Here is a 135,455-nt window from a genome sequence, read left to right on the forward strand (position 1 = left end):
AGGTGGAGTGGGTGAACGAAACCACTGGCTCGTGACCTCTATTGAGTTAATCGTGACAATATTGTCATGGACCCACCCACCTCTTCTGATGGTTCTTTAATAGTGTATTATAGAACAGATGTGCACTAATATTTAACGGCGGGGCTCAGAGGCGATATGCATATTCGAAAAGATAAACAGTGTTGAAAACGGTGTTTGATCTTGCAGGCTCGTGACTTCAATTGGCGTGTGAAGTTGTCATAATAATTCTGAAGCTGTCATGAATAATTCTGAAGCTGTCATGAATAATTCTGAAGCTGTCATGAATAATTCTGAAGCTGTCATGAATACTCATGAGGTGCTACCTGCCTCTTCTGATGACTCTTTAACCGCTGATATAATGTATTATAGGACGGAAGCACCGTATCAGCTGGTGTTGTGGAGAAACGGGGTCGCGGACGCCCCCGATTGTACACAACAGCTGATGAGCGCCGGGCAGCTAATACACTGAAACAATGCAATCGTCATGGAAGACTCAAAGCGTAGGAGACAATCGTGAATGTCAGAAATAGATTGTAGGCTAACATGACGTTGAATAAGAGAGATCGGGCTTGTATTGGAACCCCTGAATGCCGCAACCAAGGTATCCCCTACTCATTCAACGGGAACTCACAAACCTGAGCGGTAAGATGCCTCGCTAATAGGCAAGGCTGAATACTAAGGAATACTAAGGCAGGCCAAACCAGCACTACATCCGGTACCGTGAATGGCGCATTCAGGCACGCTAGAAATGGATGACGAATTCTCAGCTATGGAACGTTGGCCTGCCATCGGAGAGAACCCGAAGTGCCCCCACTGCGGCATCAATGTCGACGAGTATGCATGGCTTGCATCGAGATGCATGGAGCTGGAGGACGATGTTCAGAGACTTCGAACAGAGATCTCAACGGGCGCCTTAGTTTAGTTTACTTAACCAGAAGTTACTGCCCAGGTTCCGGGTGTTTGTTGGGGGGAGCTGAAAATACATTATGTTGACACGTTTTAGCCATTATACATCATGCGTGCAAACGGACAGAGCATGGGCCTGGACGTACAACGATAAAAAGAAAGGAAAAACTAACAAGAGGAGATAGGGGAGGGCGGTAGCGCCGATACAGAAGATGTGAAAGCCCAGGTTAGAAAGAGAAGAACCCACTTGTAGATGACAAAAAGGAAGGGCGGTCACAGCACAAACTCATTCGGGGCCCAACTTGCCGAAACCCACCGAAGATAGCGTCTTCACCATTGGCAAGAATGAATGACTTACTGTATCACACGGTGAAAGGCGAGGTAGGAGAGAAGCAAGCCAACAAAAGAACAACACGCTCTGAGGAAACACGGGAAAAACTAAAAGGTACAAGATGTAAGTTAGCATAATGAACATAAAGAGAGAAGTTAAGCCAAAACGTACAGGAGATGCGGGGAGATCGCTGCGACGGGGTTTACAAAGTAGGAAGTTCACCCATTACACGCTTGGTGATGCGAAATGGTCCAGCTAGAGGTTACAGGCTTATATGACGGATGTCACTGCACCTCGTGCAGACGTCGAACGCCCCAGCTCACTGTTCATGAAACCAGATGGCACACCGTTCGAAATTTTGAGCATTTTGCAGTGAGGATGGTTATGAAGTGTGGTTTCGGGCCGATCTGGATTTTGAGCATGTGGACCGCTCAAAAGCTCCGGAAGGGACGATGTCCTACAGGTGTACACATGTCCGTTTCATGCAGTGTTGCAGGAACGAGAGCGGCAAGAAGTCCCCCAATACAGGCAACCTTCTGAATAACTTCACTTAAACGAGCATAGTACCATGTAGCACCACCAAATTTATACTCGCCTACCACTTCCTGCAGTTCAAGTCACCAAAAGACGATTCAGATGGATTGTCTTCCACTTCGCCTGCCTCGACATGCTTGTGGAGTACTGGAATGTATGTCCGCTTAATTGGGAACGCGAGCTGTTTTCGTACCGATTACAACTGACAGTTCTTCAAAATGACGGAACATAAGCCAAGGAGGTTAAGAGTGCCTCCTGGCGTCCCATGTCATCGTTTCCAGGTTGCTGCTACCTGGCATCGGCCTAGAATGCTTGACTCTTGACTGGTGCATCAAGTATCTTATTAGGAGAGGCTCAACACCGGCATACATAAACTCCGCTAGTCAGTTAAATCTATTTTTTCCTGTTCATTATCTAACACTAAAGGAACGTCCGTATGATCAATTCCAAGCTGGGCATAATCAATGGGAAAGTTTGCGGCCACTTTAGCGGCTCGGCACCACAGTTCACAAATAAGGTCAGGATTTAGGGTTCTCCAGGTAGGCTGCCAGCTCGGTGTTAACAGAGGAATAGAAAGGATTTGGTGTTTCACCCTATCCTGAAAATCATCGATGTTCGTGTCTTTCGGTGCAGCATCGAGCCCGATGTGTACAGCTTGAATGTCAGCCATGGTCCAAACCCCACAATCATACCTGTTCCATTGGCGCTGTTCCATCTAGGACTTGTAATGTATATGATGTTCATACAGCAAGATGGCACACCTACAGTGATTACTCTGGTGGACCAATTGGACCAGTTGTATCCATGCTCATCATCAGGGTGAATGAACAACCAGATGGCATTAACTAGGCCTCGAAGTATCTGAAGAAAGCAGTAACATTAAGACTGGAATGTGGGCTAGAATTAGGAAACGCACTGTAAACACCCACTGTGGACCGTGGCGATTGATATGGGCGCTTTGTTGTAGAGGTATGCTGTCAAGATAGCGCAGCTCTCGTTGTTCGAAGTTGACAACACCGAGCAGCCAGTGACCACGCCTCCTTGAGTAACACGGAATCGTCCAACTGGTTGCATCGAAAAGATCGGTTCGGACTTTCTTTGTCGCTCGCTAAAATATTGGTCAGTACAGATTCCATCGGTGTATTCCCACATACATCCAACAGGCGAACTGCCATACAATGTCTCATTCCTTCACACTGGGTAGGAAACATAATCACACGGGGATGAGTGGTCTTGAGTATGTCCCGCAGCTTTTCGTCTGTAAGGTCTTTCAGCATCTCAACATAGGCATCGATTATTGCTCCGTGTATCAGCCGCCGGCGATTGACTGTTGGTAGTGCATCAGAGAAGATCGCAATATGTTTGTAATATCTTGCTTTGTCTCTGGTCTTGCTGTCGTTCACTATCTAATGAGACATCAGTGGCGTCAGTCACAGGGGAACTTGGAAACATTCTTACTTTTTCAGTCTCTTGAGGTAAATGCAACTCCGTTATTTCCTTCCAGATTTTTGTTGGCTTTTGTTGTTGGGTAGACTGGGTGGGTGAGTGGATGGCATCGAAGATTGTTCTAATTGGAGGAAGGCTTTGGGGACGAGGGTTCTCATTCCAGAACCTCTCCTCAATATCCTCGTCACAGCTGGGACTATCCACATCTCCGAACCCACTAGGAGGGACCAAGTCGGTAAGAGGCTCAGCATGTGTTTCGACATTGTCTGTGGGGTCCATTGTCTCATCTGGCCATGTCTCAGGTTCGCTATCTGGAAGGTTTACCAGCATCTCAGGGCCGAGAGTATCGCCTGGGCCACTGCCACTGTTGGTAGACAGGTAGGGCTCAACATGCTCATCGTCATCAGCTACACCCAGCTCTGGGCTCATCCTGATAAGTCCATCGAGTGCGCTTAGCTCGTTTCTAACTTGAGAATCATCTTCGGGGTCTATGCCGTTGGTTCCTGAGGCCAGAGTGGCAGAACCGGGGGGGGGAAGGCGGAAAGAAGAATACTCCACGGTACTCGGTGCAGCTTGGGAGTCTGGACGTTTTAGGTTTGCTAGCAGATAGTGCGGTGATGCACGCCATAGATTGACATGAGGAAACGGTCCGTTCACGATCGTATCACAGCATTTGAGTAATGACTTTAGGCGGAGTTGCCATCGATATTTAAACAGGGCTGGGATCGAGGACAAATCAGCGCATTGGTAATGTGGAATTTGTAGGACATACGATGAATATCGTCCGTGATCTGAATCAACAAGTCTACCGATTGGACAATCCAGGTGCACGTGTTAAGTTCCTCTCGAGCGAGCCTAAGCTTTTCCTCCTCAATACGAGCAAGCGATAGCACCGCTACTATGCCATGGCGAACCTGTTGGTCGACGATAAAAGCTGGTGGTTTCTCATCCAAGTTCCAGTTGGAATCCCACAGGCTCTCCCACATCTTTGTCCACTGTTCATCACTGGGATCCATGTTAAGCAGCTCCTTGACATTCATTTTGGCGTGTTTCAAAGAGTCCGGGAGCCAGGATGGCCTAACAGAACGCTCGAGGCGGTCGACAAGCTTGTTATATTGCGCAACATGGGCGGAAATAATACAGGCACGGTCGTTTGCGCTATTGAACACTGAGACCATTTTCGAATATCCTCAAAGTACCGGATGAATTTTCGAGCACATCAGAATTCGCCTCAAATGGGGTATGCTTACCGACTTTTGTAACCAGCCGTCCTCCACACCGTTGTGAGCTCCGAATAGGGTTAATCTCGTCCTGGTACTTGGCTAAGCGGATAAGGATGGCATGTTTGCGGAATCGGGCCAGAATGTACTTCTCCATGTAGTCCCTTTCTGTGCTAGACGGATTTTGCGGAAGTTTCAAATCGGACAGGCCAATTTGAGCTGTCAGATCGCGTAGGCATTCTTGAGATTTATCATGCAACGATCGTACACGCTGAGCGGCTTGGAAATGCTCCATGAGGTCGATAGGACTATGGGACAGTGTTCGTGCCAAGCTGATTCGGTCCAGCTCCTTCTTTACGGTGTCCAATGCGTCCGAATGTGCCTGGGCTGATCGTTCGGCTTCCAAAAGTTTGGCGAACTTTTTCATTCCGGCTTGATCATTGTCTAGGGCATAACAGCATAAGTCAACGCCGAACATGAGATCGGGAATGGGCATACAGGCTCGAACAGAGAGCTGCAAAGACTTTTGCTCTTCCCACTGGGATTGAAGGAAAGGAGTTGTGAATCCCCTCTTACTCTTCAAATCTTGCAGGAGGTCGGTTAGAAGCGCCTCCTCACAAACAATGGCGGCCAATTTGGACCTAGCCAATGAAGCAAGGCGGTCTCGGCCACAGCACGCAATCATCTTGATTTTGTTGTCGATAGTTGTGATTCGTTTTGCCGGCTATAGTTTTGGGACAACATTGCATAAGAGAGGGTTGTCGACCGAACAGTGTTGGGACTCACACTCATTATGCGTTCAGGCACAATTGTATCAACAATCAAGGACCATAATCGCTCATTTCCTTCCCTGTTTGACTTTCTGAACCCATTTTGTTTCCAGGGGTGAAATGCGATTTGACAACAGAATTGATGTGCGTAGGCATGGAAGACTGAAACGGCGATGCTCAATCTAGGAGTGATTTCGGGGATAAGATTGTACTTTGTTCAAATATCAGAGGTTGTAGTTGCAGACCATGCGAGGCCATACCTTGGCGATCGATCGATCAAGAACACACCCAACATCATACATTAATCCAATAGTGGCGTTTGAGGGTAGTTGGCGGCTAAGTGCAAGGAGCATGGCAATCGAAAAGTGCTGCTGTTCACCTGGAGTGCGTACATCGCAGAGGAAAAGGGGGATGTCATGACGGCATACGGTTGTGTCAGGGCAATAGCCCCGAACCCCGAGTCACATGTAAACTAGATAGATATAGTCACGTGGACAAGCGGGAACCTCCGGGTAACCGCTTACACACCACCGTAAAATACATCATCTTGTATCACTTACGGCTTTGTGTGCTGAGCAACCCCAAAGACCTCACAGGTTGTCATCAGGCCCTTCAAACGGAAGGTATCCGTTTTTGAGGCTGACTGCTTTCCACGTTTCGTGGCTCTGTGTGATTCTTCGCATTCATCAATAGCACCATCTGGTACAAGGGATGAGGGACGAGATACTTCCGAACAGCCTCTAGATGCAGCTCATGCATCAGAGATATGGCAGGCAGCTTCCTCGATTTCGGCATCGGTGAGGAATGTGCAAGTTTCATTCCAGGGAAGAATCATCTCTCCTCCAACGAACATGTATTGCTTATGTTGCATATTACCATCCATGGCGACGATGACATCAGGATATCTAGGGAATTGCTTAGTATACCTGTTCCCGAAGCATATGTATGAGAGGACTAACTCGTTGGCTGAGTTGCCCCACATCGAGCCTCCAAAACATTGCGGGCATCTCACACGGAGGTATGGACTTGCGCTGCTGTCAGACGGGTTGCGAATCAGCTATGTTCGCTCATGGACCATCGATGGAAGGTCCGGTGACGTCCCTATGGAGGTTGGGATGCTGTTAGAATGGGGCGGACTCGGACGACTCCGGAATGGAATCGGAGACTTAGCATGGAAGGACCTCGGCCTCAGCGACTCAGGCGGAGCGCTGTGCCATTGCTGGTTGTCCTGGGGGTCCCTAATTTCGGATCTAGCAGAGGGAAAGTCTCTTGGGGGGAATTCCAGTCGATTTCGGACTGAGGTTACAAGTTACTAGGTACATTGTATATAAGGAGGGGTCCGGAATCAAAAGGAACAAGGGTAGGACAAAAGGAGACAAAGGGAGATGGAAAGAGGAACAACACCGAGGGTCAAGTGTTTGACTCAATGGTGTTTCCCAAAGGAGGAATGAAGGGCCAAGGCCCAAGGAGGAAGGAAGGAGGTTGGGAGTTGTCAGAGACCAGATTTAAGACGAAGGAATGTCTCCATAACGGAGGGCTTTGGCCTCAGCGACTTCTGCCAGGAGCGCTGTGCCTAGTGACACGTCCGTGCCCTAACTTACTGACTGGCACTTAGAACCTAGTGGGGGTAACTCTAGTTGATTTATCTGCTGGGGCGTAACCTATGTACAAGTAGTGTATATATATGGTTACAGCGGAGACGGTTCCGCAATTGGCGGAGCCGGACGGAGCGGAGCTAACGGGGTTAAGACATTAGCCGACTGAATATTACCGACGAGTCGGTTCGCGGGGTTAGCGGAAAGGCAGGCGTTAACCCAGAAACGGAAAGGAGGGATAAGCCCGAAGGTGGACTCTGCAGGGCAGGCGAGTGTATTGCCCAGCGGAGGCGGGAGTGCGCTAGCGGACGTCGGAGCTGTCCGGAAGTCTTCGGGGCTCCGTACTTAGGGAGGCGTAGGTAATAAATTGAAATGAGGGGGTGGTGACCATCGAGGGGTACCGGGAGGTTTGCGGAATACAGGGGCTCCGAGGTTGGTGAGGGGGGAGCGGAGTTAGAACGGAGGGGTCGGAGAGCCCGGAAGTCGATGGCCGGGAATGGATATGACAGGAGTGGGGAATGGCTAGCTGACTGAATAGAAAGGAAGCGGCAGCCCAAATAGGAATGAGGGAGAATAGCGGAATTGAAATGGACAATGCAATAGTTGCAAGGTCCGGAGTAAGTCCGGAAAGTCCGAACTCGGAGGTTAAACTCCGGAATATTGGCAAACATAATTAAATGGAATGAGCTAACCAATACAATGGGTATAAGCGGAGGTGGGGTCAAAGTCCGAGGTCGGAGCTAAGACCGGAGGTTCCGGAGACGGAGACGCAAACGGGATTCCGGAGCAGAGGTCCGGAGTCGGGAGCATAGGTTTTGCGTACTCGTCTGGAAGGTGTCGAGGTTGGGGTCGGACCCGGAATGTTCCGGAGTCGGACCGAAGGTGGTGTCTGAGCCGGAGGTGGGATAACCTCTTGGGAGTCGGCAAGGAGAAGGTGACGGAAGGGAAGTAGGGCTCCGGAAGTCGGAGTTCGGAGTTCCGGGAGCCCGGAGCGGAGGTCAGGATTGTATGGATATGACAGATGCCGTGGTTAACGGTCATCACGCCATGGGATGCAGTGACCGATGGATCGCCGTTGTGGGCAGGAGCGACATGGGTAAACGCAGCGGACTCGACCGGCGCGGAACGACATAGCGGTGCATTGGGTGCCACAGGGGATGTGGGTAGGAGAAACTCTCTCTCCGTTTCAACCTCTACCGAGTCACATAGGGCTTGAAACCATGTTATCGCCTTGCTAAACGACTGCAGAAAGGGGTCCTATATGTGCGCCGGATCATGAAGGTGCCAATTCCCGACATGCAACAAATAGATCTTACGTTGTGGGTGAATTCGTAACCATTCTCTCGTAACATGGCAAACAAAGTGGCATGAAAGGAGGCAATCGGGGTGTACGAGTCCACATGCAAAGCTGAATACAGCGAAAGGACATCGAAATGAAAGGCAACTTGGGGCGTTACAGGTGACCCTGGAAAGTAGCCAGACTGGATGATGCTAAGCGGGAGAGTATTGGACGGACATTTGCAATATTCGAACGTCCGCCACGTGGCACCTGGCTCGGGGTCATTGGGACACTGCTAAGGGAGGTCAGAATGCAAACGTACCTGAGAATGCGATCGTCATGAGTGAATGAAACTGGAAAGATGTATTGCAGTGGGAGCACAGCGATGCTGCTGGTGTTTGCAGTTTTCCGTTTCTATCATACGACGTCTCGCTGGGGGCGGCAAGGGGCACGCATCCTGCCTTCTTTGCCTCTAGACCTAGATAGATTTCCACCGCTTTGTGTATTACATCACGGCGCCAATGGAGCCATGCAACTTGCTTTTGCGGATTTCGTAATGCTCTCTTGGCCCACTTTCGGGAAGCTGACCGCAACAGTGTAGGGGACAGAGCAGTGTCTGGGCCCGAAGGAGTGGGCTCTGCGATATTTTCCAGCCAACCCTGAGGGGATGCTTCCCATATTGGTGATTCCTTTTTTAGAGCTGGCATTGAAGGGGGAGTCGAAACATTGCTGGCATCCGCCGACATTGCATTTCCTACGTGATCGTGGCGATTTGGCACCTGCCACCAATGCATAGGCTCAATGCCAGGCCCCCAGCGTTGCATCATCACGGTGCTGCTGGCATTTGCTATCTCAACGCGTCATGACGGCTGGGAAATAGGGACTTCAGCGGCTGGGACGTGCTTATGTCCTTTCTTTTTGGACGTTGAGGGTTCGGATTCAGGTGCAGATTGGGGGCCAAGGAAATCGGCATATTTTTTAGGTCTTTTTAAATTATATGGCTGATATTTTTTCACAGGCGAAGTAGTAAGGGGTGGAATTACAGGCTTATGCCTCGGCATGGGAGTAGCTGCTAAAGAAACTAATGGGTTCGGGTCAAAGGAGCAGAACGGGATAGGTCTCCCCCAACAAGTGTGGGTATATCGGCCGAGTTACACCGGTAGCCGACCTGTAAGAGAGACATGCACTCAGCTGCATATTCATGTGTGTAGCTGCAGTACATACCAATAGGAACAGACACCAAACGGGGCGATTTGCGGCGAAGAAGGGCGATTACTGGTGCTCGCTCGGCGCTGAGGAATATATGTATAGCACGGGCACTGGTCTTATAAAGGTCTTTGGGTATTGGATATTCAGTGGCAGGCAGTGGCGAGGGCACACGTCGGGTTGAAGTCCCAGCCCAACTGTGCCATTTCTGATGTCGCTTTAGCGCTGATTGAGGGGTGCATGGTTGCTGGACAGCGGATATGAATACGGTCCCACTGATACGGATTGGACAAGAGGATAGTGCGCGATACGAGAGTGTAGAGGATCGTGGCGAACACCCAACAATTCTGAGATCTTTTGCACCCGTTCGATGACAAAAGACGACGCACACAGCGTTTGTCGCCATTTTAGGGATGTATGAGCGCAGGTGGCGAGATCTGAGGGTCAGTGCGCAAGCAAGCAGGGAGGGGAATTGCGTGTCAGTGCGTAATGCAATACACCGTTTGGGTAAGATGATTTGATGGGGGCCTAGGAAGGTGTATGTATGACACGAAATCGGAGTGGGAGATCGGCTTTTGCAGCGGGTGGCCCAGACGAACCAAACAACTGCGAGTACCAGGGGTGCGTGATTGCTGGACAGCGGATAGCGAATATGAATACGGTCCCACTGATACGGATTGGACAAGAGGATAGCGCGTGGTGTAGAGGATCGTGGTGGATACTCAACAATTCTGAGATCTTTTGCACCCGTTTGACGCCCATTCGATGACAGAAGATGACGCACAGAGCGTTTGTCGCCGTTTTAGGGATGTATGAGCGCAGACAGCGAGATCTGAGGGTCAGTGCGCAAGCAAGCAGGGAGGGGAATCGTGTGTCGGTGCGTAATGCAATACACCGTTTGGGTAAGATGTTCTGATGGGGGCCTAGGAAGGTGTGTGTATGATACGACTGGACAGCGGACAGCGAATATGAATATGGTCCCACTGATACGGATTGGACAAGGGGATAGCACGTAATACGAGGGTGTAGAGGATCGTGGCGAACACCCAACGGTTCTGCTCGCTGAGATCTTTTGCACCCGTTCGATAACAAAAGACGACACACAGAGCGTTTTAGGGTGTATAAGCGCAAACAGCGAGATCTGAGGGTCGGTGTGCAAGCAAGCAGGGAGGGGAATTGCGTGTCGGTGCGACCGTTTGGGTGAAAGATTTTGATGGGGGCCTAGGAAGGTGTATAGCTGTCGATGTATGGCACGAAATCGGAGTGGGGGATCGGTTTTTGTGGCGGGTGGCCCAGACGAACCAAACAACCACGAGTACCAGCAGTGCTAGGTGCAACCTCCGGCCCTCTGCAGGTGTCTCCACGGACAAGCCCCAAATCCTCGCGCAGAATATACAGAACGGCCTGGAGAAACCGTTACTCTACGTAGACAGTGTACTCAGAGGGCTGGGTTGATTGGGGGGATCCCTGTCGTTAACCATGGTGCACTAGCAACGCGCTAAGCGCCTCCAGTGGATTTCAGTTAAATACAAAGAGTGGTCCTTTTTAATGATATCTATAACGAGATTGGAGGCGAAGGTAGTGCGTTCTGTTAGGTGCAGGGCTGGGAATGATGCCAATGACGGATTTCGAGCTTACCGAATATGCCACTTATGGCAATAAATAAGAAGTAGAACACCCAAGGAATAGAGGATGGGTCTGTAGTGCAACGTACGGTTATCCTGATGTTGAGGACGTCGATCGACGCGCCTTACCTACAACGACGTTCACGGTTTGTGAATGAAACGGCTGGGCCGGCTTTGGCCGAGAGCCCGTTTCGGGGACATGCATACCCCACGATTGAATTGGTTCTCACGGGGATGAAGGTGGTCAAACGGGTCAATATTTAGTGTCAGTTACATACAGAAAATAAACAATTTCTTCTCTGAAAACAATGTCCGAAAAGTTGCAGATCCGTTGCATCACGTGACTGTAGTTGCAACGCGTTGCAACACATTTCAATGAGATACAACACTGAAGTGTTGCATTGCATCACTGCAACCTGTTGTTGTAATATGGCATCCTAAATATGGCAAACTGCTTCAGCCATTCACTCACAGTCCAGAAGTAATATAACTAATGATTATGGGTCAATTTGTCCATGGTATATATAATATATATAAAGAAATGAATTAAAAGCTTCTAAGTGCAGGGAAAGGGGGGAGATGATTCATGAAAGTTTATAGGTAGTAGAACAGGTGGTGGCACATGTGGTGTAATGAGTAGTTCCGGAGTCAGGTTTTGGTTGATTATTGATTGAATAAAACTCATTATTGGCATTGTTGAAATTCTTGGACTTATTTTTTTTAACTCCCACATTAAAACGCAATGGGAAGTTACCACCACTTGGCAACCACATCACCATGTCAAACTCAAGCCACATCTTGGATTGGTCAGATGGTCATCTGGGGGAGGACTCCAGGGCACACATTAGCCGGCTACTGTCATATCCTGGAATCCTGACCCCACACTCTCCCACCTCACTACACCTTCCTAACAACCTCACCATCCCCTGCACCATTTCTCCTTATGTTTTTACCCCACTTCCACCCCTACTGTCTCAGCTCCAGCCTGGACTTTGGCACACTCACCCTAAGCCACCTCCATCCCGGAAGTGCAGTCCCAAGCCGGAACCTCCGGCACCCCCAGAATGCTCCGACCTCCCAACGGACCTCTGACATCTTGTTATATACTTCTAAACCCTTCTTCTATCCATTTCATTTATTGGAGTCACCCAACATTTCTCGGATAGGTAACTTGTCAGAGTACAGCCTGGTTAAGTCCGGACTGCTTACACACAACTGATGACACACTTGCCCCAGACCGACATTACCTGCACAGCCTGATCATCATCCCTGGACTGGCACAGACATTTGTTATATTTCCTTCTGTAGAGCAGCCCCGCTTTGCCGGGCATACTGACTTTATCATTCCCTGGGTAGCGAGTGAGGAAGATAACTTTCTTCTCTCACTTCCCCTCGCTGCTCAGCTGGAATCCCTATTGCAATCTGCTTTACTGGGTTCCCCCATTGAGACTGACCCTGTCCCCCTCGGCCTCAGCTCCAGCGAAGGCTCAGGATCCCTCAACTTAGAGTCCGAGCAGCTCGGTACCCTGACATAACTCCGGCTTCGGAGCTACCTGCATCCTCCATTGACTCTGCCCTCATCATCTTAATTAGTCATCTTCTGTCATATCCATCCACGGCCATCATCCTTCACTACCTCCGGTCCCTCTGGACTACCTCCGCTCCTTCTTCACTAACCTCAGAGCTCCCATATTCCGCAATCACCTCTGCTTCCCTCGATGGTCACCACCCCCTCTTTTCAATATATTACTTATGCCTCCCTAAGTACGGAGCCCCGAAGGCTTCCGGACAGCTCTGACGTCCGCTAGCGCACTCCCACCTCCACTGGGCAATTCACTTGCTTGCCCTGCAAGCCCACCTTTGGGCCTATCCCTCCTTTCTGTTTCTGGGTTATCGCCTACCATTCCGCTAACCCCGTAACCTGACCTGTTGGTAATATTCAATCAGCTAATGTTTAACTCCATTAGCTCCACTCCACTTGGCCCCACCATTTACAGGCCTGCCCTCGCTGTAACTATATATACTCAACTTGTACATAGGTTACACCTCAGTAATAAAATCGACTAGAGTTGATCCCCCTTTAGTTCTTGTTGCCAATAAGTAAATTAGGGCATGGACATGTAACTTGGCACAGCGCTCCTGGCTTGAGTTGCTGAAGCCGAAGCCCTCCATCACGGAGACAATCCTTTGTCTCGATCTGGTCTCTGACAGTATTTTATTACTCCCTGACTAGTACACGTCTTGTATGGCACCCAAAGCCCCTTGCACTCGTTCGCAACTATGCACATTAGTTCCCAACTCTGCCTCACCATCCCCTGAACCCTCGCAGCCTGGTCCTAGTTGTCTGGCGAGAAACCCAGTTGAGTTTTGCAGCTTCTCTAATCTAGAAACCCCTCTCCCGTCGACTCCAATCATGTGTCCCGTTAGAAATCAATCACCAGTTGCAGATTCCGACTTCGGAGACACCATGGAACAGCCCATAGACCCAGTTCACTTCTTTGGACTCGGTTCCGAGGTCCCTGATTTCGTTGACCCTCCTCCTGCTGATCCTCCCATCCCCACTGTCCCAACCACCAACGATGCCGAATCCATCCCCAACGTGGCTATTACACAACTAGCCCAAGCCATCACCAGTTTGGCTCATCACACTGGACATCCACCACGTCCACCATCCTCCGCTCTCCAGACCAAGGTCCGTGAGCTTGAACAGTTCAACGGTAAAGATCCCTGAGAACTCCGAGTATTTCTGGTCCAATGTGAACTGAATTTCCAGGACCGTCCCCTCGCTTTTGCTAGTGACCATGCCAAGGTCATCTTCGTGCAGTCCTACCTCAAGGGAATGGCCCTCAATTGGTTCGAGCCGGATCTATTATTCGATCAAAATTCTACGCTTCGTCCGTGATGGATGAATAACTATCAAGAGTTCGTCAACAAACTTCAAACCAACTTTGGTCCTCACAATCCTGTGGGCGACGCCGAAGTTCAACTAATGACCCTGGATATGAAGGATGGGCACCACATCAATAAGTACGTCATCGAGTTCAATCGACATGCTTCTCAACTTCATGGGTACAGAGAAGCCGTGCTCCGTCGTTTTTTCTATAATGGATTGCCGGAACGTATCAAGGACGATATTGCCAGAGTAGGTAAACCTTCTACTCTTTCGGAACTTCGCACCTTGTCACAAACTTTTGATGCACGCTATTGGGAGCATAAATCCGAAGTGACACGTCATGCGAAACCCTCCTCCAACGTTTTTGACAAGCCCACTGCCGCTTCTCGCTCTGACCCTGTTCCTTCCTCCTCCTCATTCAACTCCGCTTCCGGTAGCAAGCCTCTGAAGGACAACAAAAAGTCTGAGGCCAGCTCCGCTAAGCTGGATCTTTCATCAAAACTCGGAGACAATGGCAAGCTCATGCCACAAGAGCGTAAGCGTCGTCTCAACGAGAAACTTTGCATGTTCTGTGGTCAGTCTGGCCACATGGTCAAGGACTGCCCCATGTCTTCTTCTCACGCATCTAAGGCCTGTTTGGCCCAGACCAAGGAGCAAGGATCTGCTTCTGCAGAGGCAAAAAATTAGTCCGCACCCCTGTGGACTCTGCATGGACCGGGGGTTGCGATTCTTCCCTCCATGCACTCAAAGAAGTGCGTTTAAACACGTCTTCCATCTCCGACTTATCCTCCCTCCATATTCCCATTTCTTTTTCTCTTTCAAATGGTCTATTTTCTCCTCTCAATGTTGACCCTTTGGTTGATGTTCTACCCATTGTAGATAGTGTTGCTGATGTACCACTCTCTCCTCCTCCCCCTCTGACTACTTCCATAGATCATTCCACCTCTCTCCGTTTCTCTTCTTTCTCTTCTCCTGTCTCTTCTTCTTCTCTGTCCGATGTTAGGATAAACAATAAACTCTTCCGCACCTATGAGAACATACCCACACTCATAGACTCTGGATCTTCAGACTGCTTCATCGACGACACATTCGTAAAGAAGTTGGCCCTGAAGACATATCAGATTAAGCCCCTACAACTATGCCTTTTCGATGGTAGCACTAGCTCAATCATAACCCATGCCATTGATATTCCCCTCCGCTTCGCTTCTGGAAACATCACCCCCACGACTTTATTTGTCACATCGCTGGATGGATCATGTTCCCTAGTCCTAGGACACAACTGGCTTACCCACTACAATCTGTTGATTGACTGGGTCTCAAGCAGTATTACGTTCTGAACTTCCAAACCTACCAAGACAGTCACTCCGAGCTCTCCCCCATCGTCTCCAGCACCACTGCTGTCATCCGACATTCAACCATCTGATGTTCCACCAGCACCTCAGCCACAGGCTCCCATTCCTCTGTTACCATCTATCAAGTTCATCGGCCATTCCGCATTTGTGAAGGCTTGTCGACTTGAAGGATCGGTATCCTTCAGCCTAACCATCCCTTCTGAGGACAGCCGCTTGAGGGCTGCCTCATCCCACACCGACTCCGTTGACCTCTCAGCCGTTCCGAAGGAGTACCACAAATTCGCAGATGTGTTCAGTAAGAGCAAAGCCTCGACACTGGCACTGCACTGTGAGCATGACCTGAAGATCGACCTTGAGGAAGGCACTTCACCACCCTTGGGTACTATGTACTCTCTCTCTACTTCGGAACTCAAGGCTCTCCGGGCGTTCTTAGATGAACACATAGCCTCCGGGTTTATTCGTCCCGCTACTTCCACTCATGCAGCACCAGTCCTCTTCATCCGCAAGAAGGACGGATCCCTCCATCTTTGCATTGACTTCCGAGGGCTGAACAAGATCACCAAAAAGGATTGCTACCCACTTCCCCACATCTCAGACCTCCTTGACACACCTAGCCATGCCACAGTCTACACCAGACTCGACCTCCGGCATGCCTACCACCTGGTTTGCATTGCAACAGGCGATGAATGGAAGACTTCCTTCCACACACGCTATGGCTCCTACAAGTGGCTTGTCTGTCATATCCATCCCCAGCCATCGACTTCTGATCCCTCCGACCCCTCCGATTATTCCCAATCCTTCTCCACTAACCTCGGAGCTCCCATATTCCGCAACTCCCTCGGTACCCCTCGATGGTCACCACCCCCTCCTTTCAATTTATTACCTACGCCTCCCTAAGTATGGAGCCCCGAAGGCTTCCAGACAGCTCCGACATCCGCTAGCGCACTCCTGCCTCCGCTGGGCAATACACTCGCTTGCCCTGCAAAGCCCACCTTCGGGCCTATCCCTCCTTTCCGTTTCTGGGTTATCGCCTGCCTTTCTGTTAACCCCGTAACCCGACTCATTGGTAATATTCAGTCGGCTAATGTTTAACCCCATTAGCTCCGCCCCACCCGGCTCTGCCATTTGCAGACCCGTCTTCGCTGTAACCATATATATATCCAGCTTGTACATAGGTTACACTTCAGTAATAAAATCGACTAGAGTTTACCCTCTTCAGTTCTGGTGGCCAGTCAGTAAGTTAGGGCACAGACGTGTTTACTAGGCACAGCGCTCCTGGCATAAGTCGCTGAGGCCGAAGCCCTCCATCACAGAGACACTCTTTCATCTCGACCCGGTCTCTGACATTGTCATGCCATTCGGTCTCACGAATGCACCTGTGGCCTTCCAGCGATTCGTCAACACAATCTTTGCCGACCTCTTGGATGTTTCTGTGGTAGTCTACCTAGACGACATCCTTACCTACTTGGAAGACATGGCTTCACATCAGGAGCATGTCTGAGAAGTTCTTAGGAGACTCCGCAAACATGGCCTATACGCCAATCCGAAGAAATGCAAATTTCATACAGACACTACGGAATATCTCGGATACTGCCTTTCTCCCTCCGGACTCACCATGTCCATTGAGAAGGTTAAAGCCATCCAAGATTGGCCTGAGCCCCATAAAGTCAAGGATGTCCAGTCCTTCCTTGGCTTTGCTAACTTCTATCAGCGTTTCATCCACCAATACTCCAACATTGTGGTCCCCTTGACATGCCTTACATGTAAAGGAGCCCCCTGGTTATTCTCTGATGACTGTCACTCTGCTTTCAACACCTTGAAAGAAGCCTTCACTTCTGCTCCGATCCTGACACATTGGGTACCCGATGCCCCCCTCATTGTAGAAACCGATGCCTCCAATTATGCGATCTCTGGAATCCTGTCCATCCATTGTGATGATGGAGAGATTCACCCTGTCGCTTTCTGCTCTAGAACACTCTTGGTGCCGGAGCTCAATTACAACACCCATGATAAGGAACTGCTTGCCATTCACAATGCGTTCCGATCATGGCATCACTACCTTGAAGGTTCAGGAACTCCAATCGACGTCGTCACCGACCACAAGAACCTTGAGTATTTTTCCACCACCAAACTCTTGACCTGGCGGCAAGCCCGCTGGTCAGAGTTCCTCTCCCAGTTCCACATGACTGTCCGATTCCGTCCCAGAAGACTCGGAGTAAAACCAGATGCATTGACTAGATGCTGGGACGTCTATCCCAAAGAAGGGGATATGGACTATGCTCGCATCAATCTGCAGACCTTCTGACCAGTCTTCACTTCGGAGCAGCTCACTGCATCCTTACGAGCCACGTTCCTAGCTGCCACAGTAATCCAAGCAGCTGTACTCGTCAACACAGAGGCTCTCCATTGAGACATTCTAGCCTCCCTCTCCTCTGACACCACAATCTCTTCCCATCTTGTTTCCCCCAACCTCCCCAATTCCCGCTGGTCTGTCGATGCCGAAGGCCTGTTAAGGCTGGACAACCGCATCTATGTTCCGGATTCCAACAATCTTTGTCTCTGCATTTTGCAGGACAAACACGACCACCAGCTCTCTGGACACTTCGGTCAAAACTGGACTCTGGACCTAGTCCATTGTGAGTACACCTGGCTGGGCATCCGTAACTTCGTCAAAAGCTATGTCTCCTCCTGTACTTCTTGTGCCTGTGCCAAAATCCCCCACCACAAGCCTTACGGCTTACTCAAACAACTCCCCATCCCTGAACATCCTTGGAACTCCATCTCCATGCATTTCATTGAACAGCTACCCTCCTCTTCCGGATTCACTTCCATCTTGGTCATCATGGACCACCTGTCCAAACAGTGCATTTTCATTCCTACCCACGATACCATCACCTCTCCAAGCTCTTCCTCCTCCATGTGTTCTCCAAGCATGGAGTTCCTTCCCATGTCACCTCCGACAGGGGTCCGGAGTTTGTTTCTCATTTTTTCCATTCACTTGGTAAGGCCCTCGACATCTGCCTCCACTTCACCTCTGGTTATCACCCGGAAGGAGATGGACAGACCAAATGGATGAACCAGACGCTCGAGCAGTACCTGTGCATCTATAGTAACTACCAGCAGGACAATTGGTCCGAACTCCTACCTCTTGCAGAGTTCACATACAACAACGCTCCGAATGCCACCACAGGCATCTCTCCATTCTTTGCCAACAAAGGCTACCATCCGAACATCACCATTCACCCAGAGCAAGACCTAACATCAGTACGCGCCCAAGAGTACTCTGTAGATCTCGACTCCCCCCATCACTTCCTTCACAAGGAAATGCACCTCGCTCAGATCCATTATCAGGGCCCAGCAGACTCCTGTCAGAGTCCTGCCCCAGCTTTTGAGGTAGGAACTTCGGTCTATGTAAAGGCCAAGTATTTCCGCTCCACCCGACCTTCCAAAAAGCTCTCCAAGAAAAACCTCGGCCCATTCGAGATCATTGCCCACATTGGAACCCACTCCCTCACTCTCCGCCTGCCAGAAAACATGTGAGCCATTCACCCAGTATTCCATGTCTTGCAGATCGAACCCTCTGTCCCGAACATCATTCCGAACCACCACCAGCCACCTCCACCTCCCATAGAAATCGAAGGCGAGATGGAGTTCGAGATCGAAGAGATACTCGACTCCAAGATCGACCGACGTAGACACAACAAGTTGCTCTACCTGGTCAAGTGGCTAGGCTATGAAGGGACCGATGAGGAGACACAATGGCTCCTTGCCGGCAAACTTGATCACACCTCCGACCTCATCGAAGTGTTCCACTCCCGGTACCCAGACAAACCTGGTCCCAAAGCTCCTTAGGAACCTCGACTCCTCTCCCATCTCTCCCTTTCTCTCCACTCCTCACTTCCATTTTCATTTCTTCTTTCTGTAAGTACAGCTCCCCTCACCTTACTAATTCTGGGCCTTCAAGGGTTCAGGCCTAAGAAGGGGATACTGTCATATCCATCCACGGCCATTGACTTCCACTACCTCCGATCTCTCTGGACTACCTCCGCTCCTTCTTCACTAACCTCGGAGCTCCCATATTCCACAATCACCTCTGCTTCCCTCAATGGTCACCACCCCCTCTTTTCAATATATTACCTATGCCTCCCTAAGTACGGAGCCCCGAAGGCTTCCGGACAGCTCCAATGTCCACTAGCACACTCCTGCCTCCGCTGGGCAATTTACTCGCTTGCCCTGCAAGCCCACCTTCAGGCCTATCTCTCCTTTCTGTTTCTGGGTTATCGCCTACCATTCCACTAACCCTGTAACCCAACTTGTCAGTAATATTCAATCGGCTAATGTTTAACTCCGTTAGCTCTGCTCCGCTCGGCCCTGCCATTTACAGGCCTGCCCTTGCTGTAACTATATATACTCAACTTGTAGATAGGTTACACCTCAGTAATAAAATCGACTAGAGTTGATCCCCCTTAGTTCTCGTTGCCAATAAGTAAATTAGGGCACGGACATGTAACTTGGCACAGCGCTCCTGGCTTGAGTTGCTGAGGCCGAAGCCCTCCATCATGGAGACAGTCCTTTGTCTCGATCTGGTCTCTGACAGTTCCCCTCTGGAATCGTCCACTCTCGCCTGGTTCTAACACTAGGGTGGCATAACATCAGCAAAAAATTGTTATGCTCCTGAGTGCTCCGGAGTATGGGGAGCACTGGGAGAATCAGGAGGAGATTGGCCGGTCCAGGAACAGCTCATTTCCTCCGGAGTTGGTCAGGTACTCCAGGGCACTCCCAGGAGGGCATGGAGCATTGCTTTGTGCACAAACATATCCAGTAAATACAATTTAATGCTTCAAAATGTATAGGGGTGAGAAGCTTCTGGGAGCTCCTGGAGCATTTGAAAATGAAAAGGAAAAAAAAGGGGAAGACTCCCCATGAATACCTCCTACCACAAGACTAACACAACAAGACACTACTTAACATTTAGATCAAACACTATACTATACATCAAGGACACTGAGACTCACCAATACACAGTCAAAATTTATGGCCTGATATATGATCAATCTGGCAACTTAATCACTTTCGGACTTGCAGAATATGGAGGGGGAAATGGGGGAGAATGAGGGGGGAAATGAGGGGGAGAATGAGGGGGAATATAGAGGGAAATGAGGAAAATTTGAAAAATAGGGACTTCTAAAAAGTTGAAAAAATAATTAGGGAAAAAATCAAAAAAATTCAGGAACTGTAGTGCCTTTGAAGTGCTTTCAGGATATATGATTATTTGCGAAATTGAGGAAGAAATGATGGAGAAAAATGGAAAATACTTTCGGAGACCCAAGAAATAATGAGAACTGAATTGATGGGAAAGTCTGAAAATTGAATAGGAAAGTGAGGGGAAGCCTTGTAGCATTGTTATTTTCTGCTGTTGTGATTTTTCCCAATTCTTCTTGGTCTCATTCCCAGCTGCTCCTCAATACTCCTAGAAGCTCCTGAAAGCTCCTGGGAGGGTCCAGGAGCAGCTGGGAGTGAGACCAAGATCAATCAGGAAAAATCACAACAGCAGAAAATAACAATGCTACAAGGCTTCCCCTCACTTTCCTATTCAATTTTCAGACTTTCCCATCAATTCAGTTCTCATTACTTCTCGGGTCTCTGAAAGTATTTTCCATTTTTCTCCATCATTTCTTCCTCAATTTCGCAAATAATTATATGTCCTGAAAGCACTTTAAAGGCACTATAGTTCCTGAATTTTTTTGATTTTTTTCCCTAAATTTTTTTTTTCAACTTTTTAGAGACCAAAATTTTCCTCCCACTGCTCCTGGCACATTGCCTACTCCTCACCACTCCCAGCCGCTCCTGAACCCCCTCCCAGGAGAACACTATTGGCTCCAGGAGTGCCCAATCTGCTGTTTTGTCTCCCACATGCTCCAGCCACTCCTGATGCTCCGGAGCATAACGGACTTTTGCTGATGAAGGGTGGTGACCATTGGGGGGTGTGGAGGTGAATACGGAATTTTGAGGTCCCGAGGTTGGTGCAGAAGGGATGGAGATGGTTGGAGGTGATGGAAGGTGATGGAAGGTGGTGGAAAGTGATGGATATGACAACTGGGGGTAATGGAACTGGGAGTGGTTGTGGAGATTCTTGGCTGCAAGGTCAAACTGACACATGTTCCCTGACACCAACTTGCCTTGTATGTATCTACCTAGTCTAACTTTCCATTCCTAGGCTCTATATCCAATGATTATTCCATCAGAACATGCAAGGACCATGACAGTTACACAAGCAAAGGACAAGGAAATGCTCAGACAAAGGACAAGGACATACTCAGACAAAGGCAAAACACAGACAAAAGACAAGAGAAAAAACAGACAAAGGGAAAGGGGTATAAACATGGTGTATTCACAGAAGCTACTCATCACCAGTTGCAGCACTCTGGCCTCCATGACTTCCATGGCCTCTACGACTTCCACGGCCACTATTGCCCCTAACTCTGCCTCTGCTCCCTTGCCTCTGGCCTCTCCTTCCACGACTGACCTCTCTGGAACTGTTATCTCCAGGGCTGTCATTTCTATGAACTCGACCTCTGCACCCATGCCTTGTCAAACCCCCTTCACCCAAGCTAACTGCAGAGCTAGCCACCACTTCAGTCTGAACATCTGGTTCTGGGCCCTCTGTGAGAGTGTTAGCACCGAAATGTATATAAGAGTTTTGGCTGAACTTACGAGGCTCTTCAGAGGGTATGTTGGGTGATGCTGGATCTGTTTCAGGTTCCTACAGCAAATTTTCAGCATCAACACAAGATGGAGACCCACCCCATGTCAAAACTCATACAGAGAAATTGGACAGTGGACTCACCTCACTATCATTGACATCCATTTCAGCAAGAAGGGCATCCAGGCCCCCAGCAAGGCCTCCACCTTCCACCAACAGATTTGACTCTTCTGTTCTTGCAGGAGAACCGAACAATAAATGCTGATACCACTGCATTGTTTCATGCATTGGACGGAGTGTAGCAGTTTCCTCTCGTTTGAGCACAGTGAGGATGAACTTGTAAAAGTTGAGAAGGATGTCAAGATAATTGGTGTGACTAGGTTTCCCATGGGCAGAAACCAACTCAGTATCACCAGATAGCATGAAATAGACCTGTTATTTCAGATTCAATTGGTTGGTATAAGACAGTCAAATAGGATTTTAGTGGTGCCCACCAGCATTGCAACAATGGCAACAGTGCCTGGAGTTATTTCAGTTACTGCATGTGTAACACCCAATGCCTTTGGCGATGCATGCAGCCTTGCAGATTCCCAATCCTCTAGCAAAGGAGATCCAGGAAGGGGGATAGCAGACACAGCATCATTGAGTGCAGCAGGTCCAAAAATAATAACAATAATTGCCTTGTTGAGCAATATGAGTGAGATGATTAGCATAACACACAAGTAAAGTGCTCACAGCTGCAACAACCTGTGAGCGAAATACATGCTGGCGACAAGAACGGTCATTATTTGGAAACAAAAACAAGGGCAGATGATCGATGGGAGTGGGAGAATCAGGAATTATTCCGAGATGTTGTTGGCATTCTTCAGCAGTTGGGCCATGTCCTGACTTCAGCAATGTTACACTTAAGTCCATGCCAAAGAGTTGAAGGCTTGATTTTCGCAAGCGGCTCATCATTTGCCATCTCCTTGCCCCAACATCAGAAACAAACTAGCCATACCAGAAATATCTGATTAATTAATTGTAAGGCAAGCCACCAGGACATAGGGAATACCTTGGCCAACCAGGGCATAACTCCAGAATGAGTGCGGAGCTCATCTGTCAATATAGAGTACTTCATTTCAAGAATCTTGTGGACACAGTATTGGCTGAAATTTGCCTCGGATGAAAACATTGCCTCAGCTGTCCATGAATGGAAGTTGCTATTGAGTTCCACTCTAAGGGAAGCTTTTGACAAAAAGGGAGAATAGAGAACTGCATAGAGAGCTGCATATTCCCGAATTCTTTTCTCGACACTTTTAATACTGGTTATATCACCAGAGCCAGGATCTGAACCATCTGCATCAGTGCCATCATTGATTTCATCATAGGTATCAGTGTGGGTGAGAGGATCAGTGTTGGTAGGAGGGTCAGCAGGTGGCACAACCTCAGAGCTAGTTGGTGCCTGGAATCGACGAGACCGGAATGCACTGGAGCTTGGTGTCAGGGGACGCGCGTGCTCGCGCAAGATGCTCCGATAACCTAGTTGTGATTAAAGCCGGGGGAAAGGGATGTCCCCATCTTAGGGTCAGCTATATACATGTAGAGTCCGGCAATAAGGAAACCAAACGGATTGCCGATAGAATCACGTGATCATAGAATGTTCCAGAACAATGCCGGAGATGATCCGGGTCACCGGGGCTTAGGTAAGCAGAGTAGACGGGAATTACCGGCATACTTCCCACGCGCATACGCGCAGCCGGCATAGGGTCCAGGGTCATTGCTGATCCCTGACACTTGGGTTTGGTGAGATGGACATTGTGGGCCATGAAAGGAACCTCCTTCAATGTTTATCGGACAGATCGCAGGCAGATTGCAGACAGCGAACCAGGGCCTTGTGGTAGTTGGAAGGATTGAAAACTGAATTTCAAATTGCTAACTACACGTTTTACTATTTGACAACAATGGGAAAGGAGAAGTCCAACACTCGTAGATCAGCTCAATGATGAGGGAGTTGGAGGTGTTAATGTGCAATACAAGCACTGGCTGCAAGTTTGGTGATGGGGGATGCCGTCCGCTTTGGGATTGGTTGGCATAGAATGCATGCAGTGTTGCAACATTATCCCAATCCCATTGCTGACTGCTAATCGGCTTGGTGGTGGTGGCAGGAATGGCTGGGGCAATGGGCATCCGCTGCGAGGTTGAGTATATAGTGCCGAGATTAGTCGGTGTGCATGCGATATTACAATCTGGCCTAACAGTGTTGCTGATGAGGTTTGGTGATGATGAAGTCGGGAGGTGTCAATCTGCCAGTACTGCATAGGAGTAGGGAGTGGTGTAAGATAGTAGTAAGTGCACGTAATAAATTATTGTTGAGGTACCCGCGATATGACACAACAGTATTGTGCCATACCCAGCAGAACCACCCTAAAGCAAACATGATATTGCGCACCTAGTCATACCAGTCCACTGCCTCTCATCATGTTCCGAGTCACTGATAATAAGTTGAAGTGGCCAGCTCAGCCATATTTTGTGTGTGTCATCGCTTCAGGTGTTGCAGAGAAGCCCATGACTGCTACTTGCTGAACTGATGAAGGGAGTGTTCCTATTCCGGACCATCCACAGTTCATCAATAGTTGTTGATATAAAGCCCAAGTAGAGTAGGTATATGTAGGAGCTCGCTGGCCGAGTGGTATTACGGTTGTGTATATTAATTGTAATTGTGTATTAATAATATGTCCTATATACATTCGATTCCCTATATAGTAATAGGCTCCACTGGAGGGTTGTGAGTTCGAAACTGGGGTGGTCTTGATTTTTGGTCCATTTTACAAACCCATTGCATCATATTGCAACACGGACCTAGCCATTGCAACACGGACTTAGCCATTGCAACACGGACTTAGCCGCTGCAACACGGACCTAGCCGTTGCAACACGGACCTAGCCATTGCAACATCAAGTGTTCGACACCACGGTTGCATCGCCACTTACCCGTTTTGGGCATTGCATTGCGTTGCAACGCATTTCCACGGATTTCGGTTTTTTCCGACAAAAGAAGCACGTGGCCATTCACGTGCTCTTTGTGGAACGCGCTGGGTGGGGCATTTAGGTTAGCTGTAAGACCTACACGATGATTCTCCAAATGCAAATCACCCGCCTCCAACACGTCTCTCTTGTGCATGAGGAAGGGTTTCTGTGTATGCCCGCAATATCAAGTGTCTATTTGGTAAAGCTGAAGATTCGTGCAATATTGCGCCCCAATTTCTCAAGATCCGTAAGCGGCGGCAACATACTTAACATCACAAATTTAAATTTAATGGAGGCACGAGATTAATTGCTAGGTTATGCCGTCATCGGTACGCATTATTCAATGCCTAATGCCTCTAGACTGATCATCCGCGATGTTCATTCTTGGTTGTCTGGTTTGCAAGTCTGGTTCTGATTTCTGCTGCATGATCGGTACGTTGGTTTATCTTTTTCTCTTTATGCGCGTCCGCGGTACGCTTCGGCCTCCGTGCCATCTTTCTTGTATGCGCGCCCGCTGAGCGCTTCGGCCTCCGTGCCTTCTCTTTTGCGTCCGCGGTACGCTTAGGCTTCTCAGCCACTACCTCTTGCGTCCGCTGCACGCTATTGTTTTATAGCCTTTTTTCTCTCTCTTGCGTCCGCGCACGCTGGAGTTTGTCTTCTTCTTCCTATGACTCCGTCGTATATTACTAACTAATTTTCTTATCAGTTCTGGTTAGGATGTTTGGTTGGCGTTGAATTTTCGGTCTTGCATTGGTTAAGGCAGTTTAGCCTTGGTTACCCTTTGCAAGTTGGATCCCGGATGTTTACGGTGGCTCTTCTTTTTTTGGCTGATCCCTTATTTTTGTAACTTGACTTCTTCTCTCTTGTTGGGATCTCCGTTGTCATTCTCAGTCGTCTTCATCGTTACCCTCCACCTGCCTCATCGCCTCCTTTTTTCTTATCTCTGTATTTACCGGCTCGCTTCAAATCAAGAGGCTTCGACTTCCTGTCGGGGCCGTCGCCACGCTACCCTTGACGCATTCGCTCACACACAAGTCAAGCATCGGGTTGACGGCACACTGGAAGGGCTGCTTGTGCCGCTGTGGCCTTGCTTGGGAATAAACATGATCTGATGCTGTCAGTCACACTGCACGTTCTACCAACATAATGTTTTATTTTGGAAACTAGCAGGTGGAGACTGGAGCGCTGACTTTTGGACGGGTGGCGGAACGAGACATCACAGAAGAGACGCAAAAAGATGATCAACAAAGAATAGATTTAGGCACGCTGCGAGGGCGTCATGGATATTGGGAATTCGCGTCCATCAAGATATAGCAGCAGGTACATATGCTCACCATTGACCAGTCTCAGTATACTTGCACGATACAACATGATGGACTGCACCCCACGTTGCCCCACTACCATCAGGGCATGGTTCAAACCAGCTTCAGCCGAAGATCACGCCAGAGTTTCATCATATCCTTTTCTAGAGGCAATATTGGCTCCTTAATGTACACCACCCTAGGTACGCGATCAGACATCTGTGTGGCTCAGTTGCTAGGTTGGTCAACCATTGATTTGTAGTGTTAACAAAGCAGTCGATTTCTAGTAGAAGTCCAGTGGTGAAACCGAATGACAACAGGCTTTCGAAGGGGAAGATGAAACTCGGGCCAGTTTGGACAGGGTGATAAGTGATTTAGGTGCGCGGTAATGTGTCAGACTTCATAAAAGTCAGGATAGGAGACAAAATCTTCCAACCCCTTCGTCCTCACGTGGTGGCGGTGGACGAATCTCTGAGCCAAGAAGAATTCGAAACCGTTAGCAGACCAAAATACGTAAATGGCGACAATTACGATAACAAGAATAGTGCCAAAAAGCTGCGGATGATGTTGTGCATAGATCGTGAGTAAGCCGTCACGGTGGACAGGAACAAAGTTGATGCATACCGCATATGTCGCGTATGCCGCTGGTTTTGGGGAGAAAGTTTGTATTGCGTCGCTAGCAGAACTATGGGGAACCGTGAGGAGTTGGACAGATACTACAAGGAGGACGATAGCAGCGGCCACGGTCGCCAGAGCCCCATACTGTAGAATGTCGATCACGAAATCCCAAAAGAGCGGTGTCGCAAAGGGGTGATTTGAACGTTGGCTGCACCAAGTCAGCGCGACTTGGACTGAAGTAATAATCACTAGGCCGATCATGAAAAGGGCAAATGAATAGCACATATACGAGATGTTTCCCCTTGAGGCGCTTATTTAATTGTGTGTGTTAACAGGGGGTTTAATGGAGGCCCAAAAATGCGTACCTCATGATAGATGAATAGCTCAAACCAGCACCGAGAACACAGATGACAGACATCGCGTTGAAGAACCCCGAACGTGCCTCGAGGGCTTCCTGAGAACATAACGGTTTGCACACGACCAGCAAGGAGGTGGATACAACCTTACTTTCCCCCAATCAGAAACGCCTAAACCATAGATAAGCGCCGTCACCGTCCATTATTGTTTGAAGGCACACTCACCTGCATAGCCTGTCAATTCCTTGTTGGTCTGAGTCCCGGCAGCTTCGCAAATTTCGTGGATCTCTGCAATTATCGCCGCAATCTTGGCGGAGGTCATTAACGGAACAACTGAGTAATGATGTCCAATTCATCTACCTGGTCCTTCACAAACTGGGAGTCACCCACGCTGCGTCGCCATGCCTCAGTCCGTACTCGTCTCAGTTCTCGTACTCGTCTGAGCCCGGAGCTGAAGGCCTAGGAAAGGAATGTGGGGATTCGCTCCTGGGAACTAGTGGATATGTTGCGAACCTCATCTTCTTCCTCATTGTTCGGTAACGCATCTTTCAAGTCTTGAAGAGCTCTATGCTCGTCCTGGGCCAAAGCTTGTTGCTAACACAGTCAATGTTAGACGCACAGGGGATTGTATGTAGCCCAACATATTGAACGTACGATTGATTTTAAATGTTCAAGTCGATTCTTTCTCTCTTGGACCAAGGCCTTCCCTAATTCTAGATGGTCTTGCTATGCATGAACAACCATATTATTTTCGGCATCCTGATGGTATTTTGAAGAGAACTGACCTTGGCATGTAGGTATGGAGGCTGGAGACTCCAGAGGAATAGCATTTCTTGCAAACCGCCATGTGAGGCTATTTTTGCATAAGGAACGAAAACAGCCCATAAACTAATCCTGAGGGCCCAATGGTAAGGAGGAAACTTTATTTGTGGTAGCGGATCTTTTCTCATTGAGTTCTAATGAGGTGGGATGAGGAAGGTTCGATCTTAATGAAATAGCGCTTACGAGGGTCACAATGGGTAGCCATACAAATAATACCACGAGATTCAAAGGCATGAAAATGGTCAGGAGTAGGAGCCAGTGCAATAATTGGGCAAGGTACACTGAATAATGTCGCAGTGGTTTTTCCCATTCGGCTTCGACATACCGCTGGGCCATGTCTAATAATTCGACCTTGCGGAAATCGACGCATTCATGTACTGGACCCTGCACTACTGGCAACCCCCCACCAAATGTTTGCGATCTACCGAGCACACGGCACCGATATGATAAATCTTTCTTTCGATCTCGTTGAAGGTATTCATAGAAGGTAAGAGGACTGATATCACTTTCAGGAGTCTGAGCATTTGAAGGATTAGGGTCGTCAGGTGTCTGCACCCGCACATGCTGATAAAATAATTTCGGTGGGTAGATCTTCGATACGAAAGATGAAACTTACTCTCGCAGGTCCGATCATGTCCCTGGTCCCTGTCAAGGTAAGGAAGAATTCAGGGTGGTGGAAAAGGATTGACACACAAGGGGGGTTTGGCCTTGTGAGGGGACGGCATCCATATGCAAGATCCCTCCCCTAAGTACCCATCAACACGAGGCCCGAGTAGTACGTCGCTGATCTTGATTATTCAATTTCCCTGGTGCGCGCGCAATTTATACACGTTTGAGCGCATTGATATCACCTTTTCCAGCACGTACCTGGGTCAATCATGTCCAATTGCCTGCCTCCACATGCACATGCATAAAGTGTAATACAGATAAACAGCTTAATTAGGGCAGTTCTCCCAAACGAGGCTATGAACTCGCTTCCGACCAGTTTGGTTGATTGTACTGGAACTCCGTTCAGTGCCTTTGTTCACCAGTTCAGAGCACATTGCCGACCGAACTGAGAGTTTGCACCTCCAAGCTGCAAAGGTGCCTGTCTGTGACCCGCTGAATACAAGCCTTGGTCTTCCCTACAGTCTACGTGCGGACTAGTGCTGTTGCCAATGACAATGGGATTGACAACGTTATACACAGAATCCTCCAAATTATTACAGTTCCAAGTACAAGATGCGTGGTTCGAAGTGCCTGTACGTATATGTTGGTAGTACTTCCGGACAACTCGGTGCACTTGCGAATGCTGGAGCCGATGACGGATTGACATTGCGTTCGTGCTCCAGAGGAGGGTATGTAGGTACCTGGAGTTCAGCTGGTTACATTCAGTGTTCCGGGCGCTTATCCCTCACGGGGTAACCGAGGAAATTCGAAATACAAACAAGCAAGACCTGCACACACAATGGGGATCTTTGTGACGGCGATGCTCGGAAAAGGTCGCAGTCAGAATATTTGCTGTGTTTTCTTCATTCATAGTGTGAAGTAAGCCGGTTTTCGTGCCAGGTGGATATACGAGGGGAGCCTTTACAACGGTGCTTCGGTCTAACGGGGCATAAGTAATAAGAGAGATGTGCTACAAGATGTTGCCTCTACCATAACCCTAGAGAGCCTCTAGAAAGCCGTGACTGTCAGTTGAGCTGGCAAATACCGCTTTTACGTAAGTGGCCGAACGCCAAAGTCCGAATTGTGAACACAGCCACACACGTAAGGACTGGGCGCCTCATGCCAATTACCAATTCGCTGACAATGGTGACGATGATCTGTCATACACCTGTCGCATTGAATAAGCGCGTCACATACTGGAAGAAAGCTGTAGAGAGAAACTCAAAAGGTTGTCATTGGAAACCACCGGGTGATTGTTGAATGGTATTTGTGTGCCATATACATAACCGAATAGCATTCGTCAAGTAGCAGGGCAATCTGAATCTCCCTGCTATTATTCCATGTAAGCCGTCGGCTCCGACTTTTCCTTGTGATTGGGTGCTGGGATGAGTCATTCGATCTGTGGGAATAAAAATCTAGGTGGGAGCACTTTGCGCTTCCTCCAGACTCTTCTCACCCCTCCCCTCCTCAACTAGCCTTTGTCTTTCCTTGCGTTCATAGCTATGGAGCATCAGCCACAAGAGACAACGCCTCTTCAACCTCATCTGAGGGCCGAAGATACAACTACCTGGAACGCAACGAAAGATATAAAACGGACTCCCCTGCCAAAGAAGCAGCTTGCGATACTGTTCCTCCTTCTATTCTCGGAGCCCATTGCTGCGTGCTGCATATTTCCATTCATTTCCCAGGAAAGCTACTTAGCATATTGCAAGCGTATCAGTCTAATCTTACGTTATCACAGCTTGTGGATGAACTAGGTATAACGCATGGTGATCCAAAGGCAACTGGATACTACGTCGGGTTCATAGTCAGTTGTCGCAGCTGTCACCTTTACCATTCACTAACCTCTTCAACTTTTTGTAGGAGTCGCTGTTCTTCATTGCCCAAGGTAACCACGATCTACTGTCGGATACAAACGAGACCACATGCTCATCTCATACCAGCTCTTACTGTGCTCCAATGGGGCAAAGCCTCTGACAAATTTGGCCGTCGTCCGATTCTCCTTATTGGCCTTCTAGGCCTCTCATTATCCATGATATCGTTCGGACTCTCTAAGACGTACACACAGGTTATCATAAGTCGTTCAATTGCAGGCTTCCTTAACGGAAACGCCGGTGTCGCGAAAACAATGATAGCTGAGATGTCTGACGACACGAACCGAGCTATTCTCTTCACGTTCCTCCCTGTAGCATGGATATCTGGATGCACCGTTGGTGAGTGTTTCCCCATCTACGATATGAGATACCATCTCCTGATGCAACTCCCGAATGGTTAGCCCCCTTTGTCGGAGGGTCGCTCCAACATCCTGCGGAGCGCTTCCCCGCTTATTTTGATCATCCTCTTTGGAGAAGATATCCGTATTTTCTTCCGTGTTTTGTCGCTGCATCTTTCCCTATCTTTGCTTTCTTCATAGGACTCATGTTTTTGAAAGAGGTTCGTCCAACCCGGAAAGAAGCCCTTGTCTACTCTCTATTCAATCCTCCCTGGCACTTAGACTAATGAATCTGTGCGCCGCGTACCAAGAGGAGCCTCGTATGGGTCGGTTTCATCGGAGGATCGCTTTGAGTCGACACCACGCAATTCATCTACTCCTACCCTTCGTGAAGCGATCACCAAACCTGTGGTCATTGCCATTGCAAATTACGCAGCCCTCGCTATAATTGATATATCATTATTCGCTATCTTCACGGTGTTCCTCGCCGTCCCTCTTCACGCTGGTGGTCTTAATCTCCCACCCCAGGTTATCGGGAATATTCTCGCTTCCCTCGGTGGAGTCAGTGGCGCTACACAGTTTCTAGCGTTCCCTAGAGTACATAAACGATTCGGCGGGAAAAAAACGTTTACCTTCTCGATCTCCTTCTCATTTCTGCTATTAGCTTGTTTTCCGATTATACACGTAATTACACTAGTCTATCCTGGATCATGGATTAAGTTCGCTATCATTGGTGTGATGATGGTTATATGGTCGGTATATGATATGGGATATGGTTCGTTTCCTCCTTCATTCCCATATCCTTCCTCACGCTCAACACTTCCTGGGTAGCATCCGTTTTCCTGTTCATAACTGCTTCTTCGCCATCACCGTCCCTTCTGGGAACGGTAAACGGTGCAGCCCAGACGATCATCAGCTTGGCACGCGCATTTGGGCCCGCTGCGGCCACAAGTCTGTTTGCTCTTTCAATAAAACATGATTGGCTGCGAGGATACGGTGTCTTCTTGTGCCTGACTTTGGCCCCTGTCGTGGCGATTTGTCTGTCAACTTTGCTGCCGAATGACGTGGAGGCTAAGATAAGTAGGGATGAAAGTGCTTAGAGTTGGACTCTCAGCTAGATAGGCGTTTCTTGTCAATAATGTATCACGATCGCATAGATACGGAACAATCTTGGTTATCAGTAGAGTGAAGCCGTGATGCTGATGCGCGGCCAATATATCAATGTGATGTTTAGCTTGACATTGGCAAGAGGTTCGTCTATGAGTCGTTGGTCGTGACGTCGACGCTTCTTGAGCGATCCCATCGCCCAAATATGAAGCTTATGGTGGTTGGAATAACTCCAAGAAGAAATATAAATCGGTACAGAGATTCCCATTGCCAAACTTTCGAATGCAATGTACTAATGATTCGGGGGGAGCCGTGCACATCTTGTTGAAATATCTTGTTTCTTGGCTTGTTGTACGCTGTGGACTACTCGACAATGTCCCACGGACTATAGATCTTGCGCACGGGCATTTCCATGAAGGATTGCCCGATGCTTCTACTTTTGGGACCCATGTTGATGACCGCAGTCGGGGATGGCTTAAAAGCCACCTCGCGCGATTTTTTTTCTCTCTCCTCAGTTCACGACTTTGGAACTGAGGTGAGACCCCCTTTTCATCACTTGGAATATTGTCTAACGTTGTATATATTTCCTAGCGCTAATTCGCGACTAGTTCATAATTCCAATACATCTATGGGGCCCCAGGGACTATTTCATTGTGCGCAAGAGGTATTCCGTCAAGAACAGCTCTCACAGACCTGACCATTAACTTTCCATGGGACTGATGGGTTCAATGAGAACGCAACTCACGATCCCCGTGTTGCGTTGCTGGCGAAGTGTAGCGTTGGCGGTCCAGCCCCAGTCGATTGACCGTAGTTGTTATCAGCAACACGGTGGATGTCTGAGCAGGATATCGCAGATTGTTGGGCATCGCGCTCCCGTTGCCAGCATTCTGACAGAGGCTGGCTCTGCCAGCAAGGTATCAGCACCGCCACCACGCGCCGTCCCGATCAGCTAAGCTGTCTCAGTCTCTTCAGCCCTCGCCGTCGACAGCTTCAAACCCTCATTTGACAGCGTCGACATGGTCGTGCTTGGAGATGCGCTTGTCATCGAGCCGCCATTGATAAATTCTTCCTGTCCCTGGGCTTCCAACTTGGAACAGTTAACGGAGCTCTACCGGTCGCCTTACACCGGTGCCATAACAACACGGACTGCGACCATGAACGGGTTCGATGAGGACCCGAACGTTCAAACCGTATGTAGCGATCACTCCTGATGCACCACATATCATTATTTCTCCACCAACAGGTGGCATTCCATAGGACCTCGTACTCTTCAATTAACTCATACGGATACTCTCCTTTCCCGCTCCAGCAGTATCTTTCCTGGTTGGAGGAAATCATCGAGTCTCATCCATCATCCAACAAACCATTTATCATCAGTATCACGTCCTCACTCCCCGACGAGCTAGCTACGATGCTTGATAAGATCCTGGCTTTCAGAAGAAGCGTCCAATATCTCAGGGGGAATGGGAAAATGATCGAGATTGGTGTCGAACTCAACACCAGCTGCCCTAACATTCCCAATAAGCCACCTCCGTCCTATGACATGGTAACTCTGCTGCCTCTCCTGGAGGTACTTTCTTCGTTCCATGAGCGCCAGCTTCAAGGGGATCCCCCATTACCGTTTTATATCCCCATAGGCATCAAGTTATCCCCTTATGTGCACAATGGTCAGTTCACGGAGTTGGTGAGCACGCTTCGTATTCTAAAATCAGCTTCGGGGCGGAATGCGCACCCTATATCGTTCCTTACGTGCACGAATACACTTGGTTCGAGCCTTCTATTCCAAGATCAGATCGAGGGTGCACCGACTCGAGTGGCAACCGAGTTTGCGCTGCCATCTCCCACGGGACACGGAGGACTAGCCGGAGAGGCCATCCATGCGCTGTCATTAGGGTATGTACACATTGGCATCCACAAAATCTCGTATGTATCATCTAGAGATGCACATTAGGAACGTCCAGGCTTTCAGCCGTGAACTTGAGAGGGCGTCATCTGATGATGTGCGCCTTTCTGGGATCAAGATTATTGGAGTCGGAGGCGTCACGAATCGTGAGGCAGTGTTAAGAATGAAAAGGGCCGGTGCGAGCGTAGTAGCGTGTGCTACGGCTCTGGGGAAGGAGGGCGTCATGGTCTTTGAAAAATTGAACGGCCCATAAATTTAGTTCCCCTGCGTATTCCATTATTCCTAGGTCATCAGAACAAATAGCCTCGGTGAGCGTGAGGATGGCCGTAGCGGGCAGAAGACCAGTGTTGTAAACTGACTTGATGGCATGAACGAGTTTAGGACAGATAGATGAAATAGCAAGTTCACTGAATCCACGCTCATGAATAACTGATGGGCGCCGCCTGACGCGGCAGAACCCGCCACTCTTCTCGCCCTATTTTTGAGTCCCCACAGTTACAGGGAGTGCTATGAACACTTGCTCAATCACGCTGGGATTGGAAGGAGGATCAATAGAATGACCAGTGGACAAAACATCGCGCAAATGGACAATCCGCGCGATCAGGGCCTCTTTGATGATGGTCAACTCAGCAAGGTTCCGGAATGGGTCCGAAATATTAATCGTTAGCTATGGCCATTTTAGGAATATGACGAGGTTCTAAAGAGCGATGACATTTGCAGCGAATAGGAAGCATGACATTGGAGGAAGGCGAATCCTCGTGACCTTCTGTAACAAGGGAGAGGATGACGTGCGGCCAGTGGACATTGACCTCGGAGTAAAAGTATATCATGAGACAAGAGACCAAAAGCGTGTCAGACGCTGATAAGGATCTTCAGATGGAGAAGTAGAGGTAGAGATTTCAAAAGTAAGACGGAGCAATGCAAACCGTGATGAACTCGGAACTTGAATGGTGATCTTTCGATCCGGATACAGTAATAGCTCAAAATTTGTTGGAAACAGCGGAGGGGATGTCGGATGTCACCTCCGTCCAGATCAGAACTATCATCAGAGCATGAAATGCGCAAAAGCATGGCAGATCAATTTCCGATATTGAATCGGACCTGCAGACGAGAGCCCAAAAAGAAGTACATCCAGAACATACTGGCCATAGACGGGGAAGTGAGAGAGAGACAGGCAGGAGAATGGGTATTGGATTGTAACAATCACCAACATAGTGATTGGAGGACCCTGGGTTATGCAGAATTGGCAATAATGGAGGACCTTGTCAGAAAACGAATTCAGTCCCGGGCGAAAATTTTGCAGGACCCGCTACAGAGTAGCGGGAACTAATCAGACGGTGTAAGCGCTTTTAGTGGAAACGGCCGGAACCCAAGCGGTCCCGGCCTGTGAATTGGCGCGCGCGGGCATTGTGCGACCCGTAATGTACAACAGAATACACGAATATCCAAATACACAGTTCAGCGAGATACAGGAAATTTGTGATGATACCAGACCAAAAGGCTAGGAATATCAGATATCAGGTTGGTGAAAGGGGAGGTGGTGGGTAGACGCGACAGAAGGCAAACCAACTAAAAGAAGCTGAAAGAAGTAGCACAGGCGCTACAGTGAGACCCGCACGGAGTTTGCGCAAGGTGAAGTAGACCTACTTGAAAGCACAGCGCAATGTGAACTTAAGAATGGAGCTTAGATGCAGACAACTTGTCTGTGGCGCACATGTAAGCTTCCAGCCCCTGTTGCAACCAACTGAGGACTTACCAGTCCCGATGGAGCAGACGCGAAGGCAGCGCTGAGGGAGCAGACGGAAGGAAACCTTCTGCCAGTGTCACATGCACGTCAAAACAAGCTTGCCCGCCAATTCTCGTGAGAAGTGGAGATGCAACTCTCTGCACGGCTCGCCCTCAGGTTCGACTTCACCCACCCAGATATAAGTAAGTCAGCTCAGTGGAATCGATTTTGCCGATTTTGCACGCCTACTTGGACTCCTGAGACGTCGAAAGGATATTTTCGAATTCCGTCACAACAATCCCGACGATTTTAATGGGAGCAATTAAGAACGTCAGATAGTGGTGCAGCCTCGCCCTTACTCAGTGCCCTTTGTATTCCGGCCCCCATTAATCCTCCCACGTGGCGCATTCTCCGCATGGTACTCGTTCGAGAACTCGAAAAATGTTCTTTAGGAGATACATTCGGGGTGAAGAGCTTCTTCCCCACCGAGTTAGCTCCCTTATCAGGCTAGTCAGCTAAGTTTAAGACCCTATTAAGGGGTGTTTTTTGGGCTTCAGATAGGGCTATTTCGCTGTGGACGTATGCCAAAAATGGGCCCGTGGGAACTTCTGGGACGTCCTGAAAACTGGAGGTTAAGTCCAATAGTTTTGTCAGGTTATGACTGTCTGGCCCTATGACTTCCCCACATCCCTGTTTGGCCTATATGCCTTTCTAGTACATGGGCGGAGCCACACAGGAACCCGCGGGGAAGTCCTGCGCAAGTGACTCCCCCGCATCCATCCCTGATGTCTTGTTTTGAGCAAGTCAGGGACTCTGTGCGCGTGGGAAACTTGACTAGGGAGGCTAAGAGCGGTGTCGGGAAAATGAGAAAGTGTAAGGGACGGGCGTCGGACAGCGGTTGGGCGAGTGGTGCCAAGGCTGGGACGTGTGGGCTATATAGGGTAAAGTCCGAGTTTTTATAACGCACGGACTTATCCCAGTAACGGCGCCATCTTGAGTCAAGTACAACTGTGAAACTACATGACCCCACTTTGCTTCAAACATCAGTTAGTGCGGCTAGTCGGGATCCCAAGTTACCAATTTTGTGTTGCCCTCTGCGAAGCGAAAGCTGAGAAATGCCCCACGGGCGCGTTGTTCGACGCCGGATACCTCATCGGGAAATTCGCTGAGCTTGATTGGTTCTACTCATTCCTTCACGCCTTGAGTAACGCCGCTTTCGTTCAAACTCGCGGAACCAAAGAAGCCCTTGTGCTGTTGAGGACCAGATAGATTCATCATCATCATCACCTGCAGAAGGCCTTGATTCTTTTCTCTCCTATGCTCGAAATGGCGGGCGCATCGTGTTTGGATCCCAGACTTACGGGATGTGTTCCAACTGCAATTGCGGAGAAATTCTTTTGCGAGATACTTGGTCTTTCATGGCGATTTAGGGGTTACGAGCGCAGCATTCACTTTCTTCAACGATGCACTCTGCATTTGGCTCCCCGGCCTGGTCGTCGCTTCTGGCTTCTTACTCGATGAAAGCTGTTCCTCTTCCTGGAGTTGAGGCCGAAGATGCAGTGTGCCATCCGAGTGAGAATTCTCATGTTAAAAGTCACGTCTTTGCTCCTGTCCCCATCGAGTGCCTGTTGCAATGACGTGTTCCGAAAAGGGATGGATTGGGTGGAGCGGGGGTGTTAACGCTGAGGAGGGTTCTGCCTATGTGTTATTGGCTATGCTCGGGGGCCAACCCTCATTTTGCCCTGGGTGTCGTGCGTGTGATAAATCCCCCACCTACGGCGGGTGCCGACGCCCTTCGAGGTCGTGCTGGGGGATTCGTGGATCCAACCTGTCAAATATCGCTACATTTTGGTGTACGGTTAATGATACATCGATACGGAGAGGAAAATACTTCATATTTATTGACAAACGGAAATGAGAAAAGAATTATCTCTTCATTTCCTACGATTGTCGCTTATTCCAGATTCGTAGGAAGGTCCTTCAGAGCGTCCAAGACAGCGTTCCGTGTATGCTCGGGACTATATAGTAACCTGGTGCAGTGCTGCGCCGTCATCGCCTTCGTGGTCTCAGGCCACTGCATAAAGCCGTCTCCGGACTCGCAGCAAATCGTTCGTCCGGAGGGGTGTTTCTCCAGCTCACGGAGGAGCCGGGACTTCATGACGAGCCAGGTGAGGTCATCTACGCGTTGTTGACACGTTCGGCAGGTGTGGGTTGGGCTAGATAAAAAGAAGAGTGAGACAAAACGGGGGAGAGTAGCCAATCAAGGTGCTGACTTGCTTCCACAAAAAACCACCGGGTCGTTTAAGCGCCTTTCGAACTGAGTCCTCCGCCGGTGGACGAGGGATAGTAATTTAGCATAATCCAAGAAATCGATGGCTCCAAAGCGAGTGACGGATGCTGGATCAGTAATGTCATGGTCGAGAGCGTGATTGACTGCTATCGTAATCTCCTCCTTCCAGCCGTAACGGCACGCGAGGGTATACAGGCGGAAGGGATTGGAGATGAGTTCAGGCCGGGTCATGCCAAGTTGTATGATGGACATAGGGCCGTGCATGTCTTTCGCAGTGTTAGTTAGGATTACATATATATGGCACATAGAAAACATCACCATATTTTTCGCAGAAATGTAAGATTGGTTCGAGAGAATCGAAGGACTTGAAGTGCTCCATTTGGATTGGCATGCCATTAACCATCCGAAGTGCAGCCTCCACCACCCAAGCGTCATCATCCAAGAACAGCTTTATTGGGTCTGAATGGCGTTGAGCTTCTTGGGGAAGAAGGAAAACGGATCGGAAAAAGTTCGAAGAACGACGAAGTGTGGAGGAGGGGACATTGAAGATTATGTTATCTTTCGATACAAGACTTAAATCGTAGTCTGAACCATTGAATAATTCGTGACGATGAGGCCGAGGGGACGGCTCAGATGGCTCAGGAGTGCTTTCAGGGAAATCAGCCATGGCTCGCCCTTTTGGTACGAACGAAAGGTTGATGCGGTTTCGACGGACTGCATAGATAGCCTCGGTTTACGTAAGCAGTTTTCAATATTTCCTTCGATGGCCGATGGTGGCGGGAAGGCCGGACGTCCAGCTCGGTCAACTCATCCTCAAGGAAAAGTCTGCGAAAACAATGGCAAATCTTTCCGATTCGTACCGGACACGAGGCGCTTATGTCAGCAGAGTCACCCAACGTAGTGATCTCACTTCAGCGAGTGGATAACCATCGTGAAAATCATGTTTGCTTCCAAGGCACTGACAGAATTTGATGTGTACCGTGTACCGTTCCTCATGATCATGCTCTTGGGTCCTAGCGCTCAACATTTTTGTTGCAGTACCTGGACGAAACGCGGTGGTAGAATGCTGGATATAGGTAGGCTACCATTGCGTGTGTTTGATGTGTGGTTTATGGAATTTATCAGTTGGTGATTATGCTGGCCAAGAATTGTTTTTGTTGGATGGTGTGTAATAGGAGCGTTGCTCTTGGTGGACTTAGGAGTTGATGATCTCGCGATTTTTAGGCGACGCACTTCTTCAACTTGTCTTGGATGATCCTCTCCTGGCTCTAGGCAAAGACTCTGGCCCGTCTTTCCAATTGCTGCATGCTGCATGGCGAGTAGAAAAGACCCTTCAGGAATTTATCTCTAGAGACTGTACATTCGAAGTTGTGTTTTTTGAGGGTGTGTTATCTTTTCGAACTCACATGCGTGCAACTTGTTCATTGTCTAGCGAGAAGTGAACACCCATGTCACGATTCTCTCGGGAAGTGCAGTGCGCGTCACCTCCTCCAGAGGGTTGGCTCGGGAGTTACTTCGTAGACATATCTTGTCTCTCTCTATTCCCACTCACACCTTCGAGTCCCTTCAAGATCCTGAGTGGACAATGTACTTTGACGTGAAGCGGGTAGGTCTGCTTTGTGTATGTTGTCCACCCTAATAGGATCATACTCACCTCGCACGCAGCCAATGTTCTTCATGACTCATGACGGCGGTCAACCATCAAGCGAGAACAAATATTCAGCAGAGCGCGTACTCTATCAGCGGTTCTTTCTTTTGAGTATGATAAATTCTGGATTCCCTGTCGCGTTGTTGCATCCTGCCGAGTTTAGGGATGGAAAGGTGGGGCATGTCATTGTGCAAACCAAGTGGCTCACCTTTATCCAGATCTTGACCTATGTGTACGAGGGAAGGAAATCTCGTCCTTTGATTCTGCCGCAGCATCTAGTTGATGCGTTCAGAACCGCTCAAGGGTGCCTATCGCAAGCTACGGAGTCAACGGACCCTCCCTATCCCCCGCCGGCATCCCCCACTTTTCAAGCTGTGTTGACGCATGCGTTGACTGAACTTGTTTCTAGAAGATCATCGCTAGGCAATGCCGGAAATGCAATGCTGTGGCTTTACCTCTGCCATGCAATTGTTCTCACGTCACTACCGCTTAATTTTCGAGCCCAAAATATGCCAAAACTCTCACATGAACTGACATCATACCTTAATGATGACTTTCTCCCCTTGATTTATTCGTCGATCCGTCAATCAGCCGCATCTCTCCCAAAAACCCAGGGACTTTGTGACATTGACCTAGATGGGCGGCTGTTTTGTATTCTAGTCTCTTCTCTTCTTGCGTCCCCTCTTCCGGTGGGCGACATCATTGGCGATGAGCTCTTGGCTATCACAACAGCACGAGCTCTGGAGATTGGTTTGCCACCGGTTGATTTTGCAAGTTTGAGGCGGCGTTTTCCAAATCAGTTACCCCACCCCCATCTTGCTGTCCTGGAGAACTCGCAATCAACTCTTTTGCCATACTCTAACAATACTTTCGATCGCCATTTGGAATCCATTCGTGTTGATGTTTCAGATTTCCCAGCCTCAGCGACAACACCCAACCGGCTCGATTTCGATACGGTCTTTAAGGATGAGATCCACTGGCACTCACACAACCCTCTTCTTCCCACCCATCTTGGTGGAAATAATGCTCAGCCCCTTTCTGAGTGGGAGAGGAGGCGGCGTGACCGAAAAGAACACCGAAACATGGCGGCTATGCAAAGAAGCGCCGCTTCGCTCACCGGGGCACTTGGGACGGTTCTCCAACAGCAGATAATCCCTGCTGTTGCGAAGCACCCAGTTACCAAGCACGATGGATCGTTTTCCCGGGTGCAGGCTAATCGGAAAACATCAGCGAAGGCATTAACATCAAAAGAGAGGCTGCTAGCAGAGAACGCAGCACGGAAGTACGTCTCAATTTTGGATCCAAGGACTCTGCTGACCGATTCACCAGGGAGGCCGAAGTTGCTTCACAGAATGAGAAATGGTGGGCAGAGAAGATCTCTGAAATTGGTACCCTCTCTCTTCAGCAGCAGCTCCCCCTCGTAAAGGCTTTTGCAATGAGTAAACGAACATCTGATAAATGGCTCAAATGCGAGATCTTGCTCAAGCAAATGGATATCGAACTTCGCATGTGGATAGCCGATGAGAAGCGTGAAGTTCCGGAGGTTGCAGATCGATATCGAATATTTCTCGCTACGACTTCCCGTTCCATATTAGAGTCGTCTCTCAAGAATGGTTACAACCCAAACGAGAAACAACGCAAGGCCATACTTTCCGTGCTCGAAGCATTGGGGTTCAGTTGCTTGGCTCAAGCTGGGAGCGGAACAAATACTGTGGAAGGCTCAGATTACACGACCTCCAAACCCAAAAAATCTACACCGTCGAAAAAAGCGAAGCCAATCATACAAGCTAAGCCAGATGCCAGACCGACGAAGTTAAGCTTCAACTTCATGTCGCTTAAAGGGGGGATCCCCTGTTTGATTTCATGAAAATAAAAGAGGATGTGTATGAATATCAGTTGCGTGTTATGGGGGAATGGATGACCAGGAGTCTTGACAGCCAGCCGGATCCTCGGTAATTCTTACACCTTCGCGCCGTGTCTGTCCTGACTCAGAGCCACAGAGTTGATTTCGAGCCCGACCAATGGCAGCGGGATGTATTGGATAAAATTGATGCCAACGAGAGCATGCTCATCGTTGCGCCAACGTCCTCCGGCAAGACATTCATATCGTTTGCTGCCATGGAAAAGGTATATCGCTCTTCCAGGCAATGATGATACAAACTCATTCGTATACGCAGGTTCTGCGAGAATCAGATGATGGAGTTGTCGTATATGTCGCGCCTACTAAGGCGCTAGTAAATCAGGTAGCCGCTGAAGTATATGCGCGGTGCGTGTGACACTTAGAAACATTTCGAGCCACTCTTATGAGAATGCGTTTTTAATGCAGATTCCGCAAAAGTGTCCCCGGTATGAGCGTCGGCATTGACGGCTCCAAACGTTGCTGATGAATCATCTAGGTGTTCACATGTGGGCAATACATACAAGAGATTACAGAATCAACAACCCGCACAACTGTCAAATATTGGTCACCGTTAGTCCACCGCGCAACAAGTTGCGTTCCACTGAACTGACTATGCGCAGGTACCACATATATTTTCGATCATGTTGTTATCCCCTGCTCTTGCTGCCGTGTGGACTCCGAGATTGCGGCGTGTGATAGTGGATGAGGTCCATTCTATCAGCGAAGTGGAAGGAGGGGCCGTCTGGGAGTAAGCAAATCATGGAATCTTGCCGCAGCTAAACTTAATGTGCTCTTGAGCAGACAGGTCTTGCTGATGAATCCTGCTCCGTTGATCGGGTTATCAGCTACGGTCGGAGATCCTTTACGGTTCTCATCCTGGCTTGAGTCCGTGGAACGGAATCGTGGGCGCCAATATTCTCTCATTTTGCATAAACATCGGTACGCTCTCGGATTTAATTCTTTGACGTTCTGACAGCGATGATAGATATAATGCTCTGAGAAAATTCATGTACTTGCCCCGAGTGATACGCCCTGTCAAGGGGCCTCTTTCCGAACATGGTCAGGATTCATCCGCCTTGGTGCATGTGCATCCAATTGCTGCACTCGCACTAGGTGATCCGAATCTCCCGGATGATCTTGCGTTGGAACCCCGCGACTGCCTGTCACTTTGGCAAGCAATGTGCTGGACGGGTGAGCCCCTGAATCCCAATTTAACGCCCTCCACCTTTTTTGCCTCGACACCCTCAAGTACGTATTTTGGGTCCCACACTGCACGATAGGCTCCTAATGCGATACTTTAACCAGTTGCGATTAGAGATGTCATCAAATATGAAGCCGAGCTAAAGGATGTCCTGATATTATGGAGCAACAGAGCCGATTATCGTGCCCCGACGTCACCATATCAGAAGGTCATAAAATATCTCCAGCAACCTTTAGCGCAAGCCGCTACTGAGACCCAGATGCAAGAATCCATGGGGGCCATGCTTCCTGAACTCGCTGAACCGGACACGAGGGATTCACCGCCTTGTATCATTACCCAATGCATGCTTTCTGTTTTGGCAGAATTAAATGCGAAAGATGCATTGCCTTGCATCGTATTCAATTTTGACCGCCACAGTACGTTTGTAGCCATTTGGAAGTGTACTGTCATTGATGAACATTCTATCGCGCAGAGTGTGAGAGGATCGCGTGCCATGTCGTCTTCCTTCTTGAAAAAGCCGAGCAGGAATGGCGAAAGACGAGCCCTGCATGGAAGAACAAAATTACAAAGTGGAAAGAGCAGCAACAAATAGCTGCGTTGAAGCTCAAAAACAGAGCGCATACGAGCCGAAAGGAGCAGGAGAATGATGCTCGGGACGAAGATTCTTCGATCCACGGCTACTTCGATCCCAACGAGCCTTCGGAACAGTTCAGTTTCGTTGGAAAGGTATTAGGTACTCAACAGTTGTATACCAAGCATCTTACGATCTTTCGGACCCCTAGGGAACATCACAGCACGACTTGAATAAGGAGCTGGACGAAGTTGCGTGGGCAAAGTCGAAGATCCCTGATTGTAAGAATTCTAAGATTTCAGGCTCCGTTTCTAATCCTGTGGTATCAGGGGCCGTGGTCGCGTTGAGGCGCGGTATTGGCGTGCATCATGCTGGAATGAACCGCGTGAGTAACTCCATTGGCCTAACGTTTCGTAATGTCATCCACCTATGTATAGGCGTACCGTTCCCTTGTGGAGACCCTTTTCCGCAAAGGCGCATTAAAAGTTATTGTGTCGACTGGTATGTGCATTGCTTGTTCCACTCTGCTGCTTCTGAGTGTAGGGAATAGGCACTTTGGCACTTGGGATTAACGCACCTGCTCGCACATGTGTTTTTGCCGGAGATTCCGTGTATCTCACTGTGAGCGATTGCACATTTTTTCTTGCCTTTCCCTTAATCCGTCGTGTTAGGCATTGAATTTCCGCCAATGTTCCGGTGAGCAATCTACCCATTATTCTCTCCTCACAATATCCCCTGACTAGATTCGACGGTCAGGACGGGCGGGTCGGAGGGGCTACGATAAGTGAATATATTGCGTACGTTAGGATGTCCACACTCAACGAAGCCTCAGTTTAGGACTCGTCGTCTTTGTGGGCCTCGAATTAGACAGAGTACAGCGTCTACTACTCTCTCGGCTTCCCAAATTGGTTGGTCTCATTTTAGTCAGGCACCAGAATCGATTTGAGAGCTTCATCACCCGGTAGGGCGGCGCATTTCCAATGACAACCACGCTAGTGCTGCGGTTGCACAACTTATTGCACGGATCCAGCAACTCAGAATATGCTGTCAATACCATCAATTCCCTGTTGACACTGCCGCAACTCACTGTTGGAAATGAAACGCGCCGAGAACAATTTCTTCACTTCATCAGGTTCAGCATAGATTACCTTCGTCGTCTTGGACTTCTCGATCCAAATGGACGGTGAGCATTCTCCCATTCGCTAAATTAGGGTGAACCAGCTCAAGATTTGGCTTGCCTCCAGCCCCATGAACCTTTACGGCGTGGTTTCACACCTATATCCACATGAGCCCGCCAATTTCGCGCTTGTTGCATTGATACGGTCGGGCATTCTGCACGAAATAACTCGGGATCTGGATAAGAGTGACGTTGCCCATGATCAAGCCCTTTCTGACCTCATGACAGTGTTAGCGACACTGCTCGCAACCTGTACCCGACGCTCCCAAACTAATGAAAGCCTTCTGGAAACAATTCGTAAATCATCGTCTCGCATCATAATGCCTCCTCTACCTCCAGGGGTATTACAAGTTCTCAAAGACCACCACGCTAGCATACTGGGGATTTTTAGTTCCTACGTAGAAGAGTACTGCAGACAGTACGCGACGAGCTTGAGGGCCGATAACATTCTTCCCCTCTCACAGCGTGTCATTGGCTGCAACCCAACTGCCAATCTCGCGAACACATTCATCCAACGACTTGAATCAAGCCGTATTTACGTGAAGGCTCGTTCTTCATTTGTCGCGCTTTCTGGACATGAGGATTCTTTTTCGTCTGTCGAGGAACTTGTCGAGAGTTTAAGAGCGGGAATTGTCCTACCTCTTCACGCTGTTCCTTCATTAACGAAGCTCACAAACCCCAACCATCAGCTCGATGCATACGCCTATGATTTCTGGCACCATGGATCACTCGAAGTACTCGCTCGGGACAACGGAATACGAGTGAGTGTCGTGTACTCATCAGGCGGATTGGCACCTGAAAACTTGCACGTTTAGCGGGGTGATATCTGGTATATGTTGGAGGATTTCCACCTGGCACTGTCAGCCCTCAAGACAGCACTCGAAACCTTGCTTGTGCGCGCAGAAGAGGAAGGTGAGGCGTTTCAAGGGAACGATAAGGACGATAAGGACGAGGACGAAGATGAGACGGACAGTTCGTCAAACGAGTTGATCTCACGTCCCGGAAACGTTGACATTTGTATGCATCCTTTTGGCAGCTGCTAGCCTCTATTTGACACAACTTTTCCCAGCGGATTGGAGACTCTACAAAGCCATCGCTATCCTTCACCAAGATTTCGGAGACAAGTTCCGCAAGATCTTCGCATGAGCGTCGAAGACGTATCCACTTTGAAACAGCCTCAATTCCTTTTTGAAAAACCTTTTTTACATCCATCTTGGCCGTGTACGGCAATCGGGCACTTGCAGAACAATGTGAACTAGCGCTGGCCTCTCGGAGTTCGCTCTGCTGAGCACACTGCAGAACGAATTTTCTCGGCCATTCATAATCAGGGGATTGGTACAAGTGCGGAGGATGGTAATAGAATCAATCTGTTAATGAAGTAGGATATATTAAAAGCCCAGATGACAAGAAGGCACCGGTCATGTCGAAGTCACCAAACGAGCATCGTGGTTGTGTTTCATTGAAACCTCGTCCATATTGCCCAGCCATGATGCTGAGCCAGGAGACGAGAGGGATCCTCCTAGTCACTCATCTTCGCGGCAAGCAGCAATACAGACCGGAACCTCCCGGAGAGTAGCAAAGAGAAATTTGGCGAGATAGGTCGCATCGTTTGCAGATAATCTTGTTTCAAAGCGCTTCCACGTGCAGATCAGGGTTGTTTTGAAAAAAAAGTGAGGTGCCGCCACCACCATAGCCGGCTGCGGCATATGGTTTAAACCAAACAAGAAATACCGCCATCCCTGTAGACCCGACCATCACCCAGACAAACAACGTAGGCAAAATGTGGTCATACAACGTGCAGCCCCCTCAAACGCACGCCTACATATATAATAAAATCAGATTCCAGATGGTGTATAAACACACTATGCACAAACCTAAAAACAATCGAAGACCAAGACTACGCCACGCCGACCCCATTTAGGATACTGTCCACACACTAAGAACCAGAACGACTGCCACCACCTTTGAATGGCTGAAAGCACTCGGGCATCAGAGGAAACGAAACCGATAAACTAGCCCCAGTCGCCGCAGACACACTACTAAACACGGGAGAACCTAGAAATATAAGAACCCATTATATAAGCCAAACTGTCCAAAAAGGCGCTAGACTCAGAGCCCTAACGCAAGCAACAGCCCTGAAACTTATAGTCCGCGAAAAAAAAGAATCTGACCAGAAGACACCGAAATGAACCTGACCGAAATTAGACAAGCCCTAAAAACGGCCATCCAACTGATGACAGAATATGGAGGACCACCCTGAAAAACAAGAGACATACCCACAAACAAAAGGAACTTAATATGAAAAATGGCCACAAAATCGGACTACTGGAAAAAGTTCCTGAACTACGAACAGAGAGGCCTCTGCCAAGAATGCGACAAAACGGAAGACATGTCCCCCATACTGTTCGAATGTACACACAACCATAACATACTGATATGGGAAGTCGTAAGAGACATAGAATGGCCACAAAACTTTACATAATATAGCTCATATCCCCAATGAATGTTAAATACTCCAATGGTGAAATAAGAAAAGATGCTTCACACTCACTGAGAATCCTGATCACCGAAGCAGCCTGGCAAATATGGAAACTCAGCTGCCACAGAGTTATAGGTGGAGAACAAAATGATAACAATATCATCGCCCCAACAGCCAATAAACTCATCCTCGACACCTGTAGAGGGACCCTCAGGAGCGAACGCGACCTCCCAAGAGACTGGTTTTCAACCAGCGGGATTTTAGTGGGTATTCCTGACCCTCCCCGTTAGCGCGAGCCCTACACTAGCTAGGGAAACCCCCGATAGTGCGTAAAGACATTTCTCCACGGTGGAGTCTCCGGAATCAACCAATGACAATGACCTTACATCACAACCCGCTCACAAACCCCCAGTACTCAGCGAAAGCTACGAGGGGTTCTACCGAAAAAAAAAAAGTGAGGTGCCATGGGAGTATTGCAACCCAAGGGGACGGATCGCGGATGAAGGGGCTCGGATGCAAGTCGTAGTGATATACTCATAGCAAGCGACCCGCATTAGGGGTGTGGTGTTAGTGGAATAATACTAAAGCACGGCCGCGCTAGAGTAAGGGAAAAGGTAGGCAGTCACAGAGGCTGGAGTCCAAAGGGGAAATATAGGAATCAATCCCGTATCTAGGTGTGAAACGAGGTCTATGTGACAAGGTGCACGGCTCGGGAATGCCAAATTGAGTAGGCTGCGCGGCTCACGCCGGTACATACGCCCACGGTGGTGCTGTGTTAATCAGCGATCTTGTCGGTGAGGCGATCTATAGACGGCCTGGACTCCCCGATTGCGCAGACTGGAACAGTCTGCGCTACAGGCAGCAGAAAGCCTTGTTGGAAGGTACTTCTATGTTGGCCCGGTTTGCACAGATAAAGTAACACGATTCAGATTAATGAAGTTATCACCTGACTTGGCTGCTTACGTCAGCCGTGGAGAACCGACTACTTATGTCCACATACTCGCCAAAAAGAACGGCATCGCCATCTCCTGCCACAGAACAGAAACGAATGCGACTCTCTGAATCCGCGAGCACATCTGCGGCGCGTGCTGGTGACTTCTCAACTCTCGCTTCATCCGCAAACACTCCAGACGTGGCTGGCGAGGAAGGAGATGCAGGAGACGTATCCATGCAAGAAGCTGAAGAACAAGAAGAGGGGCATGATGAAGATGAAGCTGATGACAATGAAGAGGCAGAAGGGGACTCTGCCCAGGCAGAGGCGAACCGAGCACGTCTTGAGCAACAGGCGCGCAATTATCTTGCTGCACAGACTCACGAAGTTATCATTCCATCATACGCTGCGTGGTTTGATATGTCGCGGATCAACAAGGTCGAGGAGCGGGCACTACCCGAATTTTTTAACTCGAGGAATCGGAGTAAGACACCTGCTATATATAAGGAGTATCGTGATTTCATTATTAACACCTACCGACTTCGGCCCCGGGAGTATCTCACCGTGACTGCGTGCCGGCGGAATCTTGCCGGAGACGCTTGTGCTATCCTTCGCGTACATGCTTTTCTTGAGCAGTGGGGTCTTATCAATTATCAGGTATGCTCAGACAGATCGCGAACCCAAGCATCTCACGATATCCATTCTCCAGGTGGATCCTGACACACGCCCGTCCGCACTCGTCCCTCCATTCACGGGCCATTTCCGAGTAATAATCGACACGCCTCGCGGTCTCCAACCGCTTCATCCAGGGACGACCCGGCCTCCTTCATCCCTCCCTGTTCAGGAAAGCAAAGCAGGAGCCGGCGCAAAACGTGCCACATCCGAACTTACCCTTCGCCAAAACGTCTATCAAACATCCACGAAATCCTCGCAGCCTATCACCGCTGAAGTTGCCACTGAGCTCGCCAACCAAACTGCGTCCAATAAAACCGGCTTCGCCACCTACTCTTGTGATACCTGTGGGGCTGATTGCACAGCAGAGCGATACCACTCGTTGAAAGCCAACAATTTTGAGCTATGCCCGAATTGTTACCTGGATGGGCGCTTCTCTTCAAAGATGTTTAGCGGAGACTTCGTGCGGCTCACCGCTTCCAGCGAGTTCAAACACGGGGATGGTATTCATGCTGACGACTGGACCGATGCAGAAATATTGCTGCTTCTGGAGGGAATTGAGATGTACGAGGACGATTTTCAAGCGGTCAGTGAACACGTCGGGACACGTACCAAGGAACAATGCGTCGCACAATTCCTTCAGCTTCCCATTGAGGATGATTATGCTAATCCTGGAAGCCAAGGTGATCTAGGTCCCCTTCAATATGCTCGCGTTCCCTTTGAAAAGCCAGACAACCCCATCATGAGTGTCGTCGCATTCTTGGCTGGCGCTGTAGGGCCCGGAGTAGCTGCTGCTGCCGCTCAGGCCGGGATGTCTGAACTCACGGAGAGTTTGAAGCGGAAAGCCGCTAAAAGGGCCGAGGAACGGGAGAAGGCGGGGAACGGCGTAACAAAAATGGAGGAAGTAGAAGACAGTTCTATGACAAACGACAGAAAATCTGCCTCCAACAGCGGTGCAAAGTCCACTACCATTCCGCGTTCAACGGTGGAAAAGGCAGCTGCCATAGCGCTCTCGACGGCAGCTGCCAAGTCCAAAGCCCTGGCATCGCACGAAGAAGACCGGATTCGGGCCCTCACCGCCAAGCTTGTTCAAGCTCAATCAACCAAACTTGAACTCAAACTAGAACAGTTTGAGGCAATGGAGGAGCTGGTGGAGGAGGAACGGCGTGGGCTTGAGGAGGCTCGGCTGATGCTATTCCGCGAAAAGGCTAATCTCACAAACCAGCTTGTGGAGCTTAAAAACATGGTGTTGCAACAGAGGCATGTGGGCGGGAATATTCCTGCCGGCTTCGAAGCCGGCTTCAATGCGCTTGCCTCGGCCGACGTTTCTCGCGCTGTGGAGGTGCCCGTCCAAGATGCAGGTTACACAGGGGGTGCAAACATTACTCAGTTGCATTAGAGAGTGTGGAGTATATAGTATTTGGCTGCCTTTATTCTTGTTGTAGTCGTATCGACTTCCTTTCACGGCATTGTACTATGTATTGTCCCGCCAAATGGACGTTTAGTGTTGGTCATAATTATTACAAGTTAATATGCAACCACCCCTGGCGGTTGGCGCCGCATGATGGGTCCTCTAGGAAGCAATATACGCGCTCAACAGCAATCGACCTCTTTGCTGAATTAATTGGAACTGGGGAGGTACAAATTACGCGTATACGTTACATACATGATACGAGGCAGAATAAAATTCAAAAATCTCATCGGATTTATGTCTTAGGCCTAGTATATATAGTGACCGCGATTAATAAGTACTCCGCATGCGCGCCACGGACTCATGCATGGGCGGGGCCAATATGCCGTGTAAATTGTCTGGATTGCCATTGTTTACTCAGCTATTGAGATCCAAGTCCTGACCCACGCTCATCCTGGCACTGCCTGTGCGTCCGTCGATCCGTAACATAGCCCCGACTGGGGCCAACCCGGACAAAGGAGGGTCGATGGGTAGACTCAGATCGGACTGATCTTTTATTATTTTTCGTGTACTTATTCCGAACTTGGCGCTCGCAGGAGCAGCCAGGTTAAACACCCAGAACTCATACACACCATGCCGAAATCCCGGAAACATACTTCGTCATCTGTCCCGACAGCTTGAACGTTCGCTCCGGACCTTTTGGTCTGCCTCTCAAGGGGGTTGACAATGTCACGGACGTCGACCTTCGGATTTACGAGCTTCACCCGTGGCTACGTGACAATCATCTCGATTCCGAGCTTGTCTTGTACAAGGTAAGTTGGTAAGCCATCTGTCTGACGATCCACTATGCTCGTCCAAAGAAGCTGTACAAATGGATAATGGGTAGAGCGACGGCTAGGAAGGATCCAAGAAGATGTTTTTGGACAAGCCTAGGATAACTCACCACACATACGCTTATAGCGATTATCTAGCTCCGAACTTCCTTCAACTGGAGAGTTCAACGGGCTGCTTTTCTACAAGTGTCTCAGGTCATGGATTGTCGACACCTTTCGAAAATCCGGGCGGCTGGTCGGACTAGCACGAGGATGATGATTAGCGACCACAGCACTTCTAGTCACCTTTCACTCTGACATACGGCGGATGCATAGGAGAGCTAGAATGCACTGGAAAATATCCTCACCCCGCTATGCGATGTCGCCAAGGAGTGAAGCAAAATTAACACCATGTTGAAGAAATGAAAACGCCGCACTTGTTCAGTCCGTCACTCGAAAGTCACCCCAGGTCCGTCTGGTAGTCAAAGTACAGCATAGTGAGTTGTATGGCTTCGTTGGTTTAGTATTGGTACATCATCTAATATTTGCCGTAGCCATTCCCAGACACCTGGTTGAGTGAAACGGAAGCCTGAGGACGCGGCTGAAAAATCATACAAGCTGGCAACGACAGATTCCAGCAAGCTCAACGATGTCTCAGTGTACGAATAGCCAGAATGAGCGGATATTGGATGACTGGGCCAGAACCAGGCCCATCCCACCTCTTCCGCTCCTGTATCGCAGGCAGGTCTATGACCTATAGAGTCACCTGCCTACCGTGCCAGTCGCTCGGGTGAGTTTTGCAGATGTTTATCCGAATTTTTCGGTACGGCGAAACTGCGTGGTGGAATATGTTGTTGTGAATGGATTACTCGCTGTCTCCACCGTTATCTTCCCGTGGCCCGTAAATGTAACATATCTCTCTATTTTTGCATCTCGAGGACCCATGTCATTGAAACAGACATGGGGACAGAATACCCCATCCCTTGGCATCTAAATATTTATCACGTTCGTCTCTGGTAGAAAAGTAGATATGCACTCTCGTTCTGAAGGGTTAGGTGGTATTAATCAAAGAAACATCCTTGTGAACAGGTGCTACTCACCACAGACTCCTCCGCTTGCGTCTTGCTGACTTTGGCATCGCTATAGTAATACCATTGTCCATCCGTTTGGTTCCTGGCGTACGCGCGATAGTGCCCAGAGGAAAGTTTGCTTCCCGAATGCTCAGAGACAGAGATAAGGTCAAATACTGGTTGATTCGTGAGAGCATCCACCAATCCAGTGCCTTTCAAGTCTTTTCCGTCGCTCGCTAACTGCTTGGCAATACGTCGCTCCCCGACTCTTTCCCCAAGGTCTAAACCTACGACTGGAAAGTCGACAAGCTCTTCGATCTTCTCGCTCACAGTGCCGTAGCTCGTAAACCGCTTCAGCTGAATAATAAGATATTGTGGTAGCTTCCAAATCTCGATCCTTTTCATTGCTTGTTGATCCTTCATGCACGTAGTGCAGAACCATAAATTTCCCGCTTCAAGTTGCTCCTCCTTTGAAAATTCGTCAAGACAGTCATCTAGGCGAAGCGGTTTTTTTTGCGCAGCTGAAAACTGTGCTGCTTGAGCTTCTGGATGAACATGCGTTTTGAACCTGCCCCATTTCGCATTCTGTGGCCCAAAGATCAAAGAGTAGGTTTCTGTTTCCCATTCACACAGCAAAGCATCGGATGCGAGGAGGTTGACTAGTCTCTCAGGATTGGGCTCCTCGTGGTGATATGATGTGGGGGGTCGATCAGAAAGGGCCAAAGTTCGGCCTCTCAGTGCCTCCAAGATATGGGGCTGTAACCCTTCTCCTGGTTCAGTGGATTCGCGAATTTTGAGATGAAAAGGTCCCGATCCGATACCATCAAGCGTTGACGTGGTCCAGCGACCAACGCGATTCAGAATAGCTAAATGGACTTGGTGCAAATCCAGAGCACCGTCTCTGTTGTTCAAGGCTATGAGCAACGGGATCCCGAATAGCTTGGCGGTATCGTTGTCATCCCTGTTCCGTCCAAGACGATGATGACCGGATGGGAGGATATGATACACTGGGATGATGAGAGAGGGTGAAGTATCTTGTTCATTAGAAGGCTTTGGAGGATATCTGACGGGAAGTTCGTAGGCCAGCGTAACGTCGTCGGCTTTAATGTCTCTCACGGGATCATCGTTGGAGTATATTTTGAAAAACCGATTCTTGAATAAGTCTGCGACCAACAGCTTATGTAGAATGTAGGTGGTGTATCGGGGTTAGTGGAAAAACATGCTCACTCGTTCAGGGTCCAAGTTGAGCCATCTGGAGAGCAGTTCTTTCAATTCCATCACAGAGGTGCCATAAGGAATTTCAACATCCACCTAAAGACGAACAGATTGAGAAGGAAGAAGAGAGTATTATTTCAAACGTACTGTAACATGAGGCTTCGTCATATCCCAAGGAACAACCAAGACCTCATGTTTCCACGTCCTCTGGTATGGTATTGGCAAACTGAGCGTAGTGAAGGGATCAAATGTGACGGATTCCTGTTATTTAACGTCGTTCATATGGCCACGACTTACACTCGAGAGCTCTAATCATACCTTCGAGCATCCAGGACAGGTAATCGTGCTCTTCAACAATCCTTGAAACAGGTCGACGACAATACTATCATCCCGCTTTTGGTACCCATCCTGTGTCACCTTGGCATGTTGTGCAAGGGCGCTCGCATCCCCGCCTTCCCAGTCGGGTCGCTCTACATACGGCTTCTTCGTCACGCGGTTGAGGTCTTCGTGCAACGAGTCAAGAATGTATGCTACGAGTTCCTGGGAATCATGCTCTACGTAAAGTGGGAACCACATTGCGTGCGAATCTATAGCATGTTTAAGATGTCGCGGTGCCACAAATGTATGGACGGATGGAGAAAAGAGCACCCGAAGAAAGTTGGCGTAGGCACAAACAACCTCTCCTCCAGTGCCGAGAAAGCTGTCAGAGTTGAGCTCGGAATTGAACTTTCCGCCTTGAAACCCATCAGCGTCGAAGGGAAAGGTGGTCAAGGATGACCGGAGGGCTCACTCAAGAAATATTCGGTAAGGGCGGGAATATGAGTTAAACATTGAAGAGCAGAATTTTGATAGCAAGTATGCCCCAGGTTTTTGAGTCCTTTTGTCCCGACCGTTACCAATGCAAATTCATTCGAAGCTGGCGTGACTCCTAATCTATCAGCCTCCTTCCCAGGAGGTGATGGGTCCAGCATCAGAGTATCCAGATGATAAATACTGGCTTCATGGAGGGTCCTGTCTCGATCTTCGGACGGAGTGGACGGACCAATGAGCAATCGTGATGGGAACTTTTGGAGATCGTCGCGGCTGAAGTTGCCCTCGGAAGTCCACTGCCTATCAACTTCAAGACCCCAAAGCTCCGCTCGGTCATTCCAATCCAACTCCGCGATAAGGTCACGCAGCTTGTGTTCCCTCGAAAGAGTTATATACTTCACTATGGATTCCCCTCTAGGCGACGAGAGGTAGAGGACTCGGAGCTCAGGAGGATATATCTCCACCATGACCCCTGCGTCAGAAGGGATAACTTTGCGAGGGAAAATATGCTTCGGCGGGCCATACCTTGAAATAGGGGTTATCGGCCGCACCACAAATGTTTGGTCGAGAGAGCTTACCACTCTATCAGGAGCTTCCATGCTTCTTCTGGCACCAACTCGGCATTTACGCCTTCCACTACAGGGTCTTTAAGGGTAAGTGAGCCTCCGTGACCCCAAATATCATCATTATTAACAGGGTTGAGAAGTCCAACAGGTTCCTTCGATATGAGACCCGAACAAGCGTTGTGCCACCTCCGATACCAGGATTTGGCGATGACAAACCATACGTCTCCTGGAGTGAGTTGTTTCTTTATCAGAGACTCGATTAAAGAAAGTTGCTCTTTTGGTGAGGGCGGGTTCGGATCAGAAGCCTGCAGAATGTGTGTTGAACGTCATCACAGCAAACGGTAGACCAGGTGAAATGGTTGCCAAATCGTGAAGGGTACGACGAAAACTATTGGTACCTGGTCAAGCACGCGATGCAGCTGGATATTGCTCCTTTCCGGACAGAGGGAGGACATCGGAATCGGAACACAAACTCCTTGAGGAAGGTCTTACCCTAGATTCAAATCCTCACTCATGATCTTGAAACTGTTCGTTGCCGGTTGGATCGAGTGGCGGTGTATATATATGGGGTGACGCGAGCATTTGAATGTTCAAGTGGCATGACTGATTAAAAAATGCGCGCTTGGTGCCTCATGTGCTGTTAAGAGCCGCAAACTTCGGGCTTTTTTTTGTAACGCACAAATCTGTGTCTACATTTGCTCACAGACCGAGAAAGGGACATAGCATCTCGGAGCAACCGCTTGATGAACAACTGTGAGCGTGGGAAACTATTGCAATGGCACGAGTCCTTGTCCGTCACACCAACCCCACCAGTCGCCGTTCATGGCCTCTATGTCGCGCGTTGGCTCAGACTCATACCAAATATCTAAATGTATTCCAAGTAACTGTGCATATCGGGCAACGTAATGCCTAAATTGATATGGAGAAACACCTCAGACTCGTATCAGAGATTTGAGATGAGATGCTTTTATACACGACTAGTATACTTAATTATTACCCACCAAAAGATGAGAGATGAAAAATAAACTATCAACCTCGTCCTTCCAAAGCTCGATATCTCCGTAGCCACTCGGTTGTCGTTGATAGGGAGTAGGGAATGGCGTCATCAGGTTGTCCCAATGAACCCCAAGGGACTTCGAAATCGCGAAGCCCTGTTTGTGGCCGTCCCCGCCGCAAAGAACCAGCGTCGGCATTATCCGCACCTCTCCGTCGGAACTGCATCTCCATTTAGACGATGAAGTACAGATTAGGATATATTTAGATCACCTGGTGCGCGGATAACTGTGACGTCGCATTGCGTGGACCGAAGAACTCTCAGGGTGCTTCTTATTTGACTTTAATCATACATATTTCTAGATATGCAATCCTATCATTTTCCCCTCATTCCTCCACCTCCTCCCGACTACGCCTTCGATGAGCCAGGACTCCAATGTTCGCCCACCAGCCATCTTCCGGGCTGAATCATCTTTAGAAGAACAAAATAATCCGTCAGCAACGAGACCACGGAGCCCTTTGCCAGCACTGCAATTGGCGACGGTGTATTTTGTCTTGATCTGTGAACCGTTGTCCGCTAGCGTGATCTTCCCTTTCATCGCAAAGGTAAGAGTACAACGTGCCCAGTTTATTCTTACGCAAAGTGAAAAGCTTCATTTCGCATCAGGCTGTCAACGAGATGGGTGTGACGAGGGGGACGAGTCCGCAACAGGGTACTATGTCGGCCTCATTGTATGGCACTCACGTTGCAACCCTCCACATCCCTGCTCATGCATCGCTTCCCGTCAGGAATCAACGTTCTTTTTTGCACAAGGTTGGGATTTTTCGCACGTTGGAGCTAACACTGACCTCGACTTTCTCCTACAAAGGCTGCTGTGTTTTGCAATGGGGTCGACTTTCCGACCGCATTGGGAGGAAACCCGTCTTGATGATAGGTTTAATGGGGCTCACTGTTTCTATGTTGTCCTTTGGTTTGTCAAAGTCTTTCACAAGCCTCATTATCAGCCGAGCGATTGCGGGCATGCTAAGTGGGAACATTGGAGTCACGAAGACGATGGTAAGTTCTTCGATGGTCAGGTCATCAGTGCTTCCAATTTCCAACAGATCTCCGAGCTATCCGATGGTTCAAACCGTGCGGTGGCATTCAGTCTACTTCCTATCGCGTGGACTATTGGGGCCACTTCTGGTTTGCCACACATTTCCACTGCGCAGATGGGATAATCATATTTTTCTGGTATTCAATGGATAGGTCCACTCATCGGTGGCTCTCTTCAGCACGTTGCGGATGCGTATCCAGAAACATTTACGGATCCTTTTTGGACTCAATACCCTTATTTTCTTCCCTGTCTCGTGGTTGCTGCGTTCGCCCTCCTAACTTTGCTTCTATGCACTTTCTGCACAAAAGAAGTGAGAGGAGAGGCTGCATCGTGTCCATCGCCCACCTGACTGCCATTTTAGACGCTTCCAAGACGACCTCGTTCCTATTTTAAACGAAATTATGGGACTATTGCTAGCCCCGTGGGGGAGGTCGATGAGAAGGAGAATCGATCCATATCCCAAGTCCTAACAAAAGCAGTCATTGTCGCAATACTTAATTATGGCTGCATTGCTGTCTTGGAGATTTCGTATTATGCCCTCTTAACAGTTTTCTTAGCTGGTAAGCCTGAGATGGCTCATTCCGTGTCATTCCATGTACTCATTGGACACCAGTCCCCGTCCGTTCTGGTGGGCTTGGTCTACAGCCGCAGAAGGTTGGGGTGGTTCTTGCGACCATTGGATCCCTCAGCGGAGTCATTCAGCTTGTTGTATATCCCTCGGCATACCGGAGGTTTGGTCTTAAATTTATATATCGGGCAGCTCTCCTATCGTTTCTTGTCATTTTTCCATCTTTTGTCATCATGCATATGCTTGCGGAGTTGTCTGGCCTCGATGATGGTTCTTTGTCCCATTGGCACATAGTGATGCTCTCGCTGGTGCTGGTATGCAATTCGGTCGTGGATATGGGTTTTAGTAGGGGGATTTCTCCGGTCGATGCGCGCCCGATTGTCTGATTTACCATTCCTAGGTTCCATCTTTGTCTACGTTGCCGCCGCGTGCCCTGCGCCAGACTTGCTCGGAGCGACTAACGGAATCGCCCAATCCGTCATTAGTTTCACACGGGCCTTTGGACCGGCAGTCGCAACGGCGCTCTTTGCATATTCTGTGGAGCACAGACTGGCCAACGGATATGCTGTATATTGGTGCTTTGCATCATTCTCTCTCGTCGCACTTGCCCTTTCCACTCGCCTTCCATCCTCAGTAGAGGATCAAGATGGACATGACCACATACATTAGGTGCATCAACATGCCAATCTCACGCTCTGCAAAACGTAGACGACTCGAACAACAAATGTTCAGGCTTGCTTTTTCATTTCTCTTACGCTGATTGTTGTTATAGTTGTTGGTCCTATTAGAGTGCTATATGGCTTAGCACAGTCCGTGTATCCATGTCTTAGGGATAAAAAGGTTCTACATCTCTACATCTCTGGCTCGTTGCAATCTGGTTCGCCGAGGCAATGTTCATGGATTCTGAGATCGAGCTGCTGTCTCACCCCAACAGTTAGGAGGGAATTGGATAGATCACAGCATAGCAGTCTCTGTCACAGTGCAATCTACTGTCCTGGAGTGAAGTTTGAGATTCTGGTGCGGATGAAATTACATAACGCGTGCACGTCTCACAACCCTAAAGTCGCCCTGCATCGGCGGTCGGGGAGGGTGGCCACCCCTTGTAAGATGGTTTCAGAGACGGGTGGGATACTTCGAGGTTGTGTGAGTTGCCTTGCGATACATGACAATGAAGCGTCATAGCACTGGCGGTAGGTGGGGAACAGAAAATGGGTGGGGGTTGCAAAACAAAAAGTTACATAACAAATACCTGCTTACAACAATAGAATTACCCGTCCCACTTAGATCGTTGAGGCATTGTCTTCTAACCGATAACCAGCCCCTTGAAATGTACCGACGTATGGCGTCGCATTTCGATCTCGGCGGTCAGGAGCTCCCAATGAATTATGCATGACGAGCGGTCTTGGGGGTTTGCAAGAATTAGGGCATTTAATAGTTCAAGTCTGGGAACAGGAAAGTATGACAGATTTCGCAGGACGTTTGAGCGAAGCATCGGTAACAGCGCTGAGCTCACAACAAGACCCAACACTGCAAGGAAAGCATGTATTTTATGGTAGAGTCCATGAGTAAAGGTCCAGGTGCTTCCGCACAAGAACATCATCACCACCCAAAATCAGGCTACTAAAGTCCAAGCGAATCCAAGAATAAAGATACCAAGGCCAGCTCCTAGAGAGCCAGCGCTAATACCAGTAATGGAGATCGGGGCACGAAGGGCAATTGCTGCGCCAGGTGATGAGCTACTCGGTTTGGGTGTTGCCAAAGTCCCGGTAGCAACCACGATGTTCGCTGGTTCTCCGGCTCCTACAGCACGGGAAAAGGAGGGGATTGCGTCGAGTAAGCACACGTACGAGGGCGGGGGGTGCAAGGTAGATGAGAAAGTGTCACGAATGAGGAGGCGCTGGAGGGTCCAAAAACGTACTTATGAAGTCGCTTCCACACGTTGCGTTAAAATATCGATCAACACTGTCCACAGTGCTATTGGGGACTGGGGAACGAATAATGTTGTATGCTCCCTGCGCGCATTGCGAACAGATGACTTGTCTTCCAAGGGTCGAGTTGCCGACTACGGTGACAACAGCGGAAGGAAGGCTGGCTACAGTCAGGGGTTGACCGGTGCTGTTTTGAACATCGCCCAACAGGGATGCAACACACAATGCATTTCCTCGGTTCGTGCTATTATCAGATGTGGGAATGTGGCTGTTATCAGCTACTAGGCAGCATGAGCTGGTACTGTGCGAACACAGACATACTCTCTGAGACAGATAGCCTCTCTTCCTGCAGGATAAAAGCGAGCGACGCTTGAATCAAGGGTTCCAATATCACCTGAGGAAAGTCCAATGTCTCTCAGCTCACTCTGACACCCACTCGTGATAGCCGATACCAAAGGCGAAAGCGTGGAGTTGTCGCAAGCTGGCTGGCCACAAAGGCCTTGAACCCATGTAGAAACAGGGCTGACGATAGGTGTGCTCGAATTAGAACCGACAGTAGCCGCGAGGGCAATGAGACCTCCTGGGTTGAGGCAGCCCGATGCGGGACCCGTTGCTATCGTGGCCAAAGCTGATCGACAGCTTGAAGAAATCCTGTTGATTGTTAAGTTATGGTTGACGTCGGAAAGGGTGTGGCGGAGTGACACATACGTGATAGATCCTAAAAAAGAAGCGAGAACACTTGAAAGGGTAAGGAATGGCCCCGGCATCTCCGAATAAGCAAGTCAAAGTTAGCCACAATAGCTTTACAACAGACAATGAGCGGGCTGGTGCACGGAAATCGTGAATAAATGTAAGGGTTGTGTGCATATCCCATGTACGCGCACCTCAGCACTAGTGGTCCAGCCAGTCAGAGGGGGCGAATTAGCAAAACAAGACCCGGTCAACGGGCTCAAGTGAAACGCTCAGCAAGGGTAGGGGCCCAGGGGGATGACATTATAAGGGCAGAACAAAGAAGCAAACCGATGACGGCTGATGGTCGCCTTCGAGACCATCGCAAAGAAATCGCCCAACCAGTTATACTTGGAAACTTGCCGCAATGCGATGCAAGTATATATGGCATGTATTCATAGGCATGCGACGCGACACGACGATTCATGTCTAATGCGAGAGACCCAATTACTGAATCACAGACAAGCGCTGGAGCTAGGGAGATCGCACACGAAGCTTTTCAAGAGACCCAAATTACATAATGGATGCAACTTTTTTGTTGATTTCATCAACAGCGGAACGAGCCGAGGCCAGCGCTCCCAGTCCTCCCTTTATGAGGGCAACAACGACAATGCAGAGCAATCATGAAACCGAAATTCGGCAATATCTGTACGGTGTCCTAGAGGAGTACATGAATGAACACATTCTAATTGATCATGTCGCTTATTCCACTGCCATGGTCGCTGAGGTGGGAGTACTCCGAGGCGTGGCAACGCGTCTAATGAGTTCCCACTTCCTTTAGCTTCTCTCTCAATGCCTTCGTCTTGTGCCTCATGACCATATCGGCGTCTTCGGGCTTCCGGAGATACCCATGACTAGACTATTTCGTCTTTGCAACGTGGTGGAGATCCAGCCGCCTACTGTAGAGCGATGGACTATGGATGCTGATGATCAACAGTATCTGCGCGACCATCTAAAGTGGAGGGCCTCTTTTCAAAGTTCGAAACTGGAGTCGATGCGTATGATAATAGAGTGTGATCCAGGTGCGGTGCTATCAATGGCATCTTGATTTAGCTCCAATTCCTCTTTATCCAGAATGTGGAAATAATAATAGAAGGCCCCTATCTCCTCCTTTGGTATCCAGGCAGACGGCACGGAACACTCCTCTTTTGACTTTGGATGCTGCCAAGTCCCGCATTACTTTGTTCCCTAAAAACCATCGGAACATGATGATGGCTTGCTTCTTGAAGCCTGTCGGAGTGACTGCCATACTGGACGATGACACTTTGAAGAATGCGGATGAAGAGCTGTTAGTAAATTATTTCTTCTGGATCCGAGGATTCGATGTTCACTTCATGTTCAGGAGTCGGGAAATTGATCATCACCCAGACGAGACGCGGTACGCGGAGCCGCTTAAAAGCTCATTGCCAAACATCACCCGACCTGGGATATCTGGGGGCTCAATTCCACTCGCCGTCCAAGATTTCCTTTTCCACCCAGACTCACCTCCCATCATGGTGCCTCGCCCCATCACACCTCCTCTGTTCCCCCGGGACAGTGATCCTCTTCGAAAACGATGTGGAATACCTCATTCATCTCCACCATCAACCCCAGCCCGGGCACCGGGTCTATCAGAAAGACTCCGAAACTTGGAATCTCCCGCGCGCCGATCGCGCGCCGTTTCTGCGTTTCCCGAACTGGTTGGGAAGTTCGTTCCTCGTGTCAAGTTAGAAGACTTTGAGACCAATCTCACAAGAGAGAACATGGCAGTTGTGGATGGGTGGAGTAAGTGCTCTTATTTTGTTTGGTGGGTATCCCTCATCCCGTTTCATTAGCTGCGTATGTTCCCGCCGCTGCGGACTTTGTCGCCTCGGATCCACCTGTACCTTCTCTCATCGCTGACCAGAGCGCAGACGATCCTGAGAGCGATGATATCGATGAAATATTATGGGAACAATCGCCCCAGCCAGAAAAGCCATTCTTTTCAACCATGGTTGCTGAGTCCCGCATGGGTCCGTCAAATTGCACATGGAACGATGTGTTTCATCTCCTTACCATTATTTTTCATTTTGCATCAGATAATTTCCTTATCCCCCGAGTTCAGAAACGGGGCTTTGGATCCGCTTCTTTGATTCAATCAGACGAAGTTCGCAAGAGACTGCGGCTTGAAGATACTATTGTTCCGTTTGGGAAAACATCTCAAGAACATACACCAGAAGCGAATGTGACCTCGTCGATCAGTGAGGCACTCACGAAGGACGAGATATCAGTGGGGCAGCCTGTGAGCGATAACGATGAGGGATATTTCGACACATTCGACAGCGAGATAAGGAATGTGTACCCGCTTGGAGACAACTCCGACAAGAGACGGAAGTTTAATCCATATGCTATCATCATGGATGTCCCCCTTGAGGACGAGGATGACACAGGGACTTTGCTACTCAAAGGTAACATTCAAGGCACTAACGTTTTATCGTAGTTTCATTCTTTCTAGTTCCCCTCCTTCCCGAACCGAACGCTCGCCCTGTTAGGATCCCTCAGCTCACGGGTTTCAAGGATCTACTTGCTCCGCCTTCCATCAAAGGGCTACCTAAATCACACGGGGTTGACAATTCAAAATCGAAAAATGTCATCCGACTCGCCAAGGTTCAAGACCTTGCTCCACTAAATATTGAGCTATCCTGGAGGTGGGAAGACTTTCTTCCGTAAAACCGTCAGGGGTCTAACGGAAAATCCATAGCCCGTTCGTCACCGGAACCAAGGTTCTGACTCACATGGACGCGGCGGATATTTCGATGGACGATTTCGATGGAGACGAGATTGAGCTCAACAGAATTGTGATGGCAGCTCAGGCAATTCAACCTAAGCAACGCTGGAGACAGGTCGATGAGCTGGATGACTTGACTTTATCCAAAACTCGTTCGGGTCTCTTGCGTTCTCTGGGTGGTTTCCTACTTACTAGGGCCGAGAGATGCCAGCTGTCGGCCCGATCGGGTGTGCTCTCTCAACTCTCCAAGGGAAGAAATGATCTAGTTTCGTCATCTCCCCAAACAACCGGTCCAATGACGGCACAAGATGTAACAAAGACCCAACTTCCCAAAGTAGCTGACGACTGTCCTGCCAGAGATATGAGACCACCAAATTCTTCGATCTCTACTCCGTCAAATCCAATTTTGGTAATGGAGTCTCGGACTAGCTTACAGCGACACAGCATCGAACAAACTCTGAATCTGGCTGTACCTTCTGCAACTCAAAAGGAGTCTATATTTGTCGCTGGCCGTATATCTATAACACCTACGGACAGCAATAGCAGCGCAGTTGCGGCATACCGTTCTGAACCAGCCGCGTCACTTGTTGCGCGTTTCCGCCAGCTGCAGGACCCATCAATAGTCTATGAGCCACGAGTTGATACCGCACCTACGACACTTTCCCCAAGTACCCGCGTGCGCGAAGCCCCCGCTCATGTGGACCCATCACCCACAAGTGTCCCTTCGGAGATGATTCACCCCAACTCCTTGCTGATCCCCCAACATTGGATTACACCATCTCAGCCACACCGATATATGGTATCATTGAACCTGATTCAAAGGCGGGCTGTCACTGCTGCTCTGTGCTCTCATACTTGTAATATTACGCTAGCTGAACGCGACAGGTTGTGGTATAACTCGAAGATCGATTCGTCTTCTGCAGTAAAGCTACTCCCTGATGGTCCTGACGTACTCATCGACTCCCATACTGCTGTGCTCCTTATCACTCTTGCATCCATTATTACTGTCGAAGGGGGCTTACGGCAATTACTCGAGACACTTTCCCAGTCCTTCACTCGAGTACTGATAGTTTTCGAAGCCTATCCGAAGTCAAAGGCATGTCATGTTGAGAGTCCCGAAAGCACAAAGGCAGATCATGTTCTAAACATGTTCACGCCTCCTGTGTTGTCGGCTTTCAATCGCTGGCGTCGATTACTCGACATATCAGTTGCGATCGATAGCATTAACACACAATGTAAGGTTGACTGGGTTTTCGCACGCACACCCAAGGAAGCCGCCGAATTTATCCGCCTGCTTGGAGACCATACAGAAGAGCATACCGATGCTGTCCTCCGCCCGCATCTGTGGGATAGTCGAGAGTGGGTGCTTGAGGATCCCACCTTGGTTTGCGCGCGCGGTTTACGAAACATGAACAATTACTTAATACTGCCTGGTAGGAGGAGTGCGATCTCACCATGTTTCCCGGAATGAACTGTTTCTGTTCTGCGATCATTTTGTCTCGAACCACTCCCGAGGAGTTCCTTGACTTTGCCCCTCTTGAGCGCGAGCAGGCATTCGGACCATTGATCGGGCATAAGCGGATCGTGAGCACGCCAGGAATTCCCTTCATACTAACTGCTTCATGTCCCCAACATTAGACTGCTGTCAACGAAGAGCTTGCTCGCCGTGAGGCTCAATTGTCGAGCAGCATTCCGCCTTCGATGATGTCCGACAGCGACATACAACCATCTGCCGAGCCGGGCTCGTATGAAGGGTGCAATCCTCAACCGATCGGACAGCCTATTCAGCCAGAACCCGATTTTAAGCATCCTGCAAGCGCAAACCACGATAGCGGATATGTATCTTTTGAAGATAGCTTCACCGCGACCCCTGGGTATCAATATCTCGGATCAGACATCGGCGAATATAACATGGCTCAAAGCTTTCTTGCCAGCGGGCATGATTGGAATCGCCGCAGCCTTCTGTGACACCAGTGGACGGTGAAGCTACACCGTCTGTCAATGGCTAACCATGTCGGATGCAATGCTTGCCATCATTTCGAACCCACCCCTCATACATTCCACCACAGTTCCTTTGTGCTCAGCTGTAAAGATATCTGAATCCAAATACTTGTGAGAGTCTCAGCTTCGGCAGTTGTGATGGGGATGATACTACCATGACATGGATGGGCGGGGAGTGAGTAATCAGATGAGAGTGTCCAAACGCCTGATGCGACATCCTTTGTCCCGAAAGGCAGATACGCCCATCCTAAAGTTCCAAAATTCCAGGCCGCCATTTGACAGGATAACCTACATAATGGTCTGAATATTAGTGCTCCCTCTCTTGCCGGGATAACAATGCCTTGTACAACTTGTTTTAGCAAGAGGGCGCAACGCTTTCTCCTGGAACAGAAAGCTAAAGGTAATGTACATATCATGTAAGTTACAGGGTAATGGGAATGATAATGAAAAAAAAAGTATAACCCACTAAATATTGACCCGTTTGACCACTCTTATCCCCGTGGGAATCCATTCAATAATGGGGTATGGATGTCCGGTAAGGTCATGAATGCGTGCATCGCTCGATGCCCTCTACCTGTACTATATCTTACCAAATTTAATTCAGTATTACCCCTATTAGAATTGATTCTGAGTTTACGGAACGGGCTTCCAATTGCCGATTGAGGCCGTTAGACCCGGCGTAACTGTCCATTAGACTGTATACACACCTTTGCTCAGTGCACCATAGCTATTGCGTATTATTTGAGCCCCCTGATAGATAGCGTTAATGTATTGCATTAGCCGCCCAGCGCTCATCTCGAGTTCAGTACAACCGCGACCCCGTTTCACCTCAACATCAGCTATAACATTGTTGGTACACCATCATTGGCCATATAAACTAATTTGAACCCCCAATGAAAGGATGGTAGTGTCTAGGGAATATTCATTACCTTGCTTGCAAGGTCTCTTGTGTCACAAACCTCTCGGCACTAAGAGCGTGAGAACGGAGCGGGACGGAGCGAGAGTTGTGAGATCATGAGAAGCGAGGTCATGAGCAAGAAGATCACGAGCCACAAGTCACAAGATCACAAGAAGTCAATTCAGGTTGGCAACCTGTGTTGACCAGTTGAAGGATCCGTCTTCACTGGTCAACTCCTTATATACATGAAAACAGGCTAACACATGCGAGATGAAACAAGAGAGACATCCGAGTCATACAGGTAGTCGCAAAGCTACATGAATTGAGATGGAACTGAAATAGGCAAGACACGTGAGATGAAGACATGTGAGACGTCCATCAAGTCCGCTCCCACTCGGGGTTACGGCTAAACTGTAACATCTGAACATCTTGCATGTCCACAATTCGTGGGAATTCTGCAAATGTATTGACCCTGCAGTTCTTTTCTTTCTGGCTCATTTGTCCTGCAAACTCTGTAGCGCAAATTTAGGCCCCAAAGGGCTGTGCACAAGATCCTCTGTAACCTAGGGTCACCATGACAATATGACTTGTACATATAATTCGGACCACTTTCACTATAGTACCGCTCAGGCAGTAAGGCAAGCCACCTGGCCCCTCTGCAAACAATCGATTGTTATCTTGAGCACTTGTAGCTAAAACTGTTACAACTATGTTAACTCAGACTTCAGACACCCAGTCGGCTCCTGTAAGTACAAGTTTGACTCACTGCGCATTCGTCTTCACTCATTATTCCAATCTCAGTTTGAAACTCACACACATCTCTCCAGATGCGATTGTACGCTCTAGAAACCTTTCCTACATGCAATCCACACGTGTGCGACTCTCAGACACGCGCCTGTGCTGATTAAGCCGTTCTCACTCGAAATTCACATGCCTGCATGCTGAAGGAGAGAATGAAGGAAGGTCAGTTGGGAGGTTCAAACAAGACCACCACCAAGCTGTTCCCTGGTTCTTTAGTTAGGATGGGGAAGTGTACTAGTATTATTTGTTGTAAATATAGTACCAATCCGAGTGTTTTGGCTAATTCTATTTTTATGGGTTAGTCTAAAGTTTCTGGGAATTGACTTACAGATAAACCGAGCCCTGCAGAGCTGTTCCTTTATTGAAATTTCTTAATTTGTCTAGGTGTAATTCTGTGCAGCATTGTTTAATTTGGAATTTAACTTGAATTAAATCTTCTACTTGGTGAAGTTTCAAAGATTCTACTCAGTTAATGGATTTGGATTGTGTCTGGAGTGTCCCTTGAGTTTGTTTTATTTTTGTCTTATTTTATTGCTTGTTTTAACAGTAGCAAAATAACTGTTTTGTGTTTACACTTTGAAATCTGGAGTGTTAACCAGCTCTCCTGTTGAAATATCTACTTAATATTTCTCTCCTTAATTGCTGCCTTTTACTACAGTGGCAATCTTAACTGTATATCACTTTTTCGCACTGGAGTGACAACCAGAAATGCTTGAGAAAAATAATACTCTATTTTCTTACTTCTCTTAGGGGGGCAAAAAGTTGCAGAAAGGGTCTCCCTTTTATACTCCTTGGGTCGCCTTCCTTTTTCACGCTCTACCTTGTATTTACAGGATTTATTTACAGTGTATTTTTCTCAAACTGAATAAAAAATGAAAATTTCATGCTATAGTTCTACTGCACTTTGCTGCGCTGAACTGCGGCTCTACTGTGGTCAGACTGCACCTAGAATCCTTATTGTCCTTCCTTGCCTAAGCTATTTTAATGGTTAATTAGAACTTGACTGCGCTGCATTTGTCGCAGTTTCCTATTTCAAATTCCTCATATTTACCATTAAATTCGCTATGACTCGGTGATTCTGAATTCAAACTTCGCATTACTATGCATACGGCTGCACTGAGACCTTCAGCTGATTTATTCCATTTTTATTCAGTGACATTTAGTTAAAATGAGACTTGAAATGGTAAATGAGTGAATTATTCAGGTTTAAAACCGAAAGAAAAAGTTGCTAGTAGTCAAGAATTACTCAAACGAATGTATTATAGCTCTCCACTTCATTAGAATATCGTTCCCTAAAATTCCCGCCATGGTCCATCGTAGTTTAGTGGTTTTCGTGGATTTTGTTCATCTTCCTTGATTCCCCTTTGTATTATCACATCCTAATCCTCCATATGTGTTGTTCGTTGTTATAGTAGGTCGTCCTTGAAGATATCATATTTTTATGTATTTTATTTAGGGCTCTGGACCTCTTGAAGCTGTTTTCCCATGCATTTTCAGGTTTCTAACTTCATGTCCTTGTATCTCATTCATTTCTGGATGGTTTCTCACGTTCTTGGTATCATAAATTTTCATTTATTCCCACCTTTCCAATGGTACTAAAGTTGTGTTCTATTTCCTGGTATTCATCGAGTTAGCAAAAGTTCGTGCACACATTTGGTAATCACGTGCATCGTTCCCATAGTCGTTCGTATGCGAACGCTGTTTCTGTTTAATTGTTCCGGATTTATGGTATGTGCGGGTGTTTATATCCTTCATATGGGCTTCTGTGATTTATTTCAGATTTTTCCCTCATGATCTAAGGTTGTTTTGCACTTTCTGTGCTTTGTTTTGACTGGGCTCTTCCTTATTTGGATGGAAATTGGTCTTCGCGATCTGCCGAAGTGCAGATCTCAGTTCCGACAGCAGTTCCCTTCGCATTGCCACCCTCATGTGTCATTAAACATGATGCAGATTTCTATATTCCTGTCATGGGTATAACTTCACAACGGCTGGACCGTTTGGGCTGAAAATTTGCATAACTATAGTTCCCTATTTTTCATAATTTCCGTGTAAATTTCGTTGTATGTTTTAATTATGGATACTTCGTAAACATCGTCTTTTCCCTGAGCTCGGGCTTTTGATGTCTGTCATATCCATCCCCGGCCATCAACTTCCGATCCCTCCGATTCCTCTGGTTTACTTCCGCTCCTTCCTCACTAACCTTGGAGCTCCCGTATTCCGCAACCCCCTCGGTACCCCTCAATGGTCACCACCCCCTCCTTTCAATTTATTACCTACGCCTCCCTAAGTATGGAGCCCCAAAGGCTTCTGGACAGCTCCGACGTCCGCTAGCGCACTCCCGCCTCCGCTGGACAATACACTCGCTTGCCCTGCAAAGCCCACCTTCAGGCCTATCCCTCCTTTCCGTTTCTGGGTTATCGCCTGCCTTTCCGCTAACCCCGTAACCCGACTCATCGGTAATATTCAATCGGCTAATGTCTAAACCCCGTTAGCTCCGCTCCGCTCGGCTCCGCCATTTGCGGACCGCCCTCGCTGTAACTATATATACTTAACTTGTACATAGGTTACACTCCAGTAATAAAATCGACTAGAGTTTACCCTCTTCAGTTCTGGTGGCCAGTTAGTAAGTTAGGGCATGGATGTGTTTACTAGGCACAGCGCTCCTGGCATAAGTCGCTGAGGCCGAAGCCCTCCATCACAGAGACACTCCTTCGTCTCGACCTGGTCTCTGACAGTATTTTATTACTGCCTGACTAGTACACGTCTTGTATGGCACCAAAAGCCCCTCGCACTCGTTCGCAACTATGCACATTAGTTCCCAACTCTGCCTCACCGTCCCCAGAACCCTCACAGCCTGGTCCTAGTCGATTGGCGAGAAACCCAGTTGAGTTTCGAAGCTTTTCTAATCTTGAAACCCCTCTCCCATCGACTCCGATCATGCGTCCCATTAGGAATCGATCACCAGTTGCAGATTCCGACTTCGGAGACACCACGGAACAACCCATAGACCCCGTCCACTTCTTTGGACTCGGTTCTGAGGTCCCCAACTTCGTCGACCCTCCTCCTGCTGATCCTCCCATCCCCACTGTCCCAACCGCTGATGATGCCGAACCCATCCCCAACGTGGCTATTGCACAATTAGCCCAAGCCATTGCCAGCTTGGCTCGTCACACCAGTCGTCCACCACCTCCACCATCCTCTGCTCTCCGGACCAAGGTCCGTGAGCCCGAACAGTTCGACAGGAAAGATCCCCGAGAACTCCGAGTATTTCTGGTCCAATGCGAACTCAATTTCCAGGACCATCCCCTCGCTTTTGCTAGCGACTGCGCTAAGGTCATCTTTGCGCAGTCCTACCTCAAGGGAATGGCCCTCGATTGGTTCAAGCTGGATCTATTATTCGACCAAAATTCTACTCTTCGTCCGCGATGGATGAATAACTACCAAGAGTTCGTCAATGAACTTCAAACCAACTTCGGTCCTCACGATCCTGTGGGCGACGCCAAAGTTCAACTAATGACCCTGGACATGAAGGACAGGCACCACATCAATAAATACGTTGTCGAGTTCAACCGACACGCCTCTCAACTTCATGGTTATGGAGAAGTCACGCTTCGTCGTTTTTTCTATAACGGATTGCTGGAACGTATCAAGGACAATATTGCCAGAGTAGGTAAACCTTCTACTCTTTTGGAACTTCGCACCTTGTCACAAACTCTCAATGCGCGCTATTGGGAGTGTAAATCTGAAGTTACACATCACACAAAACCTTCCTCCTCTAACGTTTTCAACAAGTCCAACACCACTTCTCATCCTGACCCCGTTCCTTCCTCCTCCTCTTTCAACTCTGCTTCTGGTAGCAAGCCTCTGAAGGACAACAAGAAGTCCGAGGCCAGCTCCGCTAAACCGGACCTTTCGTCTAAACTCGGAGACAACGGCAAGCTCACGCTACAAGAGCGTAAGCATCGTCTCGACGAGAAACTTTGTATGTTCTGCAGTCAGTCTGGCCATATGGTCAAGGATTGCCCCAAGTCTTCTTCTTGCGTGTCTAAGGCCTGTTCAGCCCAGACCAAGGAGCAAGGATCCGCTTCCGCAGAAGCAAAAAAATTAGTCCACACCTGTCAGGGATCGGCCCCTGACCCCGCTGTCAGGGCACCCAACCACACCCCAGAACCACCTTCCCAGACTTCCCCCACTTCCCAGACCTCCCCATCCCTACATATCTCTCACAACTTCAGCCTGCATGTGAGCCTGCAGGAAAAATCACGTGGGTCAAGGTGAGCAACTCGCCTTAACCCACGTGACACCTTTTCCGAGTCACGGGAACATGCTCGGCTTCTACCTGGAGTCACGTTATGAACTGTACAGTACACTTCCTTATTATAGTAGCCAAGTGGGGAATAGGGAAACTTACCCTTCTTCTCAACTCAATCCCCGCTTAGGCAAGTTGTAGTTACCCTCTGTAATACATGACAACTCAATCCCCGCTTAGTCCCTTCAGTGAGTTTGAGGAGCTGAGGACAGGGTCTAGCGCTGAAGGAGCGGAGCTGGATCACCTTATGTAACCAGTTTCCTATGTCCAATAACGATATTAGAGTTTTGTGCTGATTTGCGTACTGACCGTGTTTTGGTTGCCAAATATATGATTGTTCACTGTCTAAACAACAATAAACACCCCCCAACGATCTCACCTGACGTATAGATCGTCTACAGATAAATTTTTATATTGACTTTACTATGATTTCTAGTCAATTTCACACCTAGATACACCACTTTTCAGTAGGACGTGATTTTCCTGATAATTTACTGAAGGAAAACTACTAATAAAATAATTCCGCAATAAATGTTACTCAATACAGGAGTGACCAAACTGCTCTTTCTATCGCTTAGAGTGCGTGCTAGTTATCTAGCAGGTTCAGGATCGCTCACTTTTCTCCTGTGGTGTGATAACCAAGTATTGCTGAGAGATTATTCAATTAAGAAGTCCCTCCACCAAATTCTCACTAATTCTCACTATGACACTTTTGTTCAGCTGCGTCTAACTGACCCTAACTCACGCTTAGAGTGACGTGTTAGTTTTATATTAGCTAACAACTAATATTTGCTTTTATCTTTTGGAGCAAACGAACCAACCACTGGTGAGGAGAATTAAACTTTTATTTCTACCTGAGGTTTGAGAGGGGGCAGAAGCGGTGGCCTTTTATGCTTTTCAGAGGCCTCTCTACTCCCATGCCTCGCACTAGTTACATGTGCTACATTTGTATTATAGATAGTTCTAGAATGATATAGGGGCTTGGGCTGTGTAAGCTTAATAATGGACTTAGGACATGACTCAGCAATAAGTAATTCATTTCTTTGTCTTTTGGGCCGATCTTAGCGGGATCTTGTAGCGCTGAAGCTATGCTCTACACCGCCTTAATTACGAACGGTTATCTTTAGAAATGACTCGGCTATAAAGGAACTTTCTAGACTGTTCTCTAATTGACCCCTTTTTGTGAAGCCACATCATTACTAATGTTCTAGAGCCTTCCCAATTAATTAACCGATCCGCGGACTTCTGAATCACTTCATGCTTATGATCCGAGATCCAGATCATCAATCATTCCTTTGTTCCGATTTATTTGAGCTTAAAATCAAAAAGTTTTGATGAATCATGGGAAAATATACAAGATCCGGTTTTTTAGCATTTTCTCCTCTTCTGATGCGATCAAAAACTGTCCGCCCGCGTCGGGGAATACTCTGTCATATGGTATTCGGTCCGCCAGACTTCCGGGCGCCAATATATTTCCCTTGAGTCACATTACTTTTTGTAAGAATTAGCAAATAAATATATATGAATTATAAGGTGTTTCGCCGTTTGAGCGATATCTCCGTCAGTTTTGAAGCTTTTAGAATGAAACAAAACCGTGGATAAAGTTAAGAAACAGTCCTTTCAGATGGTAAAAAGATTACAGTCAAAAGTTTACTGGTTCCCGAGATATTCACATTTCTTTCCCAATGTTACTTCTTATTCTGTCGTCTATGTGCTATTTTCTTGTTGTAGGGATATATTCTTTGAATATTACACCTATGCCAAGTTCTAGGCATGATTGTAGTAGATTAAATCTCATGCTACATGGATGTAGATAATTTATAATGATCTAATGTCTGTCCAGTCTCATAAAGATCATGAGATCTGTTAAATGTCTGAACTTGTCACCTGTTCGTTGACTATTCTGATAGATCATTGTTTTATTCTTTGAATATTATTTCTCCTACAGCGCCCAACCACCCGGAACATCGCACACACCTAGGCCTGAGGTCGGGCTGTCCCTGATTGAGGACCGAGCCCTGACAACACCCCTGTGGACTCCGCATGGACCGGGGGTTGCAATCCTTCCTTCTGTGCGCTCAAAGAAGTGCGTTTAAATGCGTCTTCCATCTCCAACTTATCCTCCCTCCATATTCCCATTTCTTTTTCTCATTCAAATGGTCTATTTTCCCCTCTCAATGTTGACCCTTCGGTTAATGTTCTACCCGTTGTAGATAGTGTTGCTGATGTACCACTCTCTCCTCCGCCCCCTCTGACTACTTCCGTAGATCGATCCACCTCTCTCTGTTTCTCTTCTTCTGTCCCTTCTCCTCCGTCCAATGATAGGACACAAAATAAACTTTTTCGCTCCTATGAGAACGTACCCGCACTCATAGACTCCGGGTCTTCGGACTGCTTCATTGACGACACATTCGTAAAGAAGTTGGCCTTGAAGACATACCAGATTAAACCCCTACAACTACGCCTATTTGATGGTAGCACCAACTCAATCATAACCTGTGCCGTTGATATTCCCCTCCACTTCGCTTCCGGAAACATCACCCCCATGACTTTCTTTGTCACATCACTGGATGGATCTTGTTCCTTAGTCCTAGGACACAACTGGCTTACCTGCTACAATCCATTGATTGACTGGGTCTCAAGCAGTATTACGTTCCGAACTTCCGAACCTACCAAGACAGTTACTCTGAGCTCTCCCCTGTCGTCCGACATCCAACCATCTGATGTTTCGCCAGCACCTCAGTCACAGGCTCCCACTCCTCTGTTACCATCTATCGAGTTTGTCAGCTGTTCCGCATTTGCGAAGGCTTGTCGACTTGAAGGATCAGTATCCTTCAGCCTAACCATCCCTTCCGAGGAAAGCCGCTTGAGGGCTGCCTCACCCCACACCGATTCCGTCGACCTCTTGGCCGTTCTGAAGGAGTATCACGAGTTCGCGGATGTGTTCAGTAAGAGCAAAGCCTCGATGCTGGCACCGCACCATGAGTACAACCTGAAGATCGACCTTGAGGAAGGCACTTCACCACCCTTGGGTACTATGTACTCTCTCTCTACTTCGGAACTCGAGGCCCTCCAGGCATTCTTAGATGAACACCTGGCCTCCGGGTTCATTTGTCCCACTACTTCCGCTCACACGGCACCGGTCCTCTTTGTCTGCAAGATGGATGGATCCCTCCGTCTCTGCGTTGACTTCTGAGGGCTGAACAAGATCACCAAAAAGGATTGCTACCCACTCCCCTGCATCTCTGACCTCCTTGACGCACCTAGCCATGCTGTCAGAGACTGGATTTTGTCAGAGACTGGATTATTGTCGGAGTCGGAAATTGTGGCAGAGGTCTGTTGGAGCGTGCACGTGCGGATATGTGGGTGGAAATATGCGGTGCGTCCGGAAGCGCTGTTCAAGGTTAGCAGAGTGGGATCGCGGCCTCAGCGACTCAGGTGGAGCGCTGTGCCCTGAGCTTGATGTTGTAGGCGGGCACAGCCAGTACTGCACAAACGAACCGAATATCGCGATTTCCCCATCCCTGCACATCCCCACTTCACGAAACACATCACACACGTCCTCATATACCATTCCTACTCTTCCATGATTTTTTCCTATTTTTCCAGACCAAATTCCCACGCCCACCCAGCAGCGCGGCCACACTCAGACTGGATTTCACTTATCTCAGCAACCACTGCACCGATTTGGACGATATTGGTACCATTGGAAACGCGTCATTTAGGAGTATTAGGATCCATAATTAGCGGGAGTTCATTGGCGATGGATAGAGTTGGGTATTTTTTGGCTGGAAATCATTTATTGCTTTATTGTTTTCTTGATTATTGTTTTCCCTTCTTTTTTCCGATATTGTTTGTTGCCCATATGATCCACCTAAGCACATGGGGCACATCGGATATTTTTTATCATTTTTATTTGATCATTTCTCATATATACCTGTACATGAGGATGTATCTACTTTTCGCCTTGGATTAGAAACCACCGAGTTTGCCCCTCCCAAGCTAGTAGGGAGTATTACGACGAAGAACATCAGTAAGAAGACCTCTAGATCAGTCCTCGCTTTAGTGTCACCCAGAGAGGTGGGGTGAGAGATTGATTAGAGCCACCCACGCACTGCACCGGACCATTATCACCATTACCCCTTTTTTTCCTGACCTGCTGGATACCAATCCGGTCCCTGTCCTTTCCTGTTTTCCTAGTGGGTTAGATCCCTAGCCCACTTACAATGTTTGGGGGAGATCCCATATTTACAGACTGACACTTACAGCGGACTTCAAACAAGACTTGTGGGCAGAGCAGACCTGTAGGAGGAGTGTGGACTCCGTGAGCACGGACTCAGAGGGGGGGAAGCCCCCTTTGCAGAAGGAGGGACTCAGACCAGATGGGGGGGTACTCTAGTTGATTTCAGACTAAGGTCCCCAAAAGTATTTACAGGATATAAATAGGCAGGAGGGAAACACAGAAGGACCGGTCAGTCCGGCGCGGTCCGGCGCGGAAATAAGCAGGGATTGTCAAACTGAATGAAGGACAAGAGCCAGGAAATGGGAGGCAATGAACTAAACAAAAGCGGATCAAATGCCAATATTGACAGGTAATAAGAAGTGCATCAGCACATGGATCAAGTGCCAATATTGGCAAGTTAAGTGAATGAATGGTATGCTGCCGAGTGACAAGATGGCCAGAGAAGAGCAGAGGTCAGCGCGCGGCGCCGATACAAGTCCGCAAATAAGCGGGGTCGGTGCGGTGCCGACACAAGTCCGTGAAGGGACATGGAAATCAGCACGGTGCTGACAAGTCCGCAACAGAGGGTGGTCCATGTCAGGGATCAGCAATGACCCTGGACCCTATGCCGGCTGCGTGTATGCGCGTGGGAAGTATGCCGGTAATTCCCATCTGCTCCGCTTACCTAAGCCCTGGTGACCCGGATCATCTCCGGCATTGTTCTGGAACATTCTATGATCACGTGATTCTATCGGCAATCTGTTTGGTTTCCTTATTGCCGGACTCTACATGTATATAGCTGACCCTAAGATGGGGACATCCCTTTCCCCCAGCTTTAATCACAACTAGGTTATTGGAGCATCTTGCGCGAGCACGGCACGTCCCCTGACAGTCCATCAGTGCCATCACAAACAAGGGCAGCATGATGGCCAGCAAGGTCGGAGGGGAGTGTTGGCCTGACCACAGGGTGTGGAGGGCAACCAGGAGTGGCAGAGGTCCAGAGGGTGTGGAGGTGGGCAGAGGTACAGATGTGGGTGGAGGTCCGGATGTGGGCAGAAGTCTGGATGCGGGTGGAGGTCTGGATGCAGTGCATGGTTGATAGGGCAGGGGGCCAGACATCGGATTGGGGGCTGGTTGGATTGGGTTTCGGGTCGGCGGATTCGCCTATCGGCATTGATTCGCTGCTGACGGAGCCCCAGGATTTGTCGGTCGTGACACGTGCCATGGTCTACACCAGACTCGACCTCCGGCATGCTTACCACCTGGTTTGCATTGCAGCAGGCAACGAATGGAAGACCTCCTTCCGCATGTGCTATGGTTCCTATGAGTGGCTGGTCATGCCATTCGGTCTCACAAATGCACCTGCAGCCTTCCAGCGATTCGTAAACACGATCTTTGCCGACCTCTTGGACGTTTCTGTGGTAGTCTACCTAGACGACATCCTTACCTACTCGGAAGACATGACTTCACATCAGGAGCATGTCCAAGAAGTTCTTAGGAGACTCCGCAAACACGGCCTATACGCCAATCCGAAGAAATGCAAGTTTCATACGGACACTACGGAATATCTCGGATACTGCCTCTCTCCCTCCGGACTCACCATGTCCATCGAGAAGGTCAAAGCCATCCAAGATTGGCCTGAGCCCCGTAAAGTCAAGGATGTCCAATCCTTCCTTGGCTTCACTAACTTCTATCGGCGTTTCATCCACCAATACTCTGACATTGTGGTCCCCTTGATGCACCTCACATGTAAAGGAGCCCCCTGGTTATTCTCTGATGATTGTCACTCTGCTTTCAACACCTTGAAAGAAGCCTTCACCTCTGCCCCTATCCTTACACATTGGCTACCCGACGCCCCCCTCATTGTAGAAACTGACGCTTCTGACTACGCAATCTCCGGAATCCTGTCCATCCGCTGTGATGACGGAGAGATCCGCCCCGTCACTTTCCGCTCGAGAACGCTCTCGGTGCTGGAGCTCAATTATGACACCCATGATAAGGAACTGCTCGCCATTCATGATGCATTCTGATTGTGGCGTCATTACCTTGAAGGTTCAGGAACCCCAATCGACGTCGTCACCGACCACAAGAACCTCGAGTATTTTTCCACCACCAAACTCTTGACCCGGCAGCAAGCCCGCTGGTCGGAGTTCCTCTCCCAGTTCCACATGACTGTCCGATTCCATCCCGGAAGACTCGGAGTAAAACCGGATGCATTGACTAGACGCTGGGACGTCTATCCCAAAGAAGGGGATATGGACTATGCTCGCGTCAACCTGCAGAACTTCCGACCGGTCTTCACTTCGGAGCAGCTCACTGCGTCCTTACGAGCTACATTCCTAGCTGCCACAGTAATCCGAGCAGCCATACTCGTCGACACAGAGGCTCTTCATCGAGACATTCTAGCCTCCCTCTCCTCCGACACCACAATCTCTTCTCATCTCGCTTCCCCCAACCTCCCCAATTCCCGCTGGTCCGTTGATGCGAAGGCCTGTTGAGGCTGGACAACCGCATTTACGTTCCGGATTCTAACAATCTCCATCTCTGCGTTTTGCGAGACAAACATGACCACCAACTTTCTGGACACTTCGGTCAAAACCGGACTCTGGATCTAGTGCGTCGTGAGTATACCTGGCCGGGCATCCATAACTTCGTCAAGAGTTACGTATCCTCCTGCACTTCTTGTGCCCATGCCAAAGTTCCCGTCATAAGCCTTATGGCTTGCTCAAACAACTCCCCATCCCTGAACGTCCTTGGAACTCCATCTCCATGGATTTCATCGAACAGCTACCCTCCTCTTCCGGATCCACTTCCATCTTGGTTGTCGTGGACCGCCTGTCCAAACAGTGCATTTTCATCCCTACCCACGACACCATCACCTCTCCGGAACTGGCCAAGCTCTTCCTCCTCCATGTGTTCTCCAAGCACAGAGTTCCTTCCCACGTCACCTCCGACAGGGGTCCGGAGTTTGTCTCTCATTTTTTCCATTCACTTGGTAAGGCCCTCGACATCCACCTCCACTTCACCTCCGGTTATCATCTGGAAGGAGACGGCCAGACCGAACGGATGAACCAGATGCTCAAGCAGTACCTGCATATCTACAGTAACTACCAGCAGGACAATTGGTCCGAACTCCTGCCTCTTGCGGAGTTTGCATACAACAACGCTCCGAATGCCACCACAGGCGTCTCCCCATTCTTCGCCAACAAAGGCTACCATCCGAACATCACCGTTCACCCAGAGCGAGACCTGACATCAGTACGCGCCCAAGAGTACTCCGTAGATCTTGACTCCCTCCATCACTTCCTTCGTGAGGAAATGCATCTCGCTCAGATCCGTTATCAGGGCCCTGCAGACTCCTGCCGGAGTCCTGCCCCAGCTTTCAAAGTAGGAACCTCGGTCTACGTAAAGGCCAAGTATTTCCGCTCCACCCGACCTTCCAAAAAGCTCTCTGAGAAGAACCTCGGCCCATTCGAGATCATTGCCCGCTGTCACGGCCCCGCAAAGTCCCTGCCCCTCTACCACTTTCTGCACCCCCATTCTCGCGCCCGTTACTCGCGCCTGTTAATCTCGCCACTGCCCATCACTTAGCAGCGCCGATAGTGGTTCCCGTTCTATGGCCCCATAGCAGCGCCTCCTTCGTTCTCCCACCACCACTTGAGTTCCTCAGCCATTCGGCCGATACCGTTTTATTCTATTCATTTGCTTAACTAACTAGCGGTTGATATGGTCGCCGTTGATCTGCTCCTTATTGACATTCCTTTATTGACATTTGATTTATGCATATATTGACATTCTGATCCGCGCGCCTAGATTGTCAGCTGTCAGGGCACACCCACCTGACCCAGCCCCACCTAACCCGGTGCCCCACCATCTGCTCCTCCTGACCTCCCCCCTCTTCCCCTTTTTTCCCTTCCCTTTCTTCTTCCCCTTCTTTTCTATTCTCTCTCCTCTTTATTCCTTTCTTATCACACGGACGACTTCCTTTGTATCAATGTACCATTGACCCGGCCGCAGTGTAACGCGCCCGAACCCGGACACACGGACGACCCCCCGCATACCGGACGCTCCTAGGACCTTTTACGGAGGTACCCGGACGGAGGTGGCTGTGTGCTTGGATGACGTGGCGCTTCCCACATGGCCTTCAACCACATGTATATAAACACAGCCTAAGTGGGAACTGAGAAGCAACCTTCTTCTCACATTTCCCACTTTAGGCAAGTAGCTTACACTTCCCCTGATAATAACAATAACACATTTCCCACTTTAGTCTCAGTGGCCAGGGACCCTTGTCTGCTTCGGGCCCGTTGTTACACAGGCCCGCATCATACCTACCGGACCCTCAGCCTCGGGCGGTACACCCGGGCGCTCTCGACCCCGGGTCGGTCCCTGACATCGGCCTATTCATTCTGCCTCCCAACTTCACCGTCCTCTGTTCCATTTCCCTGGTCCTCATCGCTCTTTTAGTTCTGTCGTACTTATCATCCCGCTCCCATCCCGTGCCGGACCGGCTGGTCCCTTCTCTGTTCTCCTTTCGTATTTATACTTGTAGTTTACTGTCGATGTACCTTAGTTCGAATATCGACTAGAATTCCCCCCCCAAGTACCCTCACCTTATGTTCACCTCTCAACTTCATCCCTGCTTAAGTCAACGTCGCTGCAAGGTCTTTCCCGCTTACGTGAAATATGGGACAGCCTAGAACACATGGCGCAACGCTCTGGCCAAGTCATTGAAGCCGAAGTCCCAACCCCCACGATGCCTTGCAACAGAGTAGTTCATTAGCTAAGTGACCACTTACGCCGCTGTACTCCGCTCCGCTTCCTGCGATCACCTCGAACACAGTTTCTGACACCCGCGTTGGAACTCACTCCCTCACCCTCTGCCTGCCGGAAAACATGCAAGCCATTCACCCGGTATTTCATGTCTCGCAGATTGAACCCTCCGTCCTGAACATCATTCCGAACCGCCACCAGCCACCTCCGCCTCCCATAGAAATCGAAGGCAAATGGAGTACGAGATTGAGGAGATACTCGACTCCAAGATCGACCAACGTAGATGCAACAAGTTGCTCTACCTGGTCAAGTGGCTAGGTTATGAAGGGACCGATGAGGAGACACAATGGCTCCTTGCCGGGGAACTCATCACGCCTCCGACCTCGTCGAAGCATTCCACTCTCGGTACCCAGATAAGCCTGGACCCAAAGCCCCTTAGGAACCCCGACTCCTCTCTCATCTCTCCTTTCTCTCCACTCCTCACTCCTTTTTGTCAGGGCACACCCGCTTGACCCGCCTCCACCCGGACCCACCTCACCGGTTCCCCTTCTCCCACCCTGCACCCCTCCTTCATACCCCTTCCCCCTCTATCCCTCTCCCACTTCCACTTCTATTTCTATTTCTATTTCTATTTCTATCTCTATTTCTACTTCACATGGACGACCTTTCCCTTATATCCATGTATTATTGACCCGCCCACGACGCGCACACGACATGCCTAGCCCCGGACGACCCCGGACGGCTCTAGGGCACAACCTAGTGTGCGCACATGCAGCATACACCCTCGGGATCCCCCACAGGGACACCCGGGTGACTGCAGCTGTATGCGGGGTGACGTGGCGACCTCATGTGACCCAAGCCGCATGTATATAAACACACCTGGGGTGGGAACCGAAGAAGTAACCTTCTTCTCAACATTCCCACTTCAGGTAAGTAGCATAGTTCCCCTTTTAATAATAACTCAACATTCCCACTTCAGTCTGAGTGGCCAGGGATCGCCGTCCCACATCGGGGCTGCCAGTACGCACGCCCGATCCACCCCCCATGAGGTCCTCAGCACCGGACGCTACGCCCGGACCGCCTCGACCCCGGACGCGACCCTGACACGTTTTCAGTTTTTCTTTTCTGTAAGTACAGCTCCCCTCACCTTACTAATTCTGGGCCTTCAAGGGTTCAGGCCTAAGAAGGGGATACTGTCATATCCATCCCTGGCCGATCCCTCCGATTCCTCTGGTTTACTTCTGCTCCTTCCTCACTAACCTCGGAGCTCCCGTATTCCGCAACCCCCTGGTACCCCTCGATGGTCACCACCCCCTCCTTTCAATTTATTACCTACACCTCCCTAAGTACGGAGCCCCAAAGGCTTCCGGACAGCTCCGACGTCCGCTAGCGCACTCCCGCCTCCGCTGGACAATACACTCACTTGCCCTGCAAAGCCCACCTTCGGGCCTATCCCTCCTTTCCGTTTCTGGGTTATCGCTGCCTTTCCACTAACCCCATAACCCAACTCGTCAGTAATATTCAATCGGCTAATGTCTAAACCCCGTTAGCTCTGCTCCGCTCAGCTCCACCATTTGCGGACCTGCCCTCATGTCAGGGCACAGCCCCTGACCCCACACACCCTCAGGTACCCTTCCCCCATTTTCTCCTATTTTTCCCTTCACTGTTCCACAATCCCGCATGCATGCAGACCCGTGGGAACGTTCTGGGCGAGTTACTTGCCCAGAAACCATCACAGCCACAACCGTGGGAACTTTCTGGGCAAGCAGCTCGCCCAGAATCTTCCCACGGGGGGTGCCAATTATGGAAAGTCGGCAAAGAGCCGAAAACTGTATAGTTCCCGACTCCCATTTGTAGCGGCTTCACAGGAGGTTGAGAAGGTGACCCTTCTTCTCAACTCATTTCCTGTGAAGGCTGGGGCTAGCCCCCTCAGTGAGTTTGAGGATCTCGGACTGGGACTAGATACCCCAGTGACTAGGAGGATCCCCCTGGGCCCGTCGCGGAACGAGGGCCGGGCCCTGACACCTCGCTGTAACTATATATACTTAACTTGTACATAGGTTACACTCCAGTAATAAAATCGACTAGAGTTTACCCTCTTCAGTTCTGGTGGCCAGTTAGTAAGTTAGGGCACGGACGTGTTTACTAGGCACAGCGCTCCTGGCATAAGTCACTGAGGCCGAAGCCCTCCATCACGGAGACACTCCTTCATCTTGACCTGGTCTCTGACAATGTTGCTATTCCCATTATTGGATATCTCACTAATGCATGATCCTTTTATTATGAAAATTTGGGTGGATTAAGATTAGATCCCTTCCTTTCTAATGGGCTATCAAGCTCATCTCGGTCGTTACTGGTTAGTCTTCGCGCTTGCTTTTTAAACGTTGTCCTCGTTTTGCAGGAGTTTTAGTCATATCTCCATTGTTTATGGGTAGTTTTCCCTGTAATTACTTTCATTGGGTCCGTTTGGGGGACATCTACATTTCCTATTATAAACACGACTTTGAATTTTGCATTAGTTCCTGAGGAATCCTTGTTCCACAGTACTTCCATCCTTGGCTACGTGTGCGGATGTGGGAAAGTAGTTTCCATGGAGGTTCTCTGATTGTTTCTATAGTCAAATCTTGGTCGATTGTCCTAATTCTTTCTTTAATATTTTTTATAAATTCCCCCGAGAATTCCGTCTTGTTGATGCTAAGCTTGAAGTATTTTTGCTAATTTTCTTTCTTTCAATTTATCGCATATAGTCATAATAATTCGTAAAAATTCGTAAAAATTCATTAAAATTCAGGTCCTTCTATTTTCTCATATCTACTTGTCGTATGGGGTTTTTTGATTTATCTGGCATATTTCCATAATGGGTTTCCATAGTGTGACCATTATTTCTCCTACAACGCACCTAGAAACACATGCTTGTACCCACTCTGCTTTCTTCTCTGTGTTCATGGCTCCCCAGGCTCAGACCCATGACTTTTGGGCCTTCCACACACATCTTCCACGTCCCCCACCTGCTTTTTTGGCAACACACATGATATTTGCGCCTGCGCATGCTGAGAAACTCGTGCCAGCACATCCTAGTCCAGCCACATGTGATATTCACACACTGATGGCACTCTACCTGTGTATTTGCCCTCCGACACACTCTCTCTCACACACGGCTGTGGAAACTCACCATGTACTGGCTTGATGGTAGGGATCCCCCCCTGGATGATTCTGCCTCGGGGCGGTGAGGAATACTGGGAGACACCTGAACGCGATGAGGTGATAGAGAAGGCTCACAATGCGATAGGAGTCCTTGCTGACAATCTCAAGGCTTCTGTTGTTTTGGGTGATCGCATGCAGTGGTGGATTTCTGCATGTGAATATATCAACGCTGTCATTGGGATCGTGTGTCGCGAGGCTTTGTGGAGTTATAGGGATGAGGGTGTCGGGTATAACACATGTAAGGATGTGTTTGAGTGGCTGGGTGCCATTTACGCTGAGTGGACTTCTATTCCTATGGTCCGCTTGTATGAGCTCGCATGTGAGCACTATCTGAAGTCCCTTCCAATGGATCTCATTGTCCCTCTAGCCTTTGTGTTAGAACTTGCGGATTCGGACGACTCCGGAGTGGAATCGGAGACTTAGTGTGGAAGGACCTCGGCCTCAGCGACTCAGGCGGAGCGCTGTGCCATTGCTGGTTGTCCTAGGGGTCCCTAATTTTGGATCTAGCAGAGGGAAAGTCTCTTGGGGGGAATTCAGGTCGATTTCGGACTGAGGTTACAAGTTACTAGGTACATTGTATATAAGGAGGGGTCCGGAATCAAAAGGAACAAGGGTAGGACAAAAGGAGACAAAGGGAGATGGAAAGAGGAACAACACCGAGGGTCAAGTGTTTGACTCAATGGTGTTTCCCAAAGGAGGAATGAAGGGAAAGGCCAAGGAGGAAGGAAGGAGGATGGGAGTCGGGAATGGCTAGCTGACTGAATAGAAAGGAAGCAGCAGCCCAAATAGGAATGAGGGAGAATAGCAGAATTGAATGGAGCAATGCAATAGTTGCAAGGTCCGACATAAGTCCGGAAAGTCCGAACTCGGAAGTTAAACTCCGGAATATTGGCAAACGTAATTAAATGGAATGAGCTAACCAATACAATGGGTATAAGTGGAGGTGGGGTCAAAGTCCGAGGTCGGAGCTAAGACCGGAGGTTCCGGAGACAGAGACGCAAACGGGATTCCGGAGCAGAGGTCCGGAGTCGGGAGCATAGGTGTTGCATACTCGTCTGGAAGGTGTCGAGGTTGGGGTCGGACCCGGAATGTTCCGGAGTCGGACCGAAGGTGGTGTTGGAGCTGGAGGTGGGATAACCTCTTGGGAGTTGGCAAGGAGAAGGTGACGGAAGGGAAGTAGGGCTCCAGAAGTCAGGTTCGGAGTTCCGGGAGCCCGGAGCAGAGGTCGGGATTGTATGGATATGACACTTTGCCACATTTTGCCCATCCCTTTCCCCTCTTCCCCTTGATCTTGTGGCTGACTCTGCACAAGCTGACAACAAGCCAGAATCAGATAAGAAAAACAAAGGTGGGAAAAGTACTTAGTGTGCTCTTGCCACCACAGGTGGCATCCACTAATCATACGCCAGTGTAAAGTACGCATGAGACAACATGACACCAGTTGGTTTGATGGGGTATAGGAAGTGAAAAGTGCATTCGTTTAATCGGATAAAGCTAGGGGAATGAAGAGCATTGGCAAAGCTAACTGGTGGCGGGTAATGGTGAATGTAGCGTGCTCATGGCAGACAAAAAGAAAAGGGAAAAGAACACCTGTGTGCAGAAAGATATTACCAGTTTGAGGAAAAGATCGATGATGTTGGCAGAAAACATTCCTGTTCTGCTAACTTCACATGCAAAAGCCTTATCATAAGCAAGGTCAGGGCTGCACAGCAGCCATTTCTAGTGACATGGATATGTCGGAATTATCAATGTGCGTGCTGCAGCCATGTGACATCACATGTTAAATGGTGTTTGAAGAAAAAAAGTAGCATCTAACATTGTTTTAGCATGCCATTCCCTGTCAACTCATGTTCTGTAGCATAATTAGGTATCTTGGAGCTAACACAAAAATCAAATGAATAATCTTAATTCTGATGGTTCCCTGCCACGTTCATGCTCATCACTGTCCAGAGTGATCCAGGGGCCGATTTCCCACTAAAAACCCTGTTCAACTCACTTGCAGTATCTAGCAACACCCTCAGGACATTCAGGTGTTGCTCTGCCATGCTGAGAGGTCAGGATCAGAGCTAGGGATTGAATTGAATATCAATCAGCATCTTATGGTAATTGGCGCATGTAACAATGAATTAAGTTTGTTTTTACATCGGTATAGACCATTGTGCTTGCTGTACCGTTAAAATGCTCAAACAGTGAGAAACGGCCTGACACAGAGCCCGAAATAATAGAAACAAGATAACAATAAATTCAGACAACTCCGCTACAATAAGACAAATAGACAAATATATTTGGCCAACTCCGCTACAATACAGCTCAGGAATGACTTAAAAAGTCATCCCGTTGACAAACAAACAAACATAAAATAGAAGAACCACGACCGCAACATCATTAAACTAGAAAAGGGAGGAAACTAGATAAGAGAAAACCGCATCTGTTGTGCAATGCCAAGAAAAAAGATGAATACCATAAAATACATGAATATGAACCAAAAAATCTAATGAAATTGTTGGGGGGGGGGGACTAAAGCTCAGGCAGCACCTTGGTGAGGAGTCGAGAAGACACTTGAGCCAAAGGCTATCAACAAAGAGCGTCTAGAACCCAAATAAGCGTTGAGAGCAACGCTGGCTACTAGATCTACTGGGTAGTTCCGATGGAACTAGGCAGTTCGCTGAACTACCACACAGCCTGTGAGCCACAAGCCTGGTGTCCCCAGAAAACGACTCATGGAGTCATGGAGGTAAACCCACTACCACCTAGAAATCCCCCCCCCTGACAGAGATGCCACCAAAATAGACACTCCCCCTTAATGAACCACTGTCTGTGGCCCCACTTACCTCAGAAGATGAGAATACACTGGAGGCCCTCTTCTCAAACAAGAAGAACCTCCACAAACAAAAGCTGGCCACCGAAAGCCCAACAACCATACCACCCCAGCCTATTACCACAAAGGCCACAAGCGAGGACGACAACCTCTGCAGCTCACCTGATGGGCCCCCCAGTCCCCTAACAATCAGAAACTTGAGGTACATGACCACAAATACAAGGGACACATTACAACTAGACACAAGAAAGCATGCTAGATCCCCGACAGCTGCCAAATTACAAGGACTGTCCAGAGCGCCTCCTAGAATCCATCTCTGCAAAAAATCCATCATAAAATCAGGGACCAGCACCCAACTCTACCCTGGAAACCTGGACGCCCCCCAGGATGTCTTCACAATGGCGAGTACGAACGAGAGCCAGAGCGAAAACATGCTCCGATCAGACATAACTCCCTCTGAGTACCCCCCCCCCTGGCACCCAGTAACCAGTGCTGAGGACATTAATGAGATGCAAAATCTAGCCATGTATGAGACCACAAAAGCAGAGAGACCAAAAGATGGAAAAGAGGACTACAACTGGATCACCCTCAGACATGACCTCGAGAAATTCATAGCACATGGACTCTGCCCATCCTGCCTGCTAGAAGGAGCTAACCCAGCCAGAGCTGAACACAGAAGGAGCTATCCTGGCCTTGCCACTGGATGCAGCCTACAACGAAGAAAACACATGCAACTTCCAAACTAATATGGAAATCTTCATCGAAAGAGCCTTCCCGAACCAAACAAAGAGAGTGAGAATCATTCCCCCCTCCCCTGCTGAGGTAGGAAAGAAAAACTATGGGCAGTACGCCCAACTGTGGGGCTTTCTAGTCCAAGGTCTTAACCCACCCTATGCCGACCTCCTGGTCAACAAACACCTCTGGATATGCCGGAAATTTGGGTTTATAGCAATAGACCTAAAACTTAGACCATCAACCTTTGTCACCTCATTAATTGGAATGAGCAAAAGACTCAAGGATGAGGAGGACATTGTCACAGCCATCCAAGACACAATCGTGGACACGAACAGGTTATTCCTCTCATTCCCAGCATGTCAGGGCACACCCGCCTGACCCGGGTCCACCCGGACCCACCCGGCCACACCACACCTGCTCCCCGCTGTCCAACCCTCTCCCTCCTCCTTCCTCTGTCTCTCCTCCTCTTTCCTTTCTCTCTTTCTTCCCCTTTCTTTATCTCATTCCTCTCATCTTCCTTTTCTTGTTTATTTCCTTCTATCTACATGGACCACCCTCCTTTGTATCAATGTACTATTGACCCGTCCGGCCCACACACCCCGGACGGCTCCCCGCTGTGCCCAGCATGCGCGCATGCAGCGGACGCTCTCGGGATCCCCCACGGGGATACCCGGATGCCTGCGGCTGTCTCCGAGGGTGACGTGGCACTCGTCATGTGACTCAAGCCGCATGTACATAAATGTACCTGAAGTGGGAACCGAAGAAGTAACCTTCTTCTCACATTCTCCACTTCAGGTAAGTAGTATAGTTTCCCCTTTTAATAACAATAACACATTCTCCACTTCAGTCTAAGTGGCCAGGGACTGCTGTCCCTTCCCGGACCTGCCAGCATGCACGCCCGGTTCGCACCCCGCGAGGGCCCTTCTGCCGGGCGATACATCCGGACCCCCTCTACCCCGGACGCGTCCCTGACATAGCACAAATGGACATGACATCCAAGCCACCCCACAAGGATATGCCCTGAATGGAAAAGACACTGCAGACAACATAAACGAAAAACAGAAACCCACCACGGACAGTGCAGTCACCATGTGGGAAATCCATGTGCAACCCCCCCTCAGCGTGCTAACTGACACCCAAGACTCCCTTCACAACGAATGGATTCAGATATTCAAATCAGCAACCTTTGTAGGAAAATGGACCCAAGCAGGCACAGCTTTCAACTACCATAGACTCTGCCACACCTGCAAGGCTATTGACCACTCCTTTCACATATGTCAGGGCTGCAGGTTAACGATTATGATCCGACAGATTCCAAAGTGGAAAGGAGTCGGATAAGGGTTACCTGAGCAGCAAAAAGGGTGAGATCCATTAGACATCGCAAACTATGTACACACTGAAGAAATTCATGTTGCTAGCGCTATAGACTTATGTCATGAATTCAACTAATGTAAGCCGGGTGACTGGATGAATGACATAAAATGGACAAGCCTGGTATCGAACCCAGGACCTCTAGCATGCATCCATACACTACTCACCCATTATGCCAGGGAGGTTACTCCATCCCTGATGGTTATTCCAACACACACACACCTGAGCAGCAAAAAGGGTGAGAGAAGAAGATTACTTCTCTCCCCGCTGAAGGAGCGGAACTGAGAGTGCAGTTTTCCCTGTTCCTGGTTGTGGGGGAGTGTACCTGTTGAGTACGGTGCTGTGTTAGTGTTTTGGTTGCTTTTTCAACAGTTTAGTATGCTATAGAAAAATCAAACAATCAAACACCCTGCGGAGCTGTTCAAATAATTCTGTCTGTCTGAGCCGACTCTGTTCTGTTCAGCTCTCAGTCAGAATTCACCTAATTCTACCACTTTTTAGTTTAGGAAGTGATTACTCCTATGTGTGGAGAGATACTACTATTTTCTCCCTTCACACTGTCACTTTTTGTTCAGTAGTAACAAACTGCTTCTAAGTGTCTTACTTAGACGCCTATAAATCTCCTATCTCACTTATCACACTGTTGTTGCCTTTTGTACAGTGGCAAACTTAACTGTCTTATCACTTTTTCGCACTGGAGTGAGAACCAGAAGTGCTTGAGAGAAATATTACTCTATTTTCTTACTTCTCTTACTGTTGTTGCCTTTTGAACAGAGGCAATCTTAACTGTTTCTATCACTTTTTCGCACTGGAGTTGAGAACCAGAAGTGCTTGAGAGAAATATTACTCTATTTTCTTACTTCTCTGAGGGGCTGCAAAGTGAGCGAAATCATGGTCCTTTTATACCTTTCAAGACCTTTCTTTCCCACGCTTTGCACTATTTACATGCAATAGAGTATTTACAAGCTTTTGTTCTAGAAAGCCCTAATGACTTGCCCAGATGACTTAGTCAGATATGACTCAACCAAAATGACTTGGTTAGATGTGATGGGGCTGTGTATGACTCAGTCTGAATTGGTTTCAGGCTGTGCATTTCTATTTTCAAGAAATGACTCAACCATATTATGACTCAACCAAAGTGACTTGGTCAAAAATGACTCAGTCAGGGTGTCATATAGTTCTGTCTAGAAAATATTTCTAGGTAGTTGTTCATAGGTTCATATAATCCATATAGTGTAAGCATGTGAGGAAATGTTCTTCAAAGTATGTTTTAACATAAACAGTCCAAAAAAAAATGTCATAAAAATGTAATGCATGTCGGATCCCCCTTGTTCCACAGCCATGGGAACATCTGGTGAATGTCTGTGCACAGGGAAACTTGTGCCAAGACTGAGGCTGAAGTGTGGTCACCTTACCAGTTAAAGTGTTTAACTTGTCACATGACCTTCAACATGGTGTCGAATCCAAGTGATACACACAACCTTGATTGACTCCTTCAATTACTCTTTCCTCCCATTCCAACTTGCTATCATACAAGGGTCAAGTGTCCATGCATGTGAGGTCATTCTTTAGTTGTTGATGATGTCCTCGGAACTTTCCCTACACCGCTGCCAGGTGGTAAATAAGGGGCAGTTAAGTGGGGATTACAGGGATGCAGCATGAGGCCCAAGGATATGGGACATGGGAGTGGAGGCTGTGTAGATATGCTGACATACAAACAATGACATGAGGCAAGGACCTCTGACAAATAAGAAATGACTCGGCTCATGAGAGAGGTAAAAAGGAAGTGATAAATGAGAATGAATGGAATAAATGGCAGAGAACTGCGGTACTCTGACAATGTATGCCCAATACACCAACACTGGGCATGGAAGGAATGCTACCCAAAACATGACACCACCTCAAGGCAAGGACGTGGATATGGTAACTACCAACAAGGACCCAGCTGGAGATCACAGGGCCCCTTGCAACAAACCATGGGCCTGTGTCAGGGGACGACTCCCGGGTCCCCATGACCCTCCCCTATGGCCCACAGCCTCAGGTCTGGCCAGCCCTATCCAGGGCACAATCCTACTGTGGGTAAGAAGATGTAATAGATAGAAAGGCAAGTAAGATACAACTTGCCTACTGTGGGTAAGAAGATGAGAAGGAAGCTAACTTCTCATCTTCCCACAGTGGCCACCATATCAGGAAAACTTCCGGGAATATCCGGAAGTCACATGAAGGCAGGATCTGGGGCCGGATCATGTGGCACACAGAGCATGCAGTGTGGGAATGTGCACGGGAAATGTAGCGGGTCCGGACGTGTGTCAGGGATGCATCCGGGGTAGAGGGGGTCCGGATGTATCGCCCGGCAGAAGGGCCCTCGCGGGGTGCGAACCGGGCGTGTGTGCTGGCGGGTCCGGGAAGGGACAGCAGTCCCTGGCCACTTAGACTGAAGTGGAGAATGTGTTATTGTTATTAAAAGGGGAAACTATACTACTTACCTGAAGTGGAGAATGTGAGAAGAAGGTTACTTCTTCGGTTCCCACTTCAGGTACATTTATGTACATGCGGCTTGAGTCACATGACAAGTGCCACGTGACCCTCGGAGACAGCCGCAGGCATCCGGGTATCCCCGTGGGGGATCCTGAGAGCGTCCGCTGCATGCGCGCGTGCTGGGCACAGCAGGGAGCCGTCCGGGGTGTGTGGGCTGGACAGGTCAATAGTACATTGATACAAAGGAGGGTGGTCCGTGTAGATAGAAGGAAATAAACAAGAAAAGGAAGATGAGAGGAATGAGATAAAGAAAGGGGAAGAAAGAGAGAAAGGAAAGAGGAGGAGAGACAGAGGAAGGAGGAGGGAGAGGGTTGGACAGCGGGGAGCGGGTGTGGTGTGGCCGGGTGGGTCCGGGTGGACCCGGGTCAGGGGGTGTGCCCTGACAACGTGGGTCCGGGTCCGGGCTAGTCAGGGTGTGTGCCCTGACAGCCTGCCCCCGATCCCATATGACTGCCACCCCAGTAGAGGTAACAGCTTTGGCCAATACCCCAAATGAACTCCACCACAAAACCACTACTGAGAAAAAACATACAAAAGAGTACTGGTAATCACACTAGAAATAAAAACAAGCATTATCTAGCTGCCCAATCATACTCTCACTGTAATATACAAAACATCATCGATGAAAATAAGGAACTTCATAAGCGCAAAGCCCAAATTTACTGAGCCCTGGTGACAGGAAAGCCTAGCACTAACCCCCCCCCGATAATCATAAACCCCCTGGCAAATCAGCTGGCAACTGAGCCAGGGACCTCCATATGCCCAAAAACAAAGATCACTAACAAAGCCCAATCACAACGTCATTGTCAACTCAACAACGGCAAACTTGCCCTTGGTGCCTGGAGGGTGGAATGTTTATCCCGTTTTACAGAAACCCAATGAAAGATACTGAGGATCGGAAAATGGACAATCCCAAACCCCAACTAGTCCACTCCACCTGAGAGGCGGCAGGGACCCGAAAACAGTCTCAGGACAAATCCAGATAGCAGCCCTCAACATCAAAGGTGCAAACAGCAACCACACGAAGAAGAAATGGAGCTTGATCACTAACATGATGATTAATCGTAAAATTGCTATTATGGCCATTTCTGAGACTCACACAGATGGTCCCCTAGCAGAAAACCTAGAACACAGACACAAAGACAAATTCCACATCCTACACTCTTATGACCCCGACCACACATGAGCAACTGGGGTTGCACTAATAATCAATAAGAACATGATTAGAAACGACCCAGAAGGGACAATGGACCCCATACCCGGCCGAGCCCTCATGACTACAGTAGAATGGCCTGCAGGCATAAAGAATAATATCATCGCAGTATACACCCCGAACATCGATGGAGCCGGAACCAACAATGTGAACTTCTGGAAAACACTAGCCACCCGGACAAATGGCCTCCCTGTCAACATCATCCTCGGGGATTTCAATGTTGTTGAGGAATCCTTGGACTGCTTCCCCCTGCACAGAGATGTGGATAGCGCAGTAAACGCCCTGAAAACCCTAATGGAAGATAAAAGCCTAGAAGATGGCTGGCACCTAGCCAACCCCCCACCCACAATGAACTTTACCTTTGGGCACACATCAGGCACCCACCTGTCATGAATCAACAGAATCCATACATCAGGTGAACTTTATAATAAGGCCCTAACATGGAGCATCGAAAACTCGGACTTATCAACAACAGATCACCAGATGATCATGGTCACTATCCATGACCAGAAATCGCCTTACATAGGCAGAGGGAGGTGGGCCATTCCAGACTACCTCATAAACAACAAAACCTTCCTCACAACTGTTGAAGAGTATGGAAGAAACACCCTGAAGGAAATTGAGGAAAGCAAACCCCCCACACATGGCGGAACCCAAGCCAAATTCCAAAACTTCCTGAGGGAGACAGTAAACCTAGTGCGCAAGCTTGCCAAAGCGAAAAGCAGGAAGATAAACTCGATGCTAGCCAGACTAGAAAAAAGACGAAACAAAGCGATAGCCCAACTTCATGTGAATGCACACCACCTCAAAGAAAAACAATACCAAATAATGGCCCTTACCGAGAGAATCTGAGAAGTCGAAAAAACCAAACAAGCTAGAAACAGTACCACAGCAAGCATGAACAGAAAAGTGTATGCTGAATCCATTAATAAATATTGGTGCAACTGGGGTAAAGATAAAAAGCCGAGAGACACAATACATGAAATGAAAATCCCACAATCAAACCCAACCCAATACACTACCGACTCCTCTGAAATGGCAACACTAGCAGCAGACTACTACAACTCAGTCCAATTAAAAGACCTAAACACCACCCCCCCCCCCCCCCAAAGAAAGAGAGACACAGATAAAAGAACACCTATCAAACCTCCAGCACATCTCAGACACAACAGCTGCCCCCATGACCACCCTAATCAGTTATGAAGAGGTTGCCCAAGCCCTGAAACAGTCCCCAAACGGAAGAGCTCCAGGCCTGAACAGCATCCCAACTGAACTGTATAAAAAGCTCAATGAAAGATGGAAAATAAAAAAGAACGACAGTCATGGCATTGACATCATAAAACTCCTACAGAAAATCTACAACAATATCAAAACAAGTGGCTCTGCTGCCCCTGAATTCACAGTGGGCTGGATATGCCCATTTTTTAAGAAAAAAGATAGGAGGGAAATCGCAAACTACAGGCCCATCACAGTTCTAAACGCTGAATACAAAGTCATGACTACCGCCTTAATGAACAGACTAGCCCCCCTCACCCCATCCCTAATAAACAGATGCCAAGCAGCCTTCATAAAAGGGCAAAGCATCCACAACCAGATTGATCTCGTCAACCGCATGATCGACCTATGCAAAATCATCGGCCAGAATGGGGCCATCATTGCACTCGACCAAGAGAAAGCCTATGATAGAATCAGGCATGATTATCTATGGCAAACCCTCAAAGCAATGGGGATCCCTCAACCTGTTGTATCCCGGAATCCCGACCCCGCGCACTCCCACCACATCACACCTTCCTAACAACTTCACCATCCCCTACACCATGCCTCCCCACTCCCCAAGTCACCTTCCCTCCTGACTGTCTCAGCTCCGGTCTGGTTGCGGCACACCGAACCTTGGCCACTCCCATCCCGGAAGCTCGGTCCTGAGTCGGAACATTTGGAGACTCCGGATTTGCTCCGATATCCCGACGGACCTCCGACATCCCGTGACACACCCTTAAACCATTTCTCCACCCATTTCATTTATTTGAGTCACCCAACATCCTTCAGATACGCAACTCCGCTTTCGGAGTTACCCACATCCTTCGGTGATCTCACTCACATCATCACTTATTAGTCACCTTCCATTCTTAGCACGACTATCTTCTTCTTACCATTCAGTCAGCTAACCCCCCCTTACCCATTTCTCGTTCCCATTCATTTTCCGGCCTCTTACTCCGCCCTCCATGGTCTGACACCTCGGTTCCCCATTAAAGATATCGTTCGGGACCTTTTGGTACCTCTCAGTATCATTTGGCACCTTTTGGTGTTGTCCCATTGTCATTCGGACTTTGACTAAGTCCTTTCCATTCCCCTTTATAAATACCCGTAGATTAGAACCTGTAGTTCCTCAGTTCTAATCTCAACTAAAATGCTACCCAAAGTCCCTCTGAGTGAATCCCGTTCCCATTCTACAAGATACCTCAGACATAAGAAATACAAGGACTAACTGAGACGTAACGGAGGCACAGCGCTCCCTCCGAGTCACTGAGGCCGTGTCCTTCTTAGAGCCTCTTGTACCATCCAGCAGAACCGGGCTTCCTGGAGAAGCTTCAGTCCACCACCAGAGCTCTCGGATCCCCCTCTAATTGAGCCCTGCCTGCATTCGGACTCACGCATTTACCCCTACGATCCGGGTTTTTGACACAACCCACCATTAGAACCATCAGAACCTTGTACACAACCCCAAGAACATCAGTCATCCTAAACGGCATCATCAGCAAACACTTCCATGTTAACCGTGGAGTGAGACAAGGGGACCCATTGTCCTGCCTGCTCTTCAACTTGGCGATCGAACCCCTATCCACTACCCTGTGCAACTCAGACAAACTAAAGGGGCTCGAAATAAATACCCCATCACTATCCCAGAGGGTCATCCTATCACTATTTGCAGATGACGCAGCTGTCTTCATGTCCGAGGATGACAGCCCTGAGGCCCTATTCCAGATCCTTCACGACTGGTGCACCGCATCTGGCGCTAAATTCAACAACGAAAAATCAGTCATAATCCCACTTGGTACGACCACTTACAGAGAAACCCTTGCAAACTCCAGGAATATGAACCCCAACAGAAACAAACCCCTGGACGAAGACATAACCATTCTCTGGGATGGACAAACGACGCGATATCTCAGAGCCCAATGTGTCAGGGCATATACCCTGACCTAGCCCATACCCGCATCCACACCCACACTCACACCCGCACCCGCACCCGCACCCAGCTGTTGCACTTCCCACGCATGCCCTGTGCCGGATGCTCAGTGCGGCTGGATGGCCCGGACCTCGGGTCTCAGGTCTCATGTGACTTCTGGATATCTCCGGAAGTTTTCAATCTATTGTGGCCACTGTGGGAAGCTGAGAAGTTAACTTCCTTCTCATCTCTGACCCACAGTAGGCAAGTTGTATATACTTGCCTCTTCTATATATCATCTCTGACCCACAGTAGGATTGTGCCCTGGATAGGGCTGGCCAGACTGGAGACTGTGGACCATAGGGGAGGGTCATGGGGACCTGGGAGTCATCCCCTGACAGCAGAAGGAAGTTTCAACCTTTGCCCCTGCCCACCTAGGATGTCCCACATGGGCTGCGAGAGCCCGGACTGAGTTGGAGCTGGGCATGGGCTGAGCCCGCGATTTTCGAGTGGCAGCCATGCCACATCATCATTTCCCCCAGACCATTGCACACTCGTTACCTGCAACACAACCACACCCACATTCCCTTTCCTGGACCCTTGCAACACTGCCCAGCAGATTGTGTTCCAATCTGTGAGGCTGAGTTGAGGGTCATCCCACCGCTACCCAGACACCTCGCTGAATGCGCTAGGGAGACAAAGCTGCCCGACTGCTGCCAACGAACTGGCCGAAAAGCACTCTGGAAACAGGGTCACCCACCCACTGCCAGCCTCGTAACCACAGACGCAAGAATGATGACCCGCTAGAGACCACCAACCCGGTTCCCCACGTTATCCCACCACTACCTGGACACCTCGCTGAACGCGCTAGGGAGACAAAGCCACCCGACTGCTGCCAACGAACTGGCTGAAAGGCACTCTGGAAACGGGGTCACCCACCCGCTGCCAGCATCATAACCACAGACGCCCAAGATAACCTGGATGAGACCACCCACCCCCGCTTTCACTTGCGACTAGAGTCGCGCACGCATGCAAGTGCCTTTTTTGGATTCACGACGGAGAATGAGCATGAGAGGGAATGGATGCTGCTGGTGAGGGTGCCCAGGATCCCTGCCATGGCTGCTTAGGCATGCAGCATAGAGGGAGGGTTGTGTATCCCAGCCGCATCACGGACCCGCGATGGCTCACAGACCCGACTCCCTGAGGTGCCAGGCACCCAGGAGAGAGTTTAACTTGAGGATTCTGACGGAGGATGGATATGAGAGGTGAGGGATAAGAGCTGACAAAGGAGCCCAAGGTTCCCTGCTGTGGCCGCTTAGGCACGTGGCACAGAGGGAGGGTGGTGCTCAGCCCACATCACAGCAACCCCACTATCCACACACCTGGACTCCCCAATGTGCAAGATGCACTTGGAGGAGAGTTTTTTTTCCTGCACGCGACCCCACATGGCCCGGTCTCACTAGAGACGGGCGCGATTAACTTTACCGCACACCCACCACCCACCCCGAATTTTTTCCCCCTTCCACATTTTCCCCACCCACCCCTGAAGAGGAGCCCGGCATCCCAAGCAATGGACCACCATGCACAGAGGAGAGGGGAGGGGGGGGTTTTGTTAGGTTTAGCCACTTCAGGGCGAAGTGGCATTATGTCAGGGACGCGTCCGGGGTCGAGAGGGCCCGGGGGTAATACCCGGCACTGAGGCCGTCGCGGGGTGTGGGGCGGGCGTGCGTACTGGCGGGCCCGATCCGGGACAGTGGTCCCTGGCCACTCAGACTGAAGTGGAGAATGTGTTATTATTGTTAAAGGGGAAAACTATACTACTTACCTGAAGTGGAGAATGTGAGAAGAAGGTTACTTCTTCGGTTCCCACTTCAGGTACATTTATGTACATGCGGCTTGAGTCACATGACAGGTGCCACGTCATCCTCGGAGGCAGCCGCAGGCATCCGGGTGTCCCCGTGGGGGATCCCGAGAGCGTCCGCTACATGCGCGCGTGCTGGGCACAGCAGGAAGCCGTCCGGGGTGTGTGGGCCGGACGGGTCAATAGTACATTGATACAAAGGAAGGTGGTCCATGTAGATAGAAAGAAATAAACAGGAAGAGGAAGATGAGAAGAATGAAATAAAGAAAGGGGAAAGAAAAGGGAAAAGAAAGGGGAGGAGAGGGAGGAAGGAGGGGGAGGGGGATAGACAGCGGGGAGCGGGTGTGGTGTGGCCAGGTGGGCCCGGGTGGGCCCGGGTCAGGCGGGTGTGCCCTGACACATTAGAGGGAGGGTGGGGAGCGGGGTGTGGCACCCTGCCGGATCCCCTGGGACTCTCCCCTTAGTGCCACTACCCTGGTGCTACCACACCCCCGACCCTGCATACCTGGAGGAGTGCAGCCTGGAGGTCAGAGTGCAGACACGCAGACAATGGCCTGGAGCTCAAGTGCTGCATGACCACCCTCCATACCCGAAGCAGGCACAGCCCCGAGGCCAGACACGATCACGGAGACGACACAACTGTAGCCATAGGGCATTGTAGGATGACAAGGGATGCAGGCTGGAGGTCACTGAGTCACAAGCAGAGTGTTATGGAAATGGGAATTTCCCATTTTAGACTCTTATGGGTTCTGTATCACATGATTTGTATAGTAATTAAGTGGAACAAATCAACAATTACCAAAAAACCCGCTGTGCTAACATCTGTTAAACCTCATGTTACAACATCTGTGAAACCATCTGTAAACCCTAATGAACCACCTCACTTCCACTTTCCACTTTCCTGCGTCAAGAACGGACGAAAATGGGCGCCTCCAGCCCCATTTTTGTAACACAGAGGATGGAGGGTGCTGAGGACCCGAAATTTTTTTCTGGCAAGTCTTAAGGGGAGCCGCACGGACGGCAATGGATGACTACTTTAATCTTTTCTAACTTAACTCTTATTTTTCACTTCATCAGACCTTTTTAACTTAGATTAGTTTTGCACTCCCACCACTACACTATCCCCTGCTCCCGCTCCCATTCCCACTTTCACTTTATCTTTTGTTTTTCTTTCTAAACCACCTGAGGACGAGTTACCTGGGGACTAGGGCCACTTCGGGGCGAAGTGGCTTAGAGGGAGGGTGATGTCAGGGCATATACCCTGACCTAGCCCATACCTGCATCCACACCCGCACTTGCACCCGCACCCGTGCCCACACCCGGCTGTTGCACTTCCCGCACATACCCTGTGCCGGATGCTCAGTGCGGCTGGATGGCCCGGACCTCAGGTCTCAGGTCTCATGTGACTTCCGGATATCTCCGGAAGTTTTCGATCTATTGTGGCCACTGTGGGAAGATGAGAAGTTAACTTCCTTCTCATCTCTGACCCACAGTAGGATTGTGCCCTGGATAGGGCTGGCCAGACTGGAGACTGTGGACCATAGGGGAGGGTCATGGGGACCCAGGAGTCATCCCCTGACACAATGCAGCAATCACCCCAATAACCACGACCCCTGGCCTGCCATAATCACCAAAGTCAAAGTGAGCCTAAAAAAATTGGAAAAAGTCCTACCCCACCCTAGAAGGATGTAAACTGATCACACAAATGGTCATGGGAGGAATGACCCAATTCCACACCCAAGCTCAAGGAATGCCACCAAAGATTGAAAAAGAACTTAACAAAATTGTGAAAGACTTCATCTGGGATGCACAGATCCCCTTGGTAAGCATGGAGGCCATGAGCAGCCCCCAGAACGAAAGAGGAAGAAACATCCTAAACATAAAAGCAAGAAATGACGCGATAAGAATAATAAAACTGAAAAAAATAGTAGACAGATCACCAAACAGACCACCTGCAGCCAACGCTGCAGAAGCAATAATACTACACTCCCTCCCAAAGTGCATCCATGAAGGGGAAAAACACAACCTGAAAATAGTAGATATCTTTGCCCAAAACATCCTTGATAAGAAACGTCACACTAGTAAAACCTTGCCTCAAGAGCTAAAAGACATCCTGAACACCGGAGCTAAGTACAACCTTGCCATCGAAGATGTTAACATGCCCACCGAAACCCGCCTAAACCTCCCAGCATGGTACCACATAGGAAGATCTAACACCACGAGGATAAATGAGAACTCTGCCATGGCTAAATGCCTAAGACTTACCCATAAATGTCAGAGGACAGAGGACCTCCTCTACCAAGCAAGCATACTGGCAAACCATGACCACAACCCTACTATGAATGGACTATGCCTGTGCCCAAAATGCTCAGAGTATAAAATGCAAGGCTGCAAAAACCCGGGAGCCTGCTATAAGACAGCAGGAAACCTTATCAGGAGCCTGAAACCGGAGTTCAACCCATGCATACAACCTAAGGAAAACCCCCTCCCCAAAAGGCAGGAGCTAGAAAGCATACAACACCATTCTCTCGGCAACCCTACTAATGTCAAAATCATTAACACCCTCCCCCAAAGCAGATGCGAAATATCAAGTTACCTGAGGATTTTTAGAGAAATACCGCATCTGCCCTGTCAGGGATCGGCCCCTGACCCCGCTGTCAGGGCACCCAACCACACCCCAGAACCACCCTCCCAGACTTCCCCCTCTTCCCTGACCTCCCCATCCCTACATATCTCTCACAACTTCAGCCCGCATGTGAGCCCGTGGGAAAAATCACGTGGGTCAAGGCGAGCAACTCGCCTTAACCCATGTGACACCTTTTCCGAGTTGCGGGAACATGCTCGGCTTCTACCCAGAGTCACGTTACGAACTGTACAGTACACTTCCCTTTTATAGTAGCCAAGCGGGGAATAGGGAAACTTACCCTTCTTCTCAACTCAGTCCCCGCTTAGGCAAGTTGTAGTTACCCTCTGTAATACATGACAACTCAGTCCCCACTAGTCCCTTCAGTGAGTTTGAGGAGCTGAGGACAGGGTCTAGTGCCCAGGCACCCGGAACACCGCACACACCTAGGGCCAAGGTCAGGCTGTCCCCAATCAAGGACCGAGCCCTGACATGCCCCCACTCAACCCTGAACCCACAACCCCTGACCCACCCCCCACCGACATCATGGTCTACACTGATGGATCATGCACAAACAATGGGGAAACCACAGTGAGGGCCAGACTAGGAACATGGTTTGCCACAAATGACCCCTGAAATGTGGGCCTCCCGATAGACCTAAACTACCTGCAAACAAACAACATGGCAGAAATACTAGCAATAAAACATGTGATCACCATGACCCCTATGAACGCAAGACTCCATATCAAAACAGACTCAAAATGGAGCCTGAACACTTTACACACAAACCTGGAAAACCTCGAAGACAACAACTTCCTTGACACCCCAAGCCCCCAAGCCATCCAGAACGCCATAAACGCTCTCTGACAAAGAACCGGAATTACCACCATAGAGTGGATCAAAGGCCACGACAGTACTGAAGGAAATGAGAAAGCAGATGAACTCGCCCTACGAGGCACGACAGAACACCACCCCCCTGGGGAAGACAACTGAGCTGGACAACTCACCCAAAATGGGGCCAGACTGACCTCGCTCACCCAATCCTCTGCAACAAAGCTCATGCTAAGGGAAATGTCTAAGAAAAGAGCAGTAACAAGTGAGAGTGTGAAAGAGAACATGAACGGGATAAGGAACGCACTGAAAGACCTCCACTGCACCTCCCCAACAGACAACCTAATCTGGAAGTCAATCCTGAAACGAAGGAACAACTCCACCCCAAACATACAAAACTTCCTCTGGAAACTGGCGCAGGGGGCCCACAAAGAGGGTACATACTGGGCAAAAATCCCAGGCTGCGAAGATAGGGCAGTGTGTAATGAATGCAACACAATCGGGTCGATGGAACATATTGTCTTCCAATGCCCACACAACCAAGGGCCAAAAAAATGGGCCAGACCAAAGGAATCAACTGGCCAGCAAATATGGGCCTACACCACGTAATGGCAGCCCCACTAACCAAAATCAAAGATTCCAAAGGAAGGACAAAAGCGGGCATGACCCGACTTTATAAAATCATCTCCACAGAATGCGCTTGGCTAGTGTGGAACCTGAGGTGCAAAAGAGTCATTGGTAACGAAGATGGCGAGGCCGGCAATATCCCCCCCCAACAAGGCCATCGGCACCTTCCTAACCACCCTAAATGAAAAACTGAAGCAAAACAAATGCCTCACAAATAGGAAAAAATACCGCAAAAACGCAATATCAGGTAAACTCGTCCTACACACCTGGAGCGGAATCCTACAGAACAAAGTGCACCTCCCTGAGAACTGGCTCAAGAGCAACGGGGTTTTAGTGGGTATACCCGACCCGCCAAGGTCAGGTGAGCCCCACACAGAGCACATTATTAATGCCGGTGCGTAAAGCATTTCCCCGAGGTGGCAGTCTCAGTATCATACAGACACGTCGTCCCGACCTTCCCGGAAGGACCAGCCTTCCCCCACAAACCCCCAGGCAATCTTTGCCCGTGAAAGCTACAGGGGTTCCACCAAAAAAAATAAAAAATAAAATAGAAGAACCAGCACAATCGCTTTCTTTTTTCCTTGCCTCTCTTTTCTCTCCCCTTTCCCTTCTTTCCTTCTTTTCCATTTCCCTCCCCTCCCACAATTAAATTCCTCGATTCAAAGATAAGACCCGGCCCCAAATCCTGGCAGCTAAGTGAATGAAACACGAATGCCACGTATGCCCCAGAGCCACTGCGGAACGAGGTGCCAATGTTGGAAAACGATGGAGGATGAAAGGAACATGCCCAAGATGCCAAGAATTTTGTCTGTGGGGCATTCCCATAATGATGAAGCCAACAACAATGAAGGGATAAGACCCAGAATCGAAATACGAATAATGAGAGGCACATCCTCCAAGAGATCGCTGGACATGCAAACCATCTCGTTGATTGTGGAAGTACGGAAAGGATGAAAAGTTGGACAAGATGAGAATAAATGATCCAAAGATTCCGCTACAGAACAGCCAAAGCGGCACTAGGCAGATTGAACTAGGCCTGCTGCAAGCAAAGCACAACACGGCAATTGGCCTGAACGAGCATACAGTTGGACGCTCGCAGAAAAACCCGCACTTGACCGTTCATAGGGAAATGGGGGACAAGAACCTGCTGCCACTCCTGGCATTCGTTGGCAGGTACTCCAGAATAAACGTGTCACTGTCTTCTCAGCAAAACGAGAGGTCAGGAAAAGGTGTTGTGATGAAAGGTTATCTTACTAGTTTGGGGACGGTAATGTTCCGTTCCCCCGTTCGCCTCAGGCCTCAGTAATCCGTCTAAGTATACGCTTGATTTGGCTGTATATTGACGGGGTAGAAGTAAAGGCTAATCTGCCTTTTACAGCTACCCCGAGGGTTTATATACAATCTTATACATTCTCGGCACAAATAAATAGAGAAGCTTCCGCGACGCTAAATTAGCGTCGCGACATAATTATTACACAACACAACATCAACTGATGTTGTGGGCGGAATATAGACATGGGCCGGGGCCTCACATCCTCCTCCCTTGCGATACTAGATCGCAGACAGGGTACTAGCATATATACACAAGGGGAAAGCAAGCATTTTTAAAGAAAGCAAATTTTTTTTTTTTTTTACGTTCTACATACGAAGAATGTATGCAAACGGGGGCACACTCATTGCAGGAGGCTATAATAGTATTTTGTAGGCGAAGCCCACTTAGAGTTTCTCCTGGAACATATGCACCCAGATCTCGACGACAGTGTTGTCGACGATGGAACGACTTTCTCGTCGTTGTGAGTTTATTAAATACCATCGTCCACTGTGACGATGTTGACAGTGTAGGTCGTCGACGGCAGAGTTGTCGCCGACGGGAAAATGAATAATCAACGACGATTGCGTTGACGAAGGACGAAGGGTACAGAATAGACAATCAACGACAGCATTGTCGTTGACGAAGGTAAGAGATTATTGATCAACGACGGCCTTGTCGTTGACGAAAGTGGGTAATCAACGACGGCATTGTCGTTGACAAAGGTATGGATGAGGGGGGTCAGTTCCTCATTCGTTTACGCGGCGCTGACCCGGACGGGCCAGAGCCGGATGGGCGATTCAACGTAGTCCTACGAGTCGTCGTGGACCTAGCCGCGTCGACAGCGACATCGTCACTCAGATAGTTGTCGTTGTAGTGACGAGTCTCGACATCAGCGTCGTTCATGGACGAATCCTCGTCTTGACGACGGTGCGAATAATGGACATGGTGCGCGGGATGGCCACGTCCATGAGAAGAGGGAGCACGCCCTCGCACTGGTGGTGCGTGGGCGGATTCGTACACCGACGAGTGTGCATACGTCGGAGGGGGGTATTGCGGCGGAGGTGGGGCGTTTGAATATGCCACAGGGTGTGGGCTCGCGTACATCATAGGCGGGTTTGAGTACGATGTTGGGGGAGGGTTCAAGTACATAAGTGCTCGTTCCTGGCGTTGAATTTTACGACGCTCACGAGCGTCGTCAGTCATTGGTTTTATCCATCGACACGCGAGGATGTACATCCGTGCAATACGAGCCAGGGGGTACTGGTCGGGAAGTCTTTTCGCCTCCGTCTCAATGTCGTCGCGCGACATACGCATTCGTGAGGCGCGGTTGTTTGTAGCCACCCTGTACCAATCGGTACAGGTGTCGACGTCCTCTTGCGAGGGCTTGCCCATCTTGAACGACCAGGCAAGATGGTACATTGTAGCATAGAACCTCACACCCCCCTCGGTGTGTATGTAGTTACGAACCAACTCGAACCACTTAGGTTCTCTGTCGCGGACGAGCGCAGCCGCGTCTGGGAATTCGATTCTATCGACATGGTCGATGTCGTAGAAGCGGGTAGGAAGGGCCACCGATCGACAATATGTCGGTGGGGGTAGGGGTTCGCCATGCACTTCAGTGAGTTTGGCGTCGTAGTACTCGTAGTAATGGTAGCCAGGTGGACGGTTCGCGACGAATTCTTCGAACAGGGCATCAGGGTCGACGACCCATTCGCCTTCCATCTCGTCATCGTCGGACGTGGGGGCCCATCTCTTGGAAGAGGTGGTTTTTTTCGATGGCGCAGACTTGGCCGACGCAGGATCCACCGGGCCAACCCCGGGGATAACGATGGTTTGGGGAACAGTGGGCCATGACGACGAGGGAGCAGAAGATGTGATCGGGGCGGGTTTGGGAGACGCAGGGCGTCCCCTCACCATGCGCACGACTCTAAAGACGTCCTCGTTGAGTTCGTCGTTGGCCTTTCGGAGGGATTCGACCCGTCGATGAAGACGGTCGTTTTCAGAACGCAGGTCGTCGGCCTCGTTCTGCAGCATCTCATACTTGTTCCTGAGCTCATCGAGCTCATCACTCCTACGTTCGTCTTCGAACGTAGTCTCTTTGCGTTTCTCGAGTTTCTTTTCAATATGGGCCCACACAACTTCTGTAATCATTTCGAGTTGATCGAGCCCTGTCTGCGTGGAACGCGGCAGGTGGGGGTATTTCTCACTCGCGCTTACGCGAGTGGGCAGGACCAAATGGTCCTGTTTTGGGGTTAAAACGCCCGTGCTGGGCGTTCCAGGGGTGACAGTCTGAGCGACTGTGGAGTTGTCGTCCATTGACGACATGGCAGCATCCGTGGTGGGACTTACAGGTGGGGAGTTTGGACTGGAGTCTACGAGGGCCTCCTTGATGGGGGAAAGGTCGAGGGAGGAATCAGCGAGGGGGGATTCAGTAGTGTTCATTTGAGCGATTTCAAATTTGATGGTAGGAAGCAGGATTTGATCCCGCTTTCGTCGCATTTATCCGATATTATTCGGATATTCCCGGACTTGCCAGTTTAGGCAACTCATGGCTTCAATGCCATAGTTGGCCGTGATAAGGCATTGATATCCGCTGGTATCGGACCGGTAGGCGACGTTCACGCCGTGGTCGTGATGGTCCGCTGGATCTATTGTCTGGCGTCTGATCCCGTCGTTGACGGTTCAGTTCCTCGACGTTCTCTACCCCTTGTACTGTTAGGTAGTCATCCAACGCAATTAGATCGTTTACGTTGGCCAAGGGTTCCCAAGTAAGGTCACCAAGTCCCCATCGGACACGGAACCATAAAGACTTATCGTCGTCCCATCGATGGTTGACGATTTCCTTAACCTGGTATTCCCGTTCTGGGTCGTCGCCAAAGTCGTAAAACACTTCTACGGCGCGCCCAGGGAACAGCACAGAATCATTCGGCTCATGAGGTGCGAGCCGTGAGACGTGGAACTTCGCAAAGATATTTCTTTGCGTCAACACTGGGGGAAGCCTGAGGACGTAGTTTGATGAGTCCTCAAATACCTCCAGTATTTCGTAGGGGCCAATATAAGTTGGCAACAACTTATGCGCCCTCCCCTTGGGGAGGTTCAGATCTTTTGTTGAAAGATATGCGTAGTCCCCTTTCTTCAGTTTTGGGGAATCAGGGCGCCGATGTCGGTTCGCCTGGATAGCCTGTTCTACACGACTCTTAATAATAGCGTCGTGAGCGGCCTGGATGTTGTCCAGGGCCCGCTGGGCAAAGGATTTCACCCCCGGCAATTCGGATGACGGCAGAGACACGGTCATTTGTGGGAGGTATCCGTATACCAACTCAAACGGGGCGAATCCCATTGATTTGTTCGCACTTGAGTTCAATGCGAATTCTACCATGGGTATATGCACGGCCCAATCTCGCTGATCGGGTCGGACGAATGACCGAAGGATCTGGACCACCGTCTGGATCGCTCGTTCTGCTTGGCCATCCCCTTGAGGATGGAATGCGGTAGTTAACTTGAGTTTAACACCCATGAGTCAGTGTAACTCAGTCCAAAATTGAGACGTAAACTTCATGTCACGGTCTGACACGATGGATGTTGGCATGCCGTGCAAGCGCACGACATGTTGCAGGAACAGATGCGCCAGTTCAATAGTCTTGACCTGGGTCGTCACAGGCACTAGGTGAACCTGGCACGTTAGTCGGCACAGAACTACCCAGAGGTAGTTATAACTCAGGCTCGTCGGGAATGGTCCGACGAAATCCATGGCGATTGACTCCCAAGGTTTCTCAGGGACCGGGAGCTGGTGAAGCAGTCCCGGATATCTGAGTTTGCTTTTCTTGGTCGTCTGGCACGTCCCGCAGGACGTGCAGAATTTCTCGATGTCTTTTGACATCGAAGACCACCAGTAGTGTTTGCGTATGTACTCGAGCGTCTTCTTGGCGCCGAGGTGACCAAGGATGCGGTGTGCGTGCTCGATCGCGATGCCCGTTATCCTCTCCCCTTTATGAATAGATTCAGGGAGGACAAGTCGTGGCTCGCCTGAATCATTCAGACGGAAAATTAGGCCATCGACGATCGAGAACCTAGGGAAATCCCCAGGTTTTGCCAGGATCCCTCTCCAAGCATTGTGTTTGGAGTAGCCGTCTTTCACACTTGCGATGAAAGCTTTGTCCTCCACATGAGGACGTAGCTCTGCCAATGGCGGCAGTACATCTTCGAGGGAAAGCTCCCTCCTCCCTTGACGATCGTCAGGGGGATCGAGCACGGATGCCTCGAGATCTCGTGGCTCCTGAGCGTCTCCGATAGAGTGGGACGCACCCAGCCGTATGCACTGCAGTCTCAACCTGTGCAGGTGTAATAATTCCCGTGCTTCCTCAGCACGTGCCAAGGGCAGATCGTCGCCCTCTTTATCAATCCGTATATCTGCGGATATGTAATCGTCGTAGTGGACATCCTCGTCTGACGAGGACTCATAGTATCGCGACAGGGCGTCGGCCACTTTGTTTGTGTGGCCTTGTACATACACGATGTCACAATTGAAACCATGAAAGAAATTCTGCCAACGAATGTGACGCGGCGCAGTGTGATTCTTCTCTTTGAAGTAAGTAAGCGCCTTGTGGTCAGTGACCACAGTGAATTTCCGCCCACCAGTCAGCTCGTCGAGCCATTTGGTGAGCGCTTCCAGAACGCCTAGAGCTTCTAGCTCATAGGCGAAATACGCCCGTTGAGTCGGGGTGAACTTCTTCGACATAAACGCAGCAGGGTTAGAGGTTTGCCATTCTGCACCCTGTGCGAGCACGGCCCCGACGCCAGCGGGGCAGGCATCGGTGATCACCCAGACACGGTACTTGTCCTGTTCTTCTGAATCCGGTATATCCCAGATTATGGGCTTTAGAATCAGCGTCTTGCACGCGATTACTTTGATCTGCGCGAAACATTTTTCGTGTAGGGCGTTCCAGCGGAACGGCATATGGCTGGTGCATATCGATTGCAACGGTCCAGTGTATGCACTGACGTTGGGTAGGAATTTCGCTAGGTACTCAATGAGCCCTAGGAATCGCAGAACCTCGGTGTGGTTCTCTGGCGTTCGCCAGTTCCTTATTTTCTCTAGTTTGTCGGAATCTGCGTGGATTCCGTTTGAGTCCACTTTACACCCCAGTATGTCGAGTACAGGGGCGAATGGCTCAAATTTTCTTGGGCTTACATAGAGCTTCTCGTCCCTCAGACGAGTATATATCCACAAGAATTTCTCGTTGTGTTGCTTCACTGACGTAGTTCCAGTGAAGATGTCGTCGAACCATACGTGGACGGCTCGACCGATTTGGTCCCTTAGGATCCAAGTCAAAACGCGCTGGAACGTGGAAGGGCCGTTACAGTCCCCTTGTTGCAGCACGTTCGATATGAAAGTACCGTACGGGGTACTCATCCCCGTGTATTGTATGCAGTCCAGTTCGATACGAATCTGTTCGTACGCATCTGTCATATCGATCTTTGATCGATAAGTTACCCGAGCCATACTATCCATGATGAAACGCATGTCAGGCATGGGCGTGACATCGAGAATGGAGTTCGCGTTGTGATTTCTCGCATCGATTACAGTCCGTAAAGAACCGTCCTTCTTTGCAAGACAAAGGAGTGGAGCCGCCGTTGCGACCGCCTTGCGTTCCCACCATTGGGCTCGCTCATAACGAGCGATCTTTTCTCGAAGCTGCGGTTCAAGAGCCTGAGGGCAAGTAGCCCTTCTTTCTATATATTTTTTATTCGGATCAATCAAGTTGATCCGGTGGTTAACCTCCCTGAACGGAGGTAGGACTTCAGGGGCTGGCGCCATGACGTCTTTGAAACGTTCACGCCACCAATTCCTGAGTGGCACGAATTCAGGGTCTGTCATTGGCAGACCTTCTAAATGGGAACAGTCGGGAAGCCTGAGATTTTTCGACCTCGGGCTTGGCCAGTGATTGGGCCACTGGGAGGTATCCGCGTCTTTTTGAGCGGAGATGGCAAGGATGCGTGGCGAAGGGTTTCCAGCCTTCGCCGTATTGCGTCATGCCGTCTGTTTAGATGACAGTTCGGATCTCGGTGCACGGGGAAGTTTGGGGCGACCGCGTGCAGCAGCCCCCACTGAGGTTTTACCCCGTTCCGTCAGGACATCAAACGTCTTGATGTCGCCCGTCTTTATGTGGACGGTGTGAGTTTCGAAATTGAGGGACGCTCCGTTGGCATTCAGCCACGGAGCTCCGAGAATGGCGTCGTAGCGGTCAATGTTGACGACGTCAAAATAGTGAGTAGACGTAACCCCGTGAATGGTTACGGGAGTATTCGTGCCGTACATTATGCACGAACGACTGTTTTTGGTCCCCATCTGGAGAACCAAGGGGTTTGGCAACTCGAGCAGTGGAATGTGAATTGCTCGGACAAAATCTGGAGATAGGGCGTCTGTTTCAGCACCACTATCAAATAGGACAAAGGCGTTTACCCCGGCGATGTTAACCTCGCCGGTGAGCGTCTGCCTTAAGTCGGCGCTGCGGTTTTCAGGGTATTTACCCGCCTCTCGCGAGATTCTAAACTTCGCATCGAATATTGGCGGGATTTTCTTCAGAAGCTTGTTAGGCACTGAAGAACTCGTCACACTTTGCGTTGACGGTTTCCCCGATGAAGATTTTGGGACCGGTATAACACCGTCCCTCTTGTAGGTCTTTACTGCGTCGTCGACAAGCTCAGCTACTATCTGCTCATCAGATGGCAGTTTGTCTGCTTGCCGAGCAGACGCTAATTTAATGGAGAAGTTTTCGTCCGTGGGATCCACGAACGTCATAGCACCAACGAACATGTCGGCGTCCACTTCTACGTACTCCTCCTCTGCCTCAGCGAGGAGGTTGGGATCGTATGGGTCGTCCACGAGTTTATCGTCAAACGCCTCATCGTCGGCCATATAGTCCTGCACCTCTGCAGGATCTTCAACACCTTCCGGTTCTTCTACAGGCTCCGAGTCCTGTAGGTCTCGTTCGTCAGACTCGACCGCTATGTTGTACATGCGCGGTTTGGGCTTGTCGTGATTTGGGCAATCACATTGATAGCCTATTTTCCCGCATTTAAAACAACGCGGTTTCCCATCCTTGTCCAAGGATGGCGTCGATTTCGTCGCTGTAGACGACGTCGATTTCTCTGTTTTTGGAGCCGGCGAATAGCTCGCACGGAAGGTTGAGCGTTGTCCGCTCTTCAGAGCTGACGTGTTTCCCCCGAATGTGTTTTTGTACACTTTCTTGGCGGACGAAGAATCAGCAGCTTTTTTGGGTGCTGCTGCGGTGTTGGCTTGTTTTTGCGTCGTTTTTGACGCAGCTGGCGCTTGCGAGTCGTTACGATACGCAGAGATCGCCTTAATTGAATCGTATGCATGGTCCAAGCGGAGCACGGCGGTCCACAACTCGTCTTTCGTTGTGTAGTCCACGGAAATGTCGTGGCGCATAACCATCTCCTGACGCATTTCGCCAGGGATGGCGTTCAGGAAACGTTCATTGAACGTTGCCTGGTCAGGAGGCGTGATCATCTCCCCAGCTGCACGATACAGCTGGTTATAGAAGTGTTTGATTCCCTTCGCGGAATCGTATGAAAGCGTTTTGAACGCTTTCGTGGATGCTACTGCTGCAGACTTCTTGATGAAGGTGCAGATAAGGATCTCTAGTAGATCCCAGAATGGGGGGGTTACCCCGTTCTGCACTCCAATGCGTATATAGTGCATCAGGAGGTCTTGTGCCTCGCCTTCAACGGCGGTTGTCAAAGTGTGGACGTGAAACTCGTTGTAAGCTTCACCCTTCCACCCACACGACGACATATAGGCTAGCCAGGAGTGCAGCCAGTTGTGGAATATCTTCGAGTTATTCTCTCCAGACCATTTGATGGTCGGAGTCAGTCCCTGCATCTTCTTGAGCAGTTCTGGGCGTACATCTGCAGGCAGTGGCTGCAGGATTCGGACCTCCACACTTCGGCGTGCAGATTCAAGAAGCTGAGTCATGAACTCAGATGGATCAGGCACTACTCGTGCCGCCGGTGCTGCGTATGAACGCATGGTTGAGTCAAACAAACCGGGTCGTACAGACGAGCGGTTTGGAAAGTTGGATGAAGGCTCCCGTTTTGCTTCGGTGCCAAATAGGTCAGGAAATGGTGGGTTGGGCCAGGACGAGCCACCCTCGCCACCATCCTCGTCATCACCATCGCCACTCGGACGGCGGGGCCTTCTTCCCGAGTTAGACCTAACTTGGTCTACACGCCTCTTGCCCCCTTCTGGAGCCGCAGGCGGTTGTGAGAATCGGTGGTAGTTATCCAGCACTCGTCTGAGTGCTGTGCCGTGGGACAGTCTTTCGGGGTCTTCACCGTTTGCCCCACAACCCACGTTGTATACGAATGCTGCGTCTGCATCCAGACGGGCGTTAAAGTCAAAAGTAGATTCGCTGAGACTACGCTTAGCGAAGATAGGTCTGACCTTGGCGGGCTGTCCGCCAATGTCATCTACACGATCCTGGACGTAGATCGGGCGTTTTTTTCGTGCGTAGTAATCGTACGGAACACTGGTGGCTTCCGCGTCACCGTCTTCCTCTTGTATCGTCTCCACAGTGGCCTTCATCGGCACTGCTTTCTTTCTCCCGTGGTCGGGAGGGAAATTACGCGTTTGAGTAGCGTCAACGCTTGGTGTCTTCACCCCACTGTTCGTGGGTTGGGACGACAGAATGAACGGCGCGGGCACGAAGCCTGGCCTGAAATGGAATGGAGAAGTTCCACTCTCCCCTGTAATCGATGATCCAGCCAGTTGTCCTGGGTCGATCTCCCTACCCTTTCCTTTGGCATCAGTGGTTACTGGCGCCATCGACGGGGTAGGCGGCTTAGTTCCACTAAAGATAGGAACAAAACGTCCGTCAGATTCTTGTACCTCGACAGACGCGCGTGAACTTGTCGCCTCTGTGACGACGGCAGAGACAGTGGGGATCCCTCCAGGTATGGGGACCCCACTGATTGGTTGACCCGTTGGATTAACGGGGACTACAGGGACCTCCTGGGGCGCTTGCGCCTCCACAGCGGGTTTAGTGATTTGTTGACCCGTTTGATTAATGGGGACTACAGGGACCTCTTGGGGCGCTTGCGCCTCAACAGCGGTTTTTTTCGTCTGGTCAGAGACGACGATGGGGTTTCCACCCGTTGTTGGGTTCATTGGAGGGTTTGCAGATGGGTTATCCACCGTTGCTGCGGGTGGCTTTGGCTCGTCGCGTCGAGAGAGCGCGAGGAGAATTTCGTTAAGTTTCTCATTAAGTCTTTCCTCCACCTTAATGATGTTACGATCTAGACGAGCGATGTTGTCGCTATTCCCAGAGATCTGGGTATTCATGTTACGGACATCGCCTCTCAAGTCGGCGATGTCGTCGTCGACTTGGTCGACGCGATTTCTTAGTACTCGCACCGTTTCAGACGCGAGGGAGTGGGTTGGGGATGGAGGATGCGACGCGTGCATTGGGACGAATGCCGCGAGAGTCTCCGCTGCGAGGGCTTCAGACGTTGTGACTTCGTCAACGTCTCTCATATAGGTGGGACGCGTCTGAGACGCGTCCCTGGGCCCTTGCAGGCCCAGATCGCCACCATCACTTGAGGTGGTGTCGTCTTCCGCCCTACGGCTAGTGGAGGGGCCGGCCGTGTTGGCAGGAGCGTTGGACGTGCTCCTGGTGTTGTATCTCCACGACATCCAGAAGAGGTGTCGAGTTGTTCAACAAGTTCACGTGAGAACTTGATCGAAGTCGCGCGTTGTCAGGGGCCGACGACGCGCGCGTTGCCAAATGGGGTTTCGGCGCCGGTAACGCGGTGCCGAGAATGGAAAGAGAATAAGAGCGTAAAAAAGTGAAAGGTTATCTTACTAGTTTGGGGACGGTAATGTTCCGTTCCCCCGTTCGCCTCAGGCCTCAGTAATCCGTCTAAGTATACGCTTGATTTGGCTGTATATTGACGGGGTAGAAGTAAAGGCTAATCTGCCTTTTACAGCTACCCCGAGGGTTTATATACAATCTTATACATTCTCGGCACAAATAAATAGAGAAGCTTCCGCGACGCTAAATTAGCGTCGCGACATAATTATTACACAACACAACATCAACTGATGTTGTGGGCGGAATATAGACATGGGCCGGGGCCTCACATGTGACTAAGTAGTCACATGGTTTAACCGAGTCACTCGGTTAGGATCCGGAGAAGTCCGAATCCCCGGCAGCTGTGGGAACGTGGCTGCGTAGAATGCACATGTCACCTGTTACGGTTTAGCCGTAACCCCGAGCGGGAGCGGACTTGACGGACGTCTCACGTGTCTTCGTCTCATGTGTCTTGCCTATTTCAGTTCCGTCTCAATTCATGTAGCTTTGCGACTGCCTGTATGACTCGGATGTCTCTCTTGTTTCATCTCGCATGTGTTAGCCTGTTTTCATGTATATAAGGAGTTGACCAGTGAAGACGGATTCTTCAACTGGTCAACACAGGTCGCCAACCTGAATTGACTTCTTGTGATCTTGTGACTTGTAGCTCGTGATCTTCTTGCTCGTGACCTCGCTTCTTGTGATCTCACAACTCTCGCTCCGTCCCGCTCCGTTCTCACGCTCTTAGCGCCGAGAGGTTTGTGACATCACCAGCGTAACGGTTCTCCAGGAAAATCAACAGTTTATGCATGTTGTCATAAGAGCTAGCCTGTGTACAGACTCGTACCCAGTCGTCGTCGCTCCGTGGACGACTGGGTACGAGTCTGGCCTGTGTATATCGGTAATCATCTTTGTTTGACAAGCTAGGAGCCTTCGGCTGTGTCCTGTCTTGATACCATCTCTTTGCATGTTCTCCTCCATATTGGATAATTAATTTTGCGCTGCTAATTTCTAAATCTTCGGGGGCTTTGCGCTGTTGCCACTTGTGTGCTGTGAGATTGAACCATATTGGACTACGTGTGGAGTCTTCACGGTCTCACTGGCTATCCATTTCTATTTCATATTGTGGGTCAAATGGTAGAGGAGGGAATTTGAACAAAGATTTAAGTTTTAAGCCATGAGGGAGGAGAGAGAGAACGGACTTTTTTTTTGCAACCCGCCGTAAGTGCTAACACTCACAATCACGTTTTCATCGTGTCCTGGGCTGTTCTTCTCACAAGTTGGGTGCTATCCACGGTGGAGATGGTCGGTTTACGGTCGAAGCTCACTTTCTTATGCCTCACTCTAATGGGGCTGCTTCCAGCCTTTCTCCATTTGGTTATAGTAGACAATTCAAGGTAACGCTGATGCGCGCGCATCTGGTGTGGGAATTAACTACGGATTCGGTCGACATCATCTAACCCACCAATGCAAGTCATTGTTGAGCACAAACGGATGTGAACTTAGAATTCGCTTTCTTCCCTTCGTCACCATCTACGCTTGCACTCGATCACTGTTAGGTCTGACATGCATATGGGAGTAATATCTCCGACAGCACGCTTGCACCCTAAGGATGTCAGCCAAGGTCGCCTTGGTGGGCCAACGGAGTAACCACACAATGAGAATGTCATGAAAGGGATAGAGCCGTTACAAGCATCGGGTTGTAGCATAGTAATATAAATGCAGGAAAGGTGATAGAAAGTTAGAAACAATGCCCACCAAGCAAGAACAATGAAGTGTCAAAACAGTATGATAGAGACAAATAGAGAATCGATAATTCTTTGGTAAGGGAAGGTGGAATAGCACAAAAAACGGGAGATACGGACGGGTTGACACTGGTTACTACGGAAAATGTAGGACGGAAACACATATCGTCAAAGCAGTATACGTTCCTGTAACCTGCTGCTGGTATCATTGGCGAGCTATAATTCCATGTTACCAAACCAGGGGTGCTTCTGCGCTCGTTTAGCTTTGAATAGTCAGTTACCAGAGGAACGGGGGAGGAATTATGACATACCAGACATGCGGCTTGCAGTATCATACACGAGGAATGACTGCCAACAACCATGAAGTCAATTGATGGCCAGATTACACGCCATTCATAGCAGGATGACGACATACATGCAGCAAGTCAGCCCCAACACGATCTATTTCGTGAACAGCTTCACCCAAATCTATCCCACTCCACTGAGGGAACGTTGGTTTGAAATCGGGCAGCTGGGAAACTCCAGGCCACGTTGACTCATGAGGGGTCCCAAGAATCCTGACAGGGATAGCATGATTCAGGATATTTCGTTGAATTTTGGACCTTACTTGAAAATCTTGAAGATCTGGTCAATCTCCGAATCGCCTGGGAACAGTGGAGTGCCTGACATGACCATCTCGGCCATGATGCAGCCCACAGACCACATGTCGATTGCTGTTGAATAATGCCTCGAGCCAAGAAGAACCTCGGGGGCACGGTACCATAATGTGACAACCTGGCCGATCACAAGGTCATACAGTGGGATCGGAGAGGGGATTTGGAGCGAACCTCATGCGTATATGTCCTTAGCGGGATGCCGAATGCTCGCGCCAACCCGAAGTCCGCCAGTTTCAGGTTCCCCTCCGCATCAATAAGAAGATTTTGGGGTTTGAGGTCGCGGTGCAATATACGATGCGCGTGACAGTAGTGAAGTCCCAACAAGAGTTGCATAGTGAATTTCTGCGCGGCGAAAAAACGGGTAGGTTGTGTGGTGATTAGGGACGTTGTTGTTTGGTGGGCTGCTCATCTATGGGACGGAGCAATTGACTGTACCGGTGCTCACCTTGACGGTGGAGAGTTCAAGCATCTCATTTTGTTTTGTGAAGGCATCCATATACCGCTTCAAGTCCAGGTCAAGAAACTCGAAAACAAGATAGAGTTTTGTATCGGAATGAACGATGTTCAGTAGCCTGGAGTAAGTCGCGGTCGATCGGGATGTTCCAGATATGAGAATCAGGGATCGAGAGATATCAGTGGACATACCGAACGATATTGTCATCGTCAAGCTCTTTCAGTAACGATATCTCTCGGATTGCAGTGCTGGGTACGCCTTCATCCTCCGCTTCCAGCCGAATTTTCTTGAGTGCAACAATCTTTCCAGTATTGACATCTTTAGCTTTGTATACGACTCCGTAAGTCCCTGCGTTACGGACGCGATGTTGTAGGAGTGGAAGGAGGATGGGGGATAACGTATTGTTCAGCTGCAACCACCTGAGTGGCAGAGTAAGACGTACCCTCTCCAACCTTCTCGAGCTTAACGTAGTTCTCCATAAAGGGTCAAACGTTATACCAAAAGACACCTGGAAGGTTCAGAGTCTGGTTGGTAGGTTGATAGCCTCTAGGAAGGGCAGGACCTTAACGAGGTCTTTTTCTCAGCTTGACAGGAGACGGGAAGCGCCGAAGTAGTCAACCAACATCAATACTTTCCTTTCTGACGTTTAAATCTCAGACACAGCTTCTCGCCCCGATTCTTACCCCCCCATTCGTTCCTAATTGATGCACTCAAGCTTGTCACACGCGCCAAATATGAGAAGACGCGCCCCCTGTTATGATTTTCGCGTCTTCGAGTCGAGGGGCTTCTATGCGGAAATGCGCTACCTCATCCGCTGTCAAGTTCATCTTCTAGTTGTCAATGGTAGACTATAGCAACCTACAATTCTTACCGGGGCGCGGCGGAGTGCCCGAAGCTGTTGCGACCTCATGACCGCGGTCAACATTCCCCTTAAGGAGTCACAATTGCTAGAAATGTCAACACACTAACATGACAGGAGAAATCTCCACAAGAGAGTTAGGAAGTTGCTGATGCTCTTGCAAGCGGATTGGCTAGTTGCATACCTGATGCGTGTATTCTCAATGAACTAGGCAGTCTCGCTATAGAGATTAGCAACGCCACCTCCTGTCCGCTATCATCCCAAATCATTGGCGCATTAGCAACGACTACAGCTGCACAGCTCTGATATTCGGGTAAGGGTGCGATAAGATTCGCGCGTTCTAGTTCTTACGCAGAGATTCCGGTCCCTATGGAGCATCAACAGGATTCCAAGTCACAGCGCCTTCCCTTCCTTTGTCTAGTGCATTCAACGCTGCCATTTGCTCCTCGCTCAACTCGAAATTAAACACGCTAGCGTTTTCCACGATCCTGGATGGAGTTGCTGTTTTGGGCAATGGGATAAAGCTGCGTGTCATGCCCGACATTCAACCTGGATTTCAGGGGAAGAGAATGAATGGGGAAATTACAAATCTCACCCTCTTTGCAGTGACCATCGGATGTAGACAAGGAAAGGGGACTTTCCGACCTGCATGTTGCATATCAGCAACCAATCTCACGAGAACGAGTGGGCCAGGACTCGCCTCATTTGCTACTTGAAGTACGGTTTGGTCCTTTGCCACACCTCGCACGAGTGGAGAATATGCTTCTATCGCGATTCCGTTCACTGCACAGTATTCTGCTATAGGCTTTTGCTGACAGAACGGATGCAACTGATAATCGCCTCCTGTCAATGCACTCCTAAGATTGGCCACATAATTGATAATCATCACCTCGATTTGATTCACGCTTGGTGCAGGGAGGCCTTCATTTCTAATTTCCTCCAGATGGTGGACGCCGCTGGAACGTGCGAACTCAGATCAGTTTTCTTCCAGCACAGTCAAACATACTAGTTCGAGACGCCAACAGAACGGATTTTCCCTGCTTTCTGGGCAGCTAGGAGTGCCCTATAAGTCTCTAGTCGTTTAGTTTTTCCGGAATAAGGGTCGTGTATGAGATAGAGGTCGATATATTCTGCGTGGAAACCAGTGATGATCACTGTAGCACTCGTTGATCTCGATGGCCATGAACGTACCGAACCCAAACTTTTTCAATGATTCATCTACCATTTTGGCCGTGCTCTCGTAGCCAGCATATCTGGTGGTTATTTTGGTAGCTAAGGGCGAACGGCCGTATAATTGGAGTCATCAGCATCGTCATATCGATACTATGGCTTTCATGGAACTGACTTATAGATATGTCGTCGCGGTTAACGCCGGATTGACGGACTGCTTGGCCGACCTCCCTTTCGTTTCGATAGACAACAGCGGAATCTATGTGCCTTAATAACAGCTATCTCTATGGTTAGTATTCCGTGATGTGGAATAACATACCGGTAGCCCGCCTTCAGCGCCTCGAGGCATGACTCAAGGCAAGTGGGGCCTGTATTCTGATACACACCAAACCCCAGCATTGGTAACATGAATCCTGCTCGACTAGTTCTGTTGAGCTGACCTCTTGACCCGAGGTCATATGCTTACCTGAGGAGAGCTTCACGGCCGATTTGAGAGATAATGAAACTGGACTCGAGGCCATTTTGAGATCGATTCAAGTTGTGCACGCGCTACCTCGGTCATGTGCCTGTCGTTCCCCAATTAATTTGGTTCGGTTACCAGCTTGAAGCGCTACATACCCTTATATCGGAGGACTGTTTTAGAATAGATGAAATTCAAATAAGGTGCGAAGGCGCACTAGAAAAATGCTCAGCCTTTTCCATACAAGATAATGGCATCCTGCTTTATTTATCCCTCTAAACTACACGCGCATTATTGGGAACCACGAATGCCACCATTATCCCTAGCACCATCGGACCCCTGTCTCCCCTAATATAATGATGCGATATACGTCACCCACAGTTCGAGTTGAAGGTGCAGGGGGTGATCAGGTCTTCGTCGTCCATCCCCCAACTAATTGATCTTCGAATTCCAAAACCAGACCAGCAAGTTCTGTAACCTGCCCACAAGGGGTGGGCAGTGGATGAATATGGAACGCAACAGAAATGACAAAATGATTAATGCATCGGAGAAGCGAGCCATTTGAACTTCGCCTTCGGCACCTCGAGGTCTGGTGCGGGTTTGTTTGGAATCACAGTAGGTAGCATCTTCGGTCGTGCCTCCATTATTGACGTGATTGAGATAGAAAGTTGAAACTATGCATTCGAGGTATTCGAATACTTCTCGCCTTTCACCAATCTTTCACGGTCAAAGCCACCAAGAAATTCATATGGGCAGGGAGGGTCAGGACGAAGATGCCCATGGAAGCTAAAGCCTGGAGCGATTGGGGCAAAATCCCTCAATTTAGTTCGAAACCATTGGGAAGCTTGTAGCATGAAAAGAAATTCGGAATCGCTGCACCATCAGCTGGTGGTAAACAGCAGTCATTAAAGGTGAACAGGGACGCCACATCCCAAGTGAACGGAGCAGAAACATCGGAGATTGAGACGTTGCGTGGACGACAGATAGAACGAGGCGGTCCACTAAATTCGGCCAACTCCGCTAATCTGTTGGATTCAGAACGTGACGCTTTGAGGTACAAACGCAAATTCATCATCCATGGCTACGTCTGCAAGCAGAACCTACGAGCAACAAAACGATGAGCAGCTAGATGCACTACACTCTAAACTCAGGACTCTGCGAGGGGTGAGAGAACAACTCTTGTCAAGCGAAATGACTGCCCATTGCAGCTCAGATCACAATAGACATACATGATGACGCGGAGCGTCAGAATCGTGAGCTGGATGGGACAGTACGTATCTCTGATGCATACATATAGCTCACATGGTGCTAACTCGTTCTCCAGAGAGATTATCTCTCGTCTTTTGCTTCTGGGCTTTCCCAATCAGGCCGGAATGCCACCCGCGCTTTTGGTGGCGCTGGGGGAATCTCACAGCTCCGAATGATAGTACTGGTGGTGTCATTTTTTATTGGGTTCTGGATAACATGGAAGGCTGTCCGGTGGTTTTTCCCCTCAACTTCGTCGTAATGCCTCGAACCAGGAACACATGCATTTTGTATGATCATATCCCTTCTTCCTGAAATGCATGCTCATGCTCATGCTCATGCTTCTGAAGATAATCATGTACCTTATTGGCACCCTTAATGTATTGTTATTTGTCCAGAGAGTCCGAATTCTGGGAGCGCCGGATCCCATACTTTAGACTCTGTCCAGGCCTGAAGTGGTAGACACTTCTGATGAATCTACTTACACTCCTTGCACCACTCCGCTTCTTGAATATCCCGAGCCAAGATACCAGACCGGGGGACTATATTTGGATCATCAGTGGTGGAAGTTGATGCTCGGCACTCAATTATTAATAACATAACCCTCGGGAATTAGAATATTAACATTCTATCTCTGCAATGCATCTAATGCCCCATCCTCGACGTGCGGAACGTTTTCACCTAACCCCTTCCGCCTCGCCTTCATAGCATCCTCCATCCCCAGAATGACAAAACTACTCACAATGATCGATGAGCCAAGTATGACCTGCCCTCGTGTGTTGACCCTAGTGAAAATGAAATCCCCAAGCAAGGCGAACGGTCCTGTGAGGACTTAATCCGACAGTGACGATCAGCGGGGTGGTCTTCAGCAAGGCTATCACGTAAAGGAAGTCGGCTAATACGTTAATGATGGTCTGAGAATAGAAGGAGTGGACATGAGCACCACGTCATAGGCGCCAATAAAACGTGAAACTCTCCTCACATTTGTAACGATAGCACACCATTGTCGTCTCGTCTCCGGCAGTGCGAACGGCTCAATGCCCATTAAATGAAGTATGATACCCAAAATCCAGAGGGTTACGAGATTGTAGATACCAACGTATCCGAAGAATAATCTCATGTTGATGCGAGACTCGTCACCAACCCGAACCTTGATCAGAGTCACGTAGAGTGCATAGAAGACTGTCGACAAGAATGCCAGGAAGTCACCCAAGATGGGGTTGCGTCCGCTGGGGACTGTGGACGAGGATAAGGTCGAGGCTGTGTTTGGTGAAAGCGAGGGCCCAGAGTCAGATAGGGAGACCAATGTAACTCCAATAAAGCTTCCAAGGAGTCAGCAAGATGGGACGCGCCGTTATTAGGAGCTCACCAGGCAATCACTGTACCGAGTCGAGTGAAGGAAAAAGTCTCCACATTGAAGATCCGTCCAACGATTAGGGTAATGAGTCCTGCTCGTGAGGATATCAAATGGCGAATCCTGCAATCAGTTGCCTTCCGAGAGAGGTGTTAAGAACCAACCGCTTGTTGAAGCAAGGATAGAGCAACTGGCGACCGAAGTGAATTGCAACGAGGAATTGAAGGTCCAGCATGCTAGGAACCACAGAATGCAGAAAACCTTTGCGAGATCAGCCGTCTCCTGACGAGAAAGTTGAGACGGTGATTTTGAACTGGGGAGGAGTTGTCCGTCCATTGGGAGAGGCTGGTAGTCCGCATCACTTAGAGCCGAGACCCTGGCATCAGTTCATTGAGGGAATACCCGTGACGTATGAAAGGCACTCACGATGATTGGGATGGTGACTTTCTCTCGAAGAGCAGGGGAATTAGATAAACTGAGAATCCCGAAATACTTAGATATGTTAAACTGCTCTAAAGTTCAGACATGCAGTCAAAATAAAACATTGCAGAAGCACCAACAAGAATGGTTTCTGGAACCCATCATCGAATACATTCTGGTTGTGAACGGGGAAGACAATAAGTTCACTCGGAAGCGGAAGGCGCGAGATTGTGTACAACCTGCGTGACAAAATTTGAGGCCACCCATAGAAGCACGACCGCTAGCAAGATGAGGATGCCTTGAAAATATCTCGGAGAGGCCAGTCTACTGGCATCACTAGTGGAAGAACTACGGTGTGTGCGTCCCGGCAGGGATCCACCTGTGCCAGTAGGTGATAGCTGGGATGGACGACTGTCCATAGAGCATGCAGCTGTCGCGAACTGGAAGACTTTGAAGACTGAGAAGAGAACTTCGGTTCTTAGCTTGCGGGGGCGTGACGTAATCATTCAATTATGTACGTGAATATAATGGCGCAAGTTCGACAGGACCCTTACAGTAAATAACACAACGTGTGTCATGCATGCGCATAGTCGAGGAATAACTTTTTTTTTGGTGGGTTCCCAGTAGCTTTCGCGATACACAAACATGTATTTGGGGTTTGTGTAGGGAAGTAGGATCCCAGGGAATGGCAGGGGAATATGCCGGGGCTCCCGTCCCCGGTCACGGTCCGGTTACCCACTAAAAAACCCCGGTGCCAGTTGACCGGCAGTCATGTAGGTTTCTGCTCCAGGTAAGCAGGACCGGTTTGGCCAGTAAGGCCTCCCGGCCGTATTTCTTGCGGTTTGTTAGGGCGATATCCTGTTGGAGTTCGTCGTTGAGGCTGGCTCTCAGGGCGTTTTTTTTTATTTCTCTTAGTGTGGTTTGCGGGTGGTCGGGATTTACAACTCTTCTCGCTTTCCAAACTTGCCACGCGCATTCTAGGATTACAATTCGGTAAAGTCTAGTCTCTCCTTTCTTCGAGATTCCGTTGTTGTCTTTTAACTTAGTGATCGGGGCAGCCATCACATGATATGAGAGATGTCGAGGTTAGTGGGCCGTGTGGTTTTTCTGCGATTGCATATCGCCTTGGCGGTAGACCATGCCCATTCGCCATGGCTGAGGGGGCACTCGAATAAGATGTGAGACGTTCGAACCCTGGGATTTTCTTCCAGGAGTCACCGATTTTGAGGCAATCATGGGTCAGCTTCCAAAGGAAGTTTCGGATTTCGGGGGAGGCTTCACTGCCCAAGAATAACTTCATATCGATGCGGGATTCATCTCCTATTTGGCACTTTGAGTGTATGTCGCGTAGAAGACAGCTGATAGAATAGCGAAGAAGTCTCCGAGGAGTCTTGGACCCGGTCGGAGAAGAGGGTCTGGAGGATCAGATTCGAACAACTTCGATGAAGCTACATGATGGTTCCACGTTAAATAACCAATAATGAGAATGAAGAGACCTGCGCGACAACCTGATATTCATTACCGTTACCAGAATGTAGACGCCAAGTACTCACCGACTGTCGAAGAAATTCAGTGCAGCTTGCAACAGATGAACATTGTAGAGCTGCATTGAAAGTCCAATTAGCAAAAAACGAGAGCACGCGAAGACTTTGGCCGGATCTGCTGTGAGCTTTCGTCAGTCTTGTTGGCAAAGACTCATCCGAGGACACCCTAATTGGTCTCAGCCATTAGCAAAACAAAGCAAGAAATAGCAAGTAGCGTACTCTTCTCTATTATATACATAATATCAATGGGTCTGAATTTACGTGCAACGTACACCCGCCGAATCAGTGCCAGACGATTGATGACGACAGACCCGCCTATTCCAGGATTCTAGCTGACAATCGGACGTCAGGGTTGAAGATATGAGAGCCTTTAAAAACCGAAACTCGAAAGTTGGCTAAGCTAAGGGTCAGGGCCCGTGTAAGAGTCAATCTGGCCTGTATGGTGTCCCGACTCACCTGTATGTCGATGACAAAAAGTATTGTTCAGTGTCCCTGCTGTGCCCCGTAATGTCGGGTTGGACTAAAACGAATCTGGCGCAGAACATGACACGCTGACAGGATCCGTTGAGACTCCTAAGTCACTGTCTATGTCTCAAGGAAGCGATACGCGCCACTCTCAGTGCATTTGGCTCCACCCACCTTTTTCTTTCTCCTGCCCTGACGATCCCTACTTGTAAACTCACTGTAGACACGAGTGCTAGAGCCGTACTGTTGCGTTGTCACGCGACCGCGGGGTAACAAATATCGAGAACCAGGTCCCTGGCTCGGAAGTGCCTGTCACGATTAGGACAGCGGCCCAACTGACAAGCCATTTGGCATATGTCACTGGAATAATCTTCGCATCTGATTGCTTTCTAATGAAATAGGAGCTATCGCGCGTAACTCAGTCTCGAAATGGAGAACTAGTATTAATATTTTCACCTATCGCGCGTAACTATAACATGAAAATACAATGAGTTATGCGCAAACACAGATAGAAAAGAAATGGTATCACCTCAGTCTCGAAATGGAGAACTGAGGGAGGGAGAAAAATTACGGCGTCCAGCGTAACTTATACGACTGGAGCCAATATCGCTTAAAGCGATTGCCAGTGACAACTGGCGATATAAGACAAAGTAAATTGGGAGCGCGTGGTACCGCGACTCTGAAACAAAAAGGTATAGTCGTTGTTAGTCACGACGATATTAAGTTAAAATAAAAACTCCCCAATCCACGCTGCAGCTCGGCTGTTGTCGATGAGCGTTGATATTCCAACACTTTCAGCATAGTTCCCTTCTGTTGAGATCTGAGCACGACATCGGAGTCGTTGTTAGACATCGTGCTCTCGATCTGACCTAGCGCGTTGACTGTTATACACCCATGCAAAACAGACAAGTGGTCAAAGCGAGTAACAGAATAAAGGTGTAAGGTCGCTAAGTTACGACAAAAGCATTGGTCCCGCCCCAACGCCATGAAACCTTGTAATTATGCCCCTTCGCAGCGCCGCCTCCGAGTCAGCTGTCGACTGTTGTTTTATCAACACGTTCAATACACCACCATGGTGGGGATCAATTCAGTGTGATTTCCTACGAAGAGAAAGATAATGAACTCGTTTGAGATTTGTTTGATGTTATATAGCGGGCCATCTGTGGTGCAGGAGCCTCGATCCGGAGCATGGTTACTGCGAGGATGCGATCACGAGCTGCTCCGACATTGATGCGATAAGCAACTGGGGTGTTCGGAGGACGAGCTAGCCTCTGCCGACTGCGCGTAACTCCGCTCATTGCGACGACCTGTCTCCAGAGTTCAAGGGGGAATGCTCAGTCGCATGGTCTACAAGCTGTTCCTCTCCAGGCTGATTTGGCATGCCAGTCAGATTAGCCTAGTTTGACTACTGGCTATCTCCGGGCCGTGGTTCAATTGAATTGGGTTGCCTCTTGTTCGTCGTCGGTTATTTACACTTGTTGACTCAAACACGACTTCGCGCAATTTTGGTCTTCAGCTCTCCAGACTTTCGCAATCCTCTTGCGCTCGATGGCGTCGGTCGCATACCAAGCGCGTTACGATGTCAATGGCCCTTCTCCTTATCATGCTGTATCTGCATCTTTAGAGGAAATGTCCCCAATTAAGAAAGCTACACGCCCAACGCGTCAACGTTCAAGTTCCACTGCTCTGACATCCGTGTCATTTGTCAGGTCTGCGTCTGCGTCCGATGTAGGCTCAGCGCGCGCGGGTCCTGGCCTTTTGCGTCCTAGATTGCCTGACTTCATTGATGGGTTAAGAAAAAACTCGCTCGAAGGAGACGAAGACGTGGAAGATGGACTCCGAGAATGGGTCATCGCCGACTCTGACTCACCAGCATCCCGCCCATCTCTCGACGGGTTTAGTTCACGCTCTTCCACGTCCCCAAACAACCAATCAAGCTCCAATACATCACCTGAGATTGCCCCTCGTCGCTCATTCAAGCGTTCCGTAACCGTTCCATCACGTCCTCGCATCCCTGGTTCGTGGGGCGAGGGAGGAGATAAACCAGCTCCAAATCGCGAGGGATCTCCCTTAGACTCTGCACAAGAATCCAACGTGGGGATAACATATTGCCCATATCTTGGACACTTTCTAACATTGTCATAACATATGCAGAACAACGTGCTTCCCCCAGTTCCCAAGGCGCTCACGTCGTCGGCTATCCGTAGGCCCTATGTTACTCCAGTAGCAGCATCACGCACATACCGCTCCACTGGTGGTACTCAGCCCCAGTCATTGTTAACAAACCGTTACCTTGTTGCGGAAAATGCTTCAACACCGTCATCGAGTGGGAGCAGCCCAGGGAGCGACATCCCCCCGGTTCCCCGCCAATTGCCGCATTCCTCGTATCAATCCCGTGTCCTACCCTCATCTACCTCTGCTAGCCGCTTGGCCGTCCCCCGAACCACAGCACTTGATGGGAAGGAGTTGAATGCTTCTGTCCGCACTCACAGTTCTCACTCGGATAGTGACTTGTTTGATAGGGAGGGATCTCCCGCGCACCCTGATCACAACTATGAAAAAGAATTGCAAAACTTGCAAGATTTGGTTTTGATGTCAGACGAAGAGACATCTCAGCCGTCTCCCAACAGTGAGTGGAGGCGACATGGGGCTCCAGGTGGTTATCTGACCGTCCATGTCTCAGTCCCGACCGATACAACGATTCAGCGTCAAAAACGTAAGGAGCCTGACGCTGACGAGTCGTCGTCTTCCAGGTCATCCCCTGACGTAGCTCCGAAGATGCCAACTCCTCCATCAGGTTACCCCCCAATTCCGCCCATCCCACCCTACCGCGGGATTAAGACTCAGGCGGGTGCAGTCTCCACCGGCGAGCCTGGTCACCAGCGTTCCGTGACACACGGGGGCCAGGCGCTTGCGACCGTCCGCTCGTCCATTGAGCCTCTTTCGGGCAACTCCGTTGCCCGGATGGCCAATGGTCTTCGGTTAGTTTCTGACTCACAAAGTAATAGACTGGGTTCCTCGCGGTATGGCTATGATCGAATGGGGAAGGTCAGTCCTGTCGACATTCGCCATAAAAGGAGTCCCACAGCTCCTTCTCCCCAAACACATTCAAGCTTTGGCCCCCACAACGTTCTTGGCAAGGAGAATCGGGTCGCCAATGCCTCCCTGTGGGATGGTCGTGCTCCAAGGGATCGCGAGCGACATATGTTGGACAAGGATATCCCACCACTTCCTACGTTTATTCGTTCGGCGCCTCTCGATAAGGATCGGTTATTTGCCAAGGGTCGATGGGAAAGTGAGGGTGAACCGGGAGAACAGCGCGTCGCCCAATCTCAACCTGTGCACGAGCGAGAGCTCGAGGGTCACGATCGTGACAGGGAGCGCGAAAAGGAGCTGCGTGAACAACAGGAACGTGAACGCGAACGACTTGAGAAAGGGGAAGCCGATAAGTTGGCGGAACAGGAGGCCATTGCTGCGAAGAACACCGAGGCTGCTAAGGCCGCACCTCTGGCAGCGAGGGAACAAAAGCCTTCGAAACCTCAAGCTGGCGTCAGTGCTGACAGGCCGGCACCTCCGCCTCCTGGTGGGACATTAACTGAGCAGCGCGGCGCTCTTCAAGCAGCCCAGGCCAGACGCATTCTCTATGTGAGTGAAAGATGCTTGCAATTCCGTATTTCTGACAATTGCTATCACAGGTCCGAAAGAAGACATACACGAAGCTTCAATGTGTTGGTCGCGGCGGCTCATCGCGAGTCTATCGGGTTCTTGACGAGAACAATGATATTTATGCAATCAAGCGGGTTACTTTAGAGCGAGCCGATGCCGAAACCATACAGGGGTACCAGAATGAGATTCAGCTTTTGAATCGTTTAAATGGTCAACCTGGGATCATCAAGCTTATCGACTTCGAGAGTAATGTGAGGAAAAATACGATCATGCTGGTAGGTTCACTTTGCGCGGATGAAGATCAGTCTCTTGATGTCATGATATAAGGTCCTGGAATGTGGTGAGATAGATTTCGCTACACTGTTGGCACAACGTGTTGGCGAGAAGTTCTATCAACCTCAAGTTGCATGTGCATGGCGGCAGGTATGTAGCCTATTCGCGTTCGGCCAAACTCTTCCCTGACCGGCCTCCGCAGATGCTGCAAGCTGTGCATGTTATTCACGAGGAGAAAATTGTCCATTCTGATCTCAAACCTGCCAACTTCGTCATGGTCAAAGGTGTTCTGAAACTGATCGACTTTGGTATTGCAAAAGCTATCGCGAATGACACTACCAATATACAGCGTGATCAGCAAATTGGGACCGTAAATTACATGAGTCCCGAGGCCATAGAGGATACTCAGCGAACCGATGGGAAGAAGGTCATGAAGCTTGGACGGGCAAGTGACGTCTGGTCGTTAGGCTGCATTCTCTATCAAGTGAATAGAATTTACTGCTCAAGTGTCCCGTCGTTAGCTAATTTGGAGATTGCCATAGATGGTGTACGGGCGCCCACCCTTCCACTCTTTAGGATTATACCCGAAGATGAAGGCTATCCCGGATCCAAATCACATCATTGAGTATCCCGAGTATACAGCCCCGCTCAAGCTAGGTGGAGCAGATAAGCCTGACATCAGACTTGAGCATTTGGCGACAAAGGTGTCACAAGATGTCATCAATTCGGTGAAAATGTGCCTCGTTCGTGACCCGAAAAAGAGGGGGTCGATACCAGAGCTGCTTTCGCAGGCCTGGGTTGAAGGGAGTGGGTGTCTTCCCAAAGCTATTGATTCATCTTCACGATATTGACTACCCTGATGTAGGTACGGACCTACCTTCTGCCATACCGCTGCCGTCGACCCCTCCACAAAAGTCACCACTGCTGAGGGAAGATGAATCTATCATGACGCAAAAAAATATGCTGCAACTCCTACGATACATGCGTACGTTAGAAGGAACGAAGCCTGAGAACGATGAAGAGCTGAGCAAGGCACGTCCCGATTTTCGCATGCCTCATGGCTAGATACCGTTCTGATTCCTTTTGGTGCTGCAGGAACTCTTTGCCAACCTTAAGCAAGTTGCGCGACAACTCTGATTTATTTTGTAACACCCATATTTTATTGATTCTTACCTTGGTAAACGCCTACATGCACAAACTAATTATTCGATCATATCATGTCGTTCACTACTGCTGTTTGTCCCTCCACATTCGCGCTCCCTCACAATCACTTGTAACATCACTGTCAATTGTCTGCGATCTGCAAAGGAAACTGATTCGATTTCGCTTTCGCTCCTGGGCCTTTCACCTTGTTTTCGACATTTGCAATTCCATCCTTGCCTCATTTTTTTTTCGCAGCTGCTTTTCCTTTCTCTTTCACACCTAGTCTGTCTGACACACACATTCTCGTCTCGAAGTCACACTTGTTGTGATGCGTTAACTTTTCACATCTTTTCAATATGGACCCCCTTGAGCCCTGCCAAGTCAATAAGATTGCTCTGTCGAGCCCGCCCTCTTGCTACAGGTAATAGTGGACAGCACACAGGCCAGGTACCAGGCGTGCGTTGCTTATCTGTCCTAGTGATTATGAATGATCGATCATGACCACTATGTATGGAGTATGATCGGAGGGGTGAATGACGCTCCTGGAACGCTGTTTGAATAGTCAGCAAATCCAGAGCACCCGGAATATGGATTCGATGGATACCCTGGCCATCGTGGTACGGGGGGCAAAAGTTTGCGTGATGCGAACTCTGTTTCTCGGATGATAGCGCACCCTCCGGGCCGGCCCGGCCAGGTCCATGTGAACAACAAATTGCTACATATATTTGAGGGGGAGGATCCCTCTTTCTCATCTTCAACCAAGATGGCTACCTCTCAAGAATCGGCTTTTAAATCTCCATCTGACTCTGAGCCGACTGACCAAGACGAACTTCAACTGGTGATTCTAACCTCTCTCCTATCGAGTGCAACACGGATGGCATCGTCGTTCCAGCTAGCAGTCAATATCTGCTTGTTCAGCCATTGCTCCGCAGAGTCGTTCATCAGCCATCGCGATGTGTAACGGTAACGTCCTCCTCCTTCCGTGGGAGTCATTTTTGGCTGCGGGTATCCGGGTGTGCTTTTCACCTTCTTCACCTTATCGCCTGCATATCTATCGACTATCTGGTTGGGTCGTTACAGAAGCAGGGTGTCGACCTCCAGGAGTGAAGGTGTCGTGGTGACGAGCAGTGCCGGATTGAGATCATACCGCGAGTTACCTGATCAGATCGAAATCTGCGGAGGGAAGCCAACCGTGTGGCCCACGTCCTCTATACAATAAACCACTTCCTTCGCCTGACTTACGGTTGGGTTGGGGGAAGTGGTTCTAGTCTTCATTTACTGACCTTCCTTTTTTTTCCCGCTTCAAGAAATCCCTAGGATACAAGTCGGTGAGAGATGAAATGACCTCTCTCGCTTTTGGGGTGCGCTTCGCTCATTGCCTGTTGCAGACTCTTCATCGTACATGGCATCAGCTGGAGAGTTTTGCTGCGAGCTTTTGTGCACTTAATTTTATCGGTGGTGTTAGGTGATGACAAAACCTTATACCTTGTCGCCTCTGTCTGAGCCGTCCGACGTACGTGACAGATCCTTTTTCTTCCTCGGAGTCATTGCGGGAGGTCCTGCAGCTGTATGGTATGCGCACTTGTAACTCACTTAGAACATCGATCTCGACTTATCACTCTCTCAGGTCCTCGTACATAATCACGATGATCTTTATGTTCATCACGGCAGCTGTCCTCGCTGAGATTTGCTCTGCTCTTCCGCTCAGCGGCTCCATCTACATCTGGGCCGCCGAAGCAGCCGGACCAAAATATGCCCGTTTCGTCGCCTTCGTAGTGTCATTCTGGGCCGCTTCCGCATGGATGACCTTTGCTGCCGGGAATTGCCAAGTAAGTAATTCATTGCTATCGAAGACCGAGGTCTGATGGAGGCTGTGGTTACGACGCAAGACTACGGCCAATTTTCTATTGTCATTGCTCACTGTGTTCGAGATCAACTATCCTGGAGGCATCGACCCGACCAACATCAAATGGAGGGCCTTGGTTTGGGCTGTATCAGAGGCATTCTTCCTATTGGCTATCTCGATGAACTTCCTTCCTCGTACGTGGTTCTTTCGAAGCTGATTGGGCAAGCTGATCTCATTCGGACTCCCGCCTGATGATTACTGCAGCTCGCTGGTACTCCCGCGTGTTCAAGTTTAGCCTGGGACTAATGGCAGTCGATTTTTTGCTGAACATGATTTGGCTTCCGATTGGAGTGGTCAAGACATATGGGTTCCGTTCTGCACACGACGCCTTTCTTACGACGTGTGAGTGTTGGACTTGTTTTGCCCGCCTTCGACTTTGTCACACTTTCCTACATAGATAACGGGACCGGAGCCCCGCCTGCATGGAATTGGATTCTCTCCTTCCTCTTCACCGCTGGAACACTCACGGGCTTCGACGCGTCCGGCCATATAGCCGAAGAGACCAAAAATGCCAGCATTGTCGCTGCAAGAGGGATCCTCAGCAGTGCATTTGCTACGGGTTTCTTCAGTTTTGCAACAATCATCCTCTACTTGTTTTGCACTCCTCCGATTGAGAAGTGGTTTGAGTTTTATGCGCCTCAGCCTTTTGTTCAGGTTTATGTGCTAGCGTTGGGGAAGGGTGGTGGAGTGGTCATGACGATTATCGCGGTGTTGGGACTCATTATAGTAAGTGTCGATTTCATGGTATTCAAGTCCTCCGCCCAATGCCCACCTTATCATCATGTTTCCGCACTAGAACACGAGCATAGCCATTGTAGCCGCCTCCCGACTCATCTTCGCCATTGCCAGGGACGGTGTCCTCCCAGGATCGTGGTGGGTAGGGCGCGTCACACCAGAGGGTCAACCCCGAAATGCTGTCATTGTTATGTTTGTCTTTGGAGCCGTGTTGCTCTGTACCATTCTCCCCAGTAACGTTGCGTTTACTTCGCTCGTCTCCGCGGGGGCCGTACCCACTATCGCGGCGTATGGGCTTATTTCTCTCTTGAGACTAACGCAGACGAGAAACCATTTCAAATCGACTAAGTTCAATTTGGGAAGGTTGAAGGTTCCATTTTATCTGTCCGCAGTTCTGTTCAATGCTCTAGTTGTTGCAGTGAGTTTGGAGCCCCTTTCCACCTTTTTTTCACCTTGGGTCATCAGGGTCTTGCGTGAAATGGTGCTCAGCCTTGTTTCGTTGATAGGTCATGGTTTCGCCTTTCGTATTTCCCGTCACGGCCCAAAACCTCAACTATGTAAGTTTCGAACGTACCCATTTTGCACGCCAACAGCATGATAATGATCCCTTCACCTCTACAGGCTGGGGTGATCTTTGGCGTTGTCACCGTGATGGCTATTGCTTCTTGGTGGTTTACGCCTAGCGACCGCTGGCTTCGCTATGAGCATGTCAAAGAAATCTGGGATACGACGGACCAACCTGGTGGCATCGACCAGACCGTCGAAGCGGCCACGCAAGCTACTGAGGATCGTAAGCCTCAATTTATTTGACTGGGACATGAAGAGGTGAAATTAGGGAAACAAGAGTGAGAGAATGGTATATATGATAGACATCTGGCGTAGTTGATTTGGTTCATCCTTCCCAGAGATGGAATGATGCTGAGAGTTCGTTTTCCTTTGCGCTGACTCCATGATGTAACGATCTGTTAGCCCTTGACCTTGTTCGCTCGTGTATGGACCCATTGAACTGTGAATACGTTGTCAAATGTATCTTTCAGCATGAGTCGTAGTGTGGCTTGTGAAGGCTGAGATGTGTCTTGTTGGTTTGGCCGAGGAGATTTTTTGTGATTGTTGTAGGCATTGTTAACATCGGGGAACATCAACACCCGGATGATCATGTCGAGGTGTAGAAGTGGTTGCGTCATTTTTGGGGGCTCGGGCCATACGCGCAATTGGATTCACATAACTACCTTGGGAATACATTGATACGCCCCCCTTGTGCAGCATGAGGACATTCAAAGTTTGGGATTCAACCACATATGAGATATATAGTCTGTTGTACGCATTGCTCATACGATTTCAACATGATCCAACAAAAGGTAGAAGCAATGATCAAATAGGTGAAAAAAGCCTGGAGTTGCCGCCGTGCTGCTTACATAATGTACTTATGTGCAGAGGTTTAGCACAGTTCACGGACTCACTAATGTTAAGACAGCTGTGACAGGTAGGCCACCATTCTGTATTACATCCACACAAAACTAAACAGGTGACCGATACATCAGTGTGTTAGTATATCCGATGGCAGTAATTCCGAGTCGGAAATGGTGATCTGGTGGGATAACATGTCCTCTTCGCTAAACCAAGTCATACAGCATGCGATATGTATGACAGGCTGGCACAACAGCACTCATACGTGCCATGATCACGATAGTTGCGCGACCCTTCATACACGGGGTATGTCCGCAGGGCGGACCAATTGTGGAGGAACGCATCTCGTTCATCTCCTTGGGACACTCATCAATTTTGTGTCGGGTTGTGGGACATCGTGAAGGCCCACTCGAGGTTCGGTGGCACAATGGGAGTGGAGGGAGGGGTTTGTGCGGGAGCGCTTGGGTACATTTCTTCCTAACGGAGGGGAGATAATCGCCGGCCCCGTGATTGAGTGATGTCGTTTCCCTTATTATTCTCTAACACGAACCGCACAATGGTTGCACCGAACTCATGGATGGCATGTCCCTTGTTGATTCATGGCACAACGAACAAAATGTGGCACGTTGATTGGATGGGGGTGATATTGATCGTCATCTGGTAGGGGCGATGCAACAAAATCGAAAAGAGGTTGCATGATAAGTGAGAGTTGGAGGAAACGTCGGGCTAGCATTGTGGCTGGAAGGTGGCGTGTATATGGGTCTTAGGGACATAGTTTCCAGTTGAAACTCCAATAGGACGCGCATGGCATCACTTGCAGTAAGTGATGCGTTCCCTGTTATCAAAGTCATGATGGTTTTGGGTATGGCCGCGCGCTTGTTTATTCGCTCCGACGGGGTGTGACCCCTGAATCCCCTCGATTTGTCCGAAACGAATCCGTTCTCATGACTGTTCCCGAATTCGGTCATCAGCTAAGCATATTGTGCCTTGCAAACAATCTCACCTGTCAAGTAGGTGACAATTTGTCTGATACAGTGTCCTTTCGCATACATCGATGCACCACTCAATGACACTGTTTGGTTACATAGTGTATAAGTGCACTGGTCTCAAAACGAGTGCAGACCTAGCTAGATCACATACCCTGAAAAGTGATCGAGCGCAACAGAGCTTGTTGTATATGGCCATGGGGATCATGTGTCAATGATCTCGTGCAGCTAGCACATCAAGGCCATTTCCCGTGATGGCCTCCGTCACCGCGCGCGCAAGGGCCAAAGGAGAAGCCAAGAAATCAAGCGGCTGGTTACAGACATGTGCATGTCCTTAGGTCCTGGGAAACAACTTCACCGCGAACACACGCCCACTTCTTTCTCATCCCCCCCTGACGGTCACTCAAGCAGCATTAACAACAGTGTTTCATGATATCGAGTGCCTCGCATGCTTCTGTTCGGTTCTTGGGGCGGTTGGTGCTTATGCGGCGACGTACCATCATATACTTATTGGAACCGTAGCCTGCCTGGGTGACGATTAACGGATTGACGGGCTGGGATGCAGCTTCGTGTCCCACCTTGGGAGCGGTGTATTCACTGCGTGAGATGGGACCACTGCGGAATAGGGACAGGGTCAAAAGGATCATTGCCGTTCTTCTAGCGGGCGACCCAGAGAAGAATTCGAATCGAGGTCGTGTTGGAATACGGCTATTATGGGTTTAAGGTGGCGTGGTTGTAACTTCTTTTTCCTTTATTCTTCTTCGCTTTGACATCCCGCTTTGAGTCGGGTCCGACTGCTCTTTGGCCTGGCGCACTACGCGCTGGTGCCCTATCTCTTTCTATAAAACTTTCGCCTTTTCGCATTATCATCCCCCTCAGTTCACTTTAACGTGAAGCTGAGTTATTTCGCGATTAGCATACATATTCTAAGAGGTCGACGTGCAAGACGTGGGCTCCACAGTTTTGATTTTTCCCATAGACAGGCTTTAAGGAATGCTGGTTTCTCATCTGTGATTCGTTGCTGTAGCATTGAGAATCGATCGGTAAGCTAGTGCGCGTGACTCTGACATGCACTGCCGCTGTGACGCAAACAGAACCGCGCGCTTGTTACACAAACTCGGTTGCCGCGCGGCCATTCGGCCGAGGTTCCGTACGGATCCGTTAAAACTAGCGAGGTCCGTTCAGCGTGTGTGCTTTCGTTTTTTTTTAAAAAAGAAAAACGACCCGTTGGAATCCACAGTGAAGCTATGAGTAATCAAGTCCTTCATACCAGCCACCTGTTATTGAGTTACTTCAATGATAGGCGCACGAGACAGACCAGTGATATTGTTAAATAGCATGGCTCAACGGCACCACCTTCAGTATAGTTGGGTACGTCCCCAGAGACATCATGGAATCATGGCCATTTCGATGAGACGGGTCTGCTTTGCTTCAATGCAGGAAGAGTCACAACACATGTCAGCCAGTAACCGGATCACTCATACCTGTATGCTGAGAAGTACGGCGGGGTCATTTTAGATCTGACGATATTTCTGATGAGTATTACAGTCCTAGGGCTCACATTTGTGGGTACAGGCACGAAGAAAGGCCTTGCGAGGGACAAGGCAGCGGAGTTATTCTTTCAAGCGTACCCGGAATATTGCCCACATTGATTTTGTCAGATTCAGATACCACAAGCTGAAGAGTACTCCAATGATATTTCCCAGTCCATCACTCAGTGGATGCCGACGTCACCAGCGAATCGAGCAGTCTCGACGATGACGCAAGGCAAACAGTCCAAGGAGGTCTGAGATGGGCAAAATAACCCAGGGAAATTTCACAATCACAATGCACAACCTTTGAACATGGAGCAGTCTAAGCAGAGGCTTTCGAGCTAAGCATTCGACAACCCATCGGCTGGAGGGATCTGGAGAGCTTTATCGAAAACCCTGAATTTGGACTTTGAGGATACCATGTATTAGGTAAGGGGCCTAAGTCCACCGAGGCCCTGCGGTGGGGCGGGACGGACGGAATCTACACATACGTACGTATGTAGGACTAATCAAACCACGGCAAAACTGATACTCCAATAGGACTTCATGCAGTGTGGGGCGCGCAAGGCATAGGGGGGTGTAATGGCGGGAAGAAGAAGAGCAATTAATCGAACAACCCGAAACCCTGTCACGCAATTTCAGAATTTGGCTGTTGCACGACGAGACGGGACCTACCATGTCTTCATCGGACTCTTCCTTCTCCTCCTTTTTCTCCTCTTCTTTTTCCTCTACCAGGGCATCACCAGGAGCAGTGGCACCACCCGCACCAGGCACAGCACCAGCAGCAGGGGCGCCACCTCCTGACCCAACGTTTGATAGTAACTCTTTGACATCTTTCCCTTCGAGAGCTTTTGCAAGGAGGGTGGCCCAAATCGGTTCGACCTTCACACTTGCAGCCCCCAGTAAGGCGACCAGCTTGTCTGACTGGGATGAAGCATCATTGGAGAACAGGTTTGAATCCAGAAACCGGAGGATAACGTACAGTGATCTCAATCCCGTCATCGGCAAGGATGAGAGCGGCATAGGCTGGGGCAAGTTCAGTGGATGCCTAATATCAGAAAATCGACAGAAGTGAGCGCCTGGAGGCACGCATCCATAGAATAAAGATGCCATCCAGCCCATTTAGAACGAGACTTCTTCCCAGAGAAGTCCAGTGGGCATCTTTTGGCATAGATAATGCCTATAACGTTTCTTCAGTACTTACCATTAGGGTGGAGGGGCGAGGAATGCAGCAAACGATGAGGAGCGGATGTGAATTTGGTTCCGGATCCGACCAGTTCGATATCACGTGGTCCATCTCACCATTAATGTATGGAACGGACGAATATTGAAATGGTTCAAACGTTGGGTTCACATACGAAGGCGTCAATTCAAAATCTTCAGGGTTGCCATGAGGCACTGGCACTGCATCTGGAAAAGGAATAGTGGCGCATAGCTCAGGACTATCTGGGTTATGGGTAAGTCCATCTACATCTACATTAGCTTTCAAGTTCGATTCCTGCGTAACATTTTCCGGTTAAGAGGATGACTCCCTGCATCGAACTCAACACACTCGTGCTCCTTCTTCCTGATGGGCTTGTGAATGATGAAAGCAACCCTGCCGCCTCCCGACATGTTAGTTGGGATCCAGAGCTTGCTGACATAGTCGGTCTCCTTTCATTATGAAAGTTCACTAGGTCTTATTTTTTGCAATAGTTCAGCCTTTTTCGCCGGACTCCCTCACTCGCCGACTTGGACAAACTGTTAGAGTCGTCTTCTTCAGCAACTGGCGTTCGCATTGGAGGCGATGACTTGTGGGCGCTTGACCTGCTGGATCGCCTTTTCAGACTCTTCCCCAATAACCTGCTGTTCCCTGGTTGTACGC

General features: G+C 49.3%; 26 protein-coding genes across 26 annotated transcripts in view; 14 read left to right on the plus strand and 12 right to left on the minus strand.

The window, feature by feature from the left end:
- Positions 1 to 5,139: 5,139 nt before the first annotated feature.
- EI90DRAFT_2932302 (uncharacterized protein) lies at positions 5,140 to 5,614 on the minus strand (the record flags this gene model as incomplete). The annotated part of the gene is made up of 2 exons (XM_039055068.1): positions 5,140 to 5,439; positions 5,489 to 5,614. Coding segments are annotated over 2 exons (426 nt in total), but the record flags the coding sequence as incomplete, so codon positions are not given.
- Positions 5,615 to 7,510: 1,896 nt separating this feature from the next.
- Positions 7,511 to 8,848, minus strand: EI90DRAFT_3128809 (uncharacterized protein; the record flags this gene model as incomplete). Its single annotated transcript, XM_039064133.1, has 3 exons — positions 7,511 to 8,080; positions 8,140 to 8,372; positions 8,425 to 8,848. 3 exons carry the CDS (start codon positions 8,846 to 8,848, stop codon positions 7,511 to 7,513), a joined length of 1,227 nt encoding a protein of 408 aa, XP_038912301.1.
- A 12,730-nt stretch (positions 8,849 to 21,578) lies between these two features.
- EI90DRAFT_3128813 (uncharacterized protein) lies at positions 21,579 to 25,043 on the minus strand (the record flags this gene model as incomplete). Its single annotated transcript, XM_039064134.1, has 7 exons — positions 21,579 to 21,841; positions 21,893 to 21,941; positions 22,026 to 22,313; positions 22,376 to 22,561; positions 22,617 to 22,871; positions 22,936 to 23,402; positions 24,854 to 25,043. The coding sequence occupies 7 exons, from the start codon at positions 25,041 to 25,043 to the stop codon at positions 21,579 to 21,581; spliced, it is 1,698 nt and encodes a 565-aa protein (XP_038912302.1).
- EI90DRAFT_2141682 (uncharacterized protein) lies at positions 24,954 to 26,128 on the plus strand. The gene is made up of 5 exons (XM_039052626.1): positions 24,954 to 25,088; positions 25,204 to 25,321; positions 25,606 to 25,697; positions 25,781 to 26,005; positions 26,057 to 26,128. Exons 2-4 carry the CDS (start codon positions 25,264 to 25,266, stop codon positions 25,988 to 25,990), a joined length of 360 nt encoding a protein of 119 aa, XP_038912303.1. The 5' UTR covers positions 24,954 to 25,088; positions 25,204 to 25,263; the 3' UTR covers positions 25,991 to 26,005; positions 26,057 to 26,128.
- A 455-nt stretch (positions 26,129 to 26,583) lies between these two features.
- EI90DRAFT_3128814 (uncharacterized protein) lies at positions 26,584 to 28,620 on the minus strand (the record flags this gene model as incomplete). The annotated part of the gene is made up of 11 exons (XM_039064135.1): positions 26,584 to 26,745; positions 26,815 to 27,016; positions 27,174 to 27,262; positions 27,316 to 27,335; positions 27,390 to 27,471; positions 27,525 to 27,623; positions 27,678 to 27,758; positions 27,819 to 27,890; positions 27,950 to 28,120; positions 28,170 to 28,550; positions 28,603 to 28,620. 11 exons carry the CDS (start codon positions 28,618 to 28,620, stop codon positions 26,584 to 26,586), a joined length of 1,377 nt encoding a protein of 458 aa, XP_038912304.1.
- EI90DRAFT_3072879 (uncharacterized protein) lies at positions 28,619 to 29,695 on the plus strand (the record flags this gene model as incomplete). The annotated part of the gene is made up of 4 exons (XM_039061404.1): positions 28,619 to 28,639; positions 29,099 to 29,221; positions 29,332 to 29,574; positions 29,666 to 29,695. The coding sequence occupies 3 exons, from the start codon at positions 28,619 to 28,621 to the stop codon at positions 29,515 to 29,517; spliced, it is 330 nt and encodes a 109-aa protein (XP_038912305.1). The 3' UTR covers positions 29,518 to 29,574; positions 29,666 to 29,695.
- A 927-nt stretch (positions 29,696 to 30,622) lies between these two features.
- Positions 30,623 to 32,081, plus strand: EI90DRAFT_3072882 (major facilitator superfamily domain-containing protein). Its single transcript, XM_039061405.1, has 4 exons — positions 30,623 to 30,847; positions 30,910 to 31,067; positions 31,129 to 31,621; positions 31,678 to 32,081. Exons 1-4 carry the CDS (start codon positions 30,667 to 30,669, stop codon positions 31,944 to 31,946), a joined length of 1,101 nt encoding a protein of 366 aa, XP_038912306.1. The 5' UTR covers positions 30,623 to 30,666; the 3' UTR covers positions 31,947 to 32,081.
- A 554-nt stretch (positions 32,082 to 32,635) lies between these two features.
- Positions 32,636 to 32,935, plus strand: EI90DRAFT_3072887 (uncharacterized protein). Its single transcript, XM_039061406.1, has one exon. The coding sequence runs from the start codon at positions 32,664 to 32,666 to the stop codon at positions 32,904 to 32,906; it is 243 nt and encodes an 80-aa protein (XP_038912307.1). The 5' UTR covers positions 32,636 to 32,663; the 3' UTR covers positions 32,907 to 32,935.
- Positions 32,936 to 32,969: 34 nt separating this feature from the next.
- EI90DRAFT_3128816 (uncharacterized protein) lies at positions 32,970 to 34,109 on the plus strand (the record flags this gene model as incomplete). The annotated part of the gene is made up of 3 exons (XM_039064136.1): positions 32,970 to 33,143; positions 33,197 to 33,846; positions 33,905 to 34,109. 3 exons carry the CDS (start codon positions 32,970 to 32,972, stop codon positions 34,107 to 34,109), a joined length of 1,029 nt encoding a protein of 342 aa, XP_038912308.1.
- A 3,085-nt stretch (positions 34,110 to 37,194) lies between these two features.
- Positions 37,195 to 37,500, plus strand: EI90DRAFT_2932173 (uncharacterized protein; the record flags this gene model as incomplete). The annotated part of the gene is made up of 1 exon (XM_039055064.1): positions 37,195 to 37,500. A coding segment is annotated over one exon (306 nt), but the record flags the coding sequence as incomplete, so codon positions are not given.
- Positions 37,501 to 37,536: 36 nt separating this feature from the next.
- On the minus strand, positions 37,537 to 38,539 carry EI90DRAFT_3128817 (uncharacterized protein; the record flags this gene model as incomplete). The annotated part of the gene is made up of 3 exons (XM_039064137.1): positions 37,537 to 37,798; positions 37,856 to 38,138; positions 38,191 to 38,539. The coding sequence occupies 3 exons, from the start codon at positions 38,537 to 38,539 to the stop codon at positions 37,537 to 37,539; spliced, it is 894 nt and encodes a 297-aa protein (XP_038912310.1).
- Positions 38,540 to 38,812: 273 nt separating this feature from the next.
- On the plus strand, positions 38,813 to 45,515 carry EI90DRAFT_3128818 (uncharacterized protein; the record flags this gene model as incomplete). The annotated part of the gene is made up of 27 exons (XM_039064138.1): positions 38,813 to 38,948; positions 38,998 to 39,036; positions 39,097 to 39,255; positions 39,312 to 39,478; positions 39,538 to 39,693; positions 39,739 to 40,802; positions 40,850 to 41,332; positions 41,362 to 41,472; positions 41,521 to 41,647; positions 41,698 to 41,786; positions 41,847 to 41,866; positions 41,917 to 41,990; positions 42,041 to 42,168; positions 42,222 to 42,359; positions 42,406 to 42,668; positions 42,726 to 43,037; positions 43,094 to 43,347; positions 43,404 to 43,577; positions 43,630 to 43,693; positions 43,743 to 43,813; positions 43,864 to 43,888; positions 43,936 to 43,943; positions 43,999 to 44,153; positions 44,223 to 44,375; positions 44,437 to 45,130; positions 45,185 to 45,386; positions 45,439 to 45,515. 27 exons carry the CDS (start codon positions 38,813 to 38,815, stop codon positions 45,513 to 45,515), a joined length of 5,343 nt encoding a protein of 1,780 aa, XP_038912311.1.
- A 2,107-nt stretch (positions 45,516 to 47,622) lies between these two features.
- On the plus strand, positions 47,623 to 49,990 carry EI90DRAFT_3291753 (uncharacterized protein). The gene is made up of 3 exons (XM_039067297.1): positions 47,623 to 47,729; positions 47,778 to 48,436; positions 48,489 to 49,990. The coding sequence occupies exons 2-3, from the start codon at positions 47,837 to 47,839 to the stop codon at positions 49,848 to 49,850; spliced, it is 1,962 nt and encodes a 653-aa protein (XP_038912312.1). The 5' UTR covers positions 47,623 to 47,729; positions 47,778 to 47,836; the 3' UTR covers positions 49,851 to 49,990.
- A 1,491-nt stretch (positions 49,991 to 51,481) lies between these two features.
- On the minus strand, positions 51,482 to 54,790 carry EI90DRAFT_3019088 (uncharacterized protein; the record flags this gene model as incomplete). The annotated part of the gene is made up of 8 exons (XM_039057306.1): positions 51,482 to 51,664; positions 51,775 to 52,920; positions 52,972 to 53,055; positions 53,107 to 53,220; positions 53,278 to 53,693; positions 53,750 to 54,294; positions 54,348 to 54,640; positions 54,734 to 54,790. 8 exons carry the CDS (start codon positions 54,788 to 54,790, stop codon positions 51,482 to 51,484), a joined length of 2,838 nt encoding a protein of 945 aa, XP_038912313.1.
- A 958-nt stretch (positions 54,791 to 55,748) lies between these two features.
- Positions 55,749 to 57,662, plus strand: EI90DRAFT_3128821 (MFS general substrate transporter; the record flags this gene model as incomplete). The annotated part of the gene is made up of 7 exons (XM_039064139.1): positions 55,749 to 55,934; positions 55,996 to 56,385; positions 56,433 to 56,514; positions 56,578 to 56,735; positions 56,787 to 56,985; positions 57,039 to 57,338; positions 57,394 to 57,662. 7 exons carry the CDS (start codon positions 55,749 to 55,751, stop codon positions 57,660 to 57,662), a joined length of 1,584 nt encoding a protein of 527 aa, XP_038912314.1.
- Positions 57,663 to 58,074: 412 nt separating this feature from the next.
- EI90DRAFT_3072905 (uncharacterized protein) lies at positions 58,075 to 59,002 on the minus strand. Its single transcript, XM_039061407.1, has 2 exons — positions 58,243 to 59,002; positions 58,075 to 58,177 (listed from the first exon to the last, which is right to left on the minus strand). Exon 1 carries the CDS (start codon positions 58,591 to 58,593, stop codon positions 58,297 to 58,299), a length of 297 nt encoding a protein of 98 aa, XP_038912315.1. The 5' UTR covers positions 58,594 to 59,002; the 3' UTR covers positions 58,075 to 58,177; positions 58,243 to 58,296.
- On the minus strand, positions 58,606 to 59,688 carry EI90DRAFT_3128822 (uncharacterized protein; the record flags this gene model as incomplete). The annotated part of the gene is made up of 4 exons (XM_039064140.1): positions 58,606 to 58,793; positions 58,912 to 59,165; positions 59,243 to 59,572; positions 59,630 to 59,688. The coding sequence occupies 4 exons, from the start codon at positions 59,686 to 59,688 to the stop codon at positions 58,606 to 58,608; spliced, it is 831 nt and encodes a 276-aa protein (XP_038912316.1).
- A 519-nt stretch (positions 59,689 to 60,207) lies between these two features.
- EI90DRAFT_3156983 (uncharacterized protein) lies at positions 60,208 to 64,568 on the plus strand. Its single transcript, XM_039066084.1, has 9 exons — positions 60,208 to 60,672; positions 60,725 to 60,938; positions 60,993 to 61,414; positions 61,465 to 61,641; positions 61,708 to 62,076; positions 62,124 to 62,316; positions 62,370 to 63,780; positions 63,834 to 63,980; positions 64,035 to 64,568. The coding sequence occupies exons 1-9, from the start codon at positions 60,501 to 60,503 to the stop codon at positions 64,362 to 64,364; spliced, it is 3,435 nt and encodes a 1,144-aa protein (XP_038912317.1). The 5' UTR covers positions 60,208 to 60,500; the 3' UTR covers positions 64,365 to 64,568.
- A 20,710-nt stretch (positions 64,569 to 85,278) lies between these two features.
- Positions 85,279 to 86,190, plus strand: EI90DRAFT_3072915 (uncharacterized protein; the record flags this gene model as incomplete). Its single annotated transcript, XM_039061408.1, has 2 exons — positions 85,279 to 85,338; positions 85,395 to 86,190. Coding segments are annotated over exons 1-2 (750 nt in total), but the record flags the coding sequence as incomplete, so codon positions are not given.
- A 27,231-nt stretch (positions 86,191 to 113,421) lies between these two features.
- Positions 113,422 to 115,242, minus strand: EI90DRAFT_3072919 (Pkinase-domain-containing protein). The gene is made up of 8 exons (XM_039061409.1): positions 114,869 to 115,242; positions 114,618 to 114,774; positions 114,418 to 114,544; positions 114,144 to 114,314; positions 113,924 to 114,090; positions 113,732 to 113,873; positions 113,628 to 113,664; positions 113,422 to 113,579 (listed from the first exon to the last, which is right to left on the minus strand). Exons 1-8 carry the CDS (start codon positions 114,903 to 114,905, stop codon positions 113,533 to 113,535), a joined length of 885 nt encoding a protein of 294 aa, XP_038912319.1. The 5' UTR covers positions 114,906 to 115,242; the 3' UTR covers positions 113,422 to 113,532.
- A 410-nt stretch (positions 115,243 to 115,652) lies between these two features.
- EI90DRAFT_3146684 (NADP-dependent oxidoreductase domain-containing protein) lies at positions 115,653 to 116,976 on the minus strand (the record flags this gene model as incomplete). Its single annotated transcript, XM_039065446.1, has 9 exons — positions 115,653 to 115,809; positions 115,881 to 115,930; positions 115,998 to 116,114; positions 116,175 to 116,241; positions 116,292 to 116,415; positions 116,477 to 116,557; positions 116,631 to 116,722; positions 116,775 to 116,868; positions 116,922 to 116,976. The coding sequence occupies 9 exons, from the start codon at positions 116,974 to 116,976 to the stop codon at positions 115,653 to 115,655; spliced, it is 837 nt and encodes a 278-aa protein (XP_038912320.1).
- Positions 116,977 to 117,956: 980 nt separating this feature from the next.
- Positions 117,957 to 118,758, plus strand: EI90DRAFT_2999943 (uncharacterized protein). Its single transcript, XM_039056301.1, has 4 exons — positions 117,957 to 118,079; positions 118,129 to 118,185; positions 118,240 to 118,450; positions 118,511 to 118,758. The coding sequence occupies exons 1-3, from the start codon at positions 117,993 to 117,995 to the stop codon at positions 118,420 to 118,422; spliced, it is 327 nt and encodes a 108-aa protein (XP_038912321.1). The 5' UTR covers positions 117,957 to 117,992; the 3' UTR covers positions 118,423 to 118,450; positions 118,511 to 118,758.
- A 9-nt stretch (positions 118,759 to 118,767) lies between these two features.
- On the minus strand, positions 118,768 to 120,070 carry EI90DRAFT_2143248 (uncharacterized protein). Its single transcript, XM_039052628.1, has 5 exons — positions 119,941 to 120,070; positions 119,679 to 119,875; positions 119,530 to 119,608; positions 119,143 to 119,482; positions 118,768 to 119,074 (listed from the first exon to the last, which is right to left on the minus strand). The coding sequence occupies exons 2-5, from the start codon at positions 119,848 to 119,850 to the stop codon at positions 118,946 to 118,948; spliced, it is 720 nt and encodes a 239-aa protein (XP_038912322.1). The 5' UTR covers positions 119,851 to 119,875; positions 119,941 to 120,070; the 3' UTR covers positions 118,768 to 118,945.
- A 4,783-nt stretch (positions 120,071 to 124,853) lies between these two features.
- EI90DRAFT_2143871 (kinase-like domain-containing protein) lies at positions 124,854 to 127,288 on the plus strand. Its single transcript, XM_039052629.1, has 7 exons — positions 124,854 to 124,991; positions 125,057 to 125,588; positions 125,639 to 125,884; positions 125,937 to 126,032; positions 126,085 to 126,366; positions 126,425 to 126,689; positions 126,748 to 127,288. Exons 1-7 carry the CDS (start codon positions 124,969 to 124,971, stop codon positions 126,945 to 126,947), a joined length of 1,644 nt encoding a protein of 547 aa, XP_038912323.1. The 5' UTR covers positions 124,854 to 124,968; the 3' UTR covers positions 126,948 to 127,288.
- A 1,077-nt stretch (positions 127,289 to 128,365) lies between these two features.
- On the plus strand, positions 128,366 to 130,476 carry EI90DRAFT_2932335 (amino acid/polyamine transporter I; the record flags this gene model as incomplete). Its single annotated transcript, XM_039055069.1, has 9 exons — positions 128,366 to 128,490; positions 128,550 to 128,597; positions 128,653 to 128,854; positions 128,915 to 129,065; positions 129,136 to 129,273; positions 129,329 to 129,657; positions 129,728 to 130,084; positions 130,173 to 130,223; positions 130,288 to 130,476. 9 exons carry the CDS (start codon positions 128,366 to 128,368, stop codon positions 130,474 to 130,476), a joined length of 1,590 nt encoding a protein of 529 aa, XP_038912324.1.
- Positions 130,477 to 134,195: 3,719 nt separating this feature from the next.
- Positions 134,196 to 135,455, minus strand: part of EI90DRAFT_3146687 (60s acidic ribosomal protein-domain-containing protein) — a gene marked incomplete at both ends in the record, with an annotated part of 2,140 nt that continues 880 nt past the window's right edge. The window contains 3 exons of the mRNA XM_039065447.1: positions 134,196 to 134,216; positions 134,267 to 134,515; positions 134,574 to 134,639. Of these exons, the coding sequence (XP_038912325.1) occupies positions 134,196 to 134,216; positions 134,267 to 134,515; positions 134,574 to 134,639 (336 nt within the window). The remainder of the gene's footprint in view (positions 134,217 to 134,266; positions 134,516 to 134,573; positions 134,640 to 135,455) is intronic.

The sequence above is a fragment of the Cantharellus anzutake genome (assembly GCF_015039405.1).
Source record: "Cantharellus anzutake strain C23 chromosome Unknown EI90scaffold_52, whole genome shotgun sequence".
Taxonomy (NCBI): domain Eukaryota; kingdom Fungi; phylum Basidiomycota; class Agaricomycetes; order Cantharellales; family Hydnaceae; genus Cantharellus; species Cantharellus anzutake.

Bases quoted from the DNA above. Each gene is read 5' to 3' on its own strand.
- EI90DRAFT_3072905 (XM_039061407.1), bottom strand. From the start codon at position 58,593: ATGATGTTCTTGTGCGGAAGCACCTGGACCTTTACTCATGGACTCTAC.
- EI90DRAFT_2143248 (XM_039052628.1), bottom strand. From the start codon at position 119,850: ATGGACGGACAACTCCTCCCCAGTTCAAAATCACCGTCTCAACTTTCT. The intron at 119,609-119,678 runs GTTGGTTCTTAA...CCTCACGAGCAG, and splicing joins TATCCTTGCTTCAACAAGCG to GACTCATTACCCTAATCGTT. The intron at 119,483-119,529 runs GTGAGCTCCTAA...ACTCCTTGGAAG, and splicing joins CTCGGTACAGTGATTGCCTG to CTTTATTGGAGTTACATTGG.
- EI90DRAFT_2999943 (XM_039056301.1), top strand. From the start codon at position 117,993: ATGGCTACGTCTGCAAGCAGAACCTACGAGCAACAAAACGATGAGCAG. The intron at 118,080-118,128 runs GTGAGAGAACAA...ATTGCAGCTCAG, and splicing joins AACTCAGGACTCTGCGAGGG to ATCACAATAGACATACATGA. The intron at 118,186-118,239 runs GTACGTATCTCT...CTCGTTCTCCAG, and splicing joins ATCGTGAGCTGGATGGGACA to AGAGATTATCTCTCGTCTTT.
- EI90DRAFT_3291753 (XM_039067297.1), top strand. From the start codon at position 47,837: ATGTCCACATACTCGCCAAAAAGAACGGCATCGCCATCTCCTGCCACA. The intron at 48,437-48,488 runs GTATGCTCAGAC...TCCATTCTCCAG, and splicing joins GGGGTCTTATCAATTATCAG to GTGGATCCTGACACACGCCC.
- EI90DRAFT_3072919 (XM_039061409.1), bottom strand. From the start codon at position 114,905: ATGGAGAACTACGTTAAGCTCGAGAAGGTTGGAGAGG. The intron at 114,315-114,417 runs GTGAGCACCGGT...TTCGCCGCGCAG, and splicing joins TTGAACTCTCCACCGTCAAG to AAATTCACTATGCAACTCTT. The intron at 114,091-114,143 runs GTTCGCTCCAAA...GTGATCGGCCAG, and splicing joins TAAGGACATATACGCATGAG to GTTGTCACATTATGGTACCG.
- EI90DRAFT_2141682 (XM_039052626.1), top strand. From the start codon at position 25,264: ATGTTCATTCTTGGTTGTCTGGTTTGCAAGTCTGGTTCTGATTTCTGC. The intron at 25,322-25,605 runs GTACGTTGGTTT...AGTTCTGGTTAG, and splicing joins TGATTTCTGCTGCATGATCG to GATGTTTGGTTGGCGTTGAA. The intron at 25,698-25,780 runs GTGGCTCTTCTT...TGTCATTCTCAG, and splicing joins TTGGATCCCGGATGTTTACG to TCGTCTTCATCGTTACCCTC.
- EI90DRAFT_3072887 (XM_039061406.1), top strand. From the start codon at position 32,664: ATGGGACTGATGGGTTCAATGAGAACGCAACTCACGATCCCCGTGTTG.
- EI90DRAFT_3156983 (XM_039066084.1), top strand. From the start codon at position 60,501: ATGACTAGACTATTTCGTCTTTGCAACGTGGTGGAGATCCAGCCGCCT. The intron at 60,673-60,724 runs GTGCGGTGCTAT...CTCTTTATCCAG, and splicing joins GATAATAGAGTGTGATCCAG to AATGTGGAAATAATAATAGA. The intron at 63,781-63,833 runs GTTTGCGCGCGC...ACTGCCTGGTAG, and splicing joins TGCTTGAGGATCCCACCTTG to GAGGAGTGCGATCTCACCAT.
- EI90DRAFT_3072882 (XM_039061405.1), top strand. From the start codon at position 30,667: ATGATATCGTTCGGACTCTCTAAGACGTACACACAGGTTATCATAAGT. The intron at 31,068-31,128 runs GTTCGTCCAACC...CCTGGCACTTAG, and splicing joins GACTCATGTTTTTGAAAGAG to ACTAATGAATCTGTGCGCCG. The intron at 31,622-31,677 runs GTTCGTTTCCTC...CTTCCTGGGTAG, and splicing joins GGTATATGATATGGGATATG to CATCCGTTTTCCTGTTCATA.
- EI90DRAFT_2143871 (XM_039052629.1), top strand. From the start codon at position 124,969: ATGGCTATGATCGAATGGGGAAG. The intron at 126,367-126,424 runs GTGAATAGAATT...AGATTGCCATAG, and splicing joins TAGGCTGCATTCTCTATCAA to ATGGTGTACGGGCGCCCACC. The intron at 126,690-126,747 runs GTGGGTGTCTTC...ACCCTGATGTAG, and splicing joins GCAGGCCTGGGTTGAAGGGA to GTACGGACCTACCTTCTGCC.